This window comes from Rhipicephalus microplus, chromosome 2 (genome assembly GCF_043290135.1).
Source record: "Rhipicephalus microplus isolate Deutch F79 chromosome 2, USDA_Rmic, whole genome shotgun sequence".
Lineage (NCBI taxonomy): Eukaryota > Metazoa > Arthropoda > Arachnida > Ixodida > Ixodidae > Rhipicephalus > Rhipicephalus microplus.
Genome location: NC_134701.1, coordinates 84,780,267 through 84,924,445, shown reverse-complemented (window position 1 = coordinate 84,924,445; position 144,179 = coordinate 84,780,267). Strand labels below are relative to the sequence as shown.

The 144,179-nt window shown below is 44.4% G+C and overlaps 2 protein-coding genes and 1 pseudogene across 5 annotated transcripts; all 3 read left to right on the top strand.

Annotated features, from left to right (window-relative positions):
- Positions 1–2,417: 2,417 nt before the first annotated feature.
- On the top strand, positions 2,418–27,751 carry LOC119169830 (uncharacterized). The gene is made up of 7 exons (XM_037420845.2): positions 2,418–2,738; positions 5,111–5,239; positions 8,287–8,359; positions 14,410–14,581; positions 20,147–20,412; positions 21,423–21,521; positions 26,552–27,751. Exons 1-7 carry the CDS (start codon positions 2,554–2,556, stop codon positions 26,939–26,941), a joined length of 1,314 nt encoding a protein of 437 aa, XP_037276742.2. The 5' UTR covers positions 2,418–2,553; the 3' UTR covers positions 26,942–27,751.
- A 24,347-nt stretch (positions 27,752–52,098) lies between these two features.
- LOC142790157 (uncharacterized) lies at positions 52,099–54,389 on the top strand (annotated as a pseudogene).
- A 1,353-nt stretch (positions 54,390–55,742) lies between these two features.
- LOC119170828 (sodium-dependent phosphate transport protein 3-like) lies at positions 55,743–142,443 on the top strand. 4 transcript variants are annotated; one of them, XM_075886599.1, is made up of 12 exons: positions 55,743–56,021; positions 56,900–56,998; positions 74,525–74,766; positions 77,220–77,354; positions 87,092–87,247; positions 101,425–101,608; positions 107,644–107,783; positions 117,416–117,565; positions 118,103–118,232; positions 124,152–124,307; positions 131,888–131,973; positions 134,606–142,443. In XM_075886599.1, exons 2-12 carry the CDS (start codon positions 56,989–56,991, stop codon positions 134,885–134,887), a joined length of 1,671 nt encoding a protein of 556 aa, XP_075742714.1. In that variant the 5' UTR covers positions 55,743–56,021; positions 56,900–56,988; the 3' UTR covers positions 134,888–142,443. The 4 variants fall into 4 exon arrangements, with proteins under 4 accessions (XP_075742714.1, XP_075742716.1, XP_075742717.1 ...); XM_075886600.1 differs by lacking the exon at positions 55,743–56,021 and adding an exon at positions 56,256–56,428; XM_075886601.1 differs by lacking the exon at positions 56,900–56,998.
- The last annotated feature ends 1,736 nt before the right edge of the window (positions 142,444–144,179 follow it).

The following is a 144,179-nucleotide window of genomic DNA, read 5'->3' as shown; positions in this document are numbered from 1 at the left end:
TCAGAAATACGCAACATTTCGTTTGTATGCCAAATCTTGAGCGCGTACACACCAAATAAACAAAATTATTGAATATAGAACTTGCGTCAGTCACGGGCGAGAAAGAACGAAGAAGCACGCGCTTCGCGCTGTCGCCATCAAAATAGGTTCTAGCAGCAAATGCATTGCACAAGAGTGCTAGATTTGCAGTGCTAAAAGCCGGCATTGGAAGCGTCAAGCATTCCGTGACTTGCTTCCTCGAAGTTTTTCGGTATGTTCGCGACATTCGGCAGTAAAGGGTCAATACACAAAACAGCGTTCGCTAAACGAGGTCCAGGAATGGTCGATGTGACCCACAGATGCGTTTTAAATTAGCGTCCAGTGGCAGTGTCTGGGAGCACCAAACGGTATTACGGCATATAAACATAACCGAAAAGAGCATAGTTAGCATGTAGCAAAATAAAAAGCATTGACTCCAACAGCATGCGCGCCGCTCACATCATGATCAACAAATGGTAATCACATTAAAAAAGAGCGCAACACGTGAGCACGGAGAAGAAAACAACAGGACGTGCGCTGACTCGCTGCTGAAACGTTTATTAGAAAAAAAATTCACTTTTATACAATGCAATGTCCCGGCAGTATTGATGCCGCTACACACGAAAAAAAGATCAAACAAGCACGAGCATGAATACACTGCTTGTTTTTGTTGAATGGCATCAGTGCAGACGTGACACGCTCTTCTATAAAACCATGTGGTCATCGTCGTAAACTTGTTAGTTGCGAGTCAGCACCTGTTCCGTTGTTTAGTCTTCCTTCGTCGAGTGTGTATGAGCTGATTTCAAGATTATTATCAACCAACTTGCTCCTATACAAAATATTAGGTTGTATCATTCTGCGTGGACACTTGGTGCAGGTGTTGAATTTTACAAACGCCGAGTGCCTTTTAGAATGCACTTACCGTCACATTCCTCCTGGTGGAGTACACTGACCAGCTCAAAGCCGCAGCATCGTCGGCTGATTCAGTGGGCATGCGGATCAACCGAATGCTTATGCTTGTCTAATAAATAAATCTTCGGAGGGATCATCTCATAACTATATGAATGAAACCTTTTGCATCAAGGGGACATTAGGAAATTGTTTTTTCTAAGTAATTATTTTCTGAATAACACCTTCGGGACAGGATTAACTGCGGCTGGAACGCCAATACGATATACGTTCTGCGTTCTACGGCAAATGTAGAACAAGGCGTTCTATATTTACCGTTTCGTACCCTAAAAACAAATGGTTGTTCTATGGTAAAGTTTCGGCCAAGCCGTTTACTTTCTCAAGGACAAGCACTCACTGCACACCTTGAAGTGAGGCTGTCTTTGCCTCCGGGTATTTCTAAGCTATATTGCTGCTATCCTGCTAACTCAAAATAAGAGCATTCACATTTGAGCACTGCGTTGAGATTCAGCTCTTTTCAGTCTTTTTCTCAGTGTTATATACTGTGGAAACCTGCTTCCAAAAACTATACAAGCCCTAAAATAAACGGAACATTAATACTGCTTGTTGTGAGGCCAATTCGTTGATAGTTAGCAGGTTATAAAATTCTACAGAATAATAACAAAAATCCATGCGTGGTGGCACCTTACAATTTTGAAAGTGAACGTCTCCTGAATGAACTTACTTGTGTGTGCCGCCTAATATATTGCCTGATAATCGATCACACCGAACACTTCGCGTTCTTTATCGCTATAGCATACATGACAACATTCGAGCAGTCACTGAAGCTTCGAGCAGTCATTGACGCTTCGAGTAGTGCTCAGGTTTCTTACGTCATTGTCGTAGGCATTATTACTGTTGTGCTTTACAGGACGCTTCTCACTGTAGCAAACCAGTGCCGTCACACAAGGCTGACGTTTTCTATAATGTGCTCTCTATTCAGTTTTATCGTGCGTTGAAATCTAGGTATACACATAGAAAGGCCGACAACTCGGGGAGAAGATTGCTCTCCGTCCGCTGCTGAGAAATCGCTGGCGCGGAAACGACACCGCCGCGCGCGCGTGCTGCGCATCCCGCGCCGCTGGGCGAACAACCACGCGCCTTCTTCAACGACTTCACACGGTTCTTTTGCGCCATGCAAATGCACGGTGAGAACGAAACAAAGAAGGAAATGGAAGAGCGTGAGGGTCTGTATACGTTCTCCCGGCTGGTCCCTCGCAGCTTGAGTGGGCACCGGGAGCACGGTTCGGACAAAAGGACGTCCACGCGAGAGCGAGACCAACGACTACGACGACGATGACAATCGAGGAGACGCCGAGGTGCTCTCCGGAGGAAGGGTGGCTTGCCCGTAACAGCGATGCGAAAGAAGCGAGAATCAAGGTCACCTCTCTTCGCCTCCCTGCAGCGTCTTCCGTCGCCCTACTGGGACTACTTATATAAAAAGCCAGACCCGTCCCAAGTATAGCCCATGCTGTGCACAAGGAGAGCCGTGTCCTGCGCGCTCGCACGACCGCGCATCTGGAATCGCCGAGGAGTAGCAGCAGCATCCGGCCTTCAATCAAGACTACGGCCACGCTTGCTATCAGCATGAGTCGAATTCCCAGCATCGCCACGACCACAAGTACCCTCTTGTTTCTGTTTGCCACGGGACTGTGCGAACTGGATGCGGCAGCGACAACGCCCGTGGTCACGACGCCGTCTACGACACCGGGGTCGAGCCCGATGTCGTCGACTCGAAGCACGGAGTACAAGAACATGGACAGCCACTCACTGTGCGTATAAACTCCTGTCCTGCGGGGAGGTTTTGCAGGGCTTTTACCTTGGCGCCTGCGGCTGTGTTCAGAATAATGGTTGGGCTTGCAGTGAAGAACTATTTCATGAGTATAGTTAAGCCAACAGGCCTGGCACAGGACTGTTCGCAACACAACCGATGTGGAAAAAATGCTGGAGTTGTTAGAGTGGCGACAAAATTTAGGCTCTGCGTGAGTGCTGGGTCTTTGCCGTCTTTCTTATTTGTAGAGTTTTATTGCATGCTTTTTTTTTTCAACCCTATGATGAGTGCCGAATATATTTGGTTCCCACCTGTATGGGGCACTAGGGCTGAAAGGAAAAGGACGCATATCACACCCCTTCAGACTCAGAGACATAGCTCATTTGAGGTTAAGCTACACTCCTAAAATAATACAATTGTCACTTCTATTGTGCACAATTACGCCATTTGAAAAGTGAATATCTTTTGTTAGGACGTAAAACATAGCACATCTAGAAAAAATACAAAGAGCAAGAAAACCTCGCTTTCTACTTCGCTGCAAAATGACATTTTCAGAGAAGAAAAAGTGATCAACGTTATCAAAACAAGCAGACACTCTACGATCAAACAGGAGTCGATTTGCGAGAGTATGTTACGAACCTCTCAGAAAAACAATGATAACATAAAGAAGCATCAGTTACCTCCCATAACTGGCGTATTAACTAGTATAAAACCATTCATATTTCGCTATACATCACTTTTTTTACGCCCTCCTTTAGACATTCAGGTTAGGCGCGCGTGTCTTCGTGTTTTACTTTGTGCATTGCTTCAGATTAACAGCCACGCTTGCAATGCGACATCCCGATAGCAACTAAAACAATCTATACGTAAACAAATGAATAACTTAAGGTTTTTATGATATTTTCAAGTGTTCTCAACATTGCGATACGTATACTGCAGAGTAGACCACTGCCCCGCCGCGGTGGCCTAGTGGCTAAGGTACTCAGCTGCTGACCCGCAGGTCGCGGGATCGAATCCCGGCTGCAGCGGCTGCATTTCCAATGGAGGCGGAAACGTTGTAGGCCCATGTGCTCAGATTTGGATGCACGTTAAAGAACCACAGGTGGTCGAAATTTCCGGAGCCCTTTACTACGGCGTATCTTAATCATATGGTGGATTTGGGACGGTAAACCCCACATATCAATCAGCAGAATAGGTTACTCCAAAGCGTCCCTTTGGTATGAATAACCGCTTCTCACTATAAGAAAAAGAGACAGATAAAGAACGCTGCATGCATGGAGTTAATAACTCTGTTCAGTTAATTACGATTTTTCTCGTGCAGGTTGACTGCTAACATATCAGCTCATAATATCAGATCTCATGCTTTGAGAAGTTCTTAAGTGATGTTTGCTCTTGCCAATTAATTAAATAGCACGTATCTAATATTGGACACAGTAAGGTCAAATTCAACTGTATTCGCTCATTTCTTGTCTGAAAAAAAAATCGTGATGCAAATACGTCCTGCTTTCATTTACGCTAAACTATTTGCGACATTTGTGAAAACATACGAAACGGACTTTTGCAACTGGTCATTGCGTAAGTCACTGGCTTTATTTGTGGATTTCATAAGAGGGTATACTGCACTGAGGCATAGCCCCGCCACGGTGGTCTATTGGCTAAGGTACTCGGCTGCTGACCCGCAGGTGGCGGGATCGAATCCCGGCTGCGGCGGCTGCATTTCCGATGGAGGCGGAAATGTTGTAGGCCCGTGTACTCAGATTTGGGTGCACGTTAAAGAACCCCAGGTGGTCGAAATTTTCGGAGCCCTCCACTACGGCGTCTCTCATAATCATATGGTGGTTTTGGGACGTTAAACACCACAAATCAATCAATCAATGCACTGAGGCATAACATACGGAGGGAAAATTTGTCACATGTGTTGTTACCAGCAAGTATAAAGCGCGCAAGAATAAAAGTAACACGAAGCGCTGTGTGCAGCACGGTGTGCTTGGGTTATTTCACCGGAATAAACAAACGTCGGGACGCGCTTCTTTAATCTTTTCAGCATAATGTTTTGAATCCTGATGAGTCACGGCACCAAATTTTCGAGTTTAAAGCTAGTTGCAAAGCCCGGGAATGAACTAGGCATCGCATTAAAAATTTAGAAAAAAAACATAAATTTTGGTTTTCACACGGATACCTTGTTAAGAAAATCTTTCGTGCTTAGGTGCGGGAGCCGAAACGTCTTTTGTCTGCATACATTCTTTTTTTATTTTCTTTGAATCTGTATCTTTGTTATTCCCCTGATTCTGTCTAATAGCTCTTAACTGCACAGAACACTTTGACAACAACTCCTTTACCTTCTTTTTTCACTCTGTCGCCTTCGTTTCACAGAGAGCGGACACTGTCCGAGCTTCGGTATGGCGTGGAGCTTCTGGTGAGCAAGGTCACCCTTCTGGAGCCTCGGCTGAGTCGCATGGACGCAGCCATCGGTCGCCTCGAGAGGGCGTTGCTTCGGGAAGGGTGAGCGTATATCTGTCTTTCCGTTGTTCCCGGCTGCGGCGGCTGCATTTCCGATGGAGGCGGAAATGTTGTAGGCCCGTGTACTCAGATTTGGGTGCACGTTAAAGAACCCCAGGTGGTCTAAATTTCCGGAGCCCTCCACTACGGCGTCTCTCATAATCATATAGTGGTTTTGGGACGTTAAACCCCACATATCAATCAATCTGTCTTTCCGTTGTGTGCGAATGGTCTTGCTCGCACGCGCCGTAGGAGCTTGGCTATATAGCGCTTATGAAAACGACTGCGTGGGTTCGAAACCTAGCCCGGCGGCCACATTTATAATGACAAAATGGGAAAACAATGACGTGCTTAAATGTACATACTCACCAAGACGTTGCTGATTGAAATTATTCTCAAGTTCCCGAAGTAATTGTTGTGATTTGAAGAAAATCATGGCGGGGTACATAGTAGAAGACAAAGATTGTCTTCACCTTGAAATTGACTGAGGTGGTTCCATAAGAGATCTTGTAAGTTTTTCATATCTGCAGTGTATTACAGCAACAACTATTATTACACTGTGACAGTGTATTACAATACTTAAAATAAGACCACTCACTGCACTCTAGCTGTTTTAGTTTTGCAAACATTATGTTCATTTTCCAGTGCTCGTATTGGTTGAAAACGGGCCCGTGCAAGTTTATTTGCTTAGCTGTCAAAAGCATTAGTAACATTTCTCGGCACCAAGTGCTACAAGCGCCACATTGTTCATGGTTTCTTTATTTGAGTTTAGTAGTGCTGTGGTTTAGAGCTATAGCACTTGTCTCATTGCCAACGTTTTGGTTATCAGCAGCGGCCCGTATACGCTATGATTCTTATAGTTTTTGACATTTATTGTGCTAAGTTTTCCAAACATAACCCAACTACATAGCTTACGGGCCATAAACAATGAAAAAAGTAAAGAAGCGTACGAGTACCCTTTGTCGCGAGCTTGAATCAAAGTGACAACTGTTTCTCTATTGTGTTGTCATATCGCGAATTCATCAAATTGATCGAGAGCCTTTCTATGCAATCCCGAACTGTGTTTCCAGAACTCCCTGTCGCCAACAAAGTCATGCGCTAGGGGTCGAAAGGTGCCTTTATTTTTGAAACGTGAATCTACTATGAAACACTTCCAGCAACATTTCACTTCGTAGCGGAATTGCGCGTCTCTGATGCACGCCACGTCACAACGAAGAGACAAAATTAAATCTGAGAAAAAGATAGACTTTATTAATTTCCGGCAGATTGCTGGGATGGGCTCCCACCTAGGGGCCAACGGAGAGACCGTGTCTCCCGGCAGCTTCCTTGGCTTGCTGGATTGCCCAAAGTTGTTTGTCCAGGCCCGAACTGAGCAGCGCAGTCAGCCAACGCGCCCGAAGGTCTTCATTGGAGGCCGCGACCCCAGAATTTCTGACTAATGCTGGACATTCCCGAAGGATATGGTCGAGAGTGGCTCTGGTGGTACAGTACTGGCATAGATTAGAACTATAGACGTCAGGATATATGTGGTGCATGATGACAGGGTTCGTGTATGTGCGTGTTTGTAGCTGTCGCTACTGAACGGACTGGGCCCGATTTAGCTTGGAGTGAGGCGGAGGGTACTCCCGCCTTTGCAGTCGATAGTGTTGAATTATGTCATTAAATTTAGTGAGCCGATCGTCCCATTCCCACACCGGCGCAGAAAGGTCCGTTTGGGTGGCCGCTTCGTCTGACGTGACTCGGAACGTAAGACCTCGAGCCACGTTGTGCGCCACTTAAAATTAAATCTGAGAGTTTTAGAAATACCACATGCATTAGCACCCCACTTGAGGAGATGAAAAACTTGTTGCCCTGTCTAACAGTATCAACTTTTCAAAAGAAAGTAAGACTTTACATAGCTTTAAATAGCATAACGTTTATTGTTCATGATCTGCTTTAGTACAATGAAACCAGGTAGAACTTCTTTCTATGTTGAATAAAACACTTAGCACATTTTGGTGATACCGCTGCACTACTTTATATTGCACTAATAATTGCGGAAATGGCAGTTTTTGAGAGGGCTTCTTCAACAACAGTGCATTCTTTATTATAAATAAACATATTTTATGCGAAACTCCTCCAAAACACGACGATTTTATTTCCATCGTCGAATCGACATCGACCAAACAGCATGCTAGCTCTGTTGCATGCACGTCGGATACCCGCTGATTCAAATTCAGGTTAAACTTTGCATCTATATGGTTGTTTATGTATGGTCGCTTCTTCCGGTCCGTTGCTTGACTTCCCGTTTTTTTTTTTACTTTTGGTATTCTTATTTTACCTCAAGCCTATCCACTCTCTTGCAATTTTATAGCTTAGATAAGGCGTGCTTTTTAGACGACTACTCTCAGAATTTATCGGTGACGTCGTGGATATCAGGTCTTATTACACTAAGTCATCAGACGAGAACCAGGAAAGTGAGTAACGTGGTGCTCTTCGCAGCACTGAGCTACATTTTTAGAACACATATTATAAAAAAACAACTGCAGTGTCACAATAGCCATGGCATTTCATGAAACTAGGCAGCGTGATTTTGACGCCCAAGAAAGCAGCAAAAATAAGCTCTGACATATTCTTTACGTTTAGTGCTTTGGTCGCGATTTTAATGAAAGTGTAATTGATTCGCGATGAAAACACCTCAAAAATGTGGACGTAGAGTGAAGATCAACCAACACAAGCACTGATCAAAGCTATGCACAAGTTCATTATAATGCACAATGCATGCAAAAAAAAACGAAAGAGGAGCATGAACTCTCACATGATCACAGTAATAAAAGAACAACGAAGAAAAATTGCGATCATTGCACAGTTTGTGTTCCCTTTCACTTTTCGTATGTCGTATAAATTTTCCATTGCAATAAACTTTCGAAAAATTGTTCGTCAGCGCTTGTTATGCCTCCTTCTTATCCTCCGTCCCGTCTTCACGCTGTTTTCAGTGCAGTAACATGAATTACCTGGCCTTTCTTGATAACCTACTGCAAGGATCAATCATTTTTTTCTTTATATTTCAGCACTACATCTGACAGCAACACACGGCATCAGACACGCTTCTCACCAAGGCCAATAGGGTACTCGTCGGGCAAGGTCAGTTAAAGAGCAAGTTCCGTTTCCTTTTACTCAGCATGCGACGACGGAGACCACACAGTATTGCCTGAAAAACAAAATTTTGAAGAGCGAACTAATATACCTGTTTCGTCATTTTACCTCAGGCATCCTGTTGTTTGAAAATTCGATAGCTATGGTGCATCTACGTGTGATATGACACAGTGAATCTCAGACGTCACAGAGCTTGTAAAGCACTAATGCGGTGACATCGGCGCTGTTTTGCAATTTTCTCGCGGTTGCTCCCTGTTCTTTAGCTATGTGAAGAAAAGCGAAACACCAATGCATCAGACCAAAACTCGAAAAATCAGCGCTCCCTGATCGAGCGGGCGTGGGAGATGGTTGTGACTCGCAGCTGCCTGGACGTTGGAGCTCCCTTTTGAAGTGCTTGTTGAAATTAGAAAATCTTCGTGCTTTGTCTTAGACACTTGATTGGCTATAATTTAGTTAGTCAGTCAGTTGGGAACGACCAGACAGAACGTGGCAGTCCTAGCGCTAATAAACTTATTGCAACCTTATTTGCATGCACATAAATTACTTGCACTTGCTGGATGTTCGTTCTACGCCAAATGCTCCAACCATTTGGGCAGCCATCTGAACTCTAATTCGAAAAAGTGTGGTTGTTTGAAGAGTGTGAACTGCAAAAGCAAAATGCTGAAATATTTAGGAAAAGTACGTAAGCAGATGTAGGAGTCTTTCCAATTTCATAAATATCTTCCGGGTACCGGGCACAACGCACGTTATTTTTATGACACGGTTTTTCGCGGCAATACCAGGTTCGGTTGAGATGTTAAACATGCATTTATGTTTGTTTTGTTTCTTTTTACATTTTTTAAGTTTTATAAAATTTTTGCATTTGTGCTACACACTAACCTCCTCACACTTGATCAAAAATGCGATATTTTTCCGCTTCTTTCCTCTATAAACCTACACTATGTTTCAGTATATTGGTAATAAGCCTTTAGGCCCACATTTAGAAACCACCCACTTATCTCTGTCCCTAGTGTTCTAGTGCCCTTTATTCGCGTTAGATACACAAAAGCAGTAACGAGGGCGGTGATTTCTTTGGGAATATTGCCTTTATATTTCTTCACGAAGAAGGTTAGGCGAACAGAAACGATAAGTAAACCAAGCAATAAGCATAAGATTGGTTTACGAGCAAAAAGCTTTACTTTGCCTAAAATACAATTTATCTAGAGGTATTGTCCGACAAGTGCAGTTACCATGTCTTGCCAAGAACACGCAAACTTGGGAAAATCTCCATGTTGATTTTCCCTGAGACGCCCGTTCAGCGCTTCAATTGAAATCAAATTTAAGCTCCTCTCAAAAGAAAATTACTTGTTATTTTTATTAGGTAGATTCGGATGCACGCACTTCCACTTTCAAGCAAGTATTTGTTTAGGTTCGTCCTTGACAGCAATCCTCTTATTAGTCCGCATAGTATCTTGGCTACACCACACGGTAGTCCTTGCGCTTCGAGCCATCTCCGCACAATGTGCTCAGCGGCACTCATTACGCGCATAGCTGGTCGACACTTTTATGTCACATAAACAACTTGAAAGATGTGTTTTTTAAATGCGAAGCATTTCTTAGCGAACTTCGACGAATTTGAGCGTATCTATCTATCTATCTATCTATCTATCTATCTATCTATCTATCTATCTATCTATTTATCTATCTATCTATCTATCTATCTATCTAGCCGCCTACGACCTTTAGTTTTACTGGCCATTTCGATAATGGTATCAATACCAAACTTGGTATGGCATAAGATGACTGTATGAAGAACATATTTGACTAGTCATGACATGAAAATCACGATATGTATGTCATGAATGTCATAATTTACCTTTCATGGTCCTGCAGGTCTTGCGGTGGTTTCGTTCACATGGCATGTTGCAAAACTGGTACGGTATGACATGATTGCATGGTGAACCCAAGCGACAGAGCCAAACATGAAAATCATGACATGCGTGTCATGTAGAAATATGGCTACATGCCAGGCTCAAAATGCGCTCGTGGCCATTTCGCTAGCGTCACAAATACCAAATTCGGTATTACGGTACGTGACTGGATGACGAAGGTATGTGACTGGTGCAAACATGATAATCATTAGATGCGTGTTTTGTAACGACATGACTACATGCCACGCTCATGATGCCCTGGCGGCCGTTTCGCTAGCTTCACATATGCCAATTTCGGTATTACGTGACGTCATAGGATGATGAAGGTATGTGACTGGTGCAAACATGAAAATCATGAAATGCGTGTCATGCGAGAACATGGCTACATAGTCAAGGCGCCAATACATTTCGGCGTGACGCAGTGCGCGTGCTCGCCGGTGTTCATTTCGTCGCATCACGCCGGTGTTGCGACGCCAGGCGCCGGTTTTGCCATATACTCGCAGGCGTGCGCCGCGCTGCGTTGCTTTGACGCATACGCGTTTCAGCGCGTCCGGTATCCCTCCGTCACGAAAAGAGGGACACGCAGTGTCGTCTGGGTAACGCATCGGCACGAAGTTCACGCCAGTTTCCGTCGGGCCGCGCCAACGACGCTGGTCGCGCCGTTCACGCCTGGCATCGGACTATAGAATGCTCGCGTTTTGCTGACGTAGCTGTGCCCTGCGTGCGCGCGCGTCAACGCTACATTGGAGTATATTGGACCCTTCATGATGCGCTTGCGGCCGTTTTGCTGGCCCCACATATACCAAATTTGGTGTTACGTGAGGCCAATGGATGACAAAGTATATGACTGGTGCAAACATCATAATCCTGACATGCGTTTGATGTAAGAATATGACGACGTACCACGCTAATAGCGTGCTCGCGGCCATTTCGCTACCTTCATACATACTAAATTTGGTATCACCTAACGTGAATAGATGACGAGACTAAACGACACATCCAAAGATGATAATCAGGACATGGAAGTCATGTGCGGCATCATTTACCTCCGTATTGTAACATTGTGCTGATTTCAAAGCGGCATATCAACCTTTCTTATTCGTGCTTCTCATATCATCGATTCCCACTGTACGTGGGATCTGCCAATTTTTGCCAAGAAACGACGCCCAGTGTGAAATCCTTGGCTGTTAATCGCTTAAATTACTGCACAACCACCTGAAGTTCAATACAAATCGAATTAATAGGTTCCACGTCACCTTCCTGCTCGTGGTGGAGGCCAGATGGCGGATCTTGAGGAGTGGTCTAGAAGTTCACGCCACTCGTTCACCATGCCCCACTTTATTTCTTGATGATTTTGGGCCGATGCGGATACTGATGGCCCAAATTGACTTTTGAGTATCAGATTTTTCATTGAATGTACAGTACGGTTCACTGTTAAAGAGAACACTGCAATTAACAACGTTCATATTGCCGGCCTCCTAAGAGCAAGTGGACAAGGAAACAACGTTGACACATGGCACTAGTGTGACAAAAGAAGTCACAACTATCATTCACTGGTAGGGTTATGCAAATCTAAGTCATTATGCTTCTGCAAAAGAGTGAAATCCAAACATGCTGTGCAGGCAAGTGTTCCCTCCAACAGTGGTCCTGTCTGCACACGGTGGCGTGTCTCAGTCGATTTCTCACTCGCTTGGCTTGACCTGCGTAGTACTCAGGAAGACAAGACACTGTGTGCTGGACGCTATCCACTAAGGTTTTTCACAATCAGAATTTCCATGCTTGATTCCTTGACCAAATCACTCCTTATCCCGTTGCTGTCATTGTCGATTGGTGCAGAGTGATGAAGTAATGGCGTGTTCTATAATCCCTCAAAGTGCGTCGTTTCCTTTCACTTGCTTATTCTTGCAGCACACCACGTTTCCCACTACGACTTCAACAAGTTCAGTGCTAAAAGAAATATACTCCAATGCCACTAGCGCTTATTGTGTTTTTTTTTATGTAATGACATTTTGATTTGCGAGAAAAAAAGGCATTAGCAAGACAATTTCGCCCTAGGAGTGCGAAGCCTAGAACATGTTCGCCGGTAGGTGGCCTTCCTTGTTTCCCTTCAATTTTTTTTTCTTTCTTTCTTTTTGTTTCCTTTTATCTGTGCTTCCTATCTGTCTTTATCGTTATTTTTTGTCTTTCTCTTTCTCATTCTTTGTATGTTTTTGCCTTTTTCATATATATTTATGTATTTTTGCTTCCTGTAGGGTAGCCAACCAAGTCAAAGCTTTGTAAACCTCCCTGCCTTTCCTCTCTAGTACTCTCTCTCTCTCTCACGCGCTTTCTTTTTCTTTCTAGCTTTTCCGTCTGTCTTTTTGTGTTTCCTTCTCTAGCTCTCGCTCCTTCTTTCTCTGTGTCTCTCTCTACTACACTTGTTCTTCACTTTTCTATCTTTTCTTGTGGCTATTTTTTTCATAATATTCTCTCTTTATTTCCTTTATTTCGCTCTACCCATGTCTTTCTCTTTATTTCTATCCCTATTTTTCCCACTTTCTCTGTACTGGTTCTCTTGCTCATCCTAGTTATGCTGTAGGCCCGTGTGCTCGGATTTGGGTGCACGTTAAAGAACAACAGGTGGTCAAAATTTCCCAAGCCCTGCACTACAGCGTCTCTCTTAATTATATGGTGGTTTTTCGACGTTAAAACTCACATATAAATAAATCAATCAATCAATCAATACTCATCATATTTAGTGTATCTCACGCCGGGAGAACATATGCGCTCTAGTTCTGCGAGCCAACCGGAAGAAGAAGAACATGACGAAGAGAGCGCACGCCGGTCAAGTTACCATGATCATCGTGATTGTTTTTTGCATGACTGCTGGAGTTAGTTGTTCCTAATTTGATCTCTTACTTGGTAGAGCTACTTCCCCATCCGTGTCGCGCGTACCCGACCGAACCATTCGGCTCGCTGTTGTAGGAACGATTTGGTAGTGGATGTGGAAGTTTGTGTGCGGCACGCGGTCAGTATACGTGTACTCACCGTATAGCTCATGGTTGAAAAAACGTGGCTCAACGTTATGGCATTGACGTCTTTTTCCTCATCACATAAGCTGCAATTCATGTGCGCAAAAGTGCAGGAAAGCACTAACACACAAATCAGACAAAAAGCGAATGTTCGCGGAACTTGCGGGATCAGCCACACTTTTCATTATACAGATTTCAGAGACCATCATCTATCGAATCCCATTTTCATGCACAAAATTATACATTGAGCGGAGGAAAAAGTGTGTCAATATCTATCTTGGGGAGCATGAACGTTCACTGGCAGAGAAAAAACCATTTTCACTCGCCGCCCATTGCAAACGATGCAGTTGCACACCATTCATAGCCGACACTAAGATTCCGTCACGTTGCAAGCAACAGATAGAAAAAATAATAGAATCGTTCTACATTTGAAGGAAAGCAGAAAATGTGTCTATTGACCTTCTATCGCGCTAAGTGACGCAGAATTTCAGTACCTAAGCGCCACCTGCACAAGTTGATCACAAGCATGATCTAATTCCTGTAAAGTTTTTTTTTTAGTTCGCCTTTATTTTTTTACAAGTTTTTCTTGATAAATTCAGTTCTGAGTCAGCACCCGTCTTGTGCACCTTACCGCGACGCGGTGGTCTAGTGGTTAAAGTACTCGGCTGCTGACCCCAAGGTCGCGGGATTGAATGCCGGCTGCGGCGGCTGCATTTTCGATGGAGGCGGAAATGCTGTAGGGCCATGTGCTGAGATTTGTGTGCACGTTAGAAAACCCCCGGTGGTCCAAATTTCCGGAGCCCTCCACTACGGCGCCTCTCATAATCATATGGTGGTTTTGGGACGTTAAACCCCACATATCACTCAATCTTGTGCACCTTCTTTTTCTCGTCCTCGTCCAACAGTGCACTGCTAAAAATCAAGATGGTGGGATCACATTTTATTCATTCATCCTATATGAACTTTCTCGTTTCTTTAAGCAAGTGTTGCCTTTTTTATATTTCCTATCTGTTATTGTTTCTAATGCTGCATTGAGCACAAGGAAATTCTGCTGTATATGCCTGTAAAGAAAGAAATAGTAACAACACGTGTTAAAACAACTATGCCCGGTGCACAGGGTTGCGCGTCTTCGTCGTCTTCTCTGTCGTCAAGCGGAGACAAGGGTGCCACCGTCGAGTTGGCCTCCATAGGCGACCAGCTGAGAGAGATGAGGGACGAACAGCGTTTCTTCCGCCACATGCTTGGAGACCTGCGCAACTACACGACGCACAGCTCCGATAGAATCATAGGTAAGTGACGGCATGGGCTTAAGAGTTAGTCAATTAGAATTCTCTCGCAAAAACGTGTGACATCACTTTTACACAAATAAACAAACTCTACAGCCACGTTCAGTCTACAGTTCTTAGCAATAAAAGTGTAAACTGGCCCTACCTTTCGAGATCCATCCAGCCTCTTCATCAGGGTTTGACTGTCCCTCCAGCTCCGAAACTATAGCGACTTTGCATAGTGATTGCCCCCCACTCCCACGTTGTTCTTGTTGCCGTGTTGTTTGTCTATGACTTTGGCGCCAGAAGCAATGGCAAATATCTCAAACTCTGTCAAGTATTTTTGCTTCTCAGATCACTTTTACTCTGTGCTGGCACCTTGGGCAAACGCCCCTACAAGCAGTATACCAGCTACTCGCAAAAGTTGCATGAAGTTATTTTTTTAATTACCTATAATGACTCATATCTGCTGCATGCTTTTTAGCGCTTTTAGCCTGTAACGTTTAAGCAAGATACTGACCAGAAAAAACGAGAAACAACACAGGGTGGTGCGCAAGATAATAACTACTTTATTTCGAGCATGGACAGACTTGTGTACGAGAAAGGAAGGGACATGAAAAGAGGGGGATCGGAATTCAGTGATAAAAACAGTAGAACAAGATGAACAAAATGAAAATTCATCAGGGCGTCGAACAATGTCACCGAAATGTGTTGTATGCGGTGACGCGGTTTCCTTTGCCAAGCTAATTTGTTTTGGGTGAGAGCGATCGATGGAGGGCTAACGTACGCTTCGCTGATATTCAAGTAAAACTTCGGTGATGTCCCTCTCTGTCTGATCGAAAGACAGTGTCAAAAATATTGTTTCAGGAAACATCGCCGGAATTTATATTCTGCGCAATTGGAAGCAAAATGACCAGGTTATTCTAACATCGATACAGCGTAATTATGCTATCTTACTCTCTCATTAATGCACTTCCCGGTTTGACGTATGTACTTCTTTATGCAGGAGATGGGAATGACGTAAACAACGTCTTATGAATGCCCCCCCCCTTCCCTTTTTGTGTTCCTTTTTTTTCTTTTACATAAGGCTGTCCATGATCGAAAATAAGTAATTGTTAGCTTGTGCCTCACCTTCGGTTGTTTATCGTTTTTATGGTCCGAGCCTTGCCTGGTAGCGCATCAAATGCATGAAAATGTACTAACTAGCCTTTTTAACCGCCTTATTAGCGAATCCATTAGAATTATTCATTGTTTTGGTCGCAGCCACGTTTACAGCAGACGTACCCAAACACTACGCTGCGATAAACTGTCGGCGTGGCCAGCGCTGTAAATCAGGGATCATTCATCGACGTGGCACACAAACGTGGCAAAATGTTCGGCAAACAACGGAGGAACGCCTATTAGACGTACCCATTGCGCTAAAAGTTACGTGGGATAGCTATAATTAACAAACTTTTATTGCACGGGAACGGGTGGCACACGCACTCTAAATTCCAATACACATGACACTGGTGCATATTCAACGGTAACTGCCACTTTGTTCGCATATTTGAACCACCATACCATCAATCCATTGTGCCTGCTCGTATTCAGCAAATCAAGACTAAACGCGAAAACGCACTCGCGTGAACGCCGTCGTTCTCGACAGGTTGTCATTGCCACCTGTTTGCTTCAGCACTTCGTGGTCTTTGTTACTAAGGAAACTGTTGGAGTCTTCTAGAAGAGCGGTGAAGTGATATCTTCACACATTTTTTTGCGCTGAGGTCCCGCGCGACCTAGCTTTCTATTATGGCAAGTATGTTCCAACTGCAGTCCTTGGACCTGGATGGTAAATTGAGACACGTTGCAATATGTAGAATATTGTGTTCAATACGGTTTCGACAGGATACCTTATTCTACCCTTACGCTTTTGGTATCCACTTCGACTAATTTTACTAACGGTTTTCTAATTTATGAAAGCTATTGTCCCGCATCGCTGAAGTTCTCCACAGAGAAGCAATAACGTGGCTGTCACTAATATATGTAATTGCATGAAGACAATACTCCAAAATAGGATGGAGCAGGGAGGCATAGAGTGAAGCGCTGACCACCGATAGTCTAGTTGGCTCCAAAAACGGCTTTCATCTAAATAAAAAAACATTGAGAAAAAGAAAGATAGCAGATAATCATTCAATTCGACCTTTTTCATTCTCAAGGGTTAAGCGGTCTCCTTGTTTTACAGACGAAACATCCACCCATATCGAATGCGGGCCACGGGGACCACCTTTTGACAGGGCCAAATTCCGAAACGCCCCTGTGCTCAGAATCAGATGGTCATTCAAACAGATTCTAACAGCTCACATAAACTTGCAAGCCAATCAATACTCTACCACCGTCACTGTATTTCGTGCTCTTGTATGAGTAAATGTGTGCACATGGTTTTACATTTGTATATTTTTGCGGCTGTTTTCTGATCCTGCAAAAGTCTTGCCCATCTGTTTGTACTACTTTGTTACTTTCTTAGTTTTTTGTGATATGTAAAATTTTCTTCCCCCTTATGTAATGCCCCTAAAGGAAACTTGGGGGCCAAATATATGATGACGAATAAAAGACCCTGCTCGTCCAACAAAACTACGTCGCAGTCATGGCACATGAAGACACTGAACCTTTTTGACAATCGCACGTCGATAAGAAGCAGTGCTATGGCAAACAACTTGAAGCTTTTGCAGTAAGTGCATTATTCACGACAGCTCTTCACCAGCTGATCATAAATCCTGGCAAAATTTTTGCTATGTGTACCAGAGCATAAGATGGCAGATATGCGGTTGTCCAGGGATCGGGCAAATGAACCAGCGTAAAAGAAGCATCACTTGGAAAGGTTCATAGCCTGTATAGTTTTTTATATGCGATACAAGCCAGTCATCATATCAAACGTTTGATCATAATAGTGGCATACATTTAACTGGACTTTTCTTTTTGTAAAGGGCCCGAAAGAGGGTAGCGTAATCGACTGCTTGCACCGTCGTCTACGCAATCAAGATCATTTACAGTTTAGTGGACATGTACAAATAGTTACCTTACCAGGAGAGCAAGCGTCGGTGCGAGGACGAAATGAGTCAAGATCATGCGTGTATATATTTAAGTTTTTACATTCTCCTGTTTTATGCGTTTCACCCTCCACTTTTTCTCATAGTGACGGGTCAGAAAAACAGTCTTCATCAACACTTCCAACTACTCCGAGAGAGAGACAATATTGCTGTAGGCCCATGTGCTCAGATTTGGGTGCACGTTAAGGAACCCCAGGTGGTAAAAATTTCTGGAGCCCTTCACTAAGGCGTCTCTCATAATCATATCGCGGTTTTGGGACGTTAAATACATATTTCAAGCAATTAATTTGGAGAAAGAATAATTGGTAGAGAAGGAAAGGTAAGGATGGCAACCAGTTCAGGATAACCGGTTTGCTACCCTCCACGTGGGAACGGGATAGCGAAGATCGAAAGAGAGAGAGGAAAGAAAAAGAAAGATAGCACACCACACTGCCCGTACATAAGCACGTCGTCAGTAAGAGTACATCAATCTGGCCTGAAAGGCGACATCACCGTCACATCCGCTTGTCCGGGTCCGTTTGTCGCATGAGCCTGAACAGTTTTTAAAGATGATAGTCTTTCTTGGGGACCTTCGACGCCAAAATTTTGGTCTGCCTGTGTGTCTTTCTCTCTGTCTCCACATTTGTCTGTTTGTCCGCAGTAATGATCCCCCCAAAGGCACTAAACGATACCTTAAACGACCAACCCCATCCGCAGCGCCCACCAATATGGCTCAAATTTCAGCAGTCATACTTGTGCGATCGTCAACAAAAAGCAATTATTGCGCATATCTGAGGCATCATACCAACACGTAGAGGTCTTATATGTGGGTCTTCTAACTACAGAAGGCACATACAAGTAATTCTAAGGACCGTAGCGTTGAACACGCTGCGCTGACAGTGCAACGCGATGCTCAAAAAGGCAAGTGTTTCCACCGCTTTACTAAGACGACATGGTGGTGGCACCTGCCCGTCACTTTGCGTTCTACTCCTTATCACCTCCGAGACAGGCGCGCATCGTTCTCCGTGGGTGCTCACGCCTTCCTTTGTTTTCGAAGATAACTGCCATATGGCGCTCGCGTCTAAAGTGCCTCGATGCGCTCGTTCGCCTTCGCTGCACGGATCTAGACTCTCTAAAGCAGCGCTTCCAGAATACAATTCACCGATTTTCTCGCGCAGAAGATCATATAAAGGTTTCGTTCACTCTCTCCATACGCGAGAATATCGTCCTCCGACGACATTTGCAGTGAAACATGCATACGGGACCTCTTTTTTCAAATCAATCCCTGTTTTATTGACAATTAAAACACAACCCATTATTACAAAGCTGCTAGACCAGTTAGCCTACATCGGCTAGTGGTCGGTTCATACCAGAGTACATAACAGAATAATAGAGCATATATAGTGACACGCACACACAAAGATACAAACATATATATAATTATATATGAATACATACACATGCATATTCACATACGCATATAGAAGGAACAAATGATTAAGCAGACAATAGAGAATAAGTCAAGTACATAATCACATTCTTACAACTTGTATAACGGTAAAATGTCCAATACACCACCAAACGTGATAAAAACTCAGAAAAATACACTTCACCGGCATTGACTTTGCAAACAATATATTTTTGCGCTGAGTTTAAAGTTGCGTGCTACTTCAACTTCTAAGAGTATTTTGTTCCAAATTTTCGTTCCATGAAATTCCAATAAACGTTATTCATATAAGTTGTATATAATAGGTAAATTGAAATTGCCATTGCATGCGCGTCTAGTGTTTCGCGATGGTATGGTGAATAAACTGGAGGAGTGGGGAGAGCTGGTGGCTACGGTTTGGTAAACATAAAGAGCAACCTTATAATCACGAAGTACCGAGACTCTATATAGAATACGTTAATCCTGAAATATATCATTTGAATTCCTGCGGTTTCCACCTATTTGTATTCCTGTGGTTTCCTTCGTCGCCTTCGGCTGCGATGTCTTCCGTCGATTACATGCTAGAACTGATTCAACATACATTTGTCTATTGTCAAGGTGCGATATAAAGGACGCCAGTAATTCTCTCTGAACAACATAGACTGAACAGCCACACAGGATGTCGTGTAGCGTCTTCTCGCAACTACCGGTTAACTCCTCCGAGTTATTATGGCACCTATACACGTTAACAGTATAGTATAGTGTAGAGTGCGTCTTGCCACGTGCTTCATCTCGTTTCGTCAGCTAATGCAGGTAATTTACATGTTTACCGAGAGTCATTGACAATACAACAGCCATACTTCTAAAACCTTATATACAAATTTACCTACAGTGACGCTCTAGCGAGTCCTCGTGAACGTGTAATGAGTTATTTACTACCGCATATAATACCTCATTTAATCGTCACGGACTATTCAGTTTACACTCCGATGATATTGTCATAATAGTTAAGTGATGCGCCACTCACGCTCCGTATGGCTCTGACTTCGACTTACTTAGTGCACGCTACTGACGTAAGTGTCGACGCGTTGTGTGCAGCCAAGTTGGAGCAACGAGGATTCCTGCTGGCGAGGCCAGCGGTCAATATCCAGACGAGCCGGCCAGTTATTGTGGGTGGCAAGACGTCTACCAACGGAGCGGCCCACTTGCTGCGACCTCAGGTGCTGCCCTGGGAGTCGCAGCATTCCATGTCTTCTGGCAGCTTGAGCTCCACTGGCACGGGCAGTGCGAGGCCCCTGCACATGGTCGAGCTAAAGAACAACCACAGGTCACCCAGCGGATCCGCACCACCATTCCGTAGCCAGGTCAGTGTGCATCTACGACGATTTGTGCGAGTGCTACGACACGCTGCCTGTTTTGAGAGGTTGCGCTAGGCACAACACTGGTTCGTGGTTGATGATTCCGAACATCGGCCACTTTAAGCACAATCTACTAAGAAAAAAGCTTGGGCTTCACGTAAAGCATTGTGATTTCTGACACATTTCTCCGAAATACATAAAACAAGATTAGGTTTTTGGTGGCTCCGCTTATTTAGTCCAGGCCCGGAAATAGCGGGGAAAATGAACATGTCAATAGAATATGCATCGAATAAAACTCCACTTTTTAATAACGAAATCAAATCAATGTCCTTTCAAATAAACTCCTTTCAGTAATTTTGTGTGCTTGTGAAATATCTGTTTAAAGCGCGTTTGGAGTGGGATTCGTTGCATCCACGTGTTATATAATTGAGGCTAAGTAAATTTGAAAAGATAATTTATAGCAAACTATAAGAAGAAGAAAAAATTCAGGGCAAAGTTTTACTTGTCACAGATGCGTCACAGTTCTTACCCATCTGAATCGAGTAAAATTAAGTAAGTAAAGCCTACATTCACACCATATAATCGAAATTATCTTTTATATTTCTTTGAAATTTACTTCAGTCTATCAACTTGATCTGTGCTTGACAGGGAAACACGCACAGCTTAATAACGAGTGAGCTCGGTGCCTTGCTGTTTTTTCTTGCGGCAACCCTTCCTAGCTCTGCTTCTTTCATCATGATGATGATGCTATCAAGCGTACAGTCGTTAGAAACTAACTCAGATGCTCCATAACGTTGCCTTGATGGGCTTGACTGATGCGATCCGCGAAGCACTGGACACTGTTGCCGAAGTAATACCTCTGTATGCTTGGACAGTATGCTGGCATGCATGGGTAGCATCTCGGCTACAGAACTCAAAACTACGTAGCGCTTAAGTAAATCAAACCGTTTAAAGAAACACTACGTAGCAATCGAGTTAAGCTTGGTAATGGCCATACTAACGTTCTCTCCACGCAGGGTTCTGCCACTGCCAATCGTCGCCAAGATAAGGTGCGCGGCATTTTCACAGAATTGTTTGGCTCCACCCGCACCAACATCGCCAAGCACTTGCGCCAGGTTTGTACCTCATATCAACCCTGTAGTACGAAAAATAAGGGGACCCTAAAGATTCGCCAATAGTAGTTGAACGCGATTGCGACATCCAGTGCGCACTTCAAGCACTCAACGCTAATCGCTCTCCATGAGTATCTGCCAAGTACTGTCAGATTGTCAATGTACACGGACGACATGTGCGTTTAGACATCTGCAGTAACACGTCTACAGCCGCGAGCGCGAATTCAGAGAGCTACCACACAAGCTTCTATTTACCTCCGTAAACGACGTCTGAAATTTTCCTCTGAGAAATGTGCGCTTGGTCGCATTTACGCACAAGCCAATGCAGAACTGCATCGTTCTGATAAACGGCGAAAGGATACTTTACCTACGATCGTACAAGTTTCGAGGTGTTATATTTTACAGACACCTCTCTAGGAGCTAACATATATCATACATGTAAAGGCGGTTAACAGACATCTGACATTTGTTCATTTCTTCGCTGGAAAGAACTGGGCAATGCCCACAGCCACTATGTTGTGACTATACAGGGTTCTTTTCCTTGGATTCCTTCGGTACAGCCTGCCTGCGTTAACCAATGCAAGTAAAACAAGTATGCTAATGTTTCAAAGTGTCCAGGCGCTAGCACTCCGGATTCATCTAGGCTTGCCTCCAAGTGCATCAATAGTAGTAACTATCGCCATCACAAGGGACCACCTTATCAAGACCCAAATTGCTGTTAAAGTGCTGAGGACACCTACACAACACCTTGCTCGATCTCCTCGTCATTATATAGCCTCTCTAACAGTGGACCGACTACGCACATCTTAGTGCAAAACAGTGATCGCACATGGTGAGTCGATCCCAACTTTATTCTCTCCTACCGCTAGGCCTAGCTGTGACTCCACCATTATTACCACCAATATTACCACACCTGGCGTCCAGGAAAAAACCGATTTGTCATCACCGGCTCTTAAGCAGCTCACACCACTTCTCTTGTGAGAAAAATACCAAGACTCTATACATATATACACTGACGGATCCGTTCGGCCTAACAGCTCAACCGAAGAAGTCGTGATCCCAAGGTTGATCACGACGATTAAATTCAAGACATCTCATGCAACAATATCAACAGCAGCAGAATTGGCAGCCCTTCGTACCGCGTTACAATTTGTCATCAACCTACACGCAAGTGGACTATTTTCTGCGATTCGAAGGCGGCACTGCAGTCTCTTCTATCAGCCTTACGTCGTGGTCTGCACGAGCAGTTGGTACTAAAGATTACCAAGGTCATACACCACCTAACTGAAAAAGGGCACCAAATTACATTTCAGTGGTTACCCAGTCACTGCGGGATCATCGGCAATGAACAGGCCGATCAAGCTGCCCGCCCGGCCAACGCAGAAGACCATGAACTACTACTACCACTTTCTAGGACAGATGCTGTGCCAAAGCTCCGCTGGCTTGCTCGCCAGAAAACCACGTCACAATGAAATCAGCCGCACTTCAAGCATGCCCGACTGTACTCGGTTCACCTTACGTTAATCATTCAAGTCCTATTGAGGCTTTTCGGAGCAGACCAGACCCTTTTGTGTAGGCTGAGGTTGGGCGTTGCGTTCACTAACACCAACGCATTCCGCATCGGGAGGGCCGACACCGCAGCCGGTGACCACTGTGGCAACGAAGAAATCATCCGACATATCTTTTCTGACTACATAGAGTATAGTAGGCAACGACTATACGTTCGCAAGAAACTCTGCAAACTGATAATCAACCTCTCTCGGAGGAAAGAGTTTTACAATATCAACAAGATGCAACTGCACAGAAGAATACCCTGAAAGCGCTCCTGCATTTTTTGCGATCGATCGGCCTTTCTGAACGGTTGTAGCCAGAAAGCCCTTCCTGTGTGCGTTTTGTTTTCTCATGAGTGCACGTGCGTTTTTTTTTCTTTTTTTCCTCTCTCTCTCTCTCTCTCTATACCCTCTCTTTCTTGCGCCTGTTTCTCCACCCCCAGTGCTGGGTAGTAAACTGGGTGGAAATATCTGATTAACCTCCCTGCCTTCCTTTCTCTCTCTCTCTTTCTCTGTCTCTCTCTCTCTTTCTAGTGTAAAAAACCTTTTCGAATCTGCTATGCACCCACTACGTGACCTTAAGAAAATAGGCGCAGTAGCGTGTGTGCCTTTTGTAGTGGGCTACCGGCTTTCAACCGTTGAGCCAATTTGATGATCACATATCCTGAAGCCCGTTGGCAATGGACGCCTATACATGCATTATTACGGCAATATTACGTGTTGCATTGCGAAGCATGTGTACAGGACGCGTGCTTTGTGAAGCATGAAAGCGACTTTAACTGCATTTCCAAGGAGAGGAAGTTCTTTTGACTGTTTTCACCAGCACAGGAGGTGCCGTGTGGTAGAACATCCGCTTGCCACGCAAACGAGCCGAGTGCGATTCCCACATGGATCCAAACAACCCTTCTTTGGTCCCCCCTCTGCTCCAGAATTGTTTATCTTTTATTTATTTTATTTGCATTATTCTCAATTTTTCAGTCACGCATAAGATGATTTTTCACTCACAACTAACGACGCTGACACCGCCGGAATTCCTGCAAAAGGAGCTCTTTAACGCTATCGCGTTAATAAAGACCGAGAAAACAGGTAACTGAATGTTAAAATTTCGCTTAGTTTGCCTGCATGAACCTAGGTCACCAATAGGCCGAGTGCGATTGTGAGGGCCCAAGCTACAGGGAAGTATATGCGTGGCATCTAATTAGTATGTTGGTGTGTTAGCTGAGTTTAATTAGCGACAACGTATATGCACAGACCCACCACCAATTTATGATCTCGTGAAATGTATTCATGTGTGTTCTACAAGAAGCTAAACTAGAAAATGGGACGCAGAAAGACACAGAAAATTGAATTGGACAAAGCTGTACCAGTATTATCCAGCGTGGACCTGTGCACGTTTTGTGTCGATGCACCAAGCTCACTGGTTCGATTCATCGCTGAGAATCAACCAACTCATTTTGCATCAGCCCGACTGCATAACTTTTGCAGCTTAGTCAAAAGCGCCTAAGTATAGAGTGGTCTGAATCTGTGCTGGTTGGTAATTATGTGTGTCCAGTGGTCGAACTTATATGTAAACGCACGAACGAAGGAAAACAAAAAACACGAACGCACTGTCGTGTTCGTGTTTGTTTTGCTTCGTCCATGCGCTTAAATATGGCTGCAACCACTCGACAAGTCAAAGATGTAATGCAACTTTTTAAAATCAGTTTCCCAAAAGAATTTTTATTCTTATTGCAAATATAGCAGCACATGGCAGCGCACACCAGGTTACACAAAGGACACGGACACAAAGGCATTGTGTCGTCCCTTTGTGTGCGTGTTCTTTGTGTAACTGGGTGTACGCTGCCGTATGCTGTTATGTCTTGCCAACCAGCCCGCCCATACAATTTAAGCATGCAATTATAAGCTCCGCGTGTAAACATCAGCTTTATTAACGAATACGTTTAGGTACTGCTCTAATGGCATTGTCTTTGCACCAGTCTTTATTTAAATGCAACTTCCTTTATTGTTATTATTCCATCGGAATGAATATCGTCTTGGGACAGTGATAGGTTCGTACAGGTGGTCGTCAGACACCACCTGAACGTCACCTTCTCGTAAAAGATTTAATTTCACTAAATGAAGTTGTCTGGTACTCTTTAAGTCGTGACAATCTGTGCACATCAGGGTCAGTTATGTAACCGTCCAGTGCAGTATATTTCCGTACCTACTATTGTACTTTAAAAGGGTCCTTACATTTCTACTGTTGAGTCAGGAGCTTCCAAAACAATTAAAACTTTTCGAATTGACAAGCAATCAATTATTAAAGCTATTGTTCAGACATGAAATGGGATAAGCTGTTCCAGTTTGCTGGCGGATCATATTTTGCACAATACTAATATAACTAGCGACTCCACCTAGTACTGTAGGAAAGCTGACCCGCTAAAAACTGGTTTTCTTGGCAACCTCTCTGTTTTTTAAATAAATATTTACCACCCCCACCATGATAGTATTCAAATTGCTATCCTCTAGTTTTACCATAATTGCACAATTTGACTAAGGTTTTTCCGCATGCCCAGCTGCAGCCATTTTCTGAAATAAAGCTTGACCTTTTTTTTATTTGAAATAGCACGAATTCTGCTTTCTGGAGCTTTCAATATTGTCATAATAGGTTTTTTTTTACCATGCGGAAGCATTCAAACGTGAGCAAGAAGAGCTTTCACTTATATTTTTTCTATAGTTCTCTTGCCTGAAGGAATGAATTGCCTGTGTCTTGGATTAATCCCAACGTAGGCATCGAGATACTTGGGCGCGCTGAACCGAATGTTAATACTACTATGTACTTTAGAGTTTTTGGCAACTAACGGCATTATCAAACTAAATCTACACTTATTTCGGTAAACCCTGTTGTATGTGCACAATGTTAAGCTTCGGGGAGCTCTCTCGGTTCTCTGACCCTATAACTATGCAAGAAAAGCCATAAAGTATGTGCAACCTAATGAAGCTATCAAAAATTATTCACTCTGCTTGTTGACACTTGGGTATATGTTAGTTTGGAGGCACAGTAATACCTCAGCCCAAACAAATAGGAATCGCAAGATTCCGGTAGCAAATCGCGTCCATTATTAAATGCTAAAAAGAGCAGCTTTAGAATTAGAAACTATCTCTTCATTTTTATCAGGGAGTGTGAACAACTGTTGTAAATCATTGTTTTCGCGCTTCCTTTGTTACCTAGCCTGCTGCGTTACGTAACACCTCACGGTTTACTCCTAAACTACACTAGCAGAAATCAAAGTCGTACTTTTGCATCATTTCTTGTTTTCTCGTTTATAGGAGTGTACTAGACGTCATGAAATGTCCGCGAACTATTGTAACAATATTAGCATTTACGAATAGCAACTATTTGATTCTAACACGTAAGTGGACAGGGCATTGTTCATATTGGTATTCGACATTTTGGAATATTACATCCTCACTTATTGCTCGATGCTTGTGTCTTCGGCGCAGGCCACGGAGAATGTGCGAAGGGACACCGAGATTCCGCTGTCGCGCGTCGCCGATATGGTGGATTCGCTGGACGCCCAGACCCGTAAGCTCCCGGACCTGAGGGCCGAGCTGGCCGAGTCCGCTGCCGCCGCGAGAGTGCTCGAGCTACGCGTCTTCACCGAAGACGCCTACGAGCCCCTGCGAGCCGCGGCCTCCCAGGCGTCTCGAGCGGCAGCTGACCTCGAGAAGCGTATGCCACCCATGCTGCAGAAGGTGGCCGAGACGGCCAATGGGCTTCGAGCAGCAATCGGAGACCTACGGGGCGCCATCGAGAACGCGACGACGACTGTGGCGCCGAACGACTCCTACTATGTCGCCCTCAGCGAAGAAGACGACTTTTGGAAACGCTAGTGCTGTGGATACACCCCTAATAAAAGGCTGTGCCCTCGCCCTGAGAAGTCGTATACGGTCGACGAGTATCGTGTCTGTTCAACGCGTGACATTTCGACGTTGTCTGTAGGCAGCAAATATAAAAGGGCACGAAGGTTTCATCTCCAAATAACTGCCAAAGATCTCAGTTTCTTACGTGAGATGGTGAAGCCGACTAGACAACATGTCGAGAAAAACCCGAAGCAGGTCTTACTGAGAGCACGGTGTAGTTCCTCACTTTTCACTCTTCACCATTTTTTTACATTAAACCATCTATCAAAGATCTTTCAAGCTTAAAAAGCCGTGTTATGCACTTATAAAAAGTGCTGTAATATATCAAAAGAATTTTATTAAGTTGCGCGCGGAGTGAAAAGGAATGTGCGCGAAGAAATCCAAGCCCCTTCATTTCGCCCCATGAATGTTTTTATTATTAAATCACGAACCGCAGTGAAGCCAGTGTTTTTTGGTTTTTCTTTTTTCAGGCTGAATGGTACATTCAGCCTGAAAAAAGCTGGGTCTCGCGCTGGCGTGAGATATTGGCGTCGCCATTCATGTGCTTGTAAATATAGCGTTACGCATACGCCACTGTTAATTGGGAATACGTATTTCCTTAGATGGCGCGTAGTCGCTCATATTTTATTCTACGCATCTGCTGACTAATCATCTGTTCATAGGCATGCTGCTATGGTATACCCACCTCTGAGTTCCGTGGTCTAATACCACGTATTTGATGGTGTTTAATGAATGTGTTGTGAATGTGTTACAATAAAGATTACGTTTTTTATCACTCAAGTCACCGTACCTTGACTGCTGTTTTTCAATCACGCTTCACTGTGGGGTACAACTGCCGGGTTGTAAATCAACCAGTCTTGTGTTTTCTTCAAATAGAAACGTACTCTCGACCTCTGGTTGTATCCAATGAATGTGCGCTCTTTGTGGCATTGTAAAGCATTTGTGGCCAACTACATATTCATGATGAAATCGAGAAAACACCCGACGTGGAATGAACATTATCACTTAACGAGTGAACAGCAGATGAATTTTCGTTAATGTTTGTATATGCTCTGCGAACAGAGTTGTTCTAAAGAGAGGTAGCTTATGCTAGCTGCCCATTAGGAAGGGAGATAACCAAAAAAGCTTAAACCACGAATATACCATATCACGTTTGTGGTTTGACCTTCAAATTCGAATCAGAATAGCAACCAGGGTAACAACAACAAACAATCTGCCTGACTAGTTACGGCGTCAGTGCATTAGTGCCGGCTCGTGCATCATAATGAACGACAATTAGTGTAGGAGCTTGAGAGGAACGACAAAACGGAAAGGATGCTACTTTCGTTTAGTTGCTTCCTATGTTTATTGTTCATCCTTAATTTAGACATACTAGTGAATAAGATAAAGGAGAGGACGCCGCAGGACATATAGATGTTAGAATTATACTAATAAAGCCCAGGTATCGTAGCTTGGCCTCCGTAGCGCCTGCATGGGCTGGTCCCGGAAACACTGCAAAGCCATGCGTGATACACAGAGGTTTCAATGCCTCTGGTCTCAGAGGCAATGCGAACATGCTTAGTGTGTCGCAAGCTTTTATGAAGGATAAATTTTATCGAAACAGAAAAGAAGGGCTTTCGCGTTAGGCAAATGCATAAAGAAACGTAGGACTTTCACTTTTGAAACTATGGGGGAAAATATTTCTGAAGAACACGGTGGGCAAACTATTAGCTGCCCGAGGCCTCTGTACTGCGCGATGTCATTGCACGTTATACACCAGATGATCAAAATTTCCACAGCCCTCTGCAGCAGTGTCTCTCTTAATCACATCGTCGTTTTGAGACATGGAATCACATTATTATTATTATTATTATTATTATTATTATTATTATTATTATTATTATTATTATTATTATTATTATTATTATTAATATTATTATTATTATTATTATTATTATTATTATTATTATTATTATTGTTGTTGTTGTTATTATTAGCTTATGGTGAAATGTAAAGACATGGAAAAATAATTGATAATTATGTGGGGTTTACCATCCCAAAATCACCATATCATTGTGAGATACGCCGTAGAGGAGGATTCCGGAAATTTCGACCATCTGGGAATTTTTAACATGCACCCGAATCTGAGCACGTGGGCTTACAGCACTTTCGCCTCCATTGAAAATGCAGCCGCCGCACGCAGCCGGCATTCAATCCCGCGTCCTGCGGGTCAGCAGCCGAGTACTTTACCCGTTAGACCACCGTGGTGAGGCCATGAAAAAATGAGCTAATATAAAACGTTTCTATTACTCAGGTGGGCTTCTGTGCCATTCATCCTCATATTTGTAATTTAACCAGTGTTTGTTGTGGTCATAATATATTGAGAACACAAAAAATGTGTAAAAATGACTGAATTCCAGTACGGTGCGCTTGCTCTGCGCTCATTTGCGACCGACAAAAAAAAAAAGCGCCAAAGCACTGGAAGAGCAAGCGAAGAAACAAGTAGGACCGGCGCTGACTAACAACTGAAAGCTTTATTGCTTCGATGTACCATAAAAGGAAACAGGCGGGAAACCAACAACACGTGCAACATCGAGCCTTAGACACCAGTTATGAACAAAATAGACTATCCAATAGTTCTTCGAATAGTTTGTACAATCGGTGTGGTTGATGGGAGATAAATTACCTTGGTTTTTCGCTTAGCGTTTGAAAGAGCGCTCTCATGGTGATAGCAAACGTCTGGGCTATCAGAGGACTCTACGTGCTGGTACCCCCATCGACAAATTTTAACCTGCACAAGAAAGAAGCGCACTGTTTAGAAGTTAAACGAGTGCTTAGCTGTTTATTTTTTTCATAAATTACACAACATATATGCACCAGCAGCTTTCTATGAGCACCTGTAGTAAGAGCCAATAAATATTAGCCCCGAGGATGAGCACTGACGGCGCGACGGTCGGGGCGAAGTGACGTTACCGCAAGGACTAACTTGCTCCGCGGCCGAGTATCGCCTTTTTCGGTGCCCGCCGTGTGCCCGCTCTTACTCTTTGCGGTGGTGATAAGTGCTTATTGTTGCGATGCAACTACAGTGTCTATAAATATACTGCCTAGTGTGCTGAGCACCCGCATTCCGTACGAGAGAGGGTGGCCCCGAATGTGATGACTGCACTCATATGCCACAAGCGGCGCTGCGTGTCGAGAGGGTGCATGAACGCGCGAAATTCCTCTCGTCCTGTTGCTGCCGGTGCCTCGCCAAGTTTAAAATCAGTGTGTGACAGCTGCCATCTGATTTACTGTGAAGTTCCACGGCGCCATATGTACACTGCAACACCCTGAGATGTTAAAAGCTAAGCGGCAATGCAAAGAAAGGACGTGTATTGTGCCGCTGTGTCAAAGAAGTTATCGGTCGAACAAGAAAAGGCGTCTTGTTCCCCGCACTAAAGGATCCAGCACGGTTTCATGAATAAAAAGGTAGGATCAAGAGGGCAGACAGAAGGCCGAAGCCGAAGGCTGTCGTGTGAGAAAATCATTCTGAGAGTGACTCCACCGAACTATCTTTTCGGATTATAAGGGGAAACAGTGTTGGGAACGAAATCGCCGTATAGGCATAATTTCAAATGTCAGTATTTATCTCAAAAATTGAAAATACCCTTTCAAATTTCATTCACACACTTTTTCGTCCCTTTTAACGCGGACTCTCTTTCCAACAACGTATTGAGTATTTCATTATATGCGGCACTATGGCATTATATCGAGCACCATGGCTACTAGACCACCTAGGTGGGCGCATGCAAAAACGTGATACAGTGAAACCTAAATTTAAACGAATTCAACTATCATGTCTTTGTAGCTACATCATGTCTCAAAGAGCTTCCTATCTAAAGTCAAGGAGGTTTTGTTTAATTTTCTTACGTAGAAAAGGGGGATGCACTTTAAGGGACTACATTCAGCCGAAATATTCGCAATTTGGCTCTGTAGCGTTCCCTTCATAGCCCAGAAAAGTTGTATGTGCGTGTACAGCGTAAAAATATCTGACATGTTTCCATAATGCTTATGCTCCGAAGCAGCTGATGCTGATGCTACATGATGCTCCCAAACTGCCCACATGCAACCTAGTCAGCGCATTCTGTGATTGGAGCCAGCATGTTTGTGTGTTTCGCCACTCGCCCTCGATCACTCGCCACTGCAGCCATCCAGATAAGAAAAAAAAACCAATTCTGGTAAACGAGTCTCCCTCCTTTTTGTCATTTGATGCATATTTTGCTTTGCAAAGAAAATTTTTCGTTATGCGCACCGCTGAGTCTTGCGAGTGCCTGCTTAGCGTAGCGTTGGCGGTGCAACAACATCCGCGACGCCTGGCATCATGTTCTTCTAAAAAAGGTGTCCGTCGGGTGAAAGTGGATGAACAGGCATGCAGCATGATTCAGATAGAAAAACAGCACACATGCTTTCCGAGTGCCGTCCGGCACCATGCTATCAGATAGCAATGACACGTCGTTTGGCTACAGCTAACGTGACATGTATTGCACACATTTCCTCGGGAAAATTGCATCAGTTGCTACTTTTGAGAGGCGCTCTGTGAGAATTCCCGTACTTCTAGTAAACATACCTGGCCATGAAAACATTACAAAAATATAATGACTGTAGCAGAATAAGATTTAACTATACAAGTCTGTTTCGGCATCGTTGATACCTGCTTACCTTAGCGGTTTAATGGCAGAATGTGGCCGTGAGGCAGCAGGTCGTCGCCAACGTTCACAAATCGCATTCTGTCAGGTTTATAAGTTTACGCAATGTCAGTGAGATCACGGCCGTCGGAGAGCCATGACAAGAGAAACAAAATAGGATATGCAGGATGACTTGGATTGTGCTTCTGCTCAAATCAGCCGAGTGTAGAACAAAAGTAAAGAATCTCAAGAAATAGTCACAAGACAAAAATGGGCAGCTAAAACGCACACATGTCAACGTTTCTAAGGAACACTAATAGAGACGAGAACGAGCTCTCTAGAATCGGTTTCTCATTCTTTCGCAATACCAAAACCACCAGCTGCCGATGACAAGACGTTTGATAAGCGAGAAAATGCGCAAAAACAGAATTCGGGTGGCAACTACGTGGATACAGATATTCCCGCCCCCACACGCCGTGACGTCATAGATGTTGACAGCGTATATGCTTGGGCCTATTTGATTCCTAATCGCTCAGTGTTAAATACAATATTCTCTATGAGGTAGGAGAGCTAACATACCTAAATATGCACAAGACAAGCGTACGTGAACTAACTATCGCAGTTGTGCCTTTGTGTTAAGCAACTCGACGGTATAGAACCCGGCTGTATTAAATACTTTTTTTTGAAAGGACACTATAGATAAATTACAATTTGCTTCAGAGTAAAATATCAATGTTTCGGAATGTCTAAAACAACCATAATAGTCTACTAATCAAGAAATTAGGTCTACGACACCACGCGTACTACGAGTGGGACATTTAGGAAATAATACTAATGATGGGTCAAAGCGTCCGACTAACGGGTGCTTAAAGTTAAGCTTCATGATTTTCTTAGAATTTAGCACTGGGAAAAGCATGAAAAACACTTTTGCACGTAACTTATCTCTGGGGGGGGGGGGGGGGGGGGGTCACAAAGCCAAAGTCGACCATTTATTATTCTTACACAACAAAATGTTATTACAGGAAAAAATACAGACGAGGGTCCCAGTGTTGAAGATTGCAGTAGCACCCTGAGTGAGACAATAATTTGGCTATCAGTGACCCAATTAACTAAAATTTAATGAATAACCATTCAGTCACTGCAGCAAGTGGGCGTGTTTGCATCGGTATTGTATATGGCTCTTTCATGCTGCCTAAACAAAAACTCTAGGTGTGCCTATATAAGTGTGTCTGGTGCTCTTTATATTTAAATTAACACCATCGCCGGGTACAGAAAGGAAACTATTTCGCGCGCGCGACTCAAGGGCATTTTTTAAGCTGAAATAAAATGGGGGAGCGTTGGGAGATAGAAAACATGCTCAAGCTGAGTGGAAAGTTGGGTGACTTGGTAAACGTTCATTACAATTTAACTGCACGATAAGATGATACACGAAGAGAGAAGTTTGTAGATACAAGCGCAGACTAACAACCAGGTTTATTGAGAAATGAACCAGGCTTTTCAACAGTCTCGTCTTATATGACATGTCCCTCTAGGGGCTAACAAAGGAACAATAAAAGCACTCAAAATAGGCACGTTCTAAAAGTATCAATTGAAAACAGTTAAAAACTATCCAAATGACACGTGACCGCCTATAAGAAAGCATTAAAACGCAATAAAAACAAGAACAAATTGGTCCTATATCTGCATACTTCACTGCAAATGTCATGGAAAGACGATAGTCTTGCGTCTGGAGATAGTGAACAAAACGTTTATTTGATGTTCTGCGCGAGAAAATCGGTGAATTGTATTCTGGAGGTGCTGCGTTAAAGAGTCTCGATCCGTGCAGCGAAGGCGAACGAGCCCATCGAGACACGTTAGACACGAGCGCTATCTGGCAGTTATCTTCGAAAACGAAGGAAGGCGCGCCTGCCTGTCTCGGAGGCAATAAGGTGTAGAAAGCAAAATGACGGGCAGGTTCCATCACCATGTCGTCTTAGCAAAGGGTTGGAAACACTTGCGTTTTTGTGCATCGCGTTGCATTTTCAGCGCAGCATGATAAACGCTACGGTCCTTAGAATTACTTATGTGTGACTTCCTTAGTTTAAAGACATATGCAAAATAGATGGTGGTTTTGGGACGTTAAACCCCACAAATCAAATCAAAGACAGATGCAAAATATTGACGTGTCGTTATGGTGCCTCACATATGCGCAATAATTGCTTCTATAATTGACAATCGCACAATTATGAATGCTGATACTTGAGCAATATTGGTGGGCGCTGCGGATAAGGTTGGCCGTTTGGGGTATCGTTACGGCGGACATACAGAAAAACAGACAGGCCAAAATTTTTCTTGTCGGATTACCCCAAGAAAGACTATCGTCTTTAAAAATACAATGTGCGTGAGAACAAATGTGCGCACGTGAAAAAACTGCGAAGAATGTGGTAGTTACAAGCATAGAATCTTCTAAAATGAACTATAGGGGACTCTGACACTGCGATCATTCAGCGACTTGGAGAATGATGGGTAGTACAAGGATTTGCCTAGTCTTCGCGCTTGCCGGCGGTGAATCACACTTGTGGCTTCGTTTATTGATGTACTTCGGTTTTGTGTCGAAGGAAAGAACTAGCTGTTTTGAACTCCGTGACCCGATTTGAAATCGTCAGCCTAAAAAATTAAGACAGTGAAGCGCAGCTGGTGATCATTTGTTGATTGTCGTTTCGTGACAAAGCAACTTGAAGCCACGCGAAGCCAGAAGGAACATAAAGTACGAAGACGAACCAAATCCATCTACTACTCATAATTTCCACGCTTCTGAAGCGCCATGCGCTGCAACGCCCACAAACACTACCGCCAGAGTTCCCTATAGTGTATGGGTAACTCAGTGATGAGAACGTGGAGCATAGCCATGCATGCTCTTTGCCAGTCAGACTATTTTCCATTAGCTATCTGAGTGCCACCGTTCACATGTCGTGGGCTGTTAAGTCGATGTTTTCTTGTTTTTGTATATCGCGACGTGAATCAACAAGGCCACGAAGCAAAGTCAGCACAAACCCAACAATTTTTATGCATATGCGTCTACCGTACCACCATATTTTTATTTGGTAAAGATGCAAAACACAAAGGCTAACAGCCACCATGGCGGCCCTCAAACCCATCCGTAAAATAGTTTATCGAGTAATTAATGGGTGACTTACGTATCCCTCGCCTTGATTATCCTGCGGCCTAATAGCTTCCTTTCCTTAGACACAACGTTCGTGTCTTCGATTGTTAATACTCTCATTCGCACTGGCGACAGTGCGCTGGTAGTAAATGCATAGCGGGGATGTCATACAGCTATCGATCGTGCTCCCTTAATCGATTGCTGATGCATCTCATGAGGTGTCATCAACGTGCGGAAAATCATATATAAGGAAGAGCGTAAGAACATGCGATTAAAAGAGCAAGAGCGTTCGCTATATGATGCCCCCGGTATGCATTTACTGACCAGTAACAATAATCCTCGAATGCTCAGTTTTTTTTTTTTCTGGGAAGACGGGAGTTTGCGGGGTGCCTATATCTGACACACAATAGTTCTCCAATGCGAAGCGGTTCTCATTGAAGTTTTTATGTCTTGTTTTGCACCATCAGCTGTACGCTATTGGTTGAAATTTCCGGGCCACACCTTCCAACCAATGGGAGCAACGACGAAATGTCATGACAAAGGCAATTCTTGAAAGGAAGTCTGTGAGCGGCACAGCTTCCATGAAAGGAATGCAAACTAGTCAGATGGCAATTGTGTTTTTCTGTGAAGAAAAGATTCCCCTAACAAACCTGTTCAGCTAAGAGGGTATTCCCAACGTCTGCTTATAATCGCCTTAATATATATACAAAATGAGCACTAACAAAGACAACCTAAAAATATGTACTGCAAATACACAACCACTTCTTTTTATGCATGAAATGCTGTTGATTTGTATTGACCCTTAGCACAAAAACGAAATGTTAATTAGCATTAAACTTGAATATTTTTATTCCTTAAATAATTACACCAATTGAACTTTTTACGAACAAAGTTGCTATGATCGATCCTCAATCGTATTCACTTTTCAGCCGATATCTTTCCTGTAACACCTTAGGGTGTTACGAACTTCTCAACATAGGCCGATATGGCGTTCTTGCCAAAGTATGTGAGAGCACATGCGCCGCACACAGCAACAACAACAAAAAATATTGTAACGCACTGTTCAATGAACTCTTTTAATAGGCTAACCTAGGTAGGGCGAACTTGTGCCCGAGAATAATAACGCAGCTACATTGTCTTGAGGATTCACTTCTGCCTCTTCTCCTACGTTTTTATTTTTTTTTTCCAACATGGTTCGCGCGCAGCTGGGTCCCGCAGGCTCGTTCGTCGCAAACCATCTAGAGGGCACAAGTATCGGCTAGCGCGCGTAATTTGAAGTCACATTGTGTCATTGCCCTCCTTTCCAGAATGCATCGTCCCGATGCTTGTGTCGAGCTGGTTTCATAGCAGTCATTCACAAACCCTCGTCGGGGATGTCGTTAACGTCAAAGAACGTTGTATCTTCGGCGTTTCATTGCTTGTCGTGTAATGGTTTCATCCTGACGACATGCACAGTTTCCGTGCGATGCCGCCGTCGGGATGAAATATCCTGTCCCTCTGGCGTAACTTCGTAGTTGAGCGAGCCGACGCGGCGGAGCACTCTGTACGGACCGAAATAGCGGCGAAGCAGTTTTTCTGACAGGCCACGTATTCGTACAGGAATCCACACCCATACTCTGGCTCCTGGTGCGTACTGGACGTCTCTTCTTCGCAGATTGTATCGATGCGTGTCGGTTTTCTGCTGTTGGAGAATGCGATATCGTGCCAGCTGTCTAGCTTCTTCTGCTCTTTGTATGTAGTCGTGAACGTCATAGTAATTCTCGGGCGTCTCGTCAATAGGTAACATTGCATCTAAAGATGTCGTTACCGTCCGGCCAAAAACAAGTTAGAATGGCGTCATCCGTGTTGTCTCTTACATCGCAGTGTTACAGGCGAATGTTGCATAGGGATTATCATATTTTATCCCAAGTACGGTGTTCTAGTTCTATATCAACGTAAATTGACAACATATCAGCCAGCGTTCTGCTGAGTCGTTCCGTAAGACCATTTGCTTGAGGATGATATGCCGTCGTTTTCCTTTGACTGGTGTGCGTCAATTTCATAATACATTTCATCAGGTCGGCCGTAAATGCAGTCCCTCGGTCCGTGATCAACGCTTTTGGAGCTCCGTGCCGCAGTACGATGTTGGACACGAAGAATTCATCTACTTCAACGGCTGATCCTTTAACAAGAGTCGCTGTCTCGGCATATCTGGTTAAATAGTCGGTCGCAACTATTATACACTGTTTTCCCGATGACGACGTACGAAATGGGCCCAGTAAGTCCATTCCCACTTGTGTGAATGGGGCTTCTGGTGGTTCTATCGGTTGAAAGAGAGCTGCTGGTTTTAGCGGTGGCGTTTTACGTCTTTGGCAGTCCCGGAAGGTTCTGACATAGTGTCGTACAGAGCTAAGCAACTTCGGCCAGTAGTATTTAGTGCGGATGCGTGCTAACGTTCTGCTAACTCCTAAGTGTCCAGCTGATGGATCGTCGTGGCAAGCCTCCAAAATCTCTGGTCGCAGAGGTGAAGGGACGACAAGCGGGAATGTCGCTGTATTGTTGTCAAAGTTCCTTTTATACAGGATGTTGTTTCGTAGGACGAACGCTGACAAGCCGCGGACAAAAGGTTGTGGAACATCGACAGACTGTCCTTGTAGGTACTTGATCAAGAGGAGTATCTCAGGGTCGGATCGCTGCTGATTTGCCATCTCTGATGGTGTCACAGCTCCCAAGAAAAAAAAAATCTTCACCATCCTCGGTGGAAGCAGAAGCAGCAGGTTGAATAGGAGCACGCGACAAGCAGTCCGCATCACCGTGCTTGCGACCTGACTTGTACACGAGCGTGATATCATACTCCTGTAATATCAAGCTCCATCGTGCAAGCCGTCCACATGGGTCCTTGAGATTAGCCAGCCAGCATAGCGAATGATGGTCGCTTATAGCTCGAAAAGGCCTACCATATAAATATGGTCGAAACTTGCTGATAGCCCATACCACGGCAAGGCATTCTTTCTCGGTCACTGAGTAGTTCACCTCAGCTTTCGAAAGAGTGCGGCTGGCATACGCAATGACTCGTTCTTGTCTGTTTTGCCATTGGATGAGCACGGCCCCAAGACCTAAATTGCTTGCATCCGTGTGGATATCGGTTTCCGCTTCCTCATCAAAATGCGCCAGAACAGGATGGCTTTGAAAGCACTTTCGTAGTTCATTGAAGGCATCATCTTGTTCGGCAAGCCATACGAAAGGCATTTCCTCTTTTGTCAGCCACGTCAGTGGTTCAGCAATTCGTGAAAAATTTTTAACAAACCGTCGATAATATGCGCAGAGACCTAAAAATCGCCTAACAGCCTTTTTTCTGTTGGCTTCGGAAATCTTGCTACGGCCTCAGTTTTTGCAGGGTCTGGGCGGACGCCTTCTGCACTGATGACATGGCCGAAAAAAAGGAGCTCACGGAAGCCGAAATGGCATTTCTGCGGTTTTATCGTCAAGCCCGCTGATTTGATCGCAGTGAGCACGGCCCGGAGCCTTTCCAAATGTTGCTCGAAGGTAGCAGAGAAGACTACAACATCGTCGAGATAAACCAGGCATAACTGCCATTTAAGACCACAAAGCACTGTATCCATCATCCGTTGGAATGTGGCGGGTGCTGAACAAAGGCCAAAAGGGAGTACCTTGAACACGTATAAACCGTCCGGTGTCACAAACGCTGTCTTTTCGCGATCTCTTTCGTCAACTTCTATCTGCCAATACCCACTTTTAAGATCCAATGAGGAAAAATACCTGGCATTTTGCAGCCTATCCAGAGTGTCATCAATTCTTGGCAGAGGATAAACATCCCGGTTGGTGACGGCATTCAGCTTCCGATAATCAACGCAGAAACGTAAGGTTTGGTCTTTTTTCTTCACAAGAACAACAGGTGACGCCCATGTACTTGATGAAGGCTGGATTACCTCGTCTTTGAGCATTTATTTAACCTGATTACCAATAGCTTCTCTTTCTCTTGGTGACACTCGGTAGGGATGCTGGTGTATTGGCCTCACTGACTCGTCGACAATGATGCGATGTTTGGCGATAGGAGTGCGTCGAACCTTAGATGACAACGAGAAACATTCTGCGAAATCCCTTAAAAGACCCTCTATTTGCTCTTTTTCGCTTGGTAGTAGGCCTGGTTCGATGTCGATGGCTGCAAAGACAGACTCCACGTCTTCGAAATCAGACTCATTGGTTTCGAAAGTGCGCAGCTCCGTAACCTGGACGAAGTCATTCAGACAGGTGATGACGGTTCCTTTTGCAAAGTGCTGCACCTCATTTACAAAGTTTGTGAGTAGGACATTTGCACATCCGTCACGTAACTTAACACGGCCTCGTGCCATGCAGATCCCTTTTTGGAGTAGTAAGGCAGTGTTGTTGTCAGCAAATCCCTCGAATTCACTGAATGATTTCTTGGCTACTGCGACAGATATGCTCTACCTCGGCGGCACCATGACGCCATCATCTGCAATACAAAGGTCATATACGTTTTCTTCCGTTTCAAAGGTAGCAATCGCGTGCCTAGTCTAGAACGAGACGGAAGATTCTCGCAAGTTAATTACAGCGCCATTAGCTCGTAAGAAATCCATATTGATAATCACGTGTCTTGAGCATTCCGGCAGCACAATAAAACTGGTGATGCACGTAAAACCCCGTATTCCGGTGTTTGCTGTACATATTCCAGTAGGGTCTATGAGGTGGCCTCCTGCTTTGCGAAATTGTGGTCCCTTCCAACGAGTCAGCACTTTCCTCAGTATTTTAGAAAGTCCGCTACTCATCACTGAATAATCCGCGCCGTTATCTATCAGTCCGATGACTTCGTAGCCGTCAACGAACACACGTAAATCGGAAGCAACGTCACTATCGAAGCATCGGTTTCTGAATCGGTCGTCGTTCAGCGTCAGCAATGGAGGTTTTTCTGCATTAGCGTCGACAGCGGCCTTGCCTCCACAGGTTGCTCACTCTAGTTTTCCCGATACGGGCTTGGGGAATGAGACCTTGGGGAGCTTGCTGAAGGCCGGGGGCTAGGCGATCTATACTTCCCCGTTGTCGTTGCACGAGGTTGGTGTCGTTGGAAGCCACTTGAGGTTTGACGACCTGACAGGTATTCTTCGATTTCGAAGGGACGTTCACCATTTCGTCGTCGAGGTGCATTAACAGGAAAACCACGTAGTCCTGTCTGGCGGTAGCGGCACGTTCGGTAGAGATGACCAGGCTCCCCACAGTGGTAACACAGCGGTATCCTGTCGGGAGTGCGCCAGACATCGCTCTTCCTTAGTCTCCTCTCTGGCGTTGACTGCAGGGTGCCTGGCTGCATCGTGTAGTGCATAGGTGTAGCCACCGCGACATCCGCACGTCCTGGAGGTACTTGTAGTAGCACATCAGCATACGTCATTCTCGTCTTCTGTTGTAGTGGTGGCCCTGGCTGTGCGTTGCTCGAAGGTTCGCGTACCACCTGCCTGACCTCCTCACGGATCACATCGGCCAGAGACGAAAGCATTGGAGCGTTCTGGTCAAGACGCTGCTTCGGCAGCTCTTCTCGCACAACAGATTGCACCAGCTCACGTAGTGCTTCCATGCCGTTACCGAAGACTGGTGGCAACGTGTCCAAGGAAGTGAGGATCGCATTTCCGTTGTATAACTTTGCTCGCTGTTGTAGCGTCCTTTCCATTGTAGTCGCCTCGGAACGAAACTCGGCGACGGTGCGCGGCGGGCTTCAAATTAGTCCGGCAAAGAGTTCTTGCTTCACGCCTCGCATCAGATGGCGCAGCTTCCTGTCTTCGCTCATATTTGATTCCGCTCGGTGGAATAGGCGAGACGTGTCTTCCAGATACACGGCGACAGTTTCGTTATTTCACAGATTTGTTGTCTGGAGCGCAGCTTCAGCTCTCTCTTTGCGGTCTGTGTTCGGGAAAGCAGCGAGCAGCTCCCGTCGAAAATCATTCCACGACCGGAAGGTAGCTTCGTGGTTTTCATACCACGTTCGTGCGCTATCTTCCAGTGCGAAGTAAACACTTCCAGGTTTGTGCTCTTCCCCATATCCGTTAGCCTTTGCGACGCGTTTAAAGTGATCAAGCCAGTCCTCTGCATCCTCGTAGCTTTCGCCGTGGAAAGGCTTTGGTAGCATTGGCTGGTTTACTACAATGTTGGCTGGAGTGACCTGAGCTGTCATGTCGGTTGCGTACCCGTTCACAGCCGTTGATGTTCCAAGGGAAGTCGATAAAGGCGAAAATTCAGGACCCTCACCACGTAGGCGTCGACTGCAGCGCTGATGAACAGGCGTCAGCTCGTTGGGTCGAAATCGCTGTGGTTCTGTACTGTGCTCCGTCACTCGAGAGAGGCTTGGCATCACACCCAGCACTTCCACCAGATTTGTAACGCACTCTTCAATGAACTCTTTTAATAGGCCAACCTAGACAGGGTGAACTTGTGCCCGAAAATAATAAGACAGCTAGATTGTCTCGAGGATTCACTTCTGCCTCTTCTTCTACGTTCTTCTTTTTTTCCAACACGGTTCGCGCGCAGCTGGGTCCCGCAGACTCGTGCGTCGCAAGCCATCTAGAGGGCACAACTGTCGGCTAGCACGCGTAACTTGAAGTCACGTTGTGTCAATATTAAGAAAAAGTAACTATTAGGGCGTTCATCAAAATAATTGACATTTATCTATACTCATCTTTTGTAGAAAAAAATTGAAAACGCTGCAGTCTACTGAATTTTACCTACGCACTCAGGTGTGAAAAACAAAGGCTACCGTTAGGAACTTTTTTTACATTTAAAGCACATTGCTTAAAAAGCGCTAAAAAGCAGGGGATGAAGACATACGCAAAACAGTCGATTAGTAGAGGATATTTATTATTTGGTTTTCCCATGCTTCGTGAATTTTAAGTGGCGGTGACGACCTCGCCACGTTGGATCAGTAGTTATGGCGCTCTACTGCTAACACGGAGGTCGCGGGATCGAATCCTGGCTATGGCGGCTGTATTTTCAGTGGAGGCGAATAATATTTGAGGCCCGTGTACTTTGACTGAGTTGTGCCTCGAGCCCAAACAAAGCTGCCAATTAATCATACCGAAATTGCATTTTATTGAAATATCACCTTCCAACAGGTCAACGCTGAGGTCGAAAGGGCTCTATTTTCAATGACGAAGGACAAGTAGTGTTGTGGCACAACATCCACTTTAGTTTGCTTCTAGGTGTCACGCGAGGTACGTCGGTCCCACGGCTTTGCGATATTGGGAAGACGTCGTGAGTGATACTGTGTGTGGCGCATTGACTTCATCCCGAACAATTGTGGCGACCTTCAGTGCCATGAAACTTATGACTACACGTGCAAGGTGCGCTTTTTTGTTTTTCCGCGAGACAACTATGTAAGCAGAAATTCGCTGCGTAAAATTCCACGAGACATCTTCATTCCGCTGCAGTTCTCCAAGGTGAGTTCCCTAGCAGAATTTTCTTATGTTTCACAGCGCGATTATAAGTGTGCGCAGTGTCTCAGCTTCAAATAGTACATAATATTGGTCGTGTTGCAGAGAGGTTGCGGATAAACGAGTATTATTTATTTATTCATTTTGTAGGTGTGCGAGCTGCACTTCGCGCCCGATGACATAACACAGGAGGTTTCGTACATTGACGAAGAAAGAGGGCTCACAATGACCACATTATTACTCAGTCCGCGAACTGTTCCAGCTGTTTAATTCTATCAAAATTTTCGAGTTGCCCCACGTATTTTTCGAAAGAGTGCGCAAGAAGAGGAAGCCTCGACTCCAAGCGAGAATGGCTGGAAGATGCAGAATATGCCTTTGATGTGTGCTGCTTCTTCTTATAAATAACCTCCAGGAGAAAATAAAGTATCACTGTATAATGTATGATTTTCACGCGTAAAATATAGAACTATATACTTCGGTGGTGGCACATGCCCAGTTTGGATCAGTAGCCTTTCCTTCATTGCCAAGAAAAGTTGTCCATGAGTATAGCAGGTGAATTACTGGCCCCTGCGCCTTTCCATGCCAAAAAAAAAAATGGCGCAAATTTACATGTTACACTGTAAATGTCATCGAAGGACGATAGTCTTGCGTCTGGAGAGAGTGAACAAAACGTTTATTTGATGTTCTAGGCAAGAAAATCGGCGAATGGTATTCTGAAGGCGCTGCGTTAGAATGCCTCGAGCGTGTAGCGAAGGTGAACAAGCGCATCTAGGCACGTTAGACATGAGCGCCATCTGGCAGTTATTTTCGAAAACGAAGGCGTGCGTGACCACGAAAAAAGATGCGCGCCAGTCTCCGAGGTGATAAGGTGTAGAATTCAAAGCGACGGGCAGGTGCCACCACCGTGTCGTCGTCGCAAAGCGTTGGAAACACCTTCTTGAGCATCGCGTTGCACTGTCAGCGCAGCGCGATAAACGGTACATTCCTTAGGCAGACATACAAAGCTTCGAAGTGTTGTTGTGGCGCCTCAGATATGCGCAATAATTCCTTTTAATTTGACAATCACACAACTATGAACGATAAACCTTGAGCAATATTGGTGGGCGCTGCGAATGGGGTTGGCCATTTGGTGCAGTTTGAGGTATCATTAGGGCGGACAAACAGAGAAATGTACAGACAGACAGACCAGAATTTTTCCGTCGAAGGCTCCAAGAAAGACTATCGTCTTTAAAATACAGGCCGTCCGAAGCGAAAGCACGAGCGCTAATTCGATGATTGTGACGATTCGTATGGGGGCAGGGGGGCAAAGAACTTTCCCGAAAAACTGCGACCGCATAAAAACGACGCCCGCCAGTTTGAACGACCGAGGAGGAGCGGTGGTCAATCACCTGGCTAGAGACAGCGGGGTCATTGACCAACGCATCGAATTTGACGACTCCAGCGTCGTTTACATAGGGGCCAGTAACTGTAAGTGGTCTTTTATGGACTTTGGCACGTCTAGACAACAGCTGATAACATCAGCAAACCTGCAGGTGCGCTGCCGATCGAACGTCTGCCTCAGCAGAATTTTGCGAGTTATGTAAAATAGGTGTGACCTAACGGCAGAGGAAAAGAGTCACGCTGTCAACCACGAAAAGAATGCGAGTGGGATGCAAGATGTACTTTCTTTTTCTGTAACAAAAAAACATGTTTTCTTTTTACGTTCTGTAGCTTGGTTGGTGTCTCTTTGTCTCAACCAAGGCCTATTAATACCACTGTCAGACGAACAATCTTAACTATGTTTGGCTAACCACGGCTACGGGTAGCTATGCTGCAAAACAGTGGCGAACATTCTGAAAAATGCCAAGGGGGACAGACATCTTGTGACGGCGGCCATTTTTATAGGTGTAGAATTCTTTGTTATAAAAAGTTAAAATCAAATCTTGAAGTATTTGAAAAATAAACATGGCTTCCCAGCTAATGTAATTGCTCTGTCCTATTGCGCCTCTTCTGAAACCTATCATGCCGCAGTTGCGATATCAGTAGTCTCACAGAGCTGAGGGTATTGAACATCTGTACGGGCTGCAGAAAATAAAGGCATTGAAAAAGTTGTATGCACTATACTTCACTGTGAAGTCATGATATTCGAGACAGAAATTTCAAGTGGTGTTTGCGATGGGTGCCCCTCTCCCCCAACTTCCACCCAAGACGAGTCCGGACACACCTAACCGCCATATGCCACACATGATTTACGCCAATGCTGCAAACATAGCCGCAGTTGGTCTACCAAATTTCTTGGTTATCGCAAACGGGTGCTTCCACGGCAGACACGAATCAGAGAAATTATCTTTTAGATTTCATTTAGAATTCTAATTTTATGCACACAGCACACAAAAGCCCAAAAAAGAACGAAGTTGACTTTTGGGCTTCTGCAGAAATTATCAAACATATTTGTTTTCTAGTTGTTATTGAGAATTCATGATGATATAAAATACAAATATTATCGTTACAAACAACACATTTTGTGTATAAAAATTGCCCGCAATAAAGAGTGTAATGACTTTGTTTAAAACTTGAAGATCGAAGGGAGCTATATTCAAGAAACTTTTAAATATGGGACCTTTTATAATAGTTACTACAATTGCCTTTTTTTCATAAGCCAATACATATAGCGTTCCAAAAACTGATGGACACCAAAATTAAAATGTGTTCAATAAGCTTTTTAAATATTGTGGTGGTACGGCAAATAGCTTAATTCCACGGGTCGTAATGGACGTACAGCATGACTCCAACATGGTGGCTCAGATGACGTAGCAGTATAATCAAGGGGCGATTCACGTGATTCGATGTGATAACAATGTCACTGGAAAGTCATTGGGTCTTTAAGTATGAATAACGAAGGAGCCACATGCGATGTATTGACAACATCAACGTGACATCACATAGTTCACGTTCCACCGCGTTGACATTGATACGTGGCTTTTTCATTAACGCCATTTGGTTCAAAGCATATTGGAAGCCTATTAGAAAACCAATAATAAAAGTTCCCCCATCATCTATTTTTATTTGTCCTTTAAAGAGACAATGGAGCACCGTGTAACAACTTGTGGCATTCCTTTGTTTGCAGTGATAATCTTTACGGTCTGCATCGGTTTAGAAGCAACAATTACATTTGCGAATATATCAACTTTGTTCAAATACCGCAATATTACTCGCTTTCAAAAAAAAAAAAGAACCGAACGCGATAACGTAGTCGAACCCTGTGTGCATCGTGTTCTCAGATGCTTCGGCTCTCGATGCATGCCTCAACCGTTTCGCAAGGAAAATGAAGCTGTGCCTGTATCACTGACCATTTCTAACTATCTTATAGAATTCGTACGGCAAGCACAGGCCACAATTACTCGGTCCACTACAGGTCTGCAAGGCTCACATTGTTCTTCGCTTGTTCACTTTGTTGATGGTCTGTGCCGATGGCAATAATTGATTATGACTGAGTGCATTGTAACTGGCCTGCCTTTAAAAACCTACTCGTTAAACAGTGCAGATGCTTTAACGCCTGGCACAATTTCACACTTCTGCCACGCAATATCACAGTGTCAGGAAGCCTCAGCCCTCTACATGATATTCATATCCGCCCCCCCCCCCCTTTTTTTTCAGTTATATCAAGCAACGTCTGCGGTAGAGCATCTTCTTGCCACACATAAGGCCTTATGAGATTCAAACTCGGGTCACGCGCGGTGTCGTATATTTGTCCGCCGCCGCTGCCACTCGTGTCCGTAACCACTGTAGCGCGAAATAAGAAAAAAATTTGTATCAACGAGATAGTGAGGCTTTGGTACTAAAGCACCACTTTATAACGGTAGTATAACTGAAAAATACGTTCAATATATTTTTTCATTGTATATTATGCAGTTAATAAAATAAAGATTTCGCTTTCAATATTACTGGGGGCTATTTGCATGAAATATAAAATAATCAAATCTCAATGATCGCATTTCTGATCCATGCTGATCAGAAATGCGATCTCCAGTGGAATTACTCAAACTGCGCTAAGACCATGGCGCGTACACCATGGCCGAAAACCGGCGCTTATCGCCATCTTCTCGTTATTTCAGTATTCTCCACTAAACAAACTATGGGTATTTTCACAGGAGGAAAAAAACAAAACAAAGACACCGTTATGCTGGGCGGCGCGCGCAAATACAAAGGCTAGCGTCAAAGCATCGGTAGTGCAATTCAGGGAGGTCCCCAATCAGCACGCCCCAATGATATCGCCATGGAATAACCGACAACAAAGAATTTTTTATGTATGGATTGGATCAGCGTGTGCATTCCTTGAAAGAAACCGTCCTTCAAATTGATTGTGTCTAGCCGCCTCACAGCTGGAGACCCCGAATTTGCTAGTCGAAGGTGAAGCGGTTATATCAAAAGCGCCTACCCGTGTGCCTACTTAGTACACAGTCATTACTTAGTCAAAGTAATCAGTCACAACTTAGTCACTACTTAGTCACTACTTAGTCAAAGCAGTGGCGTTGCCACCGCGGAGGCATTTTAACCACGTGAGACCGACACTGCTTACCAGGCCACGTAACTGTTAACTGGAAAACCCAGCAGATTGACGATGCATAACGCGACGGGTACTTTAGGAACAAAAGTCGCACGAACCAACCGCCGCTCCAGAAACGCAGATACTGGCCCAGCGCCAAAGCTCACTATATGGATGGATGGATGGATGGATGGATGCTATGAGCGTCCCCTTTATAACGGGGTGGTGACAAGTATGCCACCAGGCTCGACAAAAAAAAAAAAAACCTTTTTTCTTTTTTTTTATGTTGGCCTAATGTCTCTACTTCGATAAATTCTATCTTAATGGAAAAAAAGGTAAATTTTCAGCTTAAGTTCTCTGTCATTTACGGCACACTGTCCATATTTTATTTTTCCAATATATATTTTTGTCCTTTCTCTCTAATTTTCTGCCACCAATACTCTAACCGTCTCTTACTTATTTCAATCGCGGGTGTGTTCAGCTTTCCATTGTTGTCCCTAAAACCCAAGGCTTCCTGTAGGCTCGTGCCCAAACATACACCTGGGTGGATATCTCCACATTCAATCAGAACATGCTCCGCCGTTTCCTTATCTTTCCCGCAGCATGTGCATTGTTCTTCTTCTTTACTGAATCTTGCTTTATAACTACGCGTTCTAAGGCAGCCCGATCTCGCTTCAAACAGTAAAGCGCTTCCCCTTGAATTATCGTAAAATGCCTCCCTCCTTATTTCATTTTTGCCCTTTCGGTAGTTACTCAGAGCCGGTTTTTTCTCCATAGCTGCCATCCAGTAAATCCTCTCCGCCTCCCTGACCTTTCCCTTAACGCTCTTTGTTGACATATGGCTCACAATACCAGCCGTATATTTACTAGTGAGTCTTCTAGTTCTTTTTCTCCACTGTGTGTCCACGCTCTTCCTATACAAATAACGGAACACCTTCTCTGCCCATCTACTCTCCTTCATATTTCTTAGCCTTTCTTCGAACCTTATTTTGCTCTGCGCTTCCCTCGCCTCAAAACCTGCCCACCCCATATCGCCCTTTACAGCCTCGTTTGTCGTCTTCCCGTGAGCACCCAACGCGAGGCGCCCCACAGTCCTTTGATTCACATCCATTCCCGATTGCACCTCTGCCCTCATGCACACCACTGAGTTCCCAAAAGTAAGCCCTGGAACCATTACACCCTTCCACAGACCTCGAAGCACCTCATACCTATTGTATCCCCACAACGCTCTGTGCTTCATTATTGCCGCATTCCTCTTTCCTTTTGCTGCCGAGGCTTTTTCCTGTACCTCCATGTATCTATCACTCTCATTTACCCATACTCCAAGGTACTTGTATTCACTTACCCTCGGTATTTCTTGGCCTTGTATGGACACCGTCTGATCACAGGGATCATTGAATACCATCAATCCACACTTCGTTACACTGAATCCCAGTCCAAGAGCTTCACCTTCCCTTCCGCATATATTCGCCAGCTGCTGTATATCATCTCGACTGTCCGCAAATAAGACGATATCGTCCGCATAAAATAAACCTGGAAGCTTCTGCTCAATCATCATGCCGCCCTGTTTGTGTGACAGATTAAAACCAATGTTGCTACCTTCTAGCGCTTTTTCCATACTCACCATGTACAGCATGAATAACAGTGGGGACAAAGGACATCCCTGTCTCAGACCCCTGCTAACCTCAACGTTCTCTTTGCTACGCGGTGGTCTGAGGCGGTGGTGGCGCCGCGCCGCGGAAGCGTACCAAAACACATTTTTGTGACTTTCGCGGCGTCACTGCGATGCACATTCCTCCGTGCTGCGATGCATGGTGCCGGCCAACGAGTGAGCCCACAACCCTCTTCTAGCTCACTTTAGCCGAGGAGCAGTACTCACGTCAAGCGGCATGATTAATCTGTCAGCTTTCTCGCACAGACTATGGACACACGCACGCAGAATTAAAAGTAATATCACCACGCGGCTACAATTTCTCGCATTCAATTTCAGCGCGCTCACGACATATCCAATCACAGCCGCGTTGACGACAAGATGCGAGCGCTCCTGGACTCTGGTGACCACCTGACGTTATATTTATCTACAATGCGAAACTAGCAGCACGAGAGCGCGGCGTGTGCACCCTTGCTGCCTTCGAGAGTGGTAATTCCCATGCTGCAGGTGGAACGAAAGAACCTGTGGGAAAGAAGAGATACGAACACGCCTGTGGGAGGCGCGTGTTGAGTTGGCAAAAAGACAGCACGACAACTACAGTGATGCCGCTGCACCGCAGTATATAAGTATTCTGTGGCTGCACTGCTAAAATGTTGAGTAATTGACCGCGCTGACGTGCTCACACGGTGTTTCTTTGATAACTGCTGCAAATGTCCCACACGCGTTTCCAGCGCCACACGCGTTCGTGTAGCCATTTCTATGAACGCTGCTATCACGCGCTCCACACTGTCTTCATGTCATGACCACCGCAAGCGAGCTACAAGCAGACTCGGCTGCACGAAAAGCTCGGGCCATCCTGCATCGCACCCCAACTTGCAAATTTTCTCTCTGCATTCGCACCTGCAGAGTCGTATAGCTACAAGTGCTTTCTCGTACCATGAAACTTGCTGAGAATGTGCCTAATTTTCTCAGCTTGTAAGCTGCGCTAGGTGAACCTTGCAGTGCACAAATGGCCAAGTGTGTTCGAGTTTGCTTTTTTATTTTTGTAAACGAAACTGAGGCATGACTGCAGTAAAGCTATTGTTTGACAAAGGTGTTACATCCGGTTTCTCGTGCCCGACAGCTAAGGGCTAAAACTAGCAAAGCTTTCAAGAGGTCTTGCCCACTTCGCTTCGACGTACAGTCGAATTTCCGAAAGCAAGACACGGCTTGAGGACCACAGGAAACATGCTCTTCAATAAAAGAAAACAACTAATCACTTGACAGGAAGAAACCGCAATGGTGAGGAATGGAGGAATATAAAAAGGCAGAAACATCAACGCCAAGTGCAGTGTGCCTACCTCGGACCTTCGTGTAACTTCAAAAGATGGCCACGACAAGTGTGCACCCTTCGCTGTGGCCTGCTTTGAGCGCATTGTTTGCTGTTCAAAAAAAATCAAAGATGATTACTTTCAAGTGCCTCGTTTGCGAATATGCTAGGTTGTGGAAAATGCTCGAACCCCAACTTGAAAAAAAAAAAGGCGTGACGGTAAGCGTGTCTCTCGTGTGATTCACCTTTTTTTCATTTTAGTTTGTGGTGTTAACTGAGCTCTGAGTGTTTATATTTCGACCTTTTTATTGACTGCCCATAATTTCTTTTATTGTAAACTGCACAGGCAGAGCCTCCCCGAGTTTGATATGCTCGCGAAGAGAAAAAAAAATGAGATACTGCGAAGAAGTGGATGATTAAGAACAAAATTTACCTAAGCATCAACGACAAGAAACGCATGACTTCAGCCATGAGTCAGTGACTCAAGAGTGGCTTGACGGGCTTTTTGAAGAGTTCGTCATCAGCCCAGTGGAGCTGGCTGTGGAAAAGCTATCAATTAAAAAGCTCATCAAAGCAATAGCCCCAGGAAGAATGGTCCTTACGTGTCACAAACTGATGAATTGCCTCAATGAGCACCTCCACAATATGAAAGAAAAGTTGCGACCAACTTTTCAAACTCTCCTTCGCGTGGCCATCATTGCGGACTGCATGCTGGATGCACATCCACAGGTAAACATTGAGCTCTCGATATTTGCTAAACAAAATCACAGAATATCCATGGAGTGCATGATGATGAGTGGGGCGAAGTATCCGTCTACGCTGCCGTCCGTTCGTTCTTGCTTTCCTCCGTCCGTCCGTCCGTGCGTCTGTTCGTCAGTCCATCCGTCCACGCATCCGTTCATCTATGCGTCCATCCATCTGTCCATCGGCCCGTGCATCTGTCTGTCCGTCCACCCATCTACTGAACACTCCAAGTACCACCATCTCGCATCTTTTCATCATACATTCATCATATAGAAGTTCTGCCATCCAGCGGACATTCCAATGACTAAAAGAGAGTCGGCTGGGCTAGAGTGGCACGCGCGCACTCTCTTACGGCCGCCGCTTCGCGTCTAGTTCCCACCTTTCGCCGCGTCTAGTTCATGAAACTGCGGCCCAACACTCGTTAAACCTCGCTAAAACCAAGAAGGTTACGCCCAACGAGTTCAACGTGGCAACCAGCTAGTGCTGAGAGTGCGTCCTTCTGATACTAGTTTTTTTTTTTAGTAAGCACCAAATTCAAAGCAAATTTTATTGCAGATTAAGTCACCAATACTCGTCTTTGTAGGTTATTTACTCAGAAGCAACTATATCTTTATTTATGATTAATGTGCGTGGGTTTCTTCCTCAATTCAATTGAGGGCACGCATGCTGCTCCTCTAGTTCGGCTGTGGAGGTAGCTATACGTACTACTACGACACACTACTACTACTACCACTACGACAACGACGACGACTACTACTAGATACATCACAGACACGCGACCCACTGTTTAAGGAGTCTCGCCCCTAAAAGGTGTATATAGTGACGAGTTTGCTAGTTCGTTAATGTTCACCTCATCGTCGAAATTGTTCTCTTCGCAAAAAATTGAATATAGGTCGTAAAAGAAAAACGTACTTTGTGTCCACAACGGGCTGGATATCAATTCTACGGCTAACAAATATATATTTGGCGCATGAGTTATGCTTCCCTCCGCGTTAGTACAAACTAGGCCCCCTTTCTAAACGGTGCATTTTTACACACTTGAGTGTTCGGTACAATGTCTTATAAAACAATTTTTCCAGGCGTTACCTTGAAGCGAAAGCTCCATAAATGGCTCGACTCAGTGACTTTAGGCCGAAAAGCGGCAGCGATACCCTGCCACCGAATGGAGAAGCGTAACATACGAAAGCCTGGCCACTACCCTTGAAGAAGTCTTCAGTGAAATCGAGCTCCATTGAAAGGTCACTAAAGAGATCACAGACGATGGATCGAATTTCTTAAAAGCTTTCTGGTAGAATAGAATTACTTGCGCATCTTTTGAACTCTTCTTTCTTCTTTTAATTACAGAGCTCTGGTATGCACTGTGATGTATTCAATTGACGTTTCGCAGGGCCTGTGGTCATTATGAAGAAGACAAGGAATGCGAGAAGAACTGCAAGCCTCGGCAGAGGTTAGTCAATAGTTCAGAGATGTTTAAGTTTTGAAATAGCTTTCCCTAGATTTTTTTTTACTTTCCCAAATTAATTTTTAATTCAAATGCACCGCTTTGTTCTCTTTCACATTCGTCATGTTTCGTTTTTTTCTTTTTTGTAGATTGATCAATCCTAACTTTTTAATTAAGAAGTCTTTCGTGAAAAGCACCCGGCTCTTGGCCGATCCTCCAGCGTGGGTGTGCGCCACATAATGAAGGAACTTGATTTGACTCTACGGCTATGTTCGCTTTCGACAGCACGAAGGAATTCAAACCGGCTTCCACCACAGCACCAGTGTTCTGCGCACACCATGCACCTTATTGCAAGTGTTGGCGCAGCGCGGGTGGATCCAGTTGACACTGAATACGCTAGGATAAAACGAACTGTGTTTAGAAAGTGTCTAAAAATGTTCAATAAGCAAGGGCAGTCGGCGCAAGCAACTGACTTGATTAAGACCCACTGCGGGATCTACTTGCCACACCCGGATGTTACCCGGTGGAATTCGACATTGAGAGCTCTAGATGCCATCAACAAGTTTCTGGAAAAGGGACAAGGCTTTGAACTGATTTTCTCTAAGCTTGAGATTTCCAGGCTGCAGAGCTTAAGCTTAAGCCCATAGCAGGATACTGCTATGAACTTAACTGCTATAAGCTTAACTTAACTTAACTGCTATAACTATACTGCTATAAGCTTAAGTTCATAGCAGAATACTGCAAGGTATGGAGATCCTACGCAGAATTCTCGCATTGCTTGGTTCAACATATGGTTCTTATAATACACGTCATAGCCAGTGCGGTGTTCCTTGGATATCCTGCAAGGTAACAACTACAGTGTTTATGTAATTATTTCGGACGCTCGATGTTCTGATCAAGAAGATCGAGTCCGAGCAAATCTCAGGACTAAATTACTGCAAACACTTAGCTGAGTGTGTCTTAGATGGAATACGCCAAAGGTCTGTTTTTAACATTCTTCGTATGCTTCTCAAAAATATGTAATCGCCTGTTTAAAGCTTCACTTACGCCAACACTAGTCGGCCATAAAAACGTTCTATATATCGTCACATTTAATTATAATGCTAATTTGATCATAAGAAACCTATTTAATGCTGTCGCATATTATCAGTAAGTTATTGTCATCTGCCGAAAAGAGCTTATGATATCGCGAAATACAGAATATGCCATTTTGAAATGTTCATAGATATTCGAAAATATTTCCCTGAAATTTAGGAAAAACCATTTTGCTTATTACACTCTTTTGTTGACACAGATTCATCGCAATTATCGATCAGAAGGATCTGCTTGTTGTGGCTACCTTGCTACCGAGGTTAAAGTTGTGATGGATTGGCGATGAAGCAAAGTGAAGTACCGTCGTCGATACCGTCAAAAGCAAGCTGTTGAGATTTGCTCGGCTTGCGGACAACGAGACAGTGCCTCGAATGAGCTCCAACTCAACGGAGGATGACTTCTTCGGTAAAGGCCATTTGACGACATCACTGACCGACGAAGAACTTCCTCGATACTTTTACATGCGGAGCATGTTATACTATGGGGCTAGTCATGCGCCTTCACCGTCCGCAGCCTCCCCTCCTCCTTCGCCAGCCATCTGTGCATCCCTTCCTCCTCTCAACACAGCGCGCGCTACGCTCGCTTCTCCCCTCCGCGCGCCGCGCGACCTTTAGTTTTACGTGCGCCAGCTGTATGCTAACGCGCGCATTCGCAGGCCGGGGCCGGTGCTCGCTTTAAATAACCGAGTGTCTGGGCGCGCCGCTCTTCGTCGGCTGGTTTGTGCGGTCGCTCCACGTCCGATGTCGCTGGTGAAAATGTATGCCACCGTGGAGAAGTACGTCGACGACGCCGTGGAAAAATACCTGAAACAACGACCTCAATGACGACGCTTCATGATAGTTGGCGACTTCAACGTCGACGTCATCAAGGACGATTGGGTGGTCGACTACATGGAGTCGCGGCACTCGCTGAAACGAGCAACGCACGACGGCAAACATCATCCGACCACGGTTCGCGAGACGTGCATCGACCACGTCTCTGCGAATTTCGACCTTCGACCGCTGCAACCAGACCCACTCACCCTTCGCTTTACGGACCATAAAGCCATCTTGCTCAAAATACCCAAAGCATCTCATCAATAAACATCGTCTTTCGCAGCATACGTGCGCGCGTGTTCACTCGTGTTCACTGATAACACACACGCATGTCGCAAATTACAAACCACATTTATCACAGTCCAACATATATGCTCCGCATGCTAACCCGTGTTCCCACTCGGGAAATTGCGGTCATTTTTAGTGCTGCGGGACTTCGCGCTGAAGCGGCTCAAGAAAAACTTTCCACGTATTTACCTACTATATTCTTCAACGTGAATACGGGAGTACCGTCTAGTGCATCCATGGAGTGCCTATTCAGTATAGGGGCGGACGTATTCACTAAGAAGCGAGGCAGGCTGTCTGACGACAACCTCGAAATGCCGCTTTGCTGTGGTTGGTGAAAAGTTGTATTTGGAATTCTTAAGTGTTGCTTATGAACTTTGTTCTAAAAATAATTTTTTTTTTCTATTTGCGACTGCAGCTACGTTTCCCGTTACTGAACTGCCGAGCGAGCCAAGCTGGTTTTGGCATGTTCACATAAACGACGTCGCAATCTTGCAGTAATTATAGGGGTTAAAGGGAACAAAATACGTACGTGACTAGGTCATTGAAGCATTTTTTACAACTATAAAATTTGCGCATATATTTTGAAGTACTGCATCAGAACTACTGTAAATTTGTTAAGAGTTCGATGGCTTTTTCTTCGCGGAAAGCGTTGGTGATTGAATTGAGGAATGACTGCGAGGTTAATTCGTTAGGAAGGAAGACACAATACTTTCTCATTTAATCAGCATTTTAAGTTTATTGTAAAAACTGTTATGTGAAACATAAATACAATATATATAAAATTATATTGGGGCTTCCTACAGCAAAGACACGTTGATTAAAATTTATGATTGCGGAGTAACGGCAGAGGTAATGTTCGTTAATTTTCTCCTTTTTTTTTTGGTAACGATAATGTTAACGCGTTTCACTTTTTTTTGTTGGTGACGTAGGGTGGGAACGCGTTCCTTTTTTGTTGGTGTAACGTATAAATATGCTGAAAAAGCAGTTTGGGGGGGGGGGGGGGGCAAGGGCCTGTTTTGCTACCCCCCCCCCCCCCCGCACCCGCTCAGCTACGCCACTGAAGTTGGTGTTTCGTTTCTTATCCACTTGTTATATAGTATCGTCTCCTCCTTCAGACCCTCACATCCTTCCTTAATTTCTCTACGTCTCATGGCTGCATAGTTTACCCGCTTCCCTATTTCTTTCCGTCCTACTCAGCCTAGCTCACATCGCGTACGTGGTATTGAGAATTGATGTGAGCTAGGCTATATATAAAGGTGGTGCGAAAATGAGTACTTTTGCCACCCCTTGATATATACTATAGTTTCACCTCTCCTGATCCTCCTTTCCACACTCATCACCTACACATAAACCTTCCACATCGTTACTTCTTTTTACTACCCCTTGCAGTACTATGTTATAAACACGTGTAAGAACCGCAAGAGGTGGGAAGTATATTATATGCGCTCAGCCCGTCTGCGCCGAGTTTTCAGTGACCGCCTGCCACGAAATCAACCTTACACATCTCCTTTCTTTATCGGTTACCTTTTCTGCCTAGTTGCAAATAATGTTCGATATCTCTCACTATTTTATTGGTATACGTTCACTGTTGCTTCAGCATTAGACCCCTATGCGTCGAGCGTCCGCAACATGGATTTCGGTTTCGTTTTCGTCAACTAACAGCCCTGGCGGCAAGTCTGTGGCGCACACAGAGGAAGCTTTTCGTGGTTCTGAACTTCTTATTTTAGGGCTTGTTGCTGAATCATGCGCGAAGAGTCTCGAACGCCGTTTCCAACGGTGTTCGATGTAGCTGCTTATTTAGAGGAGGCGACGGTTCGGTGGCGTCTCGTGTTTCCATATTTTCGCGGTGGTCGCACTATCAGAGTCCCACGCCGCCAGTAGTTACACGGGCGGAACCGGCTGGCCATCAGCAACATTTAATGCACGAGAGAGCGTGAAGGGAAAGAGCACATGACAACAAACCACACGTGAGTTGACCGTTCTTGCGCAACATCCAATCCCTGGCGAGTCGGGTGCCAACTTGCACGGTGGGATGATAAAGCTGTCGCGGTAATTTGCCTCGATGCTCTGTAAAAAAAAAAGCTGATAGCAGCCTCCTTTTCGCGAGAGATCGTGTTGTTTGTCGCCCTCGTCCCACACCTGCGCACTGCTAGCAGCTGCTCCGTGTCACGTTCTTTTATCGCTCAAGATGACTAGCCAAGTGCAGCCTTCCTGATCGAGCGTCTTAGACAGGACGAACAGTACGCGATTGACAGCGGTGATTCAATAAATAAGGTCTCGTCCTCCACTGCCACGATCGTGTTGTCATCTTGTTTCGTCAATCACGCTTCCCGTATTGTGCAGTACATGGCTCCCTTTTATCGAAGGCTGGATGGTAATAGTTGTCGGGTTGCCGTTCAGCTTTAGTTTTTTTGCACAGTTTTAAGTTCATTTTTACCGATGTGCGCTGTGTCAGGTCTATGAAGCGCCAGGGAAAATATAGTGCGTTGTGGTCGGAGTAACTCGCGCGTGCTAATGTTAGGCGACCTCAACTTTCGTGATAACCTGTGCCCAGTTTAAGTAGCGCCCTGACGCTCCACGCCTGCTGGCTTTTGAGGCCGCAATTTTATTATCTCCGTGAACCGCTCAGAGATAGCCAGAGTGCGTCGGCAGCTCAGCTGGCGTTTGGGCGAAAGAAAAGAGAACAAATCGAAAAGACTGAGTGAGCGAGGTCCGCTAGACGGGAGGAGAGAGAAGTTGTCGTTCCTGTGTGTGGCAGTTGTCGCGGTCCTGTGTTTCCTCCTTCTCTGTTGCATCGGCGGGAGCGCTCACCACACACGTACGGGGTTCTTATTTCTCCTTTCAGTGCTGCGCCGTGTTACCGCACTCGTATGTCTGCCAACTGCACCGGCGCGCTTTGGTTTTTGTGGTCCTGACGTGAAAGGGCTGTGAATTATGGCCAAATGTAAGTTTGTGCTTACTGATGCCTGCCACCGTTTAACCTGCCGTAGCTTCTTGCCGTCTCTCTTGTGGACGTTTAACTGTTGATTGTTTTGTCGGCGTGCATACGTTTGCGGGTGCGTGCATTTGAATGATGGCTCACGTAATTCTAGCAGCTCACGGGTGAAATAGAATGACAGCTCAGCCACTTTTCGATCGTCGGGTTGTGCGGAGTTAACAGTAATAAAGTTCTAAATTATGCCGTAATCGCCAATATATTCTGGGCTGCTGTGCATTTATAGAGGATGCATTTGTTAGGATATTTTAGAAGCAGGATCTCTTATATTACATGCGATATATACTATTAAATGTGGAAGTATTTACTTACAGAAAGCTTGTAGTCAGAATGACTAATATGCACTGGGGAAGTGGGATGAATAAGGAAAAGGTTGATGATGCAAGAAGGAAAGTGCATGCATATTCAATGATTCTTACTCACCAGATTCTTGGCCAATCTGCCCATGTGGGCCCGAGTCCTTAGAGGACAGCAATAATATTCAAGTGTTATGTGTTGCATCATCTCAAAAGCTGTTAGTCAAGTCTGGTGGATTGTAATGCGGACAGAGTGGCCGTTACAATCGTAGCGGTGCTGCTGTGCCAGGCCTACAGTATACTACTAAACTGCTCATTTCTTGCGCACAGGGGAACGGCTCAATAGAAAGTCAACAGAACAAGCACTGGTCTAACAACTGGGACATAGACCAGCACTTGGAGCGCAGCTTTTGTTAGACTGCTTATTGGTTGTTAGACCACTGTTTTTTCATGTCCAATTCATTTCGTTTTGTTGCTCTGAGCACTACTGGAAAAAAATAGCAACAGCCAGGGTCTCTTATGCATGCACTTAAGAATAAGGCAAAAAGCCATCATCTTTTGACCTCATTCGATGTATTGATCGTGCCTCACCACACTTCCGCATCTTCCTGCACCTAAGATTGTTTGCCTCTAAAATCGGTGGCTACTCATGCGCATTTGCATTGCTTATGTGATCAAACTAACTTTCACCAAGCTACACTGCCATGCTATTAACTAGAGGTCAGATTTTTAGGCATTGAAAGAGTGCCTTTTAGGCATCAGAAATAGGCAGGCAAAACAGCATTTCAAGTGAAGAAAATAGGCAGTCAACGCATGTTTAAGGCCTTAAACTTCATAAATGTATGCACAAGAAGTTTGTGCATCAGTGTAAATGATTTCAAAATGAAGAGATTCACGACCTGTATGTGCAAAAGAAAAGTAAAAAATGTTATTTTTGCGATGGCACAAGGGCACCAACTGCTGAACATAGCCATGCAGTTGTCCTTTTTCCCACACGGTTAGGAGATAGTCTCTTCTTTTATCTACACAATACCATTAAAAAGCTCATTTAGCCGAAATTCCGCTTTTGGTCTTGTCGTCGCTAGTTATGAGCAAAAAACCAGTGTTTTTCATGAGTGAAAATTCTACATAGGTGCAAGCAGTTTAGTAATTAAAAGGTTCGGTGTGGCTGACGATTGAATGCAGGCCTCCTGCTTGACGAGAAGGTGTTGTAACACACAACAATGGAAGTGTTTGCAAATGCTTCTTAAAATAATTTAACAGTGATTAAAATACTGCATAATGTGAATTCTGAGTCCAGCTTCATGTTGTGTCAAGGCGAACCATGTTTGACGTTCTGACTTTTGCACATTATCGACTATGACATGATTTTTGTGACTGGGACAGCAGCCTCTACACCATTATTCATCTTCCTGCAGATAAGCAAGGTACCGGCTACACATCTATAAGGTATTACAGGCACTTTGTTGACGATGAAGAGTTATGGCTGCGCACTTAGCAGTGGGTGGGAAACATTAAACCACACATTTGTTTCGCATTTTGCATTGTGTGATGACTGGTTGTTATCTGACTCTTCTGCGATGGTATATTACTTACATTGACGTAATTTCTTGCCCAACATGACACTTTTGTAGGGTCTTTTTGCAAGCCGTTTTCAAGCACCATTGTGGCCTTTAATAGAATGCTCAACTGCGATTCAGGGAGGGCCCGGGTTCAAGTTTTATCCAAACTTGGATATTTCTTTTTCATTTTATTATGTCACGTGTGTCGGTTACTTCCTCATGTCTGTTGGCTACCCCACTGAGAGGGACCCTGCTCAACGCAGGAGCGATCCTCTAAGAACTGCTTTCTAATAAAAAATTATGCTGTGAAAATGCCAATTAGAAAAAGGAGTTTCCTTATGCAAGTAATACTATGTGACAGAATCTCAGAATCGCGCCAGCCGTCAAAACAAGTCAATTGCGCTAGGAGTGGGTGGCTTGAAGCTGCCAACCCATCAAAAATTGTGCAGCTGTGCAGTTCGGATGCGTATGATGGGCTCTTGAAGCATGATGACTGGATTCTGCGTGACACAACAGGAAAAGACGCAAAGATGGTACACAAATGCCACTGTGCTTGTCTTTACATCTGCCCTTGGGGTGTCACATTCAATCCAGTAGACATGCGCAACAGAATCCAGCTTGCCCAAATGTCAGTGCTTCTGCTGTGGGTATGTCGTCAATTTGCTAAGTGAAGAATTATGGTGTAGTCGGTGCTTATCTACTATAGATACAGCAGACATACTAGAATAGTTTTGAACAGCCAATGTTACATGCACAAATGTTTCTTTCCTTGTAGCACGCTTGAAGTTGATGCGCACACTATTGCATTTTAGCCTTGAGGGCTAAGCTCAAGGAAAGGGTATTACAAATTCTTTGATAGCCAGCTTAGTCAAGTGTCCATTGTCGAGTCAACATGTTCCTCAGCCTCTTTCTATTTGGCATGACTCAGAGCAGATAGAGGACCGTTGAAAAGCTAGAAGGGTGGAATGCCTAGCAGTGGCACAGCCAGGGGGTGGCACACTGGGCCTGTGCCCATCCCTGAAAAAAATTGTTACCTGTGCTCCTTGTGCCTAGTATTGGCTACATCTAATTGCGTAGAGTGAATTTTACCCCTGTAGGTGAACCTCTTAAAAAGCGAATTGGAACAATGCAAAAGCTGTGTGCCATAATATTTTTTCTTTCTTTTACTGCTCACTCTCCTTTCCCCTGATGTCTCTCCATGGTTCCGTATTCACAAACTACTCGTGCCATGTCACTGCAGCGGTGCAGCGATGTATGATGGCCGGCGCATCCCATTTCATTGCTCCTAGTGGCTGTTATTTGAAAGTTGGTTGAACTAAAGTATTACGCGGAAGCTCGTCGATTTTCAAACAATGTTTATTGCACAGTAACATGAATAAGGGTCTCAAACGGCACTCAAAAATGAAATTTTAGGTTACACAGTGATTATATAGATCCTAATATTGAAAATAGGCACGTATAGGCACCTATTGGCGTTGAGGCACTTACAGGCACTATAAAGATACGTATTATAAAAACCACCGTGAACTTATAGTTTGTGCTCACACTATCCAAATGGCATAATAGAAACGCAAGGAATAAAGTAGGCATTTGCCTGCAATTCGTTCTCTAGCGATGGCAACGTGGCCTGACGACGCAAGCGTTTGTAATATGCGATGTCATCACGTACTGATTTTTCTCATCCCTCATCTTGAACGCTGTGGGACGCCGAGGGTCAAAATTCGTGTTTCATGAGGCATCCAAAACTTACGTCACAATATAGGTAATTGTTCAATTGCCAGCCTTCTCCTCTTAAAACAATTAAACTGTGCATCCTGTAGCGTACGCTCTTACTGCTTGGCACTAATTTCCATTGTATTTTTTTAACACTTTGCTCCTATACTACGTTTCACACATAAGGTGCAATGCTGTGCAAGCTGTGCAAGAAGTTCAACCAGCAAAACATATAGTTCTGCGCGTCTTATGGTCACTCGTGTGTCATCTGATTAGGGCTGGTGCTCCCTCGCTTTTTTTTGTGCTCCCCCTTGGGGCAACTGGGGAACAGAATAAAGCGAGGAGAGCACAAAAGAATGCGGTGACCAAATGACTCTGTAGTGTCCTTCCCTGCACTGCTTTTGTTAGTAAGGCATGAAATATTTTCTATTACTTCTCACCGTAATAACAAAAAATATCTCTCATTGGTGGTAAGAACGATGAACTATTTCTTGTCGTGAACACATTGACTGCAAGAAGTCTTGCTAGTAGACGATGTAAGAAACAAAGTATAGTACTTTCTTTAAGAAAAATTACTAGGGTGCGTACGTGTCTCTCACTGCTATTGCAAAAGGTTAGGAGCAGGCACCCCAGCACTCAAGAAAGCAGATGCATACGATGGTGTTGAAAAAGAGCTTGTGATGAGATTACACTCAGTCGTGAACAGAGCCGAAACAACATGTGTACAGGTAATTCAGCACAGATACGTCTACAGATAGTCTGTGTGTACTCAAAGAGCAAATACTTGACTACTGTGCTTGTAGTGATTATGAAAAACAAAGAATAGTACAAATACTTCAGTATGTACAGCACGTACCAAGGGCATTTATCTGCTTGTATTGATTAAGAAGAACTAATGGGCATTAGGATAATGGTTATCAGGACAAAGGAGGGACAGTGAGCATTGGCAAAAATTACATCAGCAGTATAAAACAAATGAAGATCTTCCGAGAGTCATTAGAATTTTTAAACTTATGGATAATATCATATCTCTTTTTGTAATGTCTAAACAGCAAGTGCTATTTCTTTACTTGTAGAGTGTATTACTGTCTTGTAAAAGTGATCAGACTGGACGGTTGTGTATTTAAAGTAAGGGCACGTGTAGACCACAGAGAAGACGTGTAGACCACAGAGAAGGAGATATTGCTGAATGCTGTCAAAAATGTCTTGGCTGGCTGCTTTTCGATTGCACATGTTTAATTTCAAACCTAACGGATTAACGTTTGAGGCACTAGTGTACAGCAAAGAAGTCAACAGTAACAGAATTAACACAGCACATGTTGTCAGAAGTTGTGCCCCTATAGGTGGCAGTTGGCGGCCTGTTCCCTTCCTATTTCCTCTGTATTCGTGTTTTATTTGTACTCAAACCAAATAATAATAATAATAAAATAATAGTTTGCATTGACAAGATGGAAGGTAAATATGTTAAAGTACAAGTTACAACCATGCACGTTTTTGAGACTGTCGTTAAGGGTTTCACTTGATGCAGTCATGCATCTGATTTCATTTGTGGTCAACCATTTCTAACATAGCCATCTTCATTTTCTATCCCCTTTATGTTCATTTGCATACACTATATAGAACTGCCATTTAACTTCAAGAACTTATCGACAGCTTATGACTAAACATTTGTTCGGATAACTTTGTCTTGAAATAAGAGTTTATCCTCATAAGTAATGCGTAGCGATGTAAAGCCAGCCATCAAAGTGGGGTCCTTCATACGCAGCTTTTGCAGGCTTATTCCGTGTTTACTTTGTGCGCTAGTCTTCGTGTGTCGCAATTTGTTATTTTGGAAAGCTTGGGAAACCTTGATACGACTATCGCAGCGCACGCTTGCTAGATTAACACCGTTGTAAAGCTGCATAGCACGGCCTTAGCCGAGATACGAGATGTCGTAAATGGTCATCACGTTGTCGACCTTGTGCGACCACTGTCGAGACTTGCTGTAAGTAATCTACCTTGCCAAGAAGCTAGGCTTCATGCCACTTCCTATATTCTAGTCTTGTGTGGCAGCAGTAGTGCATTTTTGGCAATTTTTTATAGAACTTTATGTCTCATACAAACATTGCCTGGCAGTGCGCAGCTCTATTCAGACAGAATGATTCTCTATGTGCTATAACAGTAGCTCATTGAAGGACTATGGAGGGTGCCAAGTTTTGTGGGGAAATGCATACGGAACACAAACAAACTTTCAGCTTGTTTATTTTAGCAACAGCACACATGCTGACGTGCATAGCAATCTATGAATAAGTATCTTTAGCCTCTTAAACAATGCCTTGACCTGTTAGTAGCCTGATAATGCTTCTTCTGCATATTAAACTCTTAGAACATCTTTGTATATAATTGTTTTGCAGAGAAGGACAGAAACTCTACACAACTTTGCATATAATAAGTATGAAACTTCCGGTGAATACAGTACCAAATAGTTGGATGTTGGTGTTTATTAGCAATGTTAATGGTATACGAGTATCGTATAGGCTTAGTTTTCACTTAACATTGCCATAGTAATTGTAATACGCGATGTATTCAATGGCTGCTGACATACAATCAGCAGAAGTGTGTTGTCATTTTAGTAGCTGAGTTTAGCCTGCAACAGTAGCATGGCATTGCATTTTTTTTATGCAAGGCTGATGTTTTGGGAGGCTTACATGGCACGAAAATCTGCATCTGCATTGCGAATAGTTGTTGTTACTATCCAAGAAGCATGCATTTAAAGGCATGACATGGTTGGTTCAGAAAGGCCCAAATGGCAGATAATAATGCAAATCAGTCAAGGCTTTCAAGTTAAGGAAAAGCTTTCCTACAGGGTGCACTCTTGTCTGCTAAAATCGCTGTGTTTATTTTTGTCTTTACTGAGTCGCAGATAACAAAGTAAACAAGTGATTGCCAAGCACTCCTATGTTGGTTGTTTTTATTTACATGCCTTCTTGCAAATGAATTGTATATGGTCGTGTTCATTGCATGATTTTGCAGATGTGTTTCATTTTTTTTTGAAGTTTTGTTTGAGTGATCACTTTTTAAATCAAACATTTATATACAAAAGGTGACCATGTTATGCTTGTGTTACTCATTACTGAAGCTTTTGTGAAAAATCTGTATTTTTAGAGAGCTAGAAAGCAGCAACTGTGACTTTCGCACGGCACATATTCCCACTTTAAAAATAGCACGCCGCCAGTAATTTTTACCCCCAGTAATTTTAAAAAACTTGCAAACCGAAATTACTTTATTGACAAATAATTTTAGCCAATGTTAAAATTCGAACAGCTTTGGAAACATATTGTTGCGTACATGCACGAAGAAAAAGAAGCGTATACGGTGAACGCGCCCAGAGCGAGAGAGGAAGAAGAGGATCAGGAGGATCTTTAACCAGTCGGCCGCTTCTGAGGTGCCCCTCGCGACCTAATAAACGGCCCCTTTCAACGTCTACCAGTCTCTTTCAAATGTAACAGAGTGGTGGAGGAGCTGGGTAAGCGCTTCAACTACGGAACGATCACTGCCACAGCTTCGACGAAGCCGTCGACTTGCCGGTCTCCCACATTCTGCCGTGAGTGACTTCGACATGCCCGATGAAGCAGGCGTTTCCAGGACGGCATCATCTGGCCCGCTTCCATACTACCGAGTTCCTCCGCCCTCGAAGGAAAAGCCGAAGAAGATGTCGACGCCTGGCTCACTAAGTACAAACGTGTGGGCAAGTCCAACGGTTGGGATGCAGCCGCTATGCTAGCCAACGTAGTGTTCTCCCTGACCGACACCGCACTGGTATGGTACGAGAACCACGAGGACGCACTCACGACGTGGGATCTTTTTGTTGAAGAGCTCAAAGCGTGTTTCGGCGACTCGGTTGCTAGAAAGAAGCGGGCTGAGCAAACACTGTCACAAGGGGCACAGCTACCAGGTGAGACATGCAACACTTACATAGAAGAAGTGTTAAGGCTGTGCAAGGTTGTCTGTACTACCATGTCGGAAGAGGACAAAGTTGGGCATCTGCTCAAGGGGATTGCTGAGGACGTGTATAATTTTCTAATTGGAAAAGAAAGCCTCACTTCTGTGTCCGACGTCATTCAGCATTGCCGAACGTTTGAAACGCTCAAGATGCGTCGAATTGCGCCCAAGTTTGGTAGGCTGGCTAACGTTACAACTGTTGCCGGTGTGGACACGAATCCTGGCCTCGACCTTTTCTCTACCATTCGACAGATTGTTCATGAGGAACTGTCCCACCGAGAAATGTCGTGTTCGACAGCTGACCATCGCGAGTTGTGTCTGCCACGTGAGGCTATGGATGTGCCTCCTTTGACCCCATGGCAACCGACGATGAGCGCGGCAACTGTGGAGTACAGCCCAGCCCCACAGTCAAGAATGACAACCAGATTTCCCGCGTCGCGGTATGACCGACGCTCTCAGCGCATGCCTCCTCGACACCCGACGTCTCGGTACGACGCTCCCAACCAGTACATCCGTCACACAAGAGCAAATGATGATGCTCTATTCATCGACGAGCGACCGACGTTTCGACCTCGGCCGGTGTGCTATTCCTGCGGTGTGCCAGGCCACATATCGCGGTTTTGCAACCGTTGGGTGACTCCTCGGTATCACCAACCATGCGACTTTTCACGACCCTTCGAACAGCCTCATGGTGTCCGGCGGCCGGCCCACATACCACCTGATGACAACTATTGGCCCAGCAACTTCGGCAACCACTCCCCGGCATCTGACAGGAGTGTAACGCCCCCACCGCGACCTCGTGCTCATCGTTCTCCTTCACCGCTGCGTCGCAAAGCGCCCTCTTCGCCACCGGAAAACTAGCCAGCGCGGCCAATGGGGGTGAGGTTGCTGGAAACGTGCTACTGAGAGAAATACCTCCTGTGTGTATGTTTAAAAACAAAGTGCATGTTTTGGTGGATCATGTGCCTGTGATGGCTTTGGTGGACACAGGTGCAACGATTTCCGTGATGAGTGGTTCCTTTAAAGACGTGTTAGGACAGAAAGTTGTTTTTACCTGGGATGAAACTTCAACGTTCTGTGGACTGAGTGGAGAGCCATTGCGCCCTATGGGTGTGTGTAGTGCTGAGGTATTTTTGGGAGGCCTTATGATAAGGACAGAGTTTGCGATTATTCCTCGGTCGACACATGATGTCATTCTCGGCATGGACTTCTTGCGAGAATGTGGTGCCACTGTAGACTGTTGCACGGGGAAAGTCTTTGTGAGTGGCCAGATGCCTTCAGAACTTCTGGAAACTCCAGCAAATGACCAAACTGCGCTGTGTGTCTGTGGCGATACGTTCATACCTGTGTTGTCTACCGTACGTGTTCCTGTTGTTTGTCGCGGCACTGATTCTGACAGCTTCGATGCGAGCGTAGAACCAATGCACATAAACTGCGTGAAGAAGAATGTGTTGGTTCCCCATTGTGTGGTGTCGATTGATGGCGGAAGAACTGGCCTATGGACTGTAAACTGTTCCTCTGAGCCCGTGACCCTACCCAATGGTTTGAAATTAGCTTCGGTCAGCAAAGAACACGCGACCTTATCAGTGGTCGAGCTCACAGACGTGCCGGAAGAACGTGACGGAACTGGTTGTCACAATTTGGACGGGGCGCTTATGGCAACGATAAATAAGTCGCTTAGCTCAAGCGAGCGCCGAACTTTAATGAATGTGCTGTTGAAGCACGTTTCGGTATTTGACTTTGCGCAGAAGGGCAAAGTAATCCCTATCCCCCTGTCTCGAATGCGCCATACCATCAACACTGGCGCGGCAAGTCCGATTCGCCAAAAACCATATCGTGTTTCCCCGTCAGAAAGACAAATTATCAACGACCAAGTGCAGGAAATGATGCAAAAGGGAGTGGTACAAGAGTCAACCAGTCCGTGGGCAGCACCGGTAATCCTTGTTAAGAAGAAAGATGTATCTTGGAGATATTGTGTCGACTATCGCCGACTGAATGCCGTGACTAAAAAGGACGTATACCCGCTGCCCCGTATAGAGGACGCAATAGACTGCTTACATTCGGCCTCTTATTTTTGCTTCGTAGACTTACGATCCGGTTATTGGCAAATTCCGATGCACCCAGAGGACCAGGAAAAGACTGCCTTTGTAACCCCTGATGGGCTCTTCGAATTCAACGTGATGCCATTTGCACTGTGCAAGCACCGGCAACCTTCGAGAGATTTATGGACACCATTCTGCGTGGCTTGAAGTGGAACATTTGCATGTGCTACCTCGACGACGTCATCTTTGGCCGCACGTTCAGTGAACACAACTCTCGTCTGGATACTGTTTTGAACTGCATCCGAAACGCTGGCCTGATTTTAAACTCGAAAAAATGCCACTTCGGAGACCGCCAGACGCTTGTGCTCGGGCATCTCGTTGACAAGGATGGCATCCGCCCTGACCCCCAGAAGACAGCAGCAGTTGAGGCGTTCAATGCGCCGCGTTCCGTCAAGGAGCTTCGTAGTTTCCTGGGGCTTTGTTCGTACTTCCGCCGCTTTATTCCGAAGTTTGCCGACGTGGCGTATCCTCTCACATGCCTCTTACAAAAGGACAATTCCTTTGAGTGGACTCCGGAGTGCGATTCTTCATTCAGTCAATTGAAGTTTTTGCTGACGTCACGACCCGTCCTTCAGCACTTCAGTCCTTCTGCTCCGGCAGAGCTTCATACGGATGCTAGCGGCATAGGTATTGGAGCCATCCCAGTACAACGTTACGGCCACCGCGAACACGTCATCGCATACGCAAGTCGCTCCCTAAGCAGGCCGGAAAAAAACTACACTGTTACGGAACAAGAATGCCTGGCGGTATTATTTGCAATTCAGCAGTTTAGGTCTTACCTGTACGGACACCCATTCACAGTCGTAACTGACCACCACTCGTTGTGTTGGCTTGTCAACCTTCGTGACCCTTGTGGCCGCCTTGCGCGCTGGGCACTCCGGCTACAAGAATACAGTTTTACCGTCGCTTACAAGAGTGGTCTTCGACATGCTGACGCGGACTGTCTTTCACGTATGCCACTTAGCACAACAGACTGTGAATCCGATGACCTTAACCAGCTTGTAGCGTCTGTGTCGCCTACGTTCCCGGACTATCCCAGTTTCAGAGCAGAACAGCGGAAGGATGCTAAACTGGCACCACTATTTGCCGCTGCATCCGCTTCCACTAGTGCCCGCCGTTTCTGTATGCGTGATGGACTGTTGTTCAAAAGGAACCTCTCCAGCAGTGGTGCGCGTTTCCTTCTAGTGGTCCCGGAGAGCCTGCAAACAGTTATTATGAGTGTCATGCACGACGACCCTACATCTGGACATTTAGGTTTGGCGCGGACGCTTCACCGGACTAAAGAGCGCTTTTATTGGCCTGGTATGCAGAAGTCTGTTGAGAGTTATGTGGCAAGCTGCATGCAATGTCAGCGTCACAAACGTCCATCAACTGGTCCAGCTGGTCTTCTACAGCCGATGCCTACTTCGGGCGCACCTTTTGAACAAGTGGGCATTGACTTTCTGGGCCCCTTCCCAAAATCGGCTAAGGGTAACCAATGGATAATTGTTTGCGTCGACTACCACACACGCTACTGCGAGACGGCGGCCGTCCCCTCCGCAACTGCCAGTGAAGTCTCGTCGTTTTTGTTACAGTACGTCATCTTCCGACATGGCCCACCTCGCCTGATTATCAGTGATTGTGGACGACAATTCACAGCGGATGTCGTGGAGGAGCTACTCCGTTTATGTGAATCCCGCCTGCGTCACTCGACACCGTACCACCCCCAAACTAATGGGCTGACGGAGCGTACCAACCGCACCATTATCAACATGTTGTCTATGTATGTCTCCTGCAACCACAAGAACTGGGATGACGTACTCCCTTTCATTACTTACGCGTTCAACACCGCGAAGCATGAGATTACAGGCTATAGCCCTTTCATTTTGCTTTATGCACGTTCGCCCTGGTACACAATCGACACAATATTGCCTTTCTGTGACCACGACAACGTCACTGTCGCCGAGACTCTCTGCATCGCCGAAGAGGCGCGTCGCATAGCTCTACTGCGCACATTGGCATCGCAAGACAAGGCGAAGGCACGCTATGACATTCACCATCGACCAGTGATTTATCGCCGTGGTGATCTGGTGTGGTTGTGGACTCCGATGCGCAAGCGCGGGTTATGCCAAAAGTTTTTGGCCACTTACGGTGGACCTTTTGTCATTGTCGACAGACTTACAGAGGTCAACTATGTAATAGCTCGTCTCACGGCGAGTGGTCGTTGAGCTGCCAAAACTCAAGTGGTTCATGTTGCCCGCCTGAAACTGTACACGCCACGACAACTCGACTGACTCGTCCGGCGGCCTTCGCCTGCGCGGAGAGGAATGTTGCGTACATGCACGAAGAAAAAGAAGCGTATACGGTGAACGCACTTGTCGCCCAGAGCGAGAGAGGAAGAAGAGGATCAGGAGGATCTTTAACCAGTCGGCCGCTTCTGAGCTGCCCCTCGCGACCTAATAAACGGCCCCTTTCAACGTCTACCAGTCTCTTTCAAACGTAACAATATGTAGGAATGTGTCGGCTCTTGCCAGGCAATTGTGATCTAAGGTTGCTACTAGAGGAGGTGATTAGCTGCTTTACTGCTTCTATAGCTCTCATTGAAAACGTAAAATAAAATAAAACAGGCACAGTTCTTATTTCATACTTGCCTATTTAATGAAGTCTCTTCAGAAGCTTTTTTTGTGGAGCTCTGTACCACTATTTATAACTTATGAGCTGCGTAAACTGTTCACACCGCACTTACCAGTGTGATATAGTAGAAAAGTTTTTAAGCGACATGTCCGCAGCATTAATGCAGTTTGTTGTAAGAGTCTTGTAGAGTAAAACAGGCAGTATAGCCACAATATAAGGTGTCCTCTATTGCATCTGCGAGGTTGTTCTGGGGGTGCTCGCTCATGTATTGTAATATATAGATCACATCTTTGCTCACCTGTGAAAATGACAAGATAAGATAGGCTCAATATTTGTTCAAGTTCACAAAATAGCATTTTTCAAAAATGCTTGTGCTTTTTAAAAACACAGCCAGACTTTCTTCATTCACATGAAATTTTAAGTGCTTTTGACAAATTTTTCTGAGAGAGTAGTCTAGATTTGAGACACTGAAGATTCATAGCTGCTCAAGTTCGTTCACCACATTTTTGCCTTCATCATCAACACATTTTTTCTTTTGTTTTCTTTTGCTGTTTCATTGTGTCTCTCGAGCTGCTGGTACCAACTTTAATTCACACCTACCTATTAGCTATAGTATCATAATAAATGTCTCTCTGTTTTTAAATTATTACAAAGAAAATCGAGATAAAGTCAAGGACCATGCAGCATGCAATAGAATGGAAAATATTAAACATAAGTTTAAAAAAATCAGAAGACAGCTGTATGGCTCAGAGAACAGGTGAAAGTTGCCCGTATTGTAGTTCGCATTAAGCGAATGAAATTAGTTTACACTAACCTCATTCTTGTGAAAAATTATGCTCCTATATATTTTTTGTGCCTGTGATCAGCACAAGTATTGGATTGATGGATATGTGGGGCTTAACGTCCCAAAACCACCATGTGATTATGAGAGACGCCGTAGTGAAAGGCTCCGGAAATTTTAACCACCTGGGGTTTTTTAACGTGCATCCAAATCTGAGCACGCGGGCCTACAGCGTTTTCGCCTCCATTCAAAATGCAACCACCGCAGCTGGCGTTCAATTTCGCGATCTGCGGGTCAGCAGCCGAGTACCTTAGCTATTAGACCATCGCGGCGGGGCTACGAGTACTGTAATGGGCTTGTTTAACTAGGCGTATTTGTATTGCACATAACTATTAGTGCACTAATGATTTCTGCTAAGTGAAGGAACACATTGGTTGCACGAAACCACAAGGAAATCTATACTGATTTCTCAGAAAGAAAAGCCTCTTAGTTTGCAATCAAGTGCTGTGCAGAACTAGATTGTTGAGTTTTCTCATACGTTTAGGGAGATGAGTGTTAGAAAGAAGATATTTTCATAAAGCATAGCTCTTAAGTAAAAGAACTGCGACTTGCCATTTCATTACAGTGTTTAGTGTGAAAAGGTGCAGTTCTGTAGCGCGAGGTTTGTCCTGAAGGTATAGTAACGTTGAGGGCTGGGCTAGTTCATGAGTTATACGTTACGGTATAACTCATGAACTTACAGGGTAGCCAGCCAGTCTGAGAACTGGTAACCTCCCTGTCCTTCCTCATTTATTCCTCCTCCTCCTATACGTTACGGTGAAGTAGCGCACCTTGGGCAGGAATAAAGGAGACATGGTCACGACGCTTGCTACACTCACAATTGAACGTATTTGAGACAAATACTTTGTATATATGTTCCCGTCCCTGTCCTAAGTGCACTACTGCACCGTACAGTAATAGGGCTGATTTTTATTCCTGCGAAAATGTGGTGAAGGAGGGGATGCTACTGCACTTTTCGGGTAGTGGAAGGACTCTGCTAACAATGCACCAGAGGCCGGTCTTCTCCTTGCGTATACAGAGTGTGCATTGAGTTCGAGGAGACCCCTTTTCATAGTGTTTAGTCATCTTGACAATATATCATTTATTAGAGCTTCATTGCATGGTGGGGTTCTGCGTCAAACTGGTAAATTGCAAGTGAGACCAGTGACACGGGCAAGACTGCTTAGGGTAGTGGTGTCATGGGCCGGTCACATGTTCCTGAATGGAACAAGCTGTTTCAAGATGGACGGGAGTTAGTTAAAAATGAGCAGTGGTCAGAACGCCCCTTCATCGCAATAAGTTGGGACAATGCGCCAAGCCACACCGTTTTTGCTGTCGTCGACTTTTTAGCCAAACATAGCACCACACAGTCCCGAATTTCACTAGTTCAAAATACTTTTTTTTAAACCAACTGAAAAGGGTTATCAAAGGACAGCACCGTAGCTCAGTCCAGGCGATTCAGAAACTTGTAACGAGAAACTGAAGAGCACTATAGTTTCTGTGTTCCAGGGAGCCTTCAGTGATTAACTGAGTCTCTTGAAGCGCTGTGTTAATGCAGAATGGGTACATTTTGAAAAATATTAGGATGATGTGCCTAAATTTTCAACAAACACTTTCTGAAAAACTCTACTTCTTTCTAGACAAGCGCTGTATTACAGCTGTCAGGAACTGACATTGGAAGAGGGCTTTTTTTTTTTTGCATCGTATATGTTAACTGTTAGTCATGGACGTGTGGTATTCCTTCCACTCTTTCATTTTTAGACAGTTGATTGATATGTGGAGTTTAACATTCCAAAACCACCATATGATTATGAGAGACGCTGTAGTGGAGGGCTCCTGAAATTTTTGACCACCTGCGGTTCTTTAACATGCACCCAAATCTCAGCACACGGGACTACAACGATTCCGCCTCTATTGGAAATGCAGCCGCCGCAGGCGGGATTTGATCTTGCGACCTGAGGGTGAGCAGCCGAGTACCTCAGTCACTAGACCACCGGGAGGGGGGGGGGGGGGGGCATTTTCAGACAGTAAATTTATTTCTAAAATCCCAACTATAGCTGAAATGCATAACGCACCTGTTTGTTCAAGCATGTCATGTACTAATTACGCTTTTGTAGTAGCCTTTCTTTAGTTAACATGTATGCTACATGCATGCTGCCTGCTTATGGACTTACGGACTGTTCTTCCAGTATTGGCTGCATACTTGATGGTCTTTTATTTTAAATATGTATATCCTTACTTTATGCTTTTTTTAATATTTATTGCCATTTGTGCGAATAGTTTTAGTATAAGAAGACCTATAATATATTGGCATTCGGACTTCCTGTGGGAACACACGCAAGGAATATACTTAGGAAATCGCAACTTACTTAGCCGAAATACACTCCCAGTTGATGTACCAAGTCTGTTGATGTACCAAGTCTGTGACATGCTTATGAGTAAGAAGGAAGCATTATGCTATAAGTATAAAAGATTAAATTGATAAGGACATAAATAATTTTAACCTGTTTGTATTGAAGGAAGTATAGGTATTTAGACAACTCTCAAATGAGCACACAGTTTCACAAGATGACATGGTGGCTCTTGCAAGGATATTTAATTATTTGTGCAGTTTAAAATAAAATAAAATAACAGGGGTCTTTGCTGTTTTTAGTATTGTTCCTAAGAAAAATCTTATTTTCTAAAGAACACTGTTAAAAATTTTAGCTGGTTTGCTACAGAGACTATAGGCTTCATTAAAAACTAATGAAATCTGCCAATATTGAAATGGTTGGATTGCATCAGTTATGGACTTGCGAAACATTAGGCTAAGTATTTTGTTTCAGAGGTTGTGCAACCTTAGCCAATGCATAAAGAATGTGTTGCCTGTATGGTATGCATTTAATCTTACCAGCAAAAATCATCGTAAGCATGCACTGCCTGTATTTACTTGAGACATTCAGTTCCCCCAGTAAGTTAAATCTTGTAGCCGAACTCCGTGTACAAACCATGTCAATCACTAATTGTGCAATTTTTATCCAGCACACTTCTGTGCATGACGTAGTAGCTCTGCAGTGAATTTTCATTAAGGGGGCCCTGCAACACTTTTTCAAGTAGCCATGGAATAAATTGACTAAACAAGCCCATTGCCTCACAATATCACCGCTGAAAGAAGTCGTAGAATCCATCTAGTATGAGAGAAGAAAACACTCAAAGCTAAGCAGGGAGGGATGGCACAGGGAAAGAAATTGTCTCACGTGCACCTCATGACCTTTCACCCTTTTTTTTTTTTTTTTTAACGCAACTTTTCAGTGCACTTGCGTGCGAACAAGTTGTGGCCTCCCGGAGCAGGCCGGAGCAACGACCAAGCGAGCCATGCTCGAATGAACCAATGGCTCATACAATGGCTGTGACGAGTGATTTTTGAGCATGTATTCTCAGTTGCCAATAGGAGAGAAAGCAATAGGTAGCTGATTTAAGAATTTATAGTGAATTTCAGGCAGGGAGCATACCGTGCTATAATATTTGGCTCGCCTGTTCTCGGAAGCCTGAACTACTGATCCACAGCATTTCTTGATCATGTTCAAAAAGTGTTTCACGGTCCCTTGAAAGGGCCCCAATACCACCCAGAGGTCAAAAAAGGTAGTCTTGCAGTTGTGCACGAGTTAACAAGGAACACGTAACTGCGATAATGTTTTGAAATGGTGCCATAAATTCAGAGTGAGGATGCGTTTGATGATACCAAAAAAGCCCTTGTGCGTTTCACCTTTTCTTTTGTTACGCTGCATTTGTCAGCGCGTCTGGCCTCCTGGCTGTGTGTTCCTCCTGGCTGTGCTAGGAGGAAGGGCAGCATGCGCGTGTACTTGCTAGTGGACAAACAGCTGATATGGGTGATGGCGAGCAGATCATATGTTGATATCACGGGGAGTATTGAGAGGACGAGTATTGCTGAAAAACACAGGAGGGGAGATTGTTTCATCGGATTTGTGAGGCACCTGCGGCTCGTCGTGCTGCCGCATTTGGCATTGTTGATCATTTCAGCATTCTCCACTCAATGTGCCTGTTTAGTTGAAGTGTTAAGAATTATCAGATGTATCTTAGGGGCCCTTTAGAGCTAATTCCTGAGGAAAGTCGCACTCTTCTTTGGTTTCTTCTAGCTATTCATTTGCTGGTTCAAGAACTATTGTGTATTCGGGCTGTTGCCTCACTATCCTTGTGTGTTCGTCCTTGTTGATGTCTTTTTCTTGTATTGTTTGCTGTACCCATGCTTCATTTGCCCTGGACTGGTAAGATCATTGCATAAATCGGCATGAATAAGATTGCACATTTTTCTCTCTGGAGTAATGTTTGAGAGTATTTTTTGTACCTTTCTGCAACAACACGTGCCCACATGTCTCCATCACCAACAGGCCGTGTGCCGGGGCGGTACATGCTCCTGACCCTGCTGTTTGTTGGCAACACCATACTCTCAACGCACAAATTCGACCTGGGCATCGCAATTTTGGCCATGACGAAGCAGGTGCCAGGGGCAGACGAAGCTGAAGTTTTTGTGGCCGTTAATTCTGGGCTCGAGCAAGACAATCTCACAGTATCAGGACTGTTCAACAATGCCTCCTGCTTTGCTGTGGTGAACAACAGTGAGGTAGCAAAAGTTAGTGCATTGTTTTCTCGGTCTCTGTGTTGTTTAATTTGATTTTACTATATTGAGTTGTAATTACTTCATTTGGGTTCATTTTCTTGAAATTTGACGATTACAGTGCAAAGTTGTGAGTATGGCTCAGAAATACAGCCAATTATTGGCAATATCGAACAGCTGAGAAATGTCCTTCAATTTCTCATTTTGTGCTCATATGCCCTTATTGTGCATTACCCTTTATCAGTGCAAATTCTGAGCAGGTGTCATGTGTATTGTCACTACATTGAACATAACTATGTATATCTTGGGGAATGAATGATAATGGAAATCAAGAATGTGACAAGAAAGCAGTTGGAACACGCACTGAACTTCTAAAAAGCAAGCTTTATGTTGGGGCATGTTTGTGTCGTCTTCTTATTTGATTTTTAGATTCATGCTGTTACTCTTTTATGGGATATAGAGAACTGTTTGTCCTACTATGTATTCATGAAAATGATATGTAACCTTTAGCTTTTTTTTATTCATCAACTCTAAAAGTGTTATATTATTTCTTCCTTATTCGTTCCTATGCTTCAAGTTTCATGTCTTTTAACATGTGACCTTCTATAGTCTATAATTAGAGGGGGGTTTTCATGATACTGGCAAAAGACCCACATTTTTATTCTTGTTCTCTGATTTTATGATTGTGTGAAGAAACTGCAACTAATCGGTGTTATTATATTTTCACCTTGTACTCGTGCTTTTGCAATGGTTGTGATCGGGAGCACTGGCATGTAGTACTTGCACCAATTTTAGTGAGAGCACCTCACAACTCAAGCCGAAACAGAGCATTATCAGATGTCATGTTGACTTCAACTTGATGATGAAGCTCTGCTTATTTAAAACACTCCAGTTTTGTCTAACTAAACTCGTATCTCTTTTGTGTAGCCGCAGTTTACTCTGACAGTTTTCTAAATTGTTCCTATGGAAGCTTTCATACTTCTTTTATCTGTTCAGTCTGCACAGGGCCATGGGCAAAGCAGGGGGAGAGAGACAGTTCTGACATTCAGAGCTCCTTGTGGTGCTTGTTGCTACACATACCACATAAATAGATGTTCAGTTGGTAACTGACATGTTACATCAAAAGCAATGTACAGGGGCATGCTTCATTCCTTCAACTATGCTACTGTTGATAAACAGATTACTTAAGCACACAATTTTCTATTTGTCAGTTCCTTTCTACCTTTTAAGCCATACAAATGTCCCTTGGTTTTCTTATAGTGTCACTTTTATTCCAAATTGCAGTTTGAGAAGACAAAAACTTAAAAGTAGTGGCTTGAGTTTTATCTCATTGTATCTGTCTCAGTCCAAGAAACGTTAATGTGAGCTAACTGACAGAACATGCTGACATTTATGTCTTTTATGTTCATTTCAGCTGTTTCCCTAACGTGCAATACACATTTTGCATGTGGTATCCTCGCTTTAAAAGCTTTTTTTCCATGCGAGTACTCTGTGAACACAACACTGTAACAGCAGATAACTCCTTGTAACAAGTGCCGTGCCAATCAGGAAGGAAAGGTTACTGCTCAGTGAAGTGTTTGCAGTATGATTCGGTCATGCGCGGGTTAAGTTAGTGCTTTGTACCTTCGATAATGTTACCCCAGTTCAACAAATGAAAAAAACAAGTTTCTTGGAATTATGTAGGGCATCTTTTTTTTAGGCTCATTCAATCTTGAAAAGTAGACCTGTTTACCATCATGCCCAGATTGTTCTTACTCAGGTCTCCTAACTGGTAAGCTCTCAAAGAAATAGAAAGAAATTATTACAGAGAAATACAGAATATGCATCTCTCATAATCGTATGGTAGTTTTGGGACGTTAGACCCCACATATCAATCAGAAATACAGAATACAGAGAGATACATAGAAATTAGTTCAGTCTTGTTTGTAAGGAGGGATTAAGATTTTTTAGTTATTTGGTTAATTGTGGTTTGCATGTGGCTAAAACAGATTATAGCAGTTAGGAACCTACACAATTATTTAGCCCATGAAAGAAGCTTTGGTTAAAGAGCTTTTGTAAGAGCTACTGAAATAGATATATATGATTGTATAGAAGGCTAATGGAGAGTGAAACTGACATGAGAAAGTTGTCAGTGTCACTTTGAGTGCTTGTCGATGTGATATGCCTTTTGCATGATTTTCGTTATTGAAGATTTTTTTGCTCAGCCTGTTTTGTCGCAGTGTTGCCAAACTGCTCATTTGCGTCGGCCACACAAAAGCAATTGTCAAGAAGTGAGAATGAAACTTAGTTAACGATGCACTGTGTATCTCGAGGTTGCCAGTTTGGATGCTGAAATACCAGCAATACTGCCAGTATGATCCACGTAGGCGTAGTTCTAAAGCTTGGTGCAGCTGAAGAAAGAAAACACCATACATTTAGTTAGTTTGTGGGACCTCCAGTAATGTTTATTTTTCAAATTTTGTGCTCAGGATGGTGCCCTCATCACAACCACCCCAGCAGTGTCCCCGGAGGAGGAAAGCGCAGGTGCACCTTCATTCTCGTGGTCACCCTCAGTGCAGGGTGTCATCCTGGGTGCATACTTTTACGGAGTCATTATGCCCCAGGTAAGACTACCCCACTCATTTAAACAGTTTTATACAGTGCTGCATTGTTAATGTTAACTAATTAGCTAATTGTAAGCATGTTCAGTATAAAAAGATCTGCCAAGTGGGCTGTTCTTGAACCTAAGCCAGGTCCACTATCTTTCTAAAGGTCATATTATTAGTTGATCACTTCTGTGGGGATGTTGACTCCACTGAATTCTGTTTAAGTGAACATTGTTTTTCATGGGAGGATCTTCGCCTTGTGATACACATGATTCTCATCGCGCTGTGACTGACCCAGAGCCGAGTGCTTTTGCCAGCTTATTAGCACCACAGAAGAATCGTAGTAACCAGCACATTTGTAAGTGGGGCAACAGCAAGGGGTATCAAAACTGAGATTTTCTCATCATTACCGTATTTACTCGAGAATAGGTTGGGGACAAATATAGGTCGACCCTTACTGATGGTGTTCTACGAGGGAAAAAAAGATATTTGAATATAGGTCAGCCCACATTTTTTCTTTTAAGTTAAAAACAGAAAAATTGAAGCATAGCACATCTTTATTTACATAACTTAGCACCCTAATCGCTTTCGGGGCCATCATTTGGTCACATGTTCAAAATGTTCTCGTCATCCTATCCTTCGTAAGCATCGGCGGTTTGCCAAATGACATCATTCTCACTCTATTGCTGCGGATTGCTGAGCCGCGAGAAGCATGACGCCGTCGGTTGCACGCAAACAGATGGTCCCACTGCTTTTGCCTACCCCTTATCAATTTCTCATTCACAGAGAACTCGCACTGCGCAGCACGATTGCCAGAGTTCTTGGCAAAAAGTGTCACTTAGCAATCGAAGGCACCTGTATAGCTCTGCCGACAGGAAATCGTCGCAACAACCACAAGCAAATGGTAGTAATGGTTAGAAGAAGGCACTTACTTTCTGCAACCCCGTAGGGAGCACGGCACAGCGTCTCAGGCAAATGTGAACCGTCACCCGGTCACGCCAATCATACAATGAACAAAAGGTGAGGTAGCGAGGCCTTAGGCCAGTGCCAGTACAGCTGTGCACCAGAAAGCAGTACCGGAAGCACAGCTAGCGGGCTAGAGACTTCACAGCATATACCTAGGGAAATCATGGGTTTCATCGCAAACATGGCGGAGAGGCTACATTTTGCGAGAGCTTTGAAAAGGCGGCACGCAGCTATTCCATAAATAACTTTTTTCTCAATTTCTTAGGTAGTTTGAAAGGAGGGGGGAGGGAGTCTTTATTCCAGAATTTTTGGTTTAAAACGTGCGTATCCAGCAGGAACCCCTTGAAAAACAGCAGGCGTGGCAGTTGAACACCATAAGCTCGGCGCTTTTGGTTGGTTTGATCATGAATAGAGATCGAGATTCTTTGGTAACAAATATAGGTCGATATCTGGTTATGAACAACATTTGCGGGAAAAAAAAGTTGATCTATATTAGGTTAAATACAGTTTTTTCCGTCTGAATGCAAGCTTTTTTCAATAACTATGGAGCAAAGCATAATACCTAATTTTCATTTAAAAAGGAATATTACTAGAGGTGTGCAAACAGCACACATTAAGATATTTTCAAATATTTAATTTTTCAAATATTTTGGAAATGCTTCGAAGCAAAATTACACCAAGTTAAAGAGGATTCCTAAGCATATTATGAGATAGCTACGCGAAAGTGTTTCTCTTGGCTAGGTTGGTGAAGTGCTGAGAAGTAGGTGTTTTCTAGTTGTGTTATCAAGAATGATTGATTGATTGATATGTGGGGTTTAATGTCCCAACACCACCATATGATTATTTATGAGAGACACCATAGTTAAAGGTTCTGGAAATTTCGCCCACCTGTGGTTCTTTAACGTGCACCGAAATCTGAGCACAAGGGCCTACAGCATTTTCGGCTTCGTCAAAAACGCAGCTACCGCAGCCGGGATTCGATACCGCAACCTGCGGGTCAGCAACCGAGTACCTTCGCCGCCACTAGACTTCCACAATGGAGCTTATAAAGATTGAGGCAATGCAGAGGCTGAACTTTTTTAATTTACATGATTTGGGGCAAGCGATGTGGTGCTGTATCAACACATTGTATCAGCCGGCCCACGTTCAATGAAACCAAAACGCATGTCAGGACAGTAGTGAACGCCTGTATTTATTGTCATCAGTCTCTTGTAGCAATACAAGGGAAAGGGGGAGCGGTTTAGTAGATAGTAAAGAAAGGAACATCTAGTTAACCAAAATAGGTGGCTTGCGCTCTTGGGTCTTATATGATACATCTTCTCCTTCAACGTCGTTGACTTATTTTCTGAAAGTTTTGATGATATCAAGAGACACATTCTTGACATGTTTGACGCTGCAACCTTCGCTGCTGTAGAACTGGCTGCAAAGGTAATTGCAGACAACTTGTCACTACCGTGAACGAGCCCGACATGGAAGATTCTACAGAGACAGGTGCCTGCTCTTCGCCGTAATCTTTGTCGGAGGTGTCCTCAAAAAGCTCGCTTGTTACCAAGAGGTGCTGCCGATTTCGGCGCAGGATGTTCCGGTCTGGAAGGAACAAGGCCTCACTTATCCAAGAACCTTGGTTTTTTTTTACCCATGTCCTTCCCCTTATGCAAATGCCGTTCTTGCTTCTGAGGCCGGGAAGCACACGTCTGTTGTGTTTGCTCTGCCTGTGCTTCCTTACTCACGTGGGAACAGGGGGTCTGAAGTCCGGTATGAGGGTTCGCAGGTGTCTTCCTTGCAGCAGCTCTGCTGCTGGTCACCCATCATCTAGTGCACTTGTTCTGTAATTCAGGACGCTAAGCCAAAAGTTCTCATTCGCCACTTTTGTCATTTTAAAGTTGTGCCTAATTATCTGTACAGCTTTCTCGGCAAGGTTTTTTAGGGTACTCTAGACCGGATGTGATATGCTTGAATTCGAATGGCTGATCAAATAGCCTGAATTCACTACTGGGAAACTGGGGTCCATTGTGCAAACTTTGACTGGTATACCATAACAGGAAAGTATGGCTTCGAATCTTTGTATCACGGAACTCACTGTTGTACTGGGTATTACTTCGTCTTCCACAAAGTTTGACATTGACTCATAGGCACAGAGATAATGCTGCCCGCCATACTGAAACAAGTCGACACCCACGACACCAAGCTTGTGTCTGTATTGGATGCATGATTAGTGGTTCCGGCAGCTGCTTATATGCATAAGTCTGGCACAATGCACACTTGCGAACTAGTTTTTCTGTATCAGAATTGAGATTGGGCCAGTATACCAACTGCCTTGCTCTGGCTTTGCATTCTCCGATGCCGTGATGCCCTGCACGAATGTGCTTTATAATGTCCAATTGCATCCTACTTGTCACTATGACCTGCGTTCCTTTTAGAAGGATTCCTTTTACCTCTGAGAGTTCAGAAGCAACCGCCTTCAGCAGACCTTCCACAGCACAGCCATACGCAAGCTTGTGAGGTACCTGCTAAAGGCATACGTCCCGTTCAGGCTCACTTGCAAGCCTTGAAATGGTTTTCTCACTTACGAGTGCCGATACTACTGTGACTCCGTTAACTTCGACGTTACTTTTGGGACAGGCAGCGCCTTCTTCAGAAGCAGGTGCTCAAAAAAGCATGTCGGCTATAACCATCTATTTACTGCTAACAAAAGTAGAGGTGTAATCATACTTCAGTAACCGCCAATAGAAATGCTGTACTCTCAACGGCATGTCAGCAATGGCCTTTTTTGATATGTCAAGCAGTGGGCGATTGTCGCTCTCAAGGCTGAAGTGATGACCATATACTAAGTAGTAAAGCTTTTCGCATTGAAAAACCAATGCCAGAGATTCTTTTTCTATTTGTGAATAACATTGTGCAGATTCGTTTAGAGCCAAGCAAAAGCCACAGGTCTCCAGGCACTCCCATGACGTGGCATCAGCGCCAAACCGACATAGTACTGTGAGGCATGCGCTGCTATTTTCGTTTCTCTGCCTGCTTCGAAAATTGCTAAAAGTGGCAATTCACTAAGCTCTCTTTATATAGCCTGCCATTCGTTCTCATAGTTCAGTGTCTAGTCAAGAACATTACGATGCTTCAACAGCGAACGCAAAATAGAACTGCACTGGAATAGTGGCAGACATATTAGCTAAGGTAGTTGACAATGCCTAAGAGCCTCTGCACCGCTTGTTTGTCTCATGGTGCCGGCATTTTCAGCAAAGCTTCGACTAAAGCAGAGTCAGGACGTATGCCCTTGCTGCTGACAATGTCACCAAGGAACAAAACTTTTTCAACGTTGAACAAGCACTTTGATGCATTGAATGTCAGTCCTGCTTTTGCTGCCGCTAGTACTGCGTTTTTGAGCCTGTCATCGTGTTCTTTCCGGTTAGCACCCCGTCGGCATATGCACGCTTGCCAGGCAAACCATCAGATACCTCATTGAGTGCCTTTTAAAAAACTTCGCTTGCCTACAAAATGCCAAAAGACAGTCAAAGAAACTGATAATAGCCTAAGGGAATTGTGAAGGTGCATATTTTGGAAGACTGTTCGTCCAGTAGTACCGTATTTATTCGCGTAATCTTCGCACTCGCATAATTCTCGGACCCCCCACATCGCCCGAGAAAAATACGATTTTTTTTCTCTCAAGTAATTATCGCACCCCCGAAAACTCCCGCAATAATGTCGTCTGCTCGTTCCAGCCACTGATGTTGATAGCGCGCGCTATCTGGCGCCATCTCTTAAGCATCAAGCATACTATTGCACAGAAATTCAATCCAAACCAAGCCGAAGTGGCCAGTGCGCGTTGCCAAAGTTACCAGGCAGGATCTAGTAACGTTGTGTGTTGCGGCGTGTTTTGTATGTTGTGTCGGCAATCTGGTCACGTTATGGGGCGATACTGAAGCCACACGGCTGCTTTGAATTGCAAGGGATAGATCATGCGCTAAACAATGGCAACAGGGCCGCCGGTAAGCCCTTCGGAGCCTACGAATTTTGTGTTCGCTACTAGTGATGGCAGCTGAAAGCCACCAAGACGCGTTGGGCCTGCTGCGTGCCTAAAACTGGGATTGATGGTAAACTTTATTTCTTCACAAGGAAACTGCGGACGATTCTGTTAAATAGCCATCAGCCCAATACTGACGTCCTACGCTTACCTTTGGAGGGCTCCTGTTGAGCGCCGACCGCTACGTCCGCAACGCCCACAAGCTTCGCGTGTGGTATTCTAATTCTCGACTATTCGCTTCCACTTTTTGTGTCTCAAATAAATCTTGCCTTGTGTTGAACCTCTGCTTTTATTGTTGAGGTAAGCTCTAATTAGAACTTCTTAAAGGTTGCTGTAAGTTGCTGGCGTGAGAATCTCGATTTGCGGCCACTTCGTTCTCTTTTTCGCTCTCTGCGTTTTTGTCGAAAGTTTTCCGTGCGTAATACTCGCACCCCCCAACTTTGCATCAGTTTTCTGGCGAAAAAAGTGCGAGGAATATGCAAGTAAATATAGTATCTGATGGAATGCGGCATTAGCATCTAGTCAAGAAAACATCTTCGCTTGTGCAAGCTCTGCTTCTATGTCTTCTCAGTGCGGCATCTGATAATGTTCTCTCTGAAGTCATTGATTCATTTTTCTTGGGTCCATGCGTACCCGCAACCTGCTTTCTTTTTTAAAGAGACACTAAAGCCAACTATTAAGTCGACGTTAATTGTTGAAATGGCGGTCCAGAAACCTTGTAGTATTACTTTCGTGCTAAGGAAGGGCCTATTTTGAAATAAAATTATGTTTTACTGCTCCGCATCGGGTTAGTGCACTTCATATTACTTGCCTCAAGAAACGGACCGACCGGACTCTCTCACGTCACTGTTGCTGTGCACAATGTTGCCTGGTTTTACTGCGCTAGTAGCAGCAGACCGAAAGCAGCTGGAGCCTCAGCAGCAACAACGGCCGTTGATCTATTTCCCGCCATTGGCTTCAAGATTGCAGACGCTTTTGTTTCAACTGCGCCCCGCTATATGGCACCACCTGTCCCGTGTAACCACGCAAAAATTGAATTGTTGAACCACTCGCCCCATTCTCTATAGCAATGTCCGGCGGTTCTTTTTTTTTTTCGTGAATCAAACAGAAATGAACAAGCAGCATTTTATTTCATCTATTGATGCACGGAAGGTTCTTTTTTAGTGCAGTTAGACTGATTACCAGTGATTAACTATAGGTGGTCCGTCTGATGTCATCAAGATCATTTTGAAAATGTCCTACTGTGGCGCTTGTGTTCTTGTGCATTTACCTTAATTTCTCGGTAAGTAGGGCGCTGTTGCTGATAATATTGTCATTTTAGAGGTTGTCATACATTGAGCTTTCACTCTGACGTAAATTGTTATTTGACTTTAGTGTTCTTTTAAGCACAGTGGCCAGTGGGCTTACTCAATCTGTTGGGCGGCTGACATTTTGAATGATGTGTTCCGCTTCCTTTCACTGTAGTTCAGTGCGCAAAAGATCTCGCAGTGCCAAAGGCACTCGTTTATCTGGCTAGTGACGGAAACAGCACACTCGCGAAGGGTGATCCTGTATTCGCTGTGCACAGCCTGTTCCTTGAAAAAGCTGTGGCAATTAATTGATGATCGTGGAGGGGCTGTTGTTTGTTATGGCATCATTGTTCCGTTTGATTAGCCCCAGGTCCTCCGTGGCTTTCAGACCCAGGAGGGCATCATGGTATTGTGAAAATTCTGGTGAAGGCACTTGTTACGGCGCTTCCTTCATCGTCGAGGAAGCAAGGCTTCAGTTCCCCTCTTTTGACAACATGTATCAGCTGGCCCACGTTCAATGAAACCAACACGCATGTCAGGCAGTAGTGATCGCCTGTGTTTATTGTCATCGGTCTTTTATAGAGGTACGAGGAAAAAGGAGAGGGATTTAGTAGATAGTAAAAAAAAAGGCACGTGTAGTTCAACCAAAATAGGTGGCTTGCGCTTGGGCCTGATACGATAAAGACAGCAGTCAAAGCTGCCGCTCCTCCTCTTTCAACTTCTGTGGAGGCCCTGCTCATGGGACAGACAAGCGTGCTCTCCTTTTGAGTACAGACGTTCTCATCTACTCCGTGGACATCAACGTGTAAAAAATGCAATTTCGGATGCTGAAAACCTTCGTACAAGTTTTTCTGACTTTATAATCACAAACAATATTATTTAAAGCTCCCATCATTGCCGCGTTGGTTAGTACCATTGCTTCCTTGAGTTAATCCATTTGCAGCTGTAGTAGATCCTGAAATGCAGCTTTGCTGCATTGTGAAGATGTGATGCGGTGAAGCATATTCAAAACGTGAAGGGGCTATTGTATTGCTCGCTGTGGCGACGTCATTACGAATAAGCACCAGAAATGCCCAGAGTCGTGATAGTGGCAGGTGGCGAACGTATTAGTACACCTTAATTGCCGACAATGTTTCTGGTAAGCATCCTCTGGCAACTGCTGAGTAGTGTGCGTGGCTTAGCACTGCTTGTTGCCTGTTCATGCACACCCGCGAAGTGTGCTCCACAAATGCGCTGTCTACTAAGTAGCTCGCCATCGCCATGCCCGTGCACTTTTGAGAATGAAGTGGGCATCATTAAAGCTTTCATGATGAATGCTTGCATACAGTGCAGCAAGATGTAGTGGCGAGATCAGCTTAGTTGGTAGTTTGCTGCACAGAGCTAGAAACGATCCACTTCGCGCATCAGCACTGCGTACCGGTGGAGGTTGCCTGATCATTCACGTGCTTACGCGCATCGGGGAAAGTTGGAAGACTCGTCTGCTCTTCCGCCACGGTCTTTGCGTTTTACATCATTGTTTCCATGTGCTCCATGCCAGAGAGCTGTAATCTATTCCGCGTTTTGCTGGTGTCAGCGGCACTCATCATGAGATGTAAACTTACATAGTAAAATGGGCTTTGCGGCAGGTACCGATTGCATTCAAGGGAGCCTGAGTGTTTGCCAAAATTCCTGATATACTGGGAGGCATTAAAGTTATTTCGGACATAGTTGTGGCAACTTCACCGCTTCAGCAGAATCATATGCATTTATCTATTTTTTTGGACTGCCCTATTTTTTAGATGGTGTCACGGTAAGATCTGGGAGTGCGAATAGTTTGAGTAACAAAATTTCGGTGCAAATCGAATCAAATAGCAAACAACATTTAAAAATGTTCATAAATTTCAGTATTCGCGCACCTGTAAATATAACCAGACGCAGACATCTCACCAGCTTCTTAGTCTGGCTTTGAATGCATGTGACTTCGAATCCAATGAAATAAATACTAATTTTCCGAGCATTCGGACAGTATTATTTACAAGTTTTATTCGGCTGCTTGCAAGTATGTAGTGCAGTGCGTGACTATGCATTTCACTATGAATGTACTGCGCATGCATCATTCTATTATATATTGTTAGATAGACTTGAAAATAAATGCGTCTTATACAAAGCTATTTCTCATATACATAACTTCTTCCTGGAAAAATCTAGATGATTAGTGGTTGCACCTTAATCGAAGGCACGTTTTACATACCAGAAAATACAGTACTTGTAAAAGCTGCACCTCAACTTCAGCTTCAAATTTTCTGCACACAGTCGCCGACCGATTTCTTGGACCTGTCAGGGACCGAAAAAAAGTCCAAAAAAGTGAACAGTCTCAAAAATTTGTTTTTGTCAGAAATATGAACTTTATTGCATCAGGCAGGCTTAAAAAAGTCCTTGATTCTGCCTTGCCTCATAATACGCTTGGAAGCAATTTGGTTCACCTATATATGAGCCGAGGTAACATCGTCGCCGTAGATGCTCGACAAAAGAGTCCCCGTGGTGGCGTTCTCCACTGCCGACAGGCTGCGAGAGATCATCGTTATCATCATCCGAACCGCTCTCCGGCTGCGACACAACCTGGCGAAGAATTTCTTTGTCTGTGGGCTCTACGCATGGAATTGTCATCGTCCGCACGAGCAAAGTCTTTAAATAGGGAGCTTTAGCAGAACGTTTGCAGGCGCTGCAGGCGTTGCGGGTATAGCAGACGCATTATGAATTCTAGAGTAGCGTTTGCTCCTCCTAGGGAAAGGTCTAGAAACATTTGTGGGCCTCGCGGGCCGCGATCACCGTAGGTTATTTCGGATTTTCTGCGGGCAGGCCCCGAACGGCGACTCGCCTTACGATGCATGCGCAGTGGCAGCGTCTGCACCACAAGTGCTTGAAGTGCGCTATTCTAAAACTCCCTAATGTCGTTGTGGCAGGCACATTCACTCCACTACTGCGCAGCAGCCGCAGCTCCGCCTCCTCCCAGTATGGTGTGATGACGACAGAGCTGATCACTAGGCTGACCGGAAATGAAAAAATGGTCCCGAGCTGCATTTTCTAAAGCAGACACGGCCTCTGCAACTTGATATATGACGTTTGCTTTCCAATCTTGGAGGCAGGAAAGCCATTTTAAGTTTAAGCCACTAAGCTTAGTCAAGCCGGCAGAAAATTCAACATGGTGGCGTCCATACAGGTTCGTGGCACGGCTCAAAACAAGCGATTTAGTCCAAAAAATCCAACTTTAGGGGGCGAATCCGTCCGAAAAATCGGTCAAAAAAATGCATTAGCCCTATGGGAACCCTGACAGCGCACTTTCGAAGTCCAAAATATCCACAAAGTCTGAATTTTTGGCGTCCGAAAAATCCGTCGGCTACTGTATTTTATATGACAAAATTCTGTATAGGCTGTCGGTACAGGGTTTCACAAAAGTTGATTAATGTGATGTTAGTAGTAACACGGTTTCACTGTTTCAGGTTCTCGGCGGGCGGCTTGCAGAGCGCTTCAGTGCCAAGTGGACCCTGCTGGCAGGACTACTTACTTCATCAGCACTGACATCAGCAACACCGTGGATAGCCACACTGGGCATCGCACCCCTGGTAGCTCACCGGATAATCCTGGGATTCGTGCATGTGAGTATGCAGACGTGTGGCACCATCGTTTGCTTGCTTAGAAACAGCCATTTTCTTGTTTTAGCAGCAGTTTTCATTCAGAAACTTGAAATATCTTCAACTCTATGAAAAAAATGTGCACAATTATAGAAAATTTTATACAATTAAAAGGGCCCCACAATACGTTTCCAAGCAGCCAATAAATGGCTTTAAAAAAGCAGTTTATTTTCTCATGAACCAACCACCGCAAAACTTTTTAGAATCAATCAAGTTAGCGTGGAGTTAGAGAGATTTGTCACACGCTGTACAGTCCATGCTCATTATTGTCCACGCCTCAGTTAACTGTGCAGATTATGATGCTCAAATTAGCCAGCGGCCGTGAAGTTGGGTAAATGGCATCCTTTTTAGAAAGAAAAGGGAATGAATGGAATGATTTGTAGCTGAATTTGAGAAATAATTGCGAATTCCAGGTCTTGTGCTGTGCTATAATGTATGGCTCACCTGTTCTCAGGAGCTTCAACTACTGACCAGCAGCATTTTTAAATGCGAAGCGTTTCTTGGTGAACTTCAACAACTTTGAGCATGTCTATCTAGCTGCCTAGGACTTTCTGCTCTCATGGCCGCTCGGTTCGTTGGATGCATACCAAAATTGGCATGGCATCAGATTACTACAGTTAAACCTTGATATAACAAAATCAATAAATTTCTCGAAAAATTCATTACAAAGAGGATTTCGTTATATGCAGGTTCAGTACAAAAATTCGATAAACAATCGTGCAAATAAACAAAATTGGGGCTTGAAGGCAGAGCTAACCCAAAACACTTATTTTACAGTAAAAAACTGCATTATTATTGCGATAGCCTCTATATGGGCACTCTCGGCGGGTTTTCGCCCTCGCCGCCATATTCCGTAACAAGTTTAAAACGATACCATGCCCCCGCGAATCGTAACTTTCACGAGCGGGTAACTGCTGAAGCAGAGATCAAATGAGTCGGCCCATTCCAATCGTCTGGAAAGTGCATAAGATAACATCTCCCGAGTGTTAGAACTTCCTCCAAATGCTCAAACAGAGTAAACCACCTGTCTTGAACGAGCATGAAACAACGCGAGTAGGGGGGGGGGGGGGATCCCTTCAGTAGCAATAATGAACTTGGATTTGAAGGGCGGTTGCGATCGCTGGCGTGCTTGCTGTCTCTGCGAGTATCGGTGCGGTTTCAACGCCAAGGGATTGTGTGAAAAGAGCACTTCTCCTGGAAGCAGCCGTATTAGGTCACACCAGCGTTTTGTAGGAGTTCCGCGATATCAAATCTAAAAGAGTTGGCTGCCAGACTTACTTCTTATAACATCACAATTTTACGCTAATGCGTTCATTGCATTGCATTCAGCATGCCGTCTTGTTGCCAGAACTTATTGGCAAATCGTGAAAGCTACCAGCGTGCGAGCTTGCGGCGTGGCACAAGACGAAAGCGCGTGACAAGTCGACCTTCAAAGGCCCCTCGTCACCATAGTCTCGGAGAGTTTTCATCAGCGCTTAATCCGACATCCCCTCGGTGGTGAGGACACTATTGTCCGAAATTAAGAAAAGTCAGTTTCGCTGCAACGGCGAAGCAATAAATGTGATATCAACAACTCGGAATGTAACGCTGAGAATGGCAAACAGATAGAAACGTGCAGCGCACTGCTCGCGCACAAATGACGCATGAAAACAACATACAATGGACGAGAGTGAACTAAGAACGTTTACCTTTCGACATTTAACGTGCTGTTTAAACAAAAACGAGGCATGAAATGTAATCACAGGTACAGATATCAGTGCGAACTAACAAGTGCGCTAGTTGTTACTTCACTGTGTTTGAAAAGCGCACTCTTTTCGCAAATGGTGCCTGTCCAGCGAGCAAAGTGATCTTCGTGCACCAGGCAACTAAACGCAATCGTTCCGGTCAAAGTAGAAGGCGCGCTGTTCTCTCCACTGAAGGATAAACACGCAGGCATAAGCTTCTAACTACCCACCCCCACCTCCCATTCGGGGGGGCAAAAGACGCGTGGCAGATAAGCCCGCGTCGGCGCATCGGGACGAGCTTGGCGCCAAGTGTGAGCGGCTTTTATTTTTAAAGACAATAGTCTTTCTTAGGAACCTTCAACACAAAAATGTTGGTCTGTCTGTCTGTACATTTGTCTGTTTGTTCATTCTTAACGGCATCGGGTATTTGAAACGGTCGACCCCATCCGCAGTGCCCACCAATGTTGCTCAAGGTTGAGCGTTCACACTTGTGCAATTGTCAATTAAAAAGCAATTATTGTGCATGTCTGGGGCACCATAACAACATGTATATATTCTGCATGTGCGTTTTTTACTAGAAAAGGCATACATAAGTAATATTAAGGACCGTAGCGCTTATCACGCTGCGCAGACCATGCAACGCTTGCACGGAAAGGCGAGTGTTTCCAACGCTTTGCTAAGACGAGACGGTGGTGGCACCTACCCGTCACCTTGCGTTCTACAATTTATCACCTCTGAGACGGGCGCGCACACCCGTCTCAAAGCCACGCGCTTCGTTTTCTAAGAAAACTGCCAGATGGCGCTCATGTCTCACATGTGACGTGACTCTATGCGTTCGTTTGCCTCCTCTGCACGCTTGAGGCACTCTAACGCAGTGCCTCCAGAATACCATTCACCGATTTTCTTGCGCAGAACATTAAATAAATGTCTTGTTCACTCTCTCCACATGCAAGACTATCATCTTTCGGCGGCATTTGCAGATTAAAATGCAGATAGGGGGCCAATTTTTTTTCTTGAGTTTATATATATAGATATGTATCAAAAAACAAGCAAGACCGCCCATATAACTGTTATCGCAAAAAAAAAAAAGCAATGCCAAACATCATCGGTGGGGGGGGACACAGTAAGCACCTTTCAACTTTTAAAGGCAAAGATCGTTTGGCACTCAAGACTAGCCCCGGACCAGACGGAATTAGCGCGCAACTTCTAAAATTAACAAGTCCCTTTTCGTCATACTTTCTTTGTTTGATTTTTCAACAATCACTTGATTCAGGATTTATACCAGATGATTGGAAATCAGCGCATGTGACCCCAATTTTTAAGTCTGGTGACAATACAGTTCCCAATAACTACAGGCCAATTTCACTAACATCAATCTGTTGTAAATTACTCGAACACATATTATTCACGCATATAATGAACCACCTTAATCTGAATAAACTGCTCCTAAATAGCCAACATGGGTTTCGTAAAGATCTATCTTGCCAAACACAACTCTTTGAATTGATAACTGACCTTCATTCTTTTCTAAACATGTCCCGTCCTGTTGATGCAATTTTTGTTGATTTCTCGAAAGCCTTTGATCGCGTGCCACATAAACGTCTGTTCCTAAAAATTCGCCAACTCCAACTCGACCAAAACACAACACGATGGATAGAAGAATTTTTAACCAATCGTTTCCAGACAGTCAAGTTAAACAATCATATTTCTAACCAAACACGTGTTTCATCTGGGGTCCCTCAGGGGTCAGTGTTAGGTCCTCTTTTATTCCTGATTTACATCAATGACATAGCATGCAGCCTAAAATCACCAATTCGCTTGTTTGCGGATGATTGCGTAGTGTATAGAGAAATATCTAATCCAGACGATACAATTATCTTACAATCTGATCTTATTAGGCTAGAGGAATGGTGTAGCCGCTGGCAAATAGAAATAAATGTAGAAAAAACCAAACACATAATGTTTAGTCCTACCCCCGAGACAGTTCCCGCTAACTACAAAATAAATGATACTCCAATAGATTCAGTTCAATCGTTTAAATATTTAGGTGTGTTCTTTACGGCGAATTTAAAGTGTACGTGCCACATAGAATACATGTCTACTAAAGCCCTTAAAAAACTCGGCCTTCTCAAAACGCGCCTACATTTAGCCACCAAGGAAACCAGGTTTCATGCATATCTTATCCGGCCCTCACTAGAATACGGTTCAATCATATGGCATCCTCAGGGCGCAAACCTAACTAACCTTTTGGAATCTGTCCAGATCAAGGCAACCGGGTTCATCACGTCCTCGTACTCACGTTACCAAAGCGTATCTTCTTTAAAGAATTCACTTCATCTTTCCTCGCTTGCCATGCGCCTAAAGTTGGCTCGACTATCTTTTTTTCATTCGCTGTACCACAGTAGCACGCCGTTTTCCCAGCTTCATATCATTCCACCACCTCATATCTCCGCCCGGGTAGACCACACTTTCAAAGTTAAACCAATTTTCTCTAAAACAGAAAGATATAAAAACTCTCCTTTAGTCCTTGCAATCGCAGAATGGAACGCGTTACCTGCTCACATCGCAGAACTGTCCGATTCATCATCTTTTCAACATGCACTCAAAACCTTTCTTGAAGTTCTTTGATGACGCATAAATCTTTATTTTGTTTTTCTTCGTCTTCTATGTTTCTCTCTCTTTTTTTTTTTTTTGCACACTGTTGTTGAGTGTACTGATCGCGCTTTTTTGTTCTTGTTTACTGTTTTTAAAGTGCATTTCGCGTGTACCCCTTTTTTTATTCAATGTAATCTATTGTTGTTTGGCGTTGTTTCTGGATTGCACTTTCAGTTTCTCGATGCAGTAGACATGTATACCATCTCTGCGTTCATTTATGTTCTGTACTGTACTTGTGATCATAACCCCACTCTTCTATGTAATCCCCCCCTATGTAATGCCCATTCGGGCCTTTAGGGTATTTAAATAAATAAAAAATAAATAAATAAATAAAGGCAAAGCTTAAGGGTCCCCCAAATTTTTGGATATGAAACAAAGTTGGTGTTCTGTGATGTGACTATCATCATCATCATCATCATCATCATCAGCCTGACTATGTCCAGGGCAGGACAAAGGCCTCTCCCATGTTCCGCCAGTTAACCAGGTCCTGTGCTTGCTGCTGCCAATTTATACCCGCAAACTTCTTAATCTCATCTGCCCACCTAACCTTCTGTCTCCCCCTAACCCGCTTGCCTTCTTTTGGAATCCAGTTAGCTACCCTTAATGACCAGCGGTTATCCTGTGTACGTGCTACATGCCTGGCCCATGTCCATTTCCCCTTCTTGATTTCAACTATGATATCCTTAACCCTCGTTTGTTCTTTAATCCACTCTGCTCTCTTCTTGTCTCTTAAGGTTACACCTACCATTTTTCATTCCATTGCTCGCTGCGTTGTTCTCAATTTAAGCTGAACCCTCTTTGTAAGTCTCCAGGTTTCTGCTCCGTAGCTAAGTACCGGCAAGATACAGCTGTAATATATTTTCCTCTTGAGGGATAGTGGCAATCTACCTGTCATAATTTGAGAGTGCTTGCCAAATGTGCTTCACCCCATTCTTATTCTTCTAGTTACTTCAATCTCGTGGTTCGGCTCCGCAATTATTACCTGCCCTAAGTAGCCATAGTCTACTTAGGGCAGGTAATAACGGGACTATATCATGAACATAAATCACAGGCGGTAATATGAAAATCATCATATGCATGTCATGTATGCCATGACATATGTTTTATGCTCATAGGGATCTTACGGTTGTTGAAACCGCTTGATCTACATAAAAATTGGTGTTTTGGGGCACCATTTATACTGTTGAACCCTGACTATATGACTTTCACGGGACCACACAATACTGTCGCATAATTCCGCTGTTGTATAATCTAAAAACTAAAATTATAGTCAGCGAAACTCAGCCTTGACCCTAAAACGGATACAGACTGCCTGAATAAGCCCATGGCACAACCTTGTGCCTCTGCAAGGAAGTTAGAATAAACTATTCTTGCCATTGGCAGGTAATGGCAGCATTACTTGGAGGATATGAGAGCAAATATTTATTCTCAATCCTAAAAAAATCGAATTCAGCACGCATATTTCTACTGATAAGCAAAGTCTGAAAAATTGCCTGCACGAGAAAACGAGAACAAAACCGCGTTGGCAATAGCCTCCCCTCAGAATTGTCAGACACAGCAACAACGCTATCACATAATGGCAATAAACCCAAGTTTGCATAGAATGCCTTCGTGTGTGACTGAGCTGTGCGCATTAGAATTTGTTGGATTGCGAAGCGCTACTAGTGATTTCCTGCTTCTATTATGTACGTTGACGCCAAGTGAAAGTAATTTTGCACGGAAAGCAATTTTGCGCCCTTATGCATGGGTAAGCTTGTGATTTCGAGTCTGACAAAGGCAAAAGATCAGCTGTGTGTTGACCAGAAAAAGATTACACGGGCTGAAAATGTGAAATTATCAGCTTTTTGGCTGGCTAAAGCTACTCTGCGTGGATAGAGCTTGACCAGGTCTCATCTTTTCCGATTATTCATACCACACAAGCGTAACACTTCTTAAACGTAAAGCTAAATTGCCAAGTCTCAAAACACGACGTACAGTAGCACGATTTTGCCTCTTCCACAAATTCTACAACTCGTTATCATGCGAAAGCCTCCACATAAAAACTGCTCACCATCCATCGAATCGCCTCAACCACTCAAAAGCAGTATACCCACCTCGTGCACGCACGACCGCCTATCTAAATTCATTTCCTGTTCTGACAGCCATCGAATGGAACAGCCTTCCTGAAAGTGTCGTCACCAAAACAAACCCGACTCAGTTCAAAGCTGCCGCTGAAAAACTTCTGTACTGATTATTTTTGTGGCATGTATGCGATTATCCTTAGTGGTGTTATCTGCTTCGCTGGTTGGCATTGTATGCTTTTTATGCTTCGTTGGTATGCTTCGTTGGTTAGCATTGTATGCTTTTTATTAAAAGAGCGTGCTTGATACCGTTTCGTGATACGCTCGTGCAGTTTTTGTTTTCTTTTTTTGTGTTTGTTAATCAGTTGTGTAATTTTCGTGCTTCAACACCCCTCATGTAAAACCCCACTCATTGGGGTCTTTGAGGTACCTGTAAATAAATAAATAAATAAATAAATAATAACCTTTCGTGCTTACAGGATCGGGACGTATGTAGGAGCGCGTGAACTTCAAAGAGAATAAAATTTTTTGCTTTTAGAAGACATTCTGTCTCACTCTCCACTTTTATAATTGTCAACCCAGGGGAGCGCAAGTTCATATTTTGCACTCGTGAATATTTGGGGAACGTTTTGATTTGAATAAAGGAGTTTTTTTCTTTCAAAGAGAAACTGAAACTCATTGTGAGATGTGGGGTAAACGTAAAACTGTTTCGTATAAGCAAGGTTTTTAATAAATTACTTGTATAGAGGCTTTACCGCCACCAAACCGATTTGCGTAAAATGTAGGTCGTTGCGAAACTGGAAGAAGTATAATCGAAGTTCTACTGTATGACTGAGGGTAACATGGAAATAATAACATGCATGTCCTTTGCACCATGACTTGCATGCCATCTTCATGGTGAGTTCATGGCAGTCTTGCTCTCTTTACACATACCAAAATTGTTGTCGCAAGTCGTGAGTGTAGGACAAACATATATGACAGATGTGTATAAGAAAATAATGACTTGCATGTCACGAATGTCATGACATGCTTATGGTGAGTTTGCGGTCGTTTTGCTGGCTCGATGTACACCAAAGTCAGTGTTGCCTAGTGTGACTGAATAATGAACATATATGACTGGTGGCAATAAAATAAATAATGACTTTCATGTCATGCATAGCATGATTTGCATGCCACGCTCATAGATCTAGGTCATTTCACTCGCTTGATATACACCAAAATTGGTGTTATGTGATGTGACTGAATGACGAATATATATGACAGGTGTAAAATGAAAATAATGGCATGTGTGTCATGAATGTCATCACGTGCTCATTGTGGGTTTGAGATTGATTTGCGTGCTTGATATAGTACATCGAAATTGGTGTTATAAAATGTGACCATATGATAAACATATATGACAGGTGGCAACAATAAATACTAGTGACTTACATGTCATGCTTAGCATGATTTAAAGGCCATGCTCATGGGGAGATTGCGGTCATTTCACTCGCTTGATATCCACCAAAATATGTGTTGTGTGAGGCGACTGTAAGAGGAGGGGGTAATGTGAAAATGTTGACATGCATATCATGTGTGCTGTGGCTGATGTGTATGCCGTTTCTTGCTGGCTGCATTGCATTACTTCGACAGTCCTGGTGCATGCGATCTGCCAGCTTTTTTTTTAACCGCGCTGAAAAAAATGTTGCAGCGCTCTTTATTATACAAGTATTATTCTTGACGTCTACTTGTCAAAACGACAATATGATTTTCATGCTGCCTAGTTAGGCAATAAAAAAAAAGGAAGGAACATGTAAAAGGCAAATTTGTAGAATAATTGTGGTGTAGCAGTCAGTACATCCGTGGAAAGAAATTGAAGTGGACAGAAAACAACTTCTCATTATAGGGAATCGCTGCTACAACCTCCCGATAACATGTTCGATGCTTTGCCAATCGATCGACAATAGCGGTCTCATACGTCAGTCCGCTGTGATAGGCATTTCTGTGCCTGTAATTCTCGGAATGTTGGCCAGTGCCATTTATTTATTTTCAGCCAGCGGGCTTCGTAGGGTTGTGAGGTTGTGCCTAACAACGAAAGCAGCCCTTGATCCAGTCCTCTTCGTGCACTCTTGCAGGAGTGCAACATTGACACCAAGATAGAGAACTCCGGATTAATCTTGAAGACTTGTGATTTTTATTGTGCAATCTAAATCCAAGTACTGCTTGACTATTATTTCATTTTGCCTTCATTGAAACAGCTGCAGTAGCGAACAATCATCTTGTCTTAGGGCTTAGCGACACACCACTGTAACTGCTAAGCTCCTGTTCTTCCTGGATATAAAAGAGTGATTGCAAAATGAAAACAGTTGAGAGTACTTGCAAAACAAAAAAGCTTTTTCATAGCAAGCCTGCTGTGTGTATGTTCCTATTGTTACGTGGAAAATAACAGTTGTCAGTCCGCAGCCACAACGCAGCTCACCGACAACGTCCACTTCTTCACTCTCAGTCTGAGGCACCTTACTTGGGTATGCCCCACTAAGCCCTCTTTCAGTCAGACGAAATCACGTAACACGATCCCCGGCAGCAAAAGCGCCGACCCGGCGAGTTTACGGGGCCACAGCAGGAGCAATGTGGTAACGCTTGAGCCTTGATACGTGGACGATGTCCCTTGACAGCAGAGCGGAAGAGGTTGATGGATTATCAGGGACAATTTCATATGTAGTGTCGGTCACTCGTCTAAGCACGCGGTATGGGCCCGTGAAACGAGAGAGAAGTTTTTTTGAAAGCCCCGCATGTCGCGTAGGGGACCAAAGAAGAACGAGGAAACCTGTTGGAAAGTGTTCGTCGCGATGCCGCTCGTCGTAACGATGCTTCTGCGAGTCTTGGGACGCCATTAATCTGCTGCGGGCAAGCTGACGAGCGTGGTCAGCTCGGGTAATAGCGTCGCGTGCATATTCAGAAGTAGACTGCGCAGCGGCTGGCAGGAAGGTATCCAACGGCAATGTTGGTTCGCGTCCAAACAGAAATAAAATGGCGAGTACCCGGCAGTGTCATGCCGGGAGGAATTGTATGCGAACGTCACGTAGGGTAGTGCAAGGTCCCAATCACAATGGTCGGCCGAGACGTATTTCGGTAGCATGTCTGTCAGAGTGCGGTTTAAACGTTCTGTAAGCCCGTTTGTCTGGGGGTGGTACATTTCGTGAGCTTATGTTGGGTAGAGCAGGAACGCAGGATATCGTCAACCACTTTCGAAAGGAACGTACGGCCTCGGTCTGTCAGCAGTTGACAAGGGGCTCCATGCACTAAAATGAGATCGCGTAGTAGAAAATCAGCGACGTCTGTAGCGCAGCTTGTTGGCATAGCTCGCGTAACTGCATAACGGGTCGCGTAATCCGTTGCCACCGCGGCTCACTTGTTTCCGGAGGCGTATGTTGGGAAGGGACTGAGAAGGTCCAAACCAACACGGAAAAATGGCTCCAATGGGATGTCGATGGGCTGAAGATATCCGGAAGGGAGTTCCGACGGCTTTTTGCGACGCTGGCGAATTTCACAAGCGTTGACATAACGACGTACAGAGCGTGAAAGGCGAGGCCATTAGAAGCGGCAACGGACACGGTCATATGTGCGAGAGGCACCAAGGTGACCCGCGGTTGGCGCGTCATGGAGCTCGCGTAGGACTGTGGAACGCAGGTGCTTTGGTGTGACCAGAAGTAGGTCGTGACCATTGGTCGATAAATTACGCCGATATAAGGTGTGGTCCTTTAAGGTAAACATGCGAACAGAAGCGTCTTGTGGTGAAGATTCGAGCTGTTCTATTAGGCGGCTGATATCCGGATCGCGACGCTGCTCGTCCCCGAGATGAAGCAGCTGGGAGATGGAAAGGACGCAGCCCACCGAATCGGGGCTCGTAGGATCGCAGTCGGCCACAGGGTAGCGTGACAGACAATCCACATCTTTGTGCAGTTTTCCTGATTTGTACACTACGGTGTAAGAATACTCCTGGAGGCGGAGTGCCCAGCGGGCGAGACGACCTGTGGGATCTTTGAGGGAGGCGAGCCAGCAGAGAGCGTGGTGGTCGGTGAGAACTATAAATGGTCGGCCGTATAAGTAAGGGCGAAATTTCGCGACTGCCCACACCAGCGCTAGGCATTCGCGCTCTGTAATGGAATAATTACGCTCCGAGGTGGACAGCAGCCTGCTGGCATAAGCTATTACGCGATGCTGCCCACGTTGTCGCTGAGCCAACACAGCGCCTATTCCGTAACCGCTGGCATCAATGCGCACTTCGGTCGGTGCCGTAGGGTCGAAGTGAGCCAGCACAGGAGAAGTGAGCAAAGTGGTCAGGTCGGAAAATGCTGCTGCTTGCGAGGGACCCCAGGTAAACGTCTCATCTAGTTTGAGTAAATCTGTTAGGGGCCGAGCGATTTCCGCGAAGTTCTTGATGTACTGCCGAAAATAGGAGCAGAGCCCCACAAAGCTGCGGACATCTTTGGCGGTTTTTGGCGCAGGAAAGTCCTTCACAGCTCGAACTTTTTCTGGGTCAGGCTGTACACTGTAAGCGTCAACAATATGTCGAAGTATTGTAATGCGACGGCGACCCAACCGGCACTTGGATGAATTCAGCTGAAGGCTGGCGAGACGGAATACATCAAGAATTTTCGACAGTCTCTCAAGGTGCGCTTCAAAAGTGGGAGCAAACACAATCACGTCATCCAGATAACAAAGACACGTAGACCACTTGAATCCATGGAGCAGGGAGTCCATCATTCGTTCAAAGGTGGCGGGGGCATTACATAAGCCGAAGGACATTACTTTGAATTGGTAGAGGCTATCGGGTGTTACAAAAGCCGTCTTACAAAAGCTCTCGGTCCATGGGGTCCACGGCAATCTGCCAATAACCAGAACGGAGATCGATGGAAGAAAAGTAGGCGGCACCTTGGAGGCAATCAACGGCATCGTCAATGTGGGGCAGAGGGTATGCGTCTTTCTTGGTGATGTTGTTTAGGTGGCGATAGTCCACACAATATTGCCACTATCCATCCTTCTTTTTAACTAATACCACCGGGGATGCCCAGGGACTGGAGGATGGTTCAATAATGTCCTTCGCTAGCATCTTGTTCACCTCCTTCTGAATTATGCTCCACTCAAAAGCAGACACTCTGTAGGGACGGCGGTGAACAGGGTTGGCATCACCTGTGTGTATGCGATGCTGGACAAAGGACGTCTGCCCAAGAGGTCGGTCACCAAAATCGAAAATATCCTGGTAGGCCTCGAGAAGATGTTGTAGGGCTTCAACTTGCGGAGGCGGAAGATCAGTGGCGATCATCTCTACAATTTGACGGCTGCCCGAATGTGTTGCGAGTGATGTGCGCTGCGGTGAAACAAGTGTGTCTAAGGCAAGCACATCAATTTGTGAATCGAGCAACGGACACAGGTGGGCCACAGAAATGCCTTGTGGAAGCACATCATTCATGTAGCCGAAATCGACAAGAGGTAGACAAGTTTTGTTATCTGTGATGCTGAGCACCGTATAGGGCACTGCAACATTGTGCGCAAGGAGTACGTCGGTGAGAGGCGTAGCGTAATAGTCACCGTCGGGCACAGCTGGTGAGCACAGAAAATCGACGTACGTCACAGTTTTGGAGGGCAGGCGAACAAAGTCGCTGCATTGTAATCGGCATGTAGGTTGGTACGGGGCGGCACTGATTTGTGGCAGTTCAAGGCGGAGCACACCAGCGGAGCAATCAATCAGAGCAGAATCGGCGGCAAGAAAATCGAGGCCTAGTATGAGGTCGTGGGGACATGTTGCAAGCACGGTAAAAAGGACGACCACTTGATGACCGGCTACGGTAAGTTGAGCTGTGCACATACCGACGACAGGGACTATTGCACCATCTGCAACTTGGATGACACTGGTCAAGGGGGGGCGTGAGGACCTTCTTGATGCGACGACGAAAACGCAAACTCATAATACAGACGTGAGCGCCCGTATCTATCAAAGCTTCAACAGGTGTGCCATCGACATATACTTCTAGGGTGTTCCGGTTCAAACGTAAGGGCAACAGAGGATTTTTGGGTAAGGTCGACAAGGCAGCTTCACCTCCAGAAGCTGCGCAGTCTAGTTTTCCGGGGACATGCGGCGGTTGAACGATGGCGAGGGAGAGTGGCGACGCGTATTTGAACGTGAAGGGCGGCTTTGAGGCAGTGGCGACGACGGGACAGGGTGGCCGTAGCCCTCAGGGGCAGTAAATGCTATAGACTCAGTGCGGGTCGGATAACGGTGGTTTGGTGGACGGAATGAGTTACTGTAAGCGGGGTATGAGCCAGAAGACATAGATGGCCATTGGCTGCGGCAGTAACGAGCGATGTGTCCAGCGCGACCACAGCGGAAGCAGATTGGCTTATCATCAGCTGTTCGCCATTCAGACGGGTTCCTGGTTCGAATAGAGTACGGACGGCGACGTCTCATGTCCACAGAAGCTATCGAGGGACCAGTATTATCCAGTGTGGGTGCAGTGGACAGGATACCAAGGTTAGCGAATTCCTGGCGGACAACAGCCTGGATCAAGGCGACAGCTGGCGTTGAGGCGTCGGGCAACGTCGGTTTGTTGGCAGCCGGGTAAGCGGCCTCGAGTTCACGTCGGACGATGCGCGTCACGTCTTCGGTTGTAGACGAATGACAAGGAGTGGCTTCGCAAGACGACGTTGCCGCGGTGTTGGGTAGGCGCTGAAACTGCTGCAAAATGCGTCGACTCTTCGCCTGCTCGAGACGGCGGCACTCTTTGATCACGGCGTCGATGGTCGTTACGTTAGTAAATACAATCAGGCTGAACGCTTTGTCGGCGATTCCTTTTAAAACGTGCGAAATCTTGTCGGCCTCAGTCATGTTGGGATCGGCCCTTTGACACAACGCTAAGACGTCTTGAATATAAGTCAAGTAGGGCTCAGTGGACGTCTGTGTACGTACAGCCAATTGCTTTCGGGCATCAAGCTGTTGACCAAACGGGTTGCCAAAAAGGTCGCGGAGCTGTTGTTTAAACATTTCCCAGCTTGTGATTTCGTGCTCGTGGGTCTCAAACCAGATGCGAGGGGTCTTGTCAAGATAGATAATGACATTTGCAAGCATAACGGTTGGGTCCCTGCCATATTGCTTGCTGATGCGCTCGTACATGCTAAGCCACTTGTCCACATTCGCGTAGTCCTCTCCAGTAAAGGTACCGGTATCACGGGGTTGTGTTAGGGCGACGTACCGGGTTGCTGTCGTTACTGAGGTAGGTGGCGAAGCCGTATCCTCACCCGGAGCCATGGTAGCAGACTTAAGGAGGCGTCCACTGCGTAGCTCTGTTGTCAGAAGAGCACCCAGCACTTCCACCAAAATGTTACGTGGAAAATAACAGTTGTCAATCCGCAGCCACAACGCAGCTCACCGACAACGTCCACTTCTTGTCTTGTCTTGTCTCCTAGGAGATCTTGGCTTCTTCACTCTCAGTCTGAGGCACCTTACTTGGGTATGCCCCACTATGCCCTTTTTCAGTCAGACGAAATCACGTAACACTATGTTAGTCTTTCATCCTGTGTTATATACAGTATGCCTATGGAATTTGTAAAATCACCGCAGTGCATGTCTAATGCATTCCATGTCTTGCCTGCCTGCATTTGTGCTCATTATTGAATAAATGTCTTAGTCACCAACTGCATTCACATCCGAACCTGTTCTGTTCAGGGCCTGAGTATGCCATCATCGGTCGCCCTGGTGGCACGATGGGCGCCCCAGCGTGAACGGTCGACCTTCGTGGCGCTGGTGTTCTGTGGCCGGTACATGGGCATTGTGGTAGCCACTCTGCTTTTTGGTCACCTCTCCTCCATCTCAGTGGCCGGAGGGTGGCCCTTTGCCTTCTACATGTCCGGTGAGCCATGTAAACTCAAGGTGTGTGTGTACTTGTATAAACAAATTGTTGATTTGCAGTTTCACAGGCACGGTTAAGCCCTCTTATTCTTAGGTGACATCGAGTTTTCAGCGACCCGATGCTAACAGTATACATAAAAAAGAAATAGTACAGTCGAATCTCGATAACTCAAACTCAAAGGGGCCCAGAAGTTTGTTCGAATTAAAAGAATTTCAAAATAATGAAAGCTCATTGAATGGAGGGCTCAGCTGCAGTGGCACATGTGCATTAAGCTAAGACACAAGGGCAAAGTTTCAAAAGGCTTACATTTATTCACAAATCACAGGACACCCATTATTAATTGAAGGAACCGGGGATGCGCATCCACACACGTTTGCCTTGCAACGAGCCAATCAACTTCGCACACCATTTGCTATACATTTCCACTTCGGCTTCAGCATTCTGCTGGCAAGAGAAGTAAGGCGGGGCTATATCCAGTGCCAAAAATGCTTCATTATCTCTAAATAGAGGGAGGGGCACCTCATTGCTGTCATCAGAATCCTTGCCGCTGAGGGCAAAAGGGTCCTCAGATGTCGCCACTTTAGGGCATGCAGATTCAATTATTACTGCGTCAGTGATAACGCCAGTAGCCTGAACACTGCTGTCTTCTTGCACATGACTTTAAAATGTCCTGCCATCCTGTAGAAGACTCCTGAAGTTGCCAGAAACGCAAACGAAATCGTCAGAAGAAATCTACATTGCCCCTTCATCATTAGCTGCAGGTTCAACAAAACCCCCTTCCTAAAACGATTGGATGTGGTCTTCTGCCTAATCGAGTTACAAGCATTAGTAAGGATGTGTGCTGCACCGAGATCAATGGAATAGGTTTTCTCGCTGTAGAGACACAACAGCATCCTTTTCAGGATATGATGGCGGTGCAAATTTTTAAAATTCTGGATTATGCCCATGTCCATGGGCTGGACCAGTGCCGTCCTATTCTTGGGCAGGAAGGCCAAATAAATTGCACGTAGGCCTTCAAAATTGCAGTGCGCTGTGCAGTCCACAAAAAGAAGGATCTTCTGGCATTTTGCCGCGAATTTTCTGTCCAGTACATCGTCGCTAGCAGAAAAAATATTCGTCATCCATGCCTTTTTATTTGCGCCGTAATCAATGGGAAGGCTCTTCACACTTCTGAAAGCACCGAGGCCTAGCTGCTTTGCCAATTACGAGCGACCGCCAACGTTCCATGCCTGTCGTGCTCGCGTACACCATCGCCGTTAGCCTCTCCTTACTTTTCTTTCTGCCAACACAATCGTCGCCCTGAAAAATAATAGCTTTTCTGGGCAGCAATTCGTAATGGAGAGCTATCTCATCTACGTTAAAGACGTCTTCGAGCAAGTAGGCAGCAAATAGATCGGTCAGATCGCCAGAGTGCCATTCTTTGCATTTGACTCTGTCAAAATCCGCCTTCTCGCTGCAAACAATCTTGAAAGTAAGTCCATGGCGTTCCTTAAAGCATGACAGCCACCCGTCCGACACCGAGAATTCTTCAAGAGCCATCTGATGTCATATTTGTCGCACCTCACACCAGAGGACGACGACGACTGTGTCTCCGTTGTTGCTACCATGGAGGAAGAAAAAATTAATGAGAGGCCCTGACGTCATATTTGTGCAGCCGCCGCATCGGAAACCCCCGCATCTCCTCCTAGCAGAGAAGCAAATAAACTATTCGCGATTTACGCTGCTCCGCGGACTTGGAACCGGCGCCGGCGGCGAGTCGATTTGCAAATGGTGGTCCTTTTGCGTCTTTTTTAGAAAAGCTGCGCAAATCCCAGTTGTTGTGTATACTCAGTGCAAATCGTGTGCACTGCCGGAAGTACCTAGTGTCACTTTTCCAGTACCTTTGCTTCACTGCTGATCGATAATGCACGGTATTTGCACGCGGAGCTCTTTGCTGTACGCTCTGTTCTTACTCATTGCGTCAACTGAAAACACTCTCAAACTTGTTTTAGTGTTGTAGGCATCTTAACACGTTTTTAGAAGTTGTGTCGTTCATACGGAAGGGCAATACACTCGAAACGAAATTGCCGGGGAACCAAAAAATTTCATTTTCGTGAGAATTTCGCTGCCGCGAGTATGAAAATAAAAACAGTGATATGGCCACCAGAACGAAAATTTATTGCCAGAAGTCGGTCAACTTACTTTGCCGACCCTTGCTATGCAACAAATTCAAAGCTCTCCCTTCGCACTGAAAAAGTGGTCCATTGCTACGTCGTTGTCATGTGTGCCGAAGAAGGAGCGAAGGGTCTGCAGTGCATCCAAAACTACCTGCGGGTCGTTTTGGATGCGCTAGCGCGTCGTTCCTGCCCGCAGTCTCGCTGTCAGCAGAGTTTGGGCTAAAGCCGACTCCAATGACGCGCCGCCCTCGTAGACCGCGCGCCCGCTCGTAGTAATCTGATCGTGCATCTGGTGCGGCCACTCATAGTAATCTGACAGTGCCGCCCCTTACAACTTCGTTGCTTGCGACGAAGCACGTCGCCACGAGTGCGCTAGCACATTGTTCTTGCCCTCAGTCTCGCTGTCGGCGAAGTGAGGGCTAAAGGCGACTTCGATGACGCGCCGCGCTCGTAGTGACCTGATCGCGCATCCGCCTACTGCTTCTAACTAAAGCCTAATTATATCTTAAGTGATCATTGAGCCGTGAACACGTCATGAAGTAGCAATTTTCGAGAGCCATGTCCTCACGACGCACAAGCAGCAGGCGACGATCTCCCGGAGCGAGCGTCGGACCAATGGCGAGGCGAGCTGAGGCAACAAAACCGCCACAGCCAATCAAGAGCCTCGAAACGACCTTCAAACATTTGCTTTTTGTGCACTTGTTTTAAAGGGAGCGGCCAGCTTAGGCGGGAAAGCTTAAACACTGAGAAATGCTCTTTCCGATGAGCCCGAAAAGCCGGCTCTCGGCCCCGCCTTCGCAAAGCCATAATTTTTTTAAAATCGCTGTTTTACCCCGATTTCTAGAAAAAGTTTCTCTACCTAGGTGGGTGAAATGAATTTACCGAAGCACTTCTGCACGGTTTTCAGTGTAGATATTTTCGAATCAGATAGAAAAAGGGTTCCAAAAACTGAAAACTTGATTTTCAAAAAATCGATTTTTTTTTTGCCATTTTTCACGATCCCAACGCCGCGTCCCCCCTTAAGTAAACAAAAATGGTGGTACCCACGCTAGTGCGGCAAAAGCAGATATTTACAAATTTTGAGTGCGCATAACACGCATACGAGCATATTTTCAACAGTTAACTTTTGGCGAGAGGTTAAAATAAGGCCCGTACCATAGTAGAAAAGTTGTTAATGCGGGATCGCTGTCCAAAAACATTTCATTGCCACGACATACATAATACACGGGCTTCTATGAACGTTCGCCAGGGATCTGTAAATATTTCGATGCCGTGGTGATTTCGTACTCGCGGGGTTTCATTATTGCGGGTTTTGACTGTAAACGTTTCTTGTTATCGTACTTAGTGCGTATGTACTGACGATAGTTATAGCACGAGAACAAAACGACGACACAGAGACAAGAAGGACACAAAAGATATGCTCTGTGTCATCATTTTGTTCTCGCGCTATAACTATCGTCATGCCATACCAACTAGCCCAAGCTGCCACACTTCTAAGCGTATGTACTGTTTTGTTTGCGCTCGCTGCGTGTTAGTTGTGTAAGCACTGGTATTAGACACTTTACGAGCATGATTGCGTATACAATACAGTGGTGTCTTCTTTTCCACGTGAAGTTACATCAAGTACTCAAGAAATAACAATTCAAGAAATGAAAGGTAATGTTAATATATTAGTGGCAAAAACTTGGATTACTTGGTTGGAATGCACATTCGCATGGCAGTGCATCCACACACATGTAAAGCTCCCCCCTAAAAAAGCTTTGCGTTTCGTGGTTGTAGTTCTGTGTGTGTATGTGCTGTTTTGTGTGGATATCCACAGTCCCAGTGTCCCTCTTAAAGGACCACAGTTAAACCCCCATGGGACGAAGATGGCAAAATTATCAGTTTACTTTGCTATGTGATGACTTTGGTATATTTCAGTGTGACCTGTTTAAGAATATATATATTCGCCGGCACATTATTTTTTATACTGAAGGTGCCACAGAAAAAATTGAAATCTTGCTTTTATAATGGTTTTAAACAACTAGTTTTGTTGAACTCAAGACCGGCTGACCATGCGTTCATGCCACTCGGCGAGGTCTTCTTCACAGCAGGTGTACATCGTGCATAAATACGGAATGCGGGTCCACTTCACTGCAGTAATACATGTAAGTGAAGTCATGTCGTGGGGGTCGATGAATGAAGGGATCAGACTGTGTGTCCAAGATGAAACTTTTTATTTGGTTGAACTTGTAGCGGGTAAGCGGTAACTCGGATTTCAGGGATACACACTGGCACTGATAGCAATGATCAGAACGGCGGCCGTTGATCGACTGACCCATCCTTGGGACGCACCGTCTTTTATATGTACAGCACGTGTCGAACTTTCCAGGCTTATTATCGCTGGTCGCAGAAGCTCTAGAATAATCTTGAGTGTTCGCGTCTTGTGCTCAATCTTGACAAAATTATCTACTACAATCAAGAAGCTTCTCAAACACTGAGACGTGATCTGTGCCGAGTGTTGCTCACTGTCTTTGCGGGTTTAAACGAATCACATCAAGATAACACTCGTGGTAATATCGCGACCATTCTACCATTGCAGCTTGCCATCAAAAGCTTGGTTGTTGCCCAAAGTTGAGGCTGAATGCTGTGCAACTTCAGTCCACATTGAAAAGCACCAGGGGATTTAAGTTATCCAGAGTCCCCCACTGCGTCATTTCTCTCGACTCGAGTTACCATGTGGCATACCCAACAAACCAAGCAACTAACCAACAACCATACCAGCTTTGTAACTGGACACATGGCTACAAGAACACCTAATCAGGTGCTGACACTAGGTAGAGCAATACAGGAGTATTCCCTTACGCTGGTTGCTGAGCGAACAATAGGGTGCTCACTGTACAGTGATGCTAGGATGCTTGCAGCATGCTAGCGTCCTAACAGATGTGCTAGGATGCTTCCACTTAGGCTTTGGAGATGAGGAGGAAAAAGCATTGAGGTTTCCTCTTGCTGCCTAACTGCAACAAAAGGTGTTGTCCTGCTTCTGCAGCTCCTCGGTTTGCTCCTTGATGCTCCTCGATTTGAAAAATGCATTCACAAAAAAGGATTTATGTGTGGTTCATCACCCTGAGCTCTGGAAGCAGCTAAGCTTTCTGTTGACTGTGGCAGTGATACTTGATTAATTTAAACTGTGGGTAGACTTGCTTCATTACATGCTGCGCAATGTTAGATGAAAATGAAGCTGTACTAAGAGTAATGCTGCTATATTGAGGATTTTGTTATCTTGAAGCTTGGTAAATGGATATTTAAATGTGTGTCATATTCACTTGTGTAATACTAGTGGTTTTTACTTTCAAGGTTAAGGACTTTCTGTAACAATGTCACTAAATTTTAGTTTTTGATAAATTTGGAACAGAAAAAACCTCTACCATTTAAAAATGTTCTAGTTTTTGGGAAACTTGAAAATAGAATGTCAGCAACAATGAAAAAATTCTTTTTTTAAAATCTGCTATTGAGTTGGTAAGCTTAGGTTATAATCAGAGTGATGCAGAGAGCGATAATACTGAAGAATGAAGCAAGGCGTTGGTGAATATGAATATTGACATTGGTGAATATGAATAAACCTGTTTTTAGTGTGTAGACACCTGCCTGCATTATTCAGCCGAATTTGGAGCGTCACCCAAAAAGTTTGAAATGGGGAAAAAAAATTCCGGCGGGTGTCAACTCCCCCTATTTACGGCCCTGTTCAGTGGCTAGTGAGGTGCCGTACTCTCCTGTAAATTCCAAACCACGTCAAATTTTCTCAGAAATAAAGTTGTGGATGTAATGCTAGTAAATGTGGTATGTTAGAGATCGTGCCCCACATTATTCGTTATTTATGACTTACCTATCGTGTTGCAGGGCTACTGGGCTTCTTGTGGCTAGCACTGTGGTACTTCCTGGCCTTCGACGATCCTGCCCACGACCCAAAGGTGTCCGCTGCAGAGCTTCGCAAGATACAATCATCGAATGGTGCTGGACCACTCAAGGCCAGCACAACGGTGAGTAACTGTGCATTAATTTCTTGTGCGTCCGGTAGTATTTACCCGCTTGTAATGTGAGGAGTGACTTTTGAACCTGTTCAGGAGAAAAAAAAAATCGAACCTTAATTGTAATGTGAGTGCCTATGGCACAGACGCGCTGCCTTTATTTATGAAGCATCTTGGCTAGGCCTGTGCGAATAGTAGATTTTAGGTACGAAGTGAATAGTAATTTTGGTCAATTAAATTCGAATTCATTTCAAATAGTATATATGATATATAAAGGAAAATGGGCGTATTTATCCTGACCTAACTAACCTTCACAAAATTTTTTTAAAAGTTGAAATAAGGCTTTTATACGAATGATTTTATTAGGAGAGTGTGAATATCAAAATTTTCGAATAATGAAGAGGTGCAATTTAAATTTTTTTCTCCAGAATTCTTTTACTTAGTCATATATTTATGTTGGAAAAAGTAGAATTGTTATTATAGTCAGTTATTGCACACCAAAATTTTAAAAAATGTCGCCTATTGAACTTGCCTCAAAGCATAGGACTGTAATAGTTGAGCTTGTGACTGTGATGTCTTGGGCTCAATCCACATGTTAAACAAGCCTTTTTGTACCTTTTTTTTTATTACAAAGAGAAACACTTTCGTACCTGCCATGATGACCAGAGAGCATGAGGCTACTGGATTGATGGTGTAACAGTTAACACCCTTGTACTTAAGTCTAAGCAATTATTAGACCAGTTTAGGTGGGAACAATACATCCAGGTTCCCAGGCTATCAATTTTGGTTCGAAAAATCCTGATTTTACAGTTGAACCACTTTATAAGAGGCATGCTCTAGGCAGCAGTTCTCTTATATATGAGTTGTTTTTTATGAGCAAGGTGCCTAGTATGCATTTTCTTATCAACCGTATTTTGCTGTAGGCACACTTTTGTCTCTTATACACATTTGTCTCTTATATAGCGGTTCAACCGTATAGTTTGCTTTAATTTTCTCCCCTGTTCTCCAGGGTCAAGCCCCCTAAGGAAAATAGGAGTACTTAAGAGTGTTTTTAACTACATGACAATGCTCGTTATCTCACTTACTTCGGTTGCCTTTCTCGAGGACTGTGCTTTCGCCATTCTCCGATCAAGAATGCTGTGTTGCGCTGATAGCAGCATGATCGTGACCGAGGTGTATCGAGTGCGCAGCGATAACGCGAGGTAACCGCATAAGATACGAGATAGATGATTACGAATGTGTGATTGAAATGCGCCCCAAATACGCCTTTTTGTTAACAGAGCCACAACTCCCGGCGGCGAGCACTCTATTTTGCCGCATTGCAACCCACTTCGGTGCACCAGCTGCCGACGGCAGTAAACTGTCGTTGACAAAAGAGCCAGATCGTAGCAAAGGTGTGACAGAGGGTTTATTGCAGGAGACAATGCCGCGCGAGCGCGATGTGCGTACGACGGATTTTTAAAGGCGCTGTCGGGAATGTAGCATAACTACGCAATAATCCATCCGTCACCTTCCCTTCACCCCCGTTAGCAACAGAGGACCTTATGTGATGACGCCATTGTAGCGGTACAAAAAGTGCATGGCCTTTTCTATGTTTGCAATTGCGTGGAAAAATACTTCAGCTCGTTTGTATAACCATATCTGCTACTATGAAATCATTCCGGAACTACGAAGAGAGTATACATGCTAAAGTAGCAGCACAGCTGGCAGATGACTCATTGGGCTTTGATATGTGCGCGAACGTTTGTACGGCGATCCATTTGCAAAAACTGGCGTGGCTAGGCATGAAACGCGTTGCCATCATACGTGAAGCTGAGTGCGCCTCTAGTTAATTGCGTGCACTATTAAGCTCACTTCATCAGCGCCGCTCCCTGTAACGTATATGGGTGCATTTGCCCCTTCATGGAGATATTTTTGGAGATATTCATGGAGATATTCTATGAACAGTCTCGGCTAGTTTTTGCCGCCGCTGCCATCATGCACCTTGATACGTATCTATATGTAAACTTAAAAAAGAAAAAAAAGACGCCCGCGCTCGGCACCCAGCTCGTCGGGATGCGCCAATGCGCACTCATCTCCCACGTGTACTTTGCCCCGCAGGAGGGATCAGGAGGTTTTGGAGCTTGTGAACGCATGTGCTTAACCTCCGGTGGAGATAATCGCGTGCCTTGGTCTTTCACCGGGACAACTGCGTTAGTTGTCTGGGCCACAAAGGTCACTCGGCTCGCTGGGCAGGTCTTGTTTGGGAAAATAGCGCACTTTTCTAACACGGTGAAGTCACAGCTGGAACATTCATTAGTTCGCACTCATAACTGCACCTGTGATTACGTTTCGTGCATCATTGTTGTTTAGTTAGCATGTTAAGCATTGAGCTGTAAGCGTTATTAGTTAGCTCTCATCCTGTCTGCGCTGCTTTCGAGCGTCATTTGTCAGCAGTGGGCTGCACGTTTCGATCTGCTAGCCGTGCTCAGCGTTACATCCGAAGTTATTTAATTGTTGCTATTGCATTCATTGCTTCGCCCTTGTGGCAAAACTCACTTTTTTTCTTTGTGCTCGCAGCACAGGACCCAGCACAGGTGGGAAGACTACTTTGTGTAGCGAATGCAGCAGTGGCGAGTCGCCTTCGTTTTCATGAGCACTACGCATTTGCGATCCTGCGCACAAGAGCACAGCAGCGAACGGCGTGCGCTATAACGCTAAGCCACATGTACTGCCGTGCAGGCACTTTAGATTTAGATTGATTGAGATGTTTATGGTTAGTAGGTTTGTTGCAATGACGTGCCGCCACATTCGTCGGTAGCCGTCATCATGCTCCCGTGAACTTCCATGCAGGCATCACAGCACACGTGCCGAAGTCTTAGTAATCACTGCATGATCTACTGAGGCTCTTATAACAAATGCGCAAAATCTTAAGTTCTCGTGTACATTGAAATTCTCGTGTAAATTCGTGTACATTGAATATTCGAGGAATATTTGAGTTATTCCGAATATTGTAAAGTTTTGAATATGTGGTCATCAAATCGCATACAAATATTACAAATGCAATATTTGACGAATATTGAAAACCTTCGAATATTTGCACAGCCCCAAGCTTTTATTTTTCATTCAAATGAGGTCCAATGAACTTTAAGAAGTAGCAGTATTTGACTTTTGGCAGGATGCGAGTAATAACCTGTAAAATACATAACATTTTAAAATTTATTATACTTGGAGCGTATAAGCTATTGTAACAAGCTTCTAAGCTTAAAAAGAGGATGAATTGGTTTGAGGGTATTGTGTTTATTCAAAGGGGTCCTGCAATGCTTTTTCAAATAGCTGTGAAATGAATTTATTAAAGAAGCTTATATCCTCACAAATTCATCACCGCAAACATTTTTATTATTCGTCCAGTTCAAGTGCAGCTGCAAAGTTGCAAAGACGCTACAATTGCATTCTCTCTTCTCCTCTCGATGAAATTGCTGGAAGCGAACTAGAGAGTGATGGCATGGGGAAAGAAAATACGTCACGCGTGCCTCGTGACCTTGACCACTTTCTCTTGTTTTTTTTTTTCTTCTAATGAGTGTCTTATGAGTGCGATCGTGCATATACGTCTGGACAAGTGGTGGCCTCCCGTGGCAGCCCCAGTAACCACCGAGCATGCCTTGCTCAAGAAGCCGATGGCTGATACAATGGCGGTGACGAGTGATTTTTGAGCTTGGCGTCATTTGCTGAGAGAAGACAGCAACTTTTAGCTGACTTTGAGGATTTATTGTGAGTTGCAGGCCAAGTCCTTCGCTGTAATATTTGGCTTGCATGTTCTCGGGAGCCTCGACTCCTGATTGGCAGTGTTTTCTGACAACGCTCAAGAAGTGCTGCAGAGCTCCTCTAAATTTAAAGTTGGGCTTCGTGGCAGAGCGGATTTCTGCTGGGGGGGTGCTTTCATGGCTTGGCACTCCCCCATTGCAGTGAAGCCACCTTTACAGGCAATCACTTGCCGATCGATATACATTTATTCGTTCCTTGCGAATACTTAGAAATTCCCAACAATTGAAATTTGAATCGAAGCGTATTCGAGTACTCTACTATTCGTTCAAATATTTGATGAATTTCAATCGCCACACAAGCCTAATTATGGCCAGTAGACAGATTTTTTGAGAGGTGAGAACATTGCCTGCATTCTTGTCAGGGGTCCAGGGCTCATAATTCAGATATAATAGGTAGATGGGTAGAAGAGAAACCACTTTGCCTACACCAAAATAAGAGTTCATCAGAAAATCAGAACTTGGTACCCTGATTATAAGGAAGATCTCATTTGAGGGAAAAGAACAGCTCTTAGGGCATGTCTGATATAACGCCGTTCAACTGTTATAAAAAAAGCAGGGTGTCTACCGACTTGAAAAATCTGGAAAGTCAGGGAATTCGGACCCTTCTGAAAGGTCAGGGAAAAGTCAGGAAATTTCTGAAAAATCTGGCCTGCTCATGGAAACTGATTCTAGCATGTGCGATCATGCCAAAAATCAGCATTACCATTGATCAAAGCTTAAAAAGCCACTCCTTCGGCTTCAACTACAGTTAACAACTAAAGGTTGTGTGAAAAGAAAGCAGCGTACAACTGTTGCTTCTTAGTGAAGATGCGAAAGGATACACCTACTAAAAGAATACAAAGTGTACTGACATTATGGCACCTGCTACGTGAGCCTTGTTCAATAAATAGTCATAAAAAAGGCGCAGCATCTCACTACAGTTTTTTTACTTTGGGCTCTTCGCCTGTATATTTGTTGATCTTTTTTTGAAAACAATAAACTGACAATGAAAAAATGAAGAGAAGTACCCCTAAGTATGTGACGTAAGCCCTAGAAGTACATTGTTGGAAGCGTTCCATTACTCCTGTTCAGCATATTTCCAGTTGTCTGCATGTGCTGGTGTTCCAGGTGCAGGCATGATGCAAGCTTTCCTTTGGCCAGATAACGCACACTTGACCAGCCAGTTTGGTGGCCTGTAAAATCAACATGTTTAGCGAGGGCATATGAGGTCATGCATAGTTTCCGGACATCATATTCGTGTTTCAACTCTTTCCTTGAAGTAAGTGGTCTTACCGATGTACTGGTTGTCACAATTGTGGCAGCTTAAAATAAAAGAGACAGTGGAAATTTTCGCTTAGCTACTTGTCCTTCCCATTGTCTAAAGCGTTCCTTAGCTTCCATATTCGTACATACACTATGTACATCTGTTGCTTCTACATATCACGCAGCATATCTGACTTTCCAAAGTTAACATAATTCACGTCGTTAAATTTGTGTATGTTTGTCTTACCCGTGATTTGGCTCAGCTTGAAAGCCTTCTGGTTCGGCTAGGACTGCCATTAACTGAGGCTAGGCGGGGTATGTTATGCCTTTTAATATTATTGTTATTAATATCATCATTATTACTTGCAATGCAATGGCAAACATCCTCAGCTACACACTTATTGCTGGTAGCTTGCATTTCAAGGGTAGAGTTGGGTAACTTCATCTAAACTACTATTTCAGTTTCTTGAGGTGGTATTATATAATCTGTGATTAATTTTTAGCTTTATATTTATAGAAGAGTACAAAAACGAAGGTAACCCACCGGCATCTGTGATAAATCTATGGAATCGGGGGAGCTGTTGCGCCCTGACAGATTTTTTCTTGCCAGCACATGTTCAAACGTCATCGCATTAAACACTACCCTAGGTTTCATTGCAGGCATCTGAGGACACTGCCAAACTCTAAGCGTCAGAGACCAGAAAAATAAAACAGCAACATGCATGTGCTCGTCGTGCAAAAAAAAAATGAAAGAAAAAATTATGCAGTAAGGCTTCGTTTTTGTGACATTGTTAGTCATTGTTTAATGCAAGGTGCACAGAATACGTGAGTAGTAGTATTTGTCTTTTTCCTAAAAAGTATATACTAGAGGTGTGCAGTTTAGATGGGGATGCAAATCAATAGTAAAATAAGATCCAATTCAATCCACATCCTAAATAGTTAAGTCAGTAAATACAGGTCAATCTAATCCAATCCACATCCTAAGCGGCCTGGGCTGTAATCATTATAGTGAACTAGAATATATTCCAGTGGCGGAACCAATCAGGCTCCAGCATCTTCCTTTTACACAGATTCCATGAGATGGTGCCACTTCTACGTTTTCTAGCAGCTTAGGCTGCATGGTAGGACTGCCATGGGCTCCTCTAAACGTTTAGCTGCGGTTAATACTAACTCATGTGTTTGCTTTTTGGTTCTTACAAACTTTAAGCAGCCACCTTGCTCACTCACTCACTAGGAGGTTTCCTTTTTGGCCAGATTTTTTTCATATTTACCACGCGTGTTCACAACATTCTCAGCACTTGTGTTACATTTATCTACTTAAGGGGGGACGCGGGTCTTAGAAAAGTAAAAAATGGCCAAAAAATCGATTTTGAGAAAAACGCATTTTTCGAATCTTTGAACCTATAAGCACCTCTCCTCAAATTATTAACGCTAAATTCGATTAAAAAATAGGTTAAAATCTATTTTCAAACCATCACGGGAGTCGCAAAACAACCCGCAAAACGGAAAATTTGTTCGAACTTCCCGCGCGCGCCGCCAGCGAAGCATTCGGCGGATCGGCGCCATCTTGGGCTTGTTTTGAAGCTGGTTCCTTTGTGCGCGTTTTGCGGGCTCTCAAAATGGCGTAGCTCCAACACAACGACTGCCCTCCCCCGTTTTGCGAAGCCGTCTGCCAGACCGCTAATTGGCTAGAGCGCGCGCGCGCCGGCGAGCCCCCCCGTCTCGCGCTTACCATTGGCTGGCGCGGTGGCGCGGCCACGGTTGCTCGCTCTTTTTTTTTTTTTTTTGTTTTGCTCTGTCGACGCCTGCTCTCGTGCATGTTATCTCGTCTGCTGCCCGCTCGTGTACCGACGTCGCCGACGTATACGTCTTTCTGCATTTCGCCGGCATGGCTTGGAAAGCTCGCCTGAAGAAGAACACTCGTCAAGCTTTCGGCAGGAAACGAAAGCGAGCATGGAATGCGCGGCAGAAGGGAGTGGCCTGCGCGCCGCCGAGAACGCCGAAGATGGCCGAGGCAGCGCATTCTGACGACAACGGGCTGTTGGAAATGCCTGTTATTGCGGAGGCAGCACATTCAGACGACGACTCGCTGGCGCAAGTGCCTGTTATTGCCAGAATCCTAGTGAGAGCTTACACGCTACAATTTGGCAACAAGTCCCCAAGACCACCCATGCCTCACTGCGCAGCGTAGAAAGAGCAGTGGCTGAAGCCATCAGCCGCTTTAATCAGGGGGCCACGAAGAGCAATGAAGCAATTGCTGAGAAGCTAGGCTACAGTGCAGGAAATCTCTTCATGCGTCGTAGCCTTGGAAAGGATAAAACCAGGCTTCACAAATCGCCGAGGGAGCACCTGCAGAGCAGTTCAACAAAGGCAACACTTGCAAAGCGACATAAGCCTGCAAGAGACACTGCATACAGCCCTGGCATGCTGTAGAATTGTAAGGATGTCTGGGACAAAAATGTGTGTTTTACTTGAAATAGTGTTTTATGTATAAAAGGGCGATGTTTTTATATATAACATGTGTCTTCCTTTGGTTGTCAGTACACTAGAACAGCCACAAAGTTGTAGACTGGGTTCCTTATACTGATTCAACGGCCAGTACACAGTTTTTAAATGAGCTGTGGCAAATATTTTGGGAAGGTGCATTGACACATTTGGTACAGCCATACTCACATAATGTAGAGCTATACAACGGTGCCATTTTTATTGCTCTAGCTTCACTTTAGCAAAAGTTACAGTTATTAGAAACTTTAGATGCGTTTTTCTCAGTTCTATGTTTTTGTGCACCACACTAAACCTTAGGGGTTTTTCTTATATGTTACTGTTGATTGAGAATGACAAACTTGGTATCATTTTATTTGTAATAACATTACCTATGGGGTGATGCTATTTTGATTACTCTAGAAGCATACTGTTAATTACAATTATGGATAGTAATGAGCGAAAATTGAACAGAATATTCATTGTAAGTGCTGGTCTGTTTTCTTATCTATATAATGCCTAAAAATTAATAAAAATAGCATCACCCCATACAGAAAGCCCTCAGCACTGGGGCTATGCATTTATTTTTTGGATCTGGCTTGATTAAGTTGCCAAAAAGCCCCCAATGAAGTGCATAATTAATTAAATTACAAATGTTAATATCTTTTTATCCACTGAAGCTATTTCAGAAACAATTACATATTTGAAATCAGCATGAAAAACTGTCCAAGATGGTGAGGTTTGGTCAAGATTGAGCCAAAAACAGAAAAAAAATTTTAAAGACCCATGTCCCCCCTTAAAGGAGTGCCAGATTTTTTTTTATCACTCGAGGGCCTGTTTTCGGTGCACAGAGTTTTCCGAACAGACGTAAGGGTCATGGAAAACCTGGAAAAATCAGGAAATATCGAAAAAGTTAATTCGTAGACACCCTGAAAAAGTGAAGAACAAAAACTTAGGTTTTACATGTGTATGGATAAATAATTGGGCGCTTATTAAATGAATCCCAAATATTCGAATTTGCTTCAACATGAATTCAGATTATTTCAAAATTTCAAAGTATTCAAACTGAACGCATATACGTGTGACCACATGTAACCCCCTATTGAGGTGGTTTTTTCTACAACATGATGGTGGCCCCGCCACGGTGGTCTAGTGGCTAAGGTATTCGGCTGCTGACCGGCAGGTAGCGGGATCAAATCCCGGCTGTGGCGGCTGCATTTCCAATGGAGGCGGAAATGTTATAGGCCCATGTACTCAGATTTGGGTGCACATTAAAAAAACCCTGAGGTCGAAATTTCCTGAGCCCTTCACAACGGCGTCTCTCATAATTACATGGTGGTTTTGCGACGTCCCCACAAATCAATCAATCAATGCAACACGATGGTGCTATCTCGCAAAGCCAACCATCCAGGCAAAATTAGCACTACTGAGAATAGGGCTATCAAGTCTGCATTAAAGGAAGTAGAAAGTTGCGGATGGGGAAGGGGGCGAGGTTACACTAACATTGGGAGCCGGCGAAATCACTTATCTCTTGTCTCTTTATTTCCGGTGCCTCTGTAAGTTGTACTTCTGCTGCCTATGTGCTGCTCGGAGCACATGGGCAGCAGATCAGGTCAGCTGAGTCAGCAGGGTCAGCAGCTGCTGAGTAGATTGAAGCCAGTGAAGTAATAATTACTGTCACTGCTGACTGAATAGATTGAAGCCAGTGATAATATGAATAGGCTCGAAGCATTTCTGAGCTCCTGTCGTTTCCTTATGACTGCGACAGAGTGGAGTTCGGCACTTAGTTTTCAGTTAGCCTCAAGTGAAGCTGTGCAGCAGTCGACTATGCTGCTCTTTATTGTTCTTTTGGCATGCGTCCTAAGAAGACACTTGTTAGTTCTTTCAAGAAAAGTAATTGTTGCAATTTTATACGCTAGCTTGATAATGGATTTCGCTAATTTTTTTCATGATACAGAATTTCGGGCGACACAAATATTTTCGCTCCCCCTTAAGATTCGTATCATCGATAATCAGCTGTTGTGGTAAGCATGCATAAATAGAGTATGTTGCTGCATCTCAAACCAGTTTCGTCTTGTTTAGACAGCAGACGTGATGTTCACATTTTTGCTGCTACAGAAACGGCCGCTTCCCTGGCGTGCTGTGTTCACGTCAGCACCTGTGTGGGCCCTGGTGGCAGCGCGGTTCTCCAACTTGTGGGTCTCTCTGCTACTGTTCACCAAGCTGCCAGCGTACGTGGAAGGCGTTCTTGGGATGTCCCTGAGTCAGGTCTGGGCTGGCACAAATAAAAAGATTAGCAATTTTGAGAAGCTAGCTTTTTTTTAAGCTTAATTAAACTTTTATTGGGATAAATTAGTTAGAGCGACAAAATAATTTTGAAAAAATATATTGTTTTAATTATTTCATGGCATATTATATTAATAAAAGAGAACAAAAAGATAAGTGGTGTTTTTTAAATTTGTGCATGGGGAAACTTGAGTGCTTTGATGTCAATAAGACATCACAGATTTTGAAGCCTTTTTTTCGATAATCTGGCCACTTAGCCTCTGTAAAATTTTACAGAACTTCCTGTGTAGTCTGAAGGTTTCAAAAAATACTCACTTGCATTACTCATAGAAAAGCAAAAGATACTAGAGTGGATGGACTAAGGATTTTTGGCCAGCAGGTATCAAAGCTCAGAACTTTTTCAAGTTTTATTGAATAAATGTGGGGTGTTGCCTCTCAGTTTTTCTTCAAATGTCATTGCTTTCTCAGATCGGTTTGGTCATTTCTGTTTGTGTCATTCACGATACTTATTTTTCCCAGAACGCCAACTTCAGTGCTCTCGTGTTTGCCTTCACCATTGTGTCGATGCTGGGTTCGGGCGTGCTTGCAGACTGCCTGCTTCGTTGCGACCTGCCGACCACTCTTGTGCGAAAAGCATTTCAGCTCACTGGTGAGTATCTCGACAGACTTGTTTTCTTAAGGGGGGATGCTACACCTTCCAAAAACTCTTTTATTTTTGCGAGTACCTCAGTCAAATTTGGAGAGCCTATGTAGATTTTACTGCTGATTTCAAAAATCTAATTCTTTTTTTGCTGTGACAATTAGTTTTAAATATATAATGAACTGCGACTTTTTCAATTAAGGCCTAATTAGCTAATTAACTGTAACTTGGATATTGATGTGCAACCTATAGAACCAATTCGGTATGTTCACAGTGTGCAATAAAGTATAAATCATTGTTGTGGGCTATTTCGAAGCAAAGTTGTGGGATGTTGAATATGACATGAAAAATTTCCCCATCTACACTTGAAACAAAAGATCCATTTAGAGAATTTTCTCCAAAAATTATTACAATAAAACTTACTTTACGACACATCCCCTGCATTTATCTTCGAAACAAAAAAGAAATCGTAATGATAACCCAGATAGAACAAGAGATATTGCTCCGGCATAATGGGAAGCACATGAAAATTGTCGTTTTGAGAAATCGAGAAAAACGTGGGCACACATTTTTATTGCAGAAGATGCAACAAGACAACCTCAAAACGCACCAGAAGCATAGTCTGAATGCATTCTGTGCTCATGCCTCCTCTTCACTAGCTTCTGGAGTTCCAATGAGGCTGTTCTTTTCTTGTTGGAGACAATGCTGCGACGGTGGTCTTTTTCTCTCGCTCTCCTGGCACCAGTACTTGTCGCATTCATGTCCATTTCACCTAAGATTGCCGTTGCAGAATTCAAATTGCCCGTGTTGAAGCGCAGCACTGCTTCTGCAACAGCTGCTTCAACAGCGAACAGGGACGCATGGTGCTCCTTGGGGGCCAAACTCCAGATTACCGAATGTAGGCTCTCGTTGGAGTTCTGCATTTTGCCGCGTTCACACCTCTGAAGCAGGGCTCTTTCCGAAAGCCGGGTATAAACCGGTAGTAATGCCTCTGCCACGTCTTTCGGTAGATTGTAGGCATGCCTGGGGTCGGGCTCACCCTTTGCTTTTGCGGCATTGTGCCGACACCATGAAGTTTCACCAGCTGGGCACAGACTGTGGTCCGAGCATTCATCAGTGGAAGTGACGTGGCGGTATGTGGCCATCACAGCCTTTTGCATCTCGGCCACGTCACCTTCATGCGATTTCAGAGCCCGGCCATAATATGTGCTCAGCCTGGTGATCAGCTCACCTGTGAGCCTGCCTTTCCCACCAAGGCCTCTTTTCCCATCGCACTTTTGTTTCTGCACCAGGTTTCTCAATGCGGTGCCCATCCGTTTCTGTACATGATTAATACAGTCTTCCTTCTGCACGTCAATGTAACCATACACCTTGGCGTCTTGTATGGCGCAAAATGTCCTAGAGTCTCCATCAGACAGCATAGTTGTGTAGCGCAGGCCATGGCATTCAAGCGACCTCTGAAATAGAATTAGAGCCGCCTCCACTTCCATTTGCCCCGCTTTGCTGTTCGTATTTTTTTGGCATTTGTGGTTAGCCTTCCATTCTTGATAGCCCTCACTACTAGGCTTTGGGCCCACCTCGCAGCCTAGGCAAAAGTTGGAAAGAACGACGTAGTCCAACACGTAGCCACTAAATAATTCGATAACTGTGCCCACGCCGATGTGGGAAGAATGGCCTCGCGTCTTCCACGTGTCGTCGTAGCTAACGGCAATATTGCCCCGGTGGCCGAAGCACAAGTCATCATAAATTGTTCTAACCTTTTCCGCACATTCGCTCATAGCGGACTCAGCCGCTCGCGTTGCAGGGGGTGCCAGCGTGTTCTTCAACTGCCGCTGAAACGTCTTGTGGTGCATACCGCGGTGTGAGATGCCCATTGTTGCGAAAATATCGTTTATTTTCGTTTGGCCGTTGCCGGTAGCCACCATCGCCCTCGAAGCGAGAAGATTTACTTCAAACGAATTGCACGTTTTCGTGCCGTTCGCGCGGGGCGAAGTCCATTCATTCGCGATCTCGCCGCACCTTTCACACTGCACTAGCACTTTCACGGCAAGTCCGTAGTCCCGATCCCCTCTGACGATCGTAGCCGGTCCGTGGCAGGCTTTGCAACACAAGGCACCCATTATCGCGTTTAGGATATCTAGATGCATAAGCAGATAAGGAGCAGCGTGGTCCGAGTCCTGTGCGGTTGCCTCGCTACAACTCGCGGTGAAAAAGTCAATTTTCCGTGCAGTTGCTGGCGCCGATGAAAGCCGGTCGAGCGTCGCTTTCTCCTGGGCATGATTTTCTTCAACTTCGGCGTTTGTCACCACCTTGGCGTCGATTCGTAGTCGTCCGGAGTTCGCTTCACCGTCATCGTCGTCGGAGGCAACGCGCTCGGTCGCACCATCGCTGAACGGCCGCGGAGCGTCGACACATCGTTCGTCGGAGTCAACCAAGGGCTCTGATGACTTCGTAGACTTTCTCCCACGACCTTTGCGTTTCCTGCGACCAAATGCGTGCACGGTCCGATACTTTTTTGCGTTTCCAGGCATGGCGATACAATCAGAAGCTTCAGAGTGCTCTGCCGATTTCGAGGTGTCACAGCGGTAACCCTTTCAAAATGACGTCGGGTCGCGTATGCAGGCGCAAGCCGCGAGCTTCCAGCCAACCGGAAAGCGCCATTTCAGTCACGTGCGCCGTTTAGCCAATGGCAGTGAGCGCGGCTCTTCGTCTTTGAGGCCCCGTTTTTCGAGTCGGGGAAACGCTCAATGTTGCTTACTGAATAAAAAAAACAGCTGAAAACGCGTTCTTTCAAACAAGACCAAAATGGCGCCGATCGAGCGCGCAGTTCCCGCGTATCGTAGAGCCGAAACCTGCGCTATTCGCCCTCAATTTAAAGGGCAGGACGCCCGTTTTCGGTTTTTTAAAGTTGAATAACGATAAAAGTTGATGGTATTCGGCTATGAAATTTTGTAAACAGGTGCGCAATGATGTCGGGAACGCGAAAAGAAGGTCCGCGAAAACTCGATTTTTTGGCTGATTTTCGGTCCCGAAGGCTTGTATGGAGCTTGGCCTCACCATAACTTACAGTTCGAATTATCCATAAATTTGAATTATTGAAGTTTGAATTAACGAGCTTTCACTGTATATAAAATTTTGAGGCCATTGTCTGCTTCGTGCTTTGGGCTGACTCCTGGTATACGCCATATTTCGCCAGTGCCATTGTTGTAGGGGCAAAAGCATAGCACCGATTCTGCATGTGGCATGAGTTTGACGTGAAAAGATATGCTGCTCCTACCTGGGCAGCATGCTGGCATTAGAATGATCTTGGCTCAAGGTTGGTAAGCATAGGCTGGAATATTGGTCCCACATTGTCTTTTGGGGTTTCGTTGCACAGAAATGTGTGTTGGTCATATATTGGTAGCCAGTGGGGGCCCAATAATGGCAAAGATAGCTCTAGTCAATAGGGTGGGAAAGATGGACCTTTATTGCCATCCTTATACAATGGTGGTGCCAGCATTGTATGCTGGCTGTCTAGGATGGACCACTGTTGGCATTCTTTTCTGTTTGTTTAGATTGTATATACCGTATTTTCCGGTTTATAAGTGGCAACCTTGTATAAGTCGCACTCCCCTCAAAATAGCAGTTTTTCTGAAAAAAAAATGTATATAAGTCGCACCGGTGTAGAAGACGCACTTGCTCATCCGACCACCGACATTTAAGTATCTCGTCATGACAATACATTGCAAAAATGCATGCTTGCGACGGCCAACGCTTTTGCACGTTTCTAGCTATCGGCAGTCACGCGTGCGAGCGCTTTTAAACACACATAAAAACAATACTTTCAGAAGTACCTTTATTATTCCGATAGCTTGGTGACGTTTATTCAAAGCCATCGAAGTCGTCTTCCTCCGAGTCGCTCACGAACAATGCAGCTACTTCTGGTTGCAGTACTGCTGGCACATCACTGTCGTCCTCCGACTCGCTCGAATCGGACTCTTCAACGTCGCCATCGGCCGCGCAAGGGATCTAACCGGCCTTGCGAAAGCCCGCCACAATGGTCTTCGCAGAAATTGACTCCCAAGCGTCACTCACCCATTTCGCCACTTCGCCGAACTCTGCGCGTCTCATGCGCCCCGTTTTTGTGAAGCGGTGTTCTCCCTCCGACATCCACATTTCCCACGGAAGTCGCAGAACTGCCTTGAAGCTGCAATTTACAGAAATGTCAAGCGGCTGAAGCATCTTCGTCATGCCGCCGGGAATAATCACTGGCATACAGTTCTTTGAACTGATCTTTTTCTTGACAATATCGGTGATATGTGCCCGCATACTGTCCATTACCAGCATTCCTGGCTTCACGTGGAAGAATCCGTCTGGTCGACGGGAAAAACAGCGGTCAAGCCACACACTCATCATTCCCTCGTCCATCCAACCTTTTGTGTTCGCCTGAATCACCACTGTAGGAGGGAAATTATCCTTCAGCAAGGTTTTCCGCTTAAATATCAGCATGGGAGGCAGCTTTGTGCCGTCCGCGCAGCAGGCGAGCACAACGGTGAAGTGGGACTTCTCGTGGCCTGTTGTCCTCACCGTGACAGTTTTCTAGCCTTTTTCGGCGATGCTTCTCCCAAGCGGGATGGCGAATGTCAGCGGCACTTCATCCATGTTAACGATGTGGCTCGCGCTGACATTCTTCTTCGCAACTTCCTTTCTCACGAATGAGCTGAAGTTGTCCAGTTGGGCCTGAAAGTCGTCGGGCAGCTTCTGGCACACTGCCGTCCGGGCTGACATAACCAGCTGATTCCGTCGAATAAAGCGGAAACACGACGACGGACCACCATTGAATCCCGTAACATTGCTCTCCGCTGCCAGAGCCTTCGCCTTCAGGCGCAGCTGCACTTTTGACAGCCCTCTTCCTTCGGCTCGTTGTTGCAGTGCCCACGTGCGCAGGCTACGCTCGAGGTCCGGCCAGTACGCCTTCTTGCCGCGGTTGGCCTTCTTTGTCGACTTCATCGTCCGCAGGACGCTGTGGGCCTTGCGCCAGTCACGGATTATTTTTTCACTGACGTCGAATTGCCTCCCTGCTTCTCTGTTCCCGTGGTTTTCGGCAAATTCAACAGCGCGCAGCTTGAACTTGGCGTCATAGCTTCGCCGACTTTGCTTTCCAAGTGGCGCCATGGTTCGCGAGGTTCTACGGCGCTACCGGCTCTATGCTACGACGCACAACACAACACACGAGACGCACGCAGCAACAGCAACACAGCGAGTGCAATGAAGACGTTATAGCGGACGGAAGTGACGGTAAAGGAAGTGGCTCTGAAATCCAAACTTGCTTTCCATAATTTATAATTTAAAAAATAGCTCCATATTTTCACCCCTCTGATTATTTGTTTGTGCAAAACTACATAGCTGCGTTATCTTTAGGGTGTTAACTTACCGTTAATCTTACTTTCTTTTTAAATGTGGTTTCTGTGCATCGCAGAAGGCGGTGAAGCGCCGTAGACGCCATTTTGATGCCCGCTTGACGTAAACAGCGCCACCCAAGCCGTGGCATCCAACTCGATTTTGAATGTATATAAGTCGCATCGTTGTATAAGACGCACCCACGAAAAATTTAGAAAAAAAAACGCGACTTATACACCGAAAAATACGGTAACTAATATCGAGTTGCCTACATATTTCGAAAGTGAGAGTTGGTTATTTCTTGTACAATAAGAGAACATGACAGAAATCAGAATAAACACGTTTAATAAAGCACTACTCAATTTTGATCATGAAAAATACATGAATGAAAATATTACAATTTTATTAATTTTCTCGCAAAAGAATATAGAGCGCCTCGGAATGAAGTTCTGTAAATTTAACACATTAATAGACAGTCCGCCATCCTGGCACACTTTGTTGTTCAGTGACTTGGCACGTGTGCAATGTTTGGAACATTTTATTTTGCAGCGAACTTTGGTGCATCGCTGTGCCTTCTGTGCCTGACTTTTTCGGGAACGAACCGTTCACTCGTGCTGTTTCTGCTGGTAATTGGCAAGGTCACCTTGGGTGCCTTCACAGCTGGCAACGCAGCTGCAGTTGTCGATATGGCTCCCATGTACTCAGGTACTTTGCTGTGCTTGTCACAATTGATACGTATGCTGCATTCATTCATTAGAGAATTTCGCCTGGGGTGTGGGTAGTACTGAACGTTTCATCTCGCTTCTACCAGGTTCTTTAACAAAAAAAGCTTGGTTTGTGTTTTAGCCTGAATGGAATGGCCTTTGTGCAATCTACCTCTTTCACTATGCTGTGGTGTGGGCATCCTTTCTGGAGTGGAAAAGTCGTGCACTGCCGCTTCATATCTGAGGCTTTCATTTTGTCTACTTTGAATGGCTCGGCCCTTATCGAAATTCGACTAACACAGCAGAGGGCAGCACACGAAAAAGAAAAGGCTAAATCGAGTAACTGGACATATTTTCTGGGTTTTCCCACTGTACATTATTTGCAGTCGAACCCACTCATAACGAACCCAGATATAACAGTCTATTGGTTATAACGATATTTCGGTGCTCTTAGAATTTTGCTCTGTTGTTCATTGAAATTGCATCGTCATTTAGCAAATATTTTTTAAAAGTCTTTTACTTTTAGAATGAACAACGCTGATACAGTCGCAGTGAAAAATGTGTCATACGTGAAGGGATAAAATAATGTTAAAACAGGTCTTTTGAGTACAAGAGAGGAATGTGCAAGTTGTAGTGAACTTGTAACGAGGATGTCTTATATTGTGAAGCACTGCATGCAGATGTCAGATGCGAGGTCGCTGACTTTCTAGGCATTCGTTCAATGGCAGGACGGCAGTGAGTAAAAACGAAAAAAAAATAATAAAATGCTGCACTTCGCCTTTTGGCCAGCTCGTGCTGCAACACTTCCTGCTGCTATTCTCTACGACTACTACCATCTACATTGAATCAAAACAATGCGTTGGTATGCACGCAGCCACAACTGCAAGATCCAATGATTATAATGAATCTTTGTCGCATAAAAACTTCACAACGTCCCTCAACTTATTGGAGTCGCAAATCGTGTGCAGCAAACCGTCTTCCATCTTTTCGACAATGGCAGATATCGGTCTATCAGTGATTTCGACTTTCACACGATTACGGTGATGTCTTCACAGATAAACATTAGGAAAAAGGTGGTGAGGCCGCAGTCAACGATGAGGTGCATTTATTTCTCATCACTAAGGATTTTATGACAGTCATCTGCAGCTATCTGTAGACTGAGACCGCGGTGTAAACCCCTGATTTACTGTGGTACAAGCGCACCATGTTGCCGTTCGGAGTCGCACCACTGCCGCATTGTACGACACCGCTTCGAAATGCATGTCGCTTTGTATGAACAAAAAAAGTACAGAGCAGAGAGTGGAGCTAATTTGCATGCCCTCTCTTTTAGAATGAAAGTAGCTCAAAGTTGTTGGGCGGCGCGAACACCAAGTAACGCCGATGCCCTGACAGAGAGTGTATGTGGCGTGTTTCATTCAGTGACTACTGAAGTGTGCCGTACATCGTTGTTCTAGACTGCAAAGTGTCATAGGACCTAGAGTGCGCGTTGCTCACAAAATGCTTGTGCCAGCTGCGTTAAACACACGGGCTACTTGCCGCACCCATGCACGGTGTGCAGTGAAGGAGGCATGAAGGACGTAGAAACTTACACACTCATATAGAGCTGGTGGCTCAGTAGTGGCGGCATGAGCCATGTAGGTGTGCGACTGGATGAATAGCTCTGCATGGTGGTACCATGCCGCAGTAAAGCGGTGTCAGTTCTTAGCAAAGGTGGTTTAATTAACTCATGAGCAGGCAGCAAGCGTTGTGTCACAACAAAAAGAAGGTTTTTGCCAGAGTGATTGCTAACCCTTTGAGAGTCGAATTTTTTCATGAAATGCAGTCCAAAAGTGTGTGCTTTTTTGTTGTTGACATAAAACATTCAAAAAATTATATTTCAAACAAAATTGTCTGAAATTTCTTCGCATTACTGCAGTTTGAAAAAAAAAAATCATTTTTGTTGTTACATACACATGTTTTATTCATAGTAACATCAATGCAAAATAACAAAACACCGAGCAAGGTAAAATACGCAAAAATTAAAAGATGTTTCCACTCCCCACACAGGAGCCTTGTTCACAGTGACCTCAAATGGCATAGTGCGCTCTTCTTATGCACGTTTCATCACGTGTTGCAGACATTGCGCGTGCACAGGGGGAAGTGTCCCGATATTTCTGTTCAGCCCATGCGCAGTAGTTTGGATGGCCAGGGATTCCAAGTGCAATCATGGTAACAACTTTCTGTCTGTAGCAACGATGCAGGTTTTATTCCAGTCGATAGCGAGCTTAGTAGACGCAGCATGTTCTGTGAGGGCATTAGAAGCCACTTTCTTGTTCCTAACGTCATTAAAATGTTCCCGGAGCCTTCTTTTGCAACTGTCTCTCTCGCCAATATATTTGTATTCACAGTCTTTGCAAGGAATTTTATATACTACACTGAGAAAAATTTTACCTTGGTCGGCGTTTTTGTTATTTTGCACTATGTTTGTTCCCGACCAGATGGTATTCCGTCGGACTCTTGACTGTAGTAACATCAAACAAAATCCTAAAAAATAACACTGATACCACTTTTTATAAATAAATATTATGCAATAATATGCAATAAATATTATTATTAAATATAGCTCATAGACATGCATATAAAAATAAGCTCACCAGAGTACTTTTCCGGTAAAAATGTTTTTGCTCTTACACTAAACATAACACAAAATCATCTTTGATTCGATCCAGACCGCCTCACCACGCATGCTCTCCAGATGTCGCTCTTTCGCCGTCATCCGAGTCTCGCCGGGTGAACTGACATCTCATGAATGAGATTCTTATTCGGCCTTTGGCAATAGTTCACAATGGTAGAATTGCCACTTGACTTCTTAGCCCCAGAGCAACCGGAGCGCACTTCTGTAGCATAAGTGAACTGTGTGAGCGACCTCATGATAGAAAACTGTGTGGTTGTGTGTCTGTCCAAAAGGCAAAATGAGTGAGAAAATTGTAATAGTGCTTCTTCTTATTGCCAACGACACGGAGCTAGTTTTTCTGAGTTCCAAAACAAGAAACACAACCACGGCGGCATAATTTGTGCAATTTAGTGCTGAACGGAAACTGATGTAATTGCGCTCAGGAGTGCAATAAGTGAGAAAGTCACAAGCAGTTGCCCTTTGAGAAATTAGAAAGCAGACAGCCATAAGCATTGTGGGAGTGAGAAGCAGTAACCATATGAAAGACGAAATGAAAACCATGCGCTCAGGAGTGCAATAAGTGAGAAAGTCACAAGCAGTTGCCCTTTGAGAAATTAGAAAGCAGACAGCCATAAGCATTGTGGGAGTGAGAAGCAGTAACCATATGAAAGACGAAATGAAAACCAACTGGGTTGCATACGTGCGTTCGAATGTGCAAGTGAGAGCCGCCGCAACGCTTTACAAAGCAAAAAAGGAAACAGAAGGACATCAGCGCATGAATAAATGTCATATGTCAAAGTGTGGAAGCACATGCCAAGCAAGAGATAGGATTGAAAAAGGTGCGTTTTAACCCAGCCACTCCTCTTACGAGCTTGGACGTGCAAGCGATAAGCTAGTGCACTGCTTTGGAAAGCAAAAAAATACAAAGGAAAAATGTCAGTGCGTAAAAAAATTTACATATATTCTCTAAGTGTGGCAGCACATGCTGAGATAGAAAAGCGATCAAAAAAGGCGCTTAATTCAAATACACAGGCAATGCTGTACATGTACTAAAGGCCGTATTTGCTTACACCGTTTTGTGGGAGTTCGGCGATATCAGATGCAAAAGATATGGCTGCCAGCCTTACTTCATATAACGCTACAGTTAATTGCTATCGCTTTCATTTTATCGCATTCAACGTGCCGTCATGTTGCTTCAGAGCTAATCGCGAACACTACAGTCCCGCCAACTCGCGGCGCAAGACGGAAGCGCGTTACGAGTCGACCTCCAAAGATCCGTCATTTTCACCATGGTGTCAGAGAGTTTCCATTGGCGCCTAATCTGACATACCCTCGATGGTGACGACACAGCTGTCAGAGTTTAAAAGAAAAAAAAGAACCTGAATGTCTTCAAGGGCCACACCAAGCGTGCACGTTGAATGCTTGCATGCGCATGGCGTGGAAAACTATTCAGTAAAGCGCCCTTTGTATGCTGCTCAGCCTTATATATGTGATGCTAACTAAAGGAGTGGCACTGCCAACCCAAAAGTACATTTATTTTTTTGTTTGGTTTGGAGAGGGGAATGGTACATCTGCGCATGCGCACATGGCGGCAAGAATGGCAGTAACGCCGGCTCGTGAGGCACAGGTCTGGGAGTGCCGTGCACGCTGCCTCCACTTTGCACTTTGTTGGTGGTTGGGCAACTGCGGAAAATGCATGCTGGTGCCAAAATGACAAGATCTGTGGCAAAATTCCTAGATTGTCTGTAGCGAAAATTCGTTACACCAAGGATGTCTCCTGCTGTTACTTTGTTGCATAGAGGTTGCAAATACATATGCTTTTATGGAGTAACGGCGAGAAATAAAAAAACTTCCTTATATCGAGAAATTTAATATATGAAGGTTCGTTATAAGAAGGTTTAATTGTATGCAGATTCGACTGTATCACCATATTTAAAGAGACACTAAAGGCAAATATGAAGTTGACGTTGATTGTTTAAATAGCGGTCCAGAAACGTCGTAGTGCTACTTTTGTGCAAAGGAAATGCTTATTTTGAAATAAAATCGTGTTTAGGTGGTTCGCATCGCGTTAGTGCACTTCAAATCACTGGCCTGAAAGTGGTATTTCTGACATCACTGCTATCTCCCAATGTTGCCCGCCCTTACTGTTCGACCGCCAATATTAGCAACTCCCGGGTTAAAGTACCAGAGGCCACAGCAGCAACAGCCATTTAACAATTTTCTGCTTGTTTGGTTCAACTGGGCCCCGCTGAATGACACCACCTATCCAGCGTAACTAGGGGAAAACAAAACTTCTGAACCAATCACGCCATTCCTCATGGTAATGCCAGGTGGTTCTTTTTTTATAAATCAAACAGAAACTGACAAGCAGCATTTTATTACGTGTTTTAATGCATGGAATTTTTGTTTTTGCTGCAGCTTGTTTGATTACCAGTAATAATGGTAGTGGGATGCCCTCACATCATTGGGATCATTTGAGAAATGTCCCACTCGTGGCTGTCATGAATTACGGGAGGCTGCGGGCGATAGACTGAGACTGATTTAACAACAAAACCCATGTAATAAGCACTCGCGGCACTTAAAGATATAGCCAAATGTACAAAACAACTAGTAATAACTCCCAACTAAATTACAACTAACCTACAAACAAACCCCCATACAGACTAAACTGTCCCAAATATCACCCAGAAACTCTATAGCCTTAGTGCTCCTGCTCGACATTACTTGTCACAGCACACACGCTTCTTATTAATTTACTGATCTCTCGTGTCAGGTGCCTGTCGGGGTTCTCGACGTTATCTACGAACGTCGCTGTCCCTGCCGCTGCCGACGTGGTCGCCTGGCGTCGTCATCGCCTGATGTTGGTGACGTGGCAGATGTCTCGATTGTCGGGCCTAGCGGCTTTCGAAAGTACGCGTTAGTGCGAGCTGACGTAGCCCACCTGGGCCTGTCTTTGTTGGCTTGCTTCAAAAGGGGCTTGCGCCAAGAACATTGGCACTTGCTACGAGCGGTTGGTGCTCAACGAGCAGCTTCCCTTGAAGCAGGTCGAGGTCTCCGTTCATCTTTCGGGACGCCTGCGTCGCACGTTGCCAAGTCGATGTCCTCTCGTTCTCATCAACAGTGCACTTGCTGTTGAGATGACCTTCTCCTTGCAAGCCCACGCTGACAATACCAGCTCATCATAGCTTGCATTCCGATCACAGCTAGGGCCACGCACCTTTGTCTTCGCGTTATGGTGCGTGAATTTGTGCCGTTTCAAATTTTGCGCCACTCCTCATAGTCTTCTCTCTTGCTATGGGCTCTTGCTCGTGACAGTGGCGCATATGGTGTCATACATTCACCTTGATTTCTCTATTAGTAGAGCACTGTTGTTGATCATACAGTCGATCCCAGATATATCACACTCGAAGGGGGTCTCGAATAATTTGATATATCTATAATTCTAAATACAGAATATGTGCATTTGAGGCCTAAAAAAACCATTTCAAGCCTCGGAAATTGCTACAAGTGCTAACATAACGATTCCCTCAAAGTGTAATGAAGAACCAGGTGTGAACTGCAAGTTACCACACTTCATTTCGCATGACAATAAACTTGTCTTACTTCTTGCGCGCCGTCAAGCTCCAGTCATCTTTAATATCATTGAAGCTTTTCAAATAAGTGGATTCAGCTCCTTTGGCCACAACAGCGTTGATTGACGCGGAACGCCGATGCCAGCTTTGCAGCGCAACAAAAGGTTGGTTAGCGGCAGCAGCGAAGGCGTTGGCATGTTCACAACTGCACAAGTACACTTCCGTGGCAACGGCTGCCATGATCTCAGCATTGACGCAGTCAGAAACAGCTTTGTCGTCACTTGCACCACTGAATTTGCTCATTGTCCAAGATGGGGCCCAGAAACGCTGATAAGTCGCACAATTCATTGAGGCACCGCATGCCGTTGTCAGCTGCCTTGATGCAGCTGAAGTCATCACCTAGCCTCCAATGAAAGTTGACGAGGTTGCTTTACTTCTTGTCACTCCAAGTGTAAATCATGATTTTTACTGCTACTTGTGGGTCAACTATTCGACTCCCGTATGTGGATTTATCAGGAACAAGGCAAGAAGTACGTAAGTCCACACGTCGCAAACAACAACGCCGAGTTCCCACCATTGACATCTTAGCAATATCGATGTCAATTGTGGCTTCATAGCCAGTAGCTGCTGCTTTCAGCTGCTTTGATGTGAAAAGCTAAAAAAAGCACAACCCCCGAGACAGGCCTTTAAAACCGAGAACAGTAAAAATACGTGACGAGGTTGCACATTTCTGAGACCATGCTTTTCAGGCTCGCTTGCCCATCACATGCCAACAAACATGGAAGGGAGTGCGAACATTGCAACGAGATCGCTGAGTCACTTCGCATTCTCATATTGGTGTCCTCGACAATCGGTCTTTTTGAAAAACACTACGCCCATGCGTTAAGACCTGTAGATCCCACATCGAACTGTGCTCGCAAGCGCCACGCAACAAACCAAATGGTGGAGTAACACTGCCTTTTCGTCACCTGCGTGCGGAAATGGACCGGAACTGGTTAGAATGCGGCCGATAATTGATCAATATTTGCTAGGAAAAATGCACTTTCTGGGTTTCAGTGCGGTGTAGCATTTGATATAATGGATGTCCCTCTGTGCATGAGTTCGATATACGAGTGCACCGGTCCCCTAATTCTGCCTGGGAAGTTCAGCTGGATTTCTCAATTGTTCGATATAGCCAATAATTTGATATATCTAAGTTTTATATATCAAGGATCTAGTGTATCGACAATTTAGACATTTGCAGACATTGATCTTGCACTCTGACATAAATTGTTATTTGCCTTTAGTGTCCCATTAACATTTCAAAACCTTAGCAGCATAGTCACTTGCAACTTCTCGCCAACTTCTTCCATGCAGCTACCCTTAATGGGATGATAACAACATTTGGACAGACCACAGGAGTGCTGGCTCCTTTGGTTGCTGGTCTCCTGTCGTCCTCTGCGGTGAGTCTGTTGCTAACAACCTTGGCTATCAGCAGTGAAAGAGAGCAAAGAACATCAAAATAGGCAATGCTCTTTCCTTTCCAGAGCTCTTGTTACCTCGCCTTACGTTTAACCATTTGGATTAAAAATCAGTGTATCTCTTTTTTAGAAATATTATTGAAAATGTTTTGGCAAGTGCATTAGCTAAATTAACAACCTACTCAAATCAGATGCGATAGCTATGTGCTGGTAATGAGCATTTCCAAAGCGCTAACAAAAATATTTTGAAATTTTTGTCTAGGTGCATCATACTCAAAGACTCGTTAAAGACAGTACTGTCCTCATCACAGTGTTCATTTGTAGAAATTATTTCATTCACAAGGGATAAAGAGAAACCTTTGGCAACAACAATGCTTAAAGAGCTGAGCGAATAGCAAAATTTTGGGTACAAAGTGAATTCAAGTACTGAAGTGTGAGTGTGAATCTGACAATATTTTTAAAATATTTCTTGTATACTTCTCAAATAATATTTTTGCAATACAGTCGAAACCCGCAACAACGAAACCCCACGAGTATGAAATCCCCGCGGCAATGAAATATTTCCGAATCGCCGGCGCACATTCATAGAAGCCCATGTATTACGTATCTCGCAGCAACGAAGTGTTTTTGGACAGCGATCCCGCATTAACGAATTTTCTACCATGGTGCGAGCCTTATTTTACCCTCCCGCCAAAGGTTAACTGTCGAAAATATGCTCGTATGCGTGTTATGCGCCCTCAAAATTTAGAAACGTCTGCTTTTGCCGCGCTAGCGTGGGTACCGCCATTTTTGTTTACATCAGGGTGGACGCGGCTTTGGGATCGTGAAAAATGGCAAAAAAATCGTTTTTTTTAAATCAAGTTTTCTGTTTCTGGAACTTTTTTTCTATCTGATTCTATAATATATACACTGAAAACCGTGCAGAAGTGCTTCGGGAAATTCATTTCACCCACCTAAATAGCGGAACTTTTTCTGGAAATCACGAGAAATCAGCGATTCTTAGGCTCATCGGAAAGAGCATTTCTCCGTGTTTAACTTTCCCGCCTCAGCTGGCTCCTTCCTTTAAAAACAAGTGCACAAAAAGCAAATGTTTGAAGGTCGTTTCGAGGCCTTTGATTGGCTGTGGCCGCCATGTTGCCTCAGCTCGACTCCCCATTGGCCCAATGCTCGCTCCGGGAGATTTTCGTCTGCTCCTTGTGCGTCGCGAGGACATGGCTCTCGAAAATTGCTACTTCGTGTCGTGTTCACGGCTCGATGATCACTTAAGATATAATTACGCTTTGGTTAGGAGCATTAGGCGGATGCGCAATCAGGGTACTACGAGCGCGGCGTGTCATCGGAGTTGTCTTTAGCCCTCACTTCACCGACAGCGCGACTGCGGGCAGGAAAGATGCGCTAGCGCACTCGTGGCGACGTGCTTCGTAGCAAGCAACGAAGCTGTAAGCGGCGGCACGGTCAGATTACTACGAGTGGCCACACTCCAAACAACCTGCGGGTTGTTTTGGATGCGTTGGGCACCCTTCGCTCCTTCTTCGGCGCACATGAGGACGACGTAGCAATGGACCACTTTTTCCAGTGCGAGGGGAGAGCTTTGAAGTTGTTGCATGGCAAGGGTCGGCAAAGTAAGTTGACCGGCTTCTGGCAATAAATTTTCGTTCTGCTGGCTGTATCACTGTTTTTATGTCTCATACTCGGGACAACGGAATTCTCGCAAAAACGAAATTTTTCGGTTTCCCCGCCGATTTTGTTATTGCAGGTTTCGACTGTACTTTGAAGCAGTATTGCAGGAGAAAAGTTGCGGAAGATTCCTCATTATGTGGTTGTGAGATGGAAACATGAAAGTTTTTCTTCTGGATACGTTAATGAAGTGCCGGCACGGTGATGTTTCACAATTGTCTTAGCGAGAATGAGGCATTGCAGGGGAGTTATCGTACTTGCGTACATGAACTGGCACAATCAATGTATTGCTGATAACACCTTACAACTATAAGGCAAAGATGCCTGTTTCCTCAGCCTCTCCTCTTTCCACTTCTGTGGGACCCCAACTGATGTGGTGGACAAGGTGTGCTCCCTTCGACACTACTATGGAGTATATAAACGTACATTCGAAATTTTTCTGTTGGAAATCTTGGCCGTCCAATTTATCCGACTTTCTGTTCACACACAAGGTCCAGAACATCATTAATTGAGCCCCAGCCTCTGCCACGTCTATTACCACCGTGTTAGAACCAGCGTTTTCTTGAGTCAATACATTTGCGACTTTAGGAGGGCCTAAAAGGCAGCTTTGTCGCAACGCGAGAGTGTGATAGAATGAAGGGTAATAAAAATCTGGAGGGGCCACTGTCAATCAGAGACTGTATTTTTGTCTTCGGGAAGTTCAAGTAGATAGAGTAGTGTAATGTCAGTGCAAATGGTATCGAAAGCACAATTCGAAAAATATGTTCACAATTTCGAACATTCGCTCACCCTTATAATTCACTAGTAGTAGTTCAGTGTTAGTGGTCTCGCCTGTGCCAGTGGTGCACAGCAATAGCAAAAGTTACATCTACAAATGAAAGTGCTGCGTTTCAAAGGGCTAATAACATAATCACTCCTTCATTTCTCTTTTTTTCAGAAAAGTGATAAAGTGACGCAGTGGACACACATCTTCTACCTTGCAGCCTCTGTTAGTTTCGTTGGCGGTGTTGTGTTTGCAATTTATGGCTCGGCCGAGCGACAGCCTTGGGCCGACCCGGCCAGTGTTGCCACTGGCAAGCGTCAACAATCTTTTCCGCCATCGAACTGTGGCGATGCAGTGGCATCTGCCGAGGAAGGCACCATCGCAGCAAGTATAGCCCTCCTTGGTACGCCAGTATTACCACATGCCGGAGATATGTCAACCGCCAAGAAGCTGTGACACTAATCAAGATCTCAAAGACTGCTTCATTGTTGAATTTCGTCGAGACTGCTTGCTTTTACTGATGGCAACGGATGTGGTCAACGTTTTACAACCTGCTGTGCAGACGTGCCAATCACGATTCCCGTTCGGGTTTGAAACACAAGGTTGATTCTAAGCAGTTGGCTAAGCCTGGTGGTATGTTTGGCTGGTCAGCATTTTGTGCTCTGTACAGAACGAGATCTACACAAGATTGTGCTGCATGACACAAGCTTTACTCTTCATTTATCATCATTAAGCAGTGGCAGCACATTTGTTTAGTTTATTTGGAGCATTGCAATCGGAAGCACTCATATTCAATTGACATGTCCGGTGACAATGACATTGGCGGCAAATCCTCATCTTTGTGGTGAGTGTGGGTTCAAGACTGGGCCGTATCAGCAGTCAAGTTGCGGGTTCTGTGTTCCCGTGAATTTAGTTTGAACACAACAAACAGCAAGCGTATCGCAAGAAAGAACACCCCAAGTGCAGCTTTTTATGTTGGGAGGTGTTTCGTGCACCGTTCTCGATATCATCAACTTGCCTGAGCTTTGACCGTGGGTTTGAAAGTGAGTAAAACATAGTCACAAAGTGCCTTGTGTTCATAATGTTCTGGAGTACTCTTTGAGAAAGTTTAGGTGTTACTCAGGTTTGCAGTGACCACATGCATAAGTTGAGGAATGTCACACATTACTGTTGCATTTTAGCAAGTTATCAAAAGTAAGAGCCGAGTGCCATAGAATGTGTGAAATATTTATGTGCAAAATGGTTAGAAACAGTAAAAAATAGTAAATTATTGTGGCTAATTTAGGACAATAAGGTTTAAATTTGCACATTCTGGCAAATTTCAAGCAAGCACACCCTCTTCCGCCAGTCTTAATTATTAGCAAAGTCAGTCAAGGGGGACAGGGGTGGTTGACAAGAATGGCACCAAAATGGAAGTTGATGAAAGCAAGGTTTTTTGTTTATCAAAAAAAAAAAATGCTCAAATGGGCGTGGACTTCCTAAGAAGTCCTAAGACTCCTGTTCATGGCGTGGTGCATTAAAACGTCAACAAACAAACACATGAAACACTAAGGAAATACGATCAGAATGCGGAAAGCCGGGTGCAGAAGCACCTTTGACAATGAGCCCACATCTATGCAACAACTCTGGGCAGCAGACACAGATCTGAGAGAGTTAACTTTTGCTAACTAATTGCATTATAAAGTTCTATTGTTGAGTTGGAAGTACAGATCTTTAATTCGATGCTCTTTCTCCCAGAAATGTAAAGATCCTAATGAAGGTTGTGGGCCAAGTTAGGGGTGCCACCATCGTTTTATAGGACAGAAAAAAAAATAATTTTGAAAACAAATTTCAAGTGGAGGTAGTTGAAAATTGGGCTACTAAGCAGTACTGGCTTGGACAGGATTCAAGCGAGTTAATGTTGCCTGGACTTGTTTGTTTATTAACAGAGGTCATGAGGGGTGTGGGGGATGCTTTTCCAGTATGGCACAGAAATTTGAAGTTAGTAGTGCAATTAGAAGGGGGGGGGGGCGGGCTCGGGTGGGACTTTTGCTCAAAATTTTACTGTGATCGCAACATAGTAGGGAGCTTATTGGGACATTAGTGTGAAACAATGGATTTGGTTAGACTGATAAACTTCATTACAAAAACTTAACGTCCTTAATTTTTTCATCATAGCCTTAATAGTGTTGTGAATAAAATCAATGTCAAAGTCACATTTTATAATTTACCATCAACATCTCCGTAGGTGACATCAGGGATTTCAAAATGTATTTTTATATATTTGAGTGACGTTGCCTCAACAAAACTGTGAAGTCTATGGCATCCTCAGAGGACATTGTGCTTCATTTTCTACTAGATAGGCTACGTATGTCTTGAGGGTGTCTACCAAGCTGCAAAACCTGGTATAGCCGGGGAATTTAAGTATGTCCGGAAAAGTCGGGGGATCCTTGAGGAGTATTTCAAAAACTAGGGTGGGGCATAAAAACTTACTGATAGCAGCCTGCGCGACTCTCATGAAAAGAATCTTCACACTTGATTAAAGCTTATGAACTATCTCTATTTCTGCAGCTTCAGTAATCGACGAAGTAGAAACAATAAGAAAAGAATATTTCATGCGTTTCAGATCACATAACATATTATAATTCCAAGGCATGGTGTTACTAAGGCCCATAAATTTGTGCTCGTTCGTCGTTGCTGTCAGTCGAGCTCATTAAGGCATTCTGGTTCGGCAGAAGTAGTATATTGTAATAAGGCTCGCCCGGCCGGGTCAAGCTCACGTAGTAGCTATACAAAGATACACATCGAGTTCTGCCTGCTGTTTGTGCAAGTGCCCCGCCGCGGTGGTCTAGTGGCTAAGGTACTCGGCTGCTGACCCGCAGGGCGCGGGTTCGAATCCCGGCTGCGGCGGCTGCATTTCCGGTGGAGGCGGAAATGTTGTAGGCCCGTGTGCTCAGATTTGGGTGCACGTTAAAGAACCCCAGGTGGTCTAAATTTCTGGAGCCCTCCACTACGGCGTCTCTCATAATCATATAGTGGTTTTGGGACGTTAAACCCCACATATCAATCAAATCATGTTTGTGCAAGCACCTTTTTAATTTTTTTTCCTTGCCATTTGAGAGCTCGTTTCCTGTACACATATAGTCACAAGGCTCCCTGTCAAGTCGGTTGTTTGGTTCGTTCACATTACACGAGGGCAGTGAAACAGCGCTATGTCCTGTATGTCCTGTGTGTTGGGACTGTCTTGTATTTTGCGTTCTTCGGCTGTGATGACGAACAGTTTTCCAAGCGGGCCTCCTCGTCAGGGAATGTACTCAGAACCATCATGGAATACCAGGAAAAGTCGGGGAAATTTGGAAAAAATAAAATCGGTAGACACCCTGGTCTTAGTAGTTGAAATACATGACAGCACTGTGATTGGTACAGAAAGTTCAATATGGTGCCGCCACCAGCTTCTTTTTTTAGTATTTTCTTGCTTATCAAGCATCTTCTCTCAGTTAGCACGATAAGTTTAGAATTGTGTGTGAGTAATCTATTTGTGAAAAACTGGTTTTCTCTTTAGTGTCCCTTCAACGCTGAGCTTGGGCATTTTTAATTGAAGTGATTCTATAATGCTTGAAAGCGGCATCTAAACAATTTGTAAGCTTCAAAGGTATGCTAATTTGTTCAAATTTTGAGTATGTTGGTACAATATGACCTTGCTAAACTTCTTAAGAAAGCAACCCAGAGCTTGTACATTGTGGCATTGCTCGATATTTCCTGTTATTTTCTCATCATTTGGTGTGCCGAATTCTTAGTCCCAGGGATGACTGCACAGAATTCGTCGTGATGAAAGGCAGGAAGATATGATAAGAATGGCTAGTAAATACTTTTTATTGTGAAGGTTGTGGACCTAGTTTTTCAGGAGCCTCTCGTGACATTAGGTGGTTTCTCTTCTTATAAGAGGAAAATGGTCATTGACAGAGCATAACAAGGCAGCTGTTATGGGCTCGCCATTGGTCGTGCAAGTGCTTCATGACGACTATACACTCTGCTAGTACTGCTGAATCCATGACATTGCTCATGATGACTACCCCAATGACGGAACACTCTCGTTACGGAAATGGTGACATCCTCATTCGGCAATAGTTGCACCCCTTTATAAGAAACATGCACAGGGAAGCAATTATCCTGTATTTGAGTTGTCTCTTATTAGCAAGGTATCATGTTTGCATTTTTTTGTCAGCCTGTATTTCAATGTAGGCACACTGTTGTCTCTCATAGCTTATTCTCTGTTACATCAATGTCTTTTATGAAAGGCTTTGGCAGTAATGTGTTTTCTAGTGTCTCCATCTCATAAACGAGCCCAACAATTTGTTGAGTTACTCTTTTGCATTGCCCAGGCAGTGGCCTAACTTAGGGTGACGAATGAAAAAAAAGCTTACGTATTCAGCAAACACTTTCATTTTCATGTGTTTGTCTCATGTTCATTCTTCTTCCACTCATCCTGCGGCCAGGTTAACTTCGGCAACATCTCGTACATTTGATGTTATTTTAAATTATTCATATTGGAAAAGCAGCCAGGCACTTTAATGTGCATTTATGTCATCTATGGTTGTAGTGATCATTCTTCCATGCATGTGTTAGCTCCTGCAATCAAATTCTGTTGTCTGGTTTAAGTTATCAGTAGCTACTGTTATCTAAGGCAGTATTTAATGTGAGATGGGACTTGTGTGAGTCAAAAGTGTGCTTTGGGATACGTTCTGCTTCTGATTATTTTTATTTCTGCTTTTGAGGGAGCGACGGGACTATATCTTTTGTATACTATTCCTTCGGACTCGCACACAACACACAATATATATATATATATATATATATATATAGAGAGAGAGAGAGATAAAGATAAATATATGCAAACCTATTTGCCAAAGGGCCAGCAGCTGCATACATTGTCTTGCATACCCTAGCTAGAAGAACTAAGCCTTGACAAGTCAGACATAATGATGCATTTTACTCATATTTTTTTTTTCATGTGTCATTCATCATTTTTAAGTTCATTCAAACCTTGATATAATGAAAACAGATATGACAAAATAATGCTAATTACGAAGTAAGAAAAAATAGTCTTGCAATAGATATAGTGTTAGGAATAAATCTTTATAACGAATTTTTTGATATAGCGAACTTATTTTAGTGTAAGATGCAACTTGGTTTGACTGTACTTTACATTAATTCACTCCACTGACTTCGGACAATCATGTTGCATATTGTATACTTGTATGAGCATTTTGTACCAATAATTGTGGAGTTTATGATGCAGCATCATCATTGAGCACACTAGGATATAGCTACCTAAAGATCTTTTTACAGATTGGTCTTTCATGAAAGAAGTATTTAGGTCTGCATTCTAATTTGCATAATTTTGCTTGCTACCCGGAATTTCTGTTTACCTCTTTCTGTACTGTTGAATATTTGATGCGTGTGATGCCCCTGTTGTAAGTGTAGTGTCAATGTAGTAAACTGAGTGTCCTAAGAAAGGCTTGCAGAAATAGTACCCTTTGAATGTTTTTTTTTTTTTTTTTTCGAGTCATTGTACGAAGGCCGAAGCAGCACAACATGAAAATATTCTTTCTTTGCAACTTCTGCTGTGCAGTGTCTAAGTTTTTCAAGTTACCTAACCATTTGAGCAGGACACAAAATATAGTGCTATTTGCCCCGTGCAATAGTCAAAAACATGCATTTGGTCGCATTGTCATAGTGTGTCTCAGCATCTTTTTAAGCTCTGGCCAGAGTAAGTGGGGGCATTGTGCGAATGCGAGCATGAAAGTGGTTTATGGGACATTGTCGCAGACCTCGTAGCTGTGCTGCTGACAAATCCAAGAACCTCGCACTACACTGACGCGATAATTTTGGCTGATTCCCTCGGATAGTTGAGAAAAAAAACAGTGCTTGAGATGAGACGAGGTGAAGGCAGGCACAGCTCAATGTCTGCGTCCCATTCCATTTCGAGCAGCATTTTATCCATGATACACTGTGCATCAACCAGCCTGTCAGGTACATGCCCCCCATAGCTGTTTTCATTCAGCATTAGCTTGGCCTTTTTTTTTTCTAAGAACTACACCTTATGACAAAGGCACCAGAAATTAGGGACCAACAAGGTCCTCGACAATTTCTTCCTAAATTGTCTAGAATACAAAGCTTTCTAGCAATGCACCAGTATGCCGCAGGCATTCTAATCTTTAGTGTGAGGTTCAGGAAAGTGACATATGGCCTTCATTTTTTTCATTAATGATCAGAAATGTTTTTACTAAATAAATAAACTTTTGAGACATGTTGATTTGAGCAGATTTAGTAACATTATGCGGTGTCTCTGTAATTGCTGGATAATCACCATGCGTGCAGATAATCCTTTTAAATGTGGAATGCAGGGCACACAACTGAGAGAGGAAAAATGTTTTTATTGTCAAGTGTAGTGCCAAACTGGTCATCTAGCATTTGTTTTTGAGATCATCATTGTATTACACCGCTTTAGTTTTGTGTTGAAGACCAACTGCTACAAAATTTTAAACCGCATTAATGTGCCATTTCATATAGTGTAGCTTAATTGAGGTGCCAAAACAGCTTTCTATACCAGAAGTAAAAAAAACAATAAAGCAAATGTTACCCTTTCTGGATACTGGACACAACTAAGGCACAAACCTGCTGTATAGGGGGTATGCACTGAGCCTTAATCTACAAGGGGGCAACACTATCCCCAAGCCATTTTGAATGTCCATTCGTACGCACGTCCAGCTCTTTGGCGTGCAGGAAGTGTTCCAGAGGTCACCGGACATCTAAGTTGCCATAGGAATCATGAACACAGCACGTTCAGCGGGGTGCATGTGGCAGCGCGCGGACCGCCAAAACGGCGACCCTGATGCTAGCGATCCTCGCGGATGACGTCAAGTGCATACCCCCTATAAGGCAGCACCAACACCTCAGGAGCGGCATGCCCATACCTGGCTTTGTAATAAGAACTACTCTGCACATGTTTTCCATTTTGGTGCCTTTAAGGCTGCTAACAACAAAACTATACTGTTACCAGTCCACAGGCCTGTCAAGGTAGCTTCAGTTGCTTGTACGACTGGTTCATTATGAAGTTCAGCCAAAGCTTCATTTTTGTAGGTCTTTAAAGCACATTTTACTGCGACCTCAATCTCTATACTTGTCACAACCCTTTGGTATAAGTGGCTATGTTTTTCGTCATGGCAAGTGTAGTGTCACTGTGCACACGACTTCGCATCTCTGACTAAATGTGGGGTATTGTCATCTCAATTTGTCATGCCATTGTTTGGTTTTGTTTGGATGGCAACGTGTTTGTCAATGTTTTTTTCTTCTCTTTTTGGTTGTGTACTTTGCTGTATGGCTTGTGCGCATATTTATTTCACTTGGCATTTGTACACTTCACAGTGAGTGCTTTAGAGAAGTTGTTGCACGGTGGTAATGAAGGCTGTGCAAGATAAGAACAAACTCAAGCCATACATATTCATTTGGGACGACACCTGTGGTTCCTATAAAACATGTAGAATGATCCATCTTTGATCTGAGATAAAACTTTGATCATTAAGTAACTTACACTACGCTGTGTATGTAACAATAGTTTTTAATCAGCTTCGTCAGGTACATGCAATTTCTATTTTGTTCTTCTAACGCACCGAAATACTTCTAGTCAGTGTCTTGTTTGTGCGATTACATGATTATACAACACATTTTGTCTTACCACATTCTGCCTTCTTGTTTTCCCCATTGGCTTTGTATTATTTGTCAACTGGTGCTCTTTTTTTTGAAGTCTTTTTCTGCCTCTTCACATCTGTCCACAGCTCCTGCCTCTTTTCAACATTGTGGACAAATGTTCAGATGTCAGTTGCTTTGGATGCAGTGAAAGCATGCAGACAATCTTCTTTTTATTTTGGTCAGACAGTCTCAAAGCAATGCAATTAGTCACCTGTGCAATGTTTTAGCATATGACTTTTTAAATATTGAAGCTTTCATGAATAAAAATGGTGTGCCTAGAAGATGGAGAGGTCTGTTCATGGCACACTCACCAGTGCCAGCATATTTCTCACGCAAACTGGCTACAATCCTAGTTAATCAATTTTGTGGCTTCTGGCAATAGTATCGTTGGTGGAACTAAATGTTCTTTATGGGCTCATTTTAAAAATGTGCATTACAGAGCCATTGCTGCATACAGTATTCAAAGTGAAAGCACTCACTGGTTAAAATAATAATACTGGATTTATTGATGGAAAGAGCTTAAGCATCACCACTCCCGTAAGAGGATTCGGAGGGCAAATGACAAAGAAAATCTTAGTGCTGCTACTCACACTAGCGCACAGATTATAAAAGCTCTGCAGTGGACCCTCTACACTCGTGCCACATGTTTACCAAGAATGGCATTAATTTCCCAGATATGGCCATAAGGTATATAATGCCATTTGTGCGGGTCCACATAGGTCGATCAAATGGCATTCGTGTTAATGCCATTCATCACCTAATGTATTTGACCATAGGTTAGAAAACTCGCGCAGCCTCACTTACTCAGATCAAAGCAGGAGCTCGAGTGAGTCTGAGTCGGAGTGAGCCCTGTTGAGAAACGCTCTGATGAGTGTGAGTGCGAGTGAGCCCTAAGGGCGAGGTATTGTGGTGAACTCTCGCACGTGCCAATAGTGTATTTCATGTGTGAGTGAGCTCCACATTGTTTCGCCAACGTTTGGTCTTATTAACTGAGCTTCGGCATTACTCTCTGCCTTATTCCGGCATGGGTGCTATAGCGCAAACTGAAAACAAGAGCAATGAGAGAAACGAAGACATCTTTGTTTGTCTTGTTGTCCTCGTCTATAGTTAGCGCTGTAGCACTCGTGCCGACATACCAACTAGCGCAAGCCGTTACCCCTATGTCAAGCCTACTTACACATCAAGTCCATGTGTCAGCTGAATACTCTCAGGCACGCTTTGGTGCGACTAATGTCTGAATGTGACTCATGTAGGCCAGATGTCATATTCGCTAGTATGGCAATGCTTTCTCCCTAGCATATAGAAAATCACTTACAACTGAGAGTTCAGCTCACTCATGAAAGTAAATCAGCAGCTCTTTTGACAAAGATCTTTTGCCCGGTCATGATGTAGTTGTGAAGTGCTTAACTTGAGAGAGTTGAGAGAGATGGTGGTCATTGGCACTAGCTTCTTAAAGCTCTTGCATGGTCACAACTGGAGACATGAGGCATATGATTTCTTCTTTAGGTGCACCGCGAAGTAAACTTTGTACGGGGTGGCGGGAGTGTCAGCCGTGACGTTTTCGCTGTCCTTCCTGTATTCCACGGTGAAGTCATAGCAAAGCATTCATGAGGAGTGTGCACCATCTTTAATGGAGGGTCACCTGTACCTTTCGTTTAAAGGATCGTAACCAATGCAGCATGATCAGTATGTAGGAATACAGGCCTCCCCACAGGTAAACGTGGTAATCTTCGCAAACCCTGACGCAAGCAAGAGCTTCGCCTTCGCCGGCTGAGTACTGCCGTTCCTCTTGTAGCAGGGTACGCGAGGTGAATGCTACAGTTCGCAGTGAGGTCCCGTTATCGTTTTGAAGTACCACACCTAATCCATATCCTGAGGAAGCCGTAACATACACAGGATTAGGATAGAAGATATGCCTTCGCAAGATGTTTGCAGCTTTCAGCCGTTCTAAACTGCTTTGTGCTTTCGCAGTGTCAACGAAAAGCGCTTTTCTTCGAAGCAATGTACGCATTGGCTC

What these genes read in the sequence shown, in the direction of transcription:
- LOC119169830 (XM_037420845.2), top strand. Translation starts at nt 2,554, where the DNA reads ATGAGTCGAATTCCCAGCATCGCCACGACCACAAGTACCCTCTTGTTT. An exon ending in CACCACCATTCCGTAGCCAG is followed by an intron (nt 20,413 to 21,422) that starts GTCAGTGTGCAT and finishes CTCTCCACGCAG; the next exon opens with GGTTCTGCCACTGCCAATCG. An exon ending in TCGCCAAGCACTTGCGCCAG is followed by an intron (nt 21,522 to 26,551) that starts GTTTGTACCTCA and finishes TCTTCGGCGCAG; the next exon opens with GCCACGGAGAATGTGCGAAG.
- LOC119170828 (XM_075886599.1), top strand. An exon ending in ACGGAGTCATTATGCCCCAG is followed by an intron (nt 77,355 to 87,091) that starts GTAAGACTACCC and finishes TCACTGTTTCAG; the next exon opens with GTTCTCGGCGGGCGGCTTGC. An exon ending in AAAAGCATTTCAGCTCACTG is followed by an intron (nt 118,233 to 124,151) that starts GTGAGTATCTCG and finishes TTTATTTTGCAG; the next exon opens with CGAACTTTGGTGCATCGCTG.